Source organism: Haliotis rubra, unplaced genomic scaffold, assembly GCF_003918875.1.
Source record: "Haliotis rubra isolate DU_JTF1 unplaced genomic scaffold, ASM391887v1 Scf37, whole genome shotgun sequence".
Taxonomy (NCBI): Eukaryota; Metazoa; Mollusca; class Gastropoda; order Lepetellida; family Haliotidae; genus Haliotis; species Haliotis rubra.
In genome coordinates this window covers 1,590,991-1,726,033 of record NW_025767046.1, presented here as the reverse complement: position 1 = coordinate 1,726,033, position 135,043 = coordinate 1,590,991, and the positions used below count along the sequence as shown (strand labels likewise).

At 40.2% G+C, this 135,043-nt stretch overlaps 2 protein-coding genes across 2 annotated transcripts; one reads left to right on the top strand and one right to left on the bottom strand.

The window, feature by feature from the left end:
* Positions 1 to 26,933: 26,933 nt before the first annotated feature.
* Positions 26,934 to 92,334, bottom strand: LOC124285907 (ATP-binding cassette sub-family D member 3-like). The gene is made up of 27 exons (XM_046722189.1): positions 92,194 to 92,334; positions 89,549 to 89,582; positions 87,195 to 87,241; positions 82,722 to 82,773; positions 81,758 to 81,846; positions 80,876 to 80,945; positions 79,139 to 79,165; positions 77,567 to 77,637; positions 76,924 to 77,047; positions 75,453 to 75,509; positions 74,634 to 74,686; positions 67,971 to 68,060; positions 65,590 to 65,659; positions 64,562 to 64,631; positions 63,747 to 63,844; positions 62,337 to 62,428; positions 61,481 to 61,575; positions 60,757 to 60,823; positions 59,424 to 59,487; positions 40,568 to 40,645; positions 39,365 to 39,430; positions 35,967 to 36,080; positions 35,183 to 35,233; positions 34,525 to 34,569; positions 33,976 to 34,080; positions 31,879 to 31,935; positions 26,934 to 31,345 (listed from the first exon to the last, which is right to left on the bottom strand). The coding sequence occupies exons 1-27, from the start codon at positions 92,298 to 92,300 to the stop codon at positions 31,268 to 31,270; spliced, it is 1,971 nt and encodes a 656-aa protein (XP_046578145.1). The 5' UTR covers positions 92,301 to 92,334; the 3' UTR covers positions 26,934 to 31,267.
* Positions 92,335 to 96,859: 4,525 nt separating this feature from the next.
* On the top strand, positions 96,860 to 126,554 carry LOC124285804 (TPR repeat-containing protein DDB_G0287407-like). Its single transcript, XM_046722071.1, has 22 exons — positions 96,860 to 96,934; positions 100,262 to 100,402; positions 101,086 to 101,154; positions 102,687 to 102,796; positions 103,291 to 103,424; positions 103,551 to 103,681; positions 103,865 to 103,957; positions 104,392 to 104,547; positions 114,562 to 114,698; positions 115,454 to 115,565; positions 116,022 to 116,132; positions 116,628 to 116,801; positions 117,847 to 118,034; positions 118,594 to 118,763; positions 120,257 to 120,428; positions 120,740 to 120,911; positions 121,028 to 121,156; positions 121,577 to 121,695; positions 123,236 to 123,368; positions 124,138 to 124,254; positions 124,660 to 124,884; positions 125,462 to 126,554. Exons 2-22 carry the CDS (start codon positions 100,277 to 100,279, stop codon positions 126,245 to 126,247), a joined length of 3,564 nt encoding a protein of 1,187 aa, XP_046578027.1. The 5' UTR covers positions 96,860 to 96,934; positions 100,262 to 100,276; the 3' UTR covers positions 126,248 to 126,554.
* Positions 126,555 to 135,043: the final 8,489 nt, after the last annotated feature.

Below are 135,043 nucleotides of genomic sequence, written 5' to 3'. Positions count from 1 at the left end.
CTGCACAATACGTAACACGACGCGACATGATACTGCCCATTACGTAACCAACGTAACACGAGACTGCCCAAGACGTAACACGACGCGACATGAGACTGCCCATTACGTAACCAACGTAACACGAGACTGTCCAAGGCGTAACCCGACGTGACATGAGACTGCCCAAAATGTAACACGACGTGACATGGGACTGCACTTTGCGTAACACGCAGTTACATGGGACTGCCCAACATGTAACACGACGTGACATGAGACTGCACATGACGTAACATGACGTGACATGGGACTGCACTTTGCGTAACACGTAGTGACATGGGACTGCCCAACATGTAACACGACGTGACATGGGACTGCACAATACGTAACACGACGTGACATGGGATTGCACATTACCTAACACAACGTGACATGAGACTGCACAATACGTAACATGACGTGATATGGGACTGCACTTTGCGTAACACGTAGTGACATGGGACTGCCCAACATGTAACACAACGTGACATGAGACTGCACAATACGTAACATGACGTGACATGGGACTGCACTTTGCGTAACACGTAGTGACATGGGACTGCCCAACATGTAACGCGACGTGACATGGGATTGCACATTACCTAACACAACGTGACATGAGACTGCACAATACGTAACATGACGCGACATGGGACTGCACAATACGTAACACGACGTGAAATGAGACTACACAATATGTAATCATAATGTGTTCAATTGTAATACCACGTGACATGAGACTGCACAATACGTAACACGAATTGACATGGGAGTACCCAATACGTCACCAACGCGACATGGGATTGCACACTACGTAACACGACGTGACATTGGATTTCACAATATGTAACATGGTGTGGAATTGGGCTGCACAATACGTGACACGAGAGTACCCAATACGTAACCAACCTGACACTGCATTCCACAATACATAAAAGACTTGACATGGAAGCGCACAATACACAAAACACCATCTGACATGGGCGTACACAATACGTAGCACTGAGTGACACGAGAGGTCACAATACGAAAGGCGATGTCATATGGGAGAGCACAATACGTAGCCAACGTGACATGGGAGTACACAACACGTAACCAACGTGACACGGGACTACACAATAAGTAACCAACGTGACTAAGGAACGCACAATACGTAGCCAACGTGACATGGGAGTACAAAGACTAAGGCTTAGTCTCTGAATATATATAATTTTGATAGTAACAAACAAGCCCATTTATATTGAAAAGGAGCCCTAGGGAGACCAGAGATTCTGAACCCTGAACCTGGGGAAATCTAGACTTGCTTTATTTAGGGCTTTAGCACTGCAGAGAGGGCTTGGCAGTAGGGAAAATAATGTGGTTCAGGGACTGTGAGACAGACTACATGGGCTAAGCAGATCACTCTACAATCAAACATTGTGGGAGTTGAGACAGACTATTGGCAGAAAAGGGCAAAGGCCAAGCCTGAAATAGCCGACTGCCTGTTGTTGCCATGGACAGTAATATTTAAACAAAGACTGACTTGTAATGATTAGAAATTCCTATCCTGTCTGACAAGTAGTGCATCTCAAACTATTCTAAAACTAAGGGTCAAAAGAATCTACCTCTCAGCTGATTTGATCATCTTTTTGTTTTTCAGTTAGAATTGTCTTCTGTTTATAATATTGTACTGACTCCAATTCAGTTGTATAAGCATACTTTTACATTATTATAGATTGTCTACATAGATATTCATGAATGTTCTTGTTGTAACAGAGACACGGCAAATAGTTTCCAACCCCTGAATAACTTAGAAGGGGCACTGTTCGACCCACCCTCATTCAATGACTTGCTGTTCCATCCACCCTCAATCAATGACGAGCTGTTCCACCCACCCTCAATCAATGACTACCTGTTCCATCCACCCTCATTCAATGACTTGCTGTTCCAACCACCCTCATTCACTGATCAGCTGTTCCACCCTCCCTCATTCACTGACCAGCTGTTCCACCCACCCTCATTCAATGACTAGCTGTTCCATCCACCCTCATTCAATGACTAGCTGTTCCACCCACCCTCATTCACTGATCAGCTGTTCCACCCACCCTCATTCAATGACTAGCTGTTCCAACCACCCTCATTCACTGATCAGCTGTTCCACCCTCCCTCATTCACTGACCAGCTGTTCCACCCACCCTCATTCAACCAATTCTAATTCCTGACAGTCCAATTTCTCCCTCATTCACTGATCAGCTGTTCCATTCCACCCTCATTCAATGACTAGCTGTTCCACCCACCCTCATTCAATGACTAGCTGTTCCACCCTCCCTCATCCACTGACCAGCTGTTCCACCCACCCTCATTCAATGACCAGCTGTTCCATCCACCCTCATTCAATGACTAACTGTTCCAGCCACCCTCATTCACTGATCAGCTGTTGCACCCACCCTCATTCAATGATTAGCTGTTCCACCCAACCTCATTCACTGACCAGCTGTTCCACCCACCCTCATTCAATGACTAGCTGTTTCACCCAATTCAATGACTAGCTGTTCCACCCTCCCTCATTCACTGACCAGCTGTTCCACCCACCCTCATTCAATGACTAGCTGTTCCACCCTCCCTCATCCACTGACCAGCTGTTCCACCCACCCTCATTCAATGACCAGCTGTTCCATCCACCCTCATTCAATGACTAACTGTTCCACCCACCCTCATTCACTGATCAGCTGTTCCACCCACCCTCATTCAATGATTAGCTGTTCCACCCAACCTCATTCACTGACCAGCTGTTCCACCCACCCTCATTCAATGACTAGCTGTTTCACCCAATTCAATGACTAGCTGTTCCACCCACCCTCATTCAATGACTAGCTGTTCCATACACCCTCATTCAATGACTAGCTGTTCCACCCACCCTCATTCAATGACTAGCTGTTCCATACACCCTCATTCAATGACTAGCTGTTCCACCCACCCTCATTCACTGACCAGCTGTTCCATCCACCCCAATTCACTGACTAGCATCACTGTTGATCACTGGTTTGTCTGGTCCAGACACAATTATTCACAGACTGCCGCCATACAGCTGGAATGTTGCTGAGTGCAGCGTTAAACAACATACCAACAGCCAAACAATGTTCCCCACACCCTCATTCATTGGCTAGCACTACTGTTCCACCCAGTGGGATCAATAATATGTTCATGAGGAATATTGTATTAAGACACTTCTTTCAGCTTTTAACTGACCATTTTTATTATTTGGGACAAGTTGGTGCCCTAGGGAGACAAGAGATTCTGAACCCTGAACCTGAGGAAATCTAGACTTGCTTTATTTAGGGCTTTAGCACTGCAGAGAGGGCTTGGCAGTAGGGAAAATAATGTGGTTCAGGGACTGTGAGACAGACTAGGGAGTACACAACACGTAACCAACGTGACATGGGACTACACAATATGTAACCAATGTGACACGGGAGTGCACAACATGTAACCAGCGTGACATAGGGGTGCACAATACGTAGCCAACCTGACTTGTGAGTGCACAATACGTAACCAACGTGACACGGGAGTGCACAACACGTAACCAGCGTGACATGGGAGTGCACAATACGTAGCCAACGTGACATGGGAGTACACAACACGTAACCAACGTGACATGTGAGTACACAATACGTAACCAGCGTGACATGGTGGTGCACAATACGTAACCAACGTGACATGGGAGTACACAATACGTAACCAGCGTGACATGGGAGTACACAATACGTAACCAGCGTGACATGGAAGTGCACAATACGTAATCAACGTGACATGGAAGTGCACAATACGTAGCCAACGTGACATGGGAGTACACAATACGTAACCAAAGTGACATGGGAGTGCACAATACGTAACCAGTGTGACATGGGAGCGCACAATACGTAGCCAACGTGACATGGGAGTACACAATACGTAACTAGCGTGTCATGGGAGTACACAATACGTAACCAACGTGACATTGGGGTACACAATACGTTACTAGCGTGACATGGGAGTACACAACACGTAACCAACGTGACACGGGACTACACAATAAGTAACCAACGTCACATAGGAGCGCACAATATGTAACCAACGTGACACGGGAGTGCACAACATGTAACCAGCGTGACATGGGAGTGCACAATACGTAGCCAACGTGACAGGGGAGTACACAACACGTAACCAACGTGACATGGGAGTACACAATCCGTAACCAGCGTGACACGGGAGTACACAATACGTAACCAAAGTGGCATGGGAGTACACAATACGTAACCAGCGTGACATGGGAGCGCACAATACGTAGCCAACGTGACATGGGAGTACACAATACGTACCCAACGTGACATGGGAGTGCACAATACGTAGCCAACGTGACATGGGAGTACACAACACGTAACGAACGTGACATGGTAGTACACAATACGTAACCAGCGTGACATGGGAGCGCACAATACGTAGCCAACGTGACATGGGAGTACACAATACGTACCCAACGTGACATGGGAGTGCACAATACGTAGCCAACGTGACATGGGAGTACACAACACGTAACGAACGTGACATGGTAGTACACAATACGTAACCAGCGTGACATGGGAGCGCACAATACGTAACTAGCGTGACATGGGATTGCAAATATGTAACACGACCTGACATGAGAGCGCACTAGATGTGAGCGTGCCTACAAACTGGTGCGTAGAACCTGCTGTTAATGCACAGGTGCAGTGTTTGTGAAAGCATGCTTGGGGACATGCTATACCTCCTCACAGTGCATCTTTAAGGGTATGTGATGGAATTACACGTCGAACAATAGTGGTATGACGGAATGTGGAGCTTGAGATAGCTGCATGTATGTGCACTCACCAAGGTCTTTCTTATACGCTATAGTTAAAGAGGCCTATTCCTATCACAGCTTGTTTTTCGGGTTATCACTTGTTTTGCTCATATAATGTTTGTGTTTAACGCCGCACTCATACAGCAACGTTCCAGCTATACAACAGCGGTTTTTTAAGTAATCGAATCTGGACAAGACAACCCAGTGATTAAGCATAGATCTACGAAGTTGGGGTACGATGCCGTGCATCAACCACGTCATGGGTTGCAGTGTTTACAATGAAAACGTACCGATGAATTTCAATTTAAACAAAAAAGTAAATCGAATAAAGTGAAATTAATATTATTATTATTGTTATAGGATATTTATATAGCGCACATATCCAGGCAACTAGTGCTTGCTCAAGGCGCTGGTATTTTTTTCCCTCGATCACTGGATGTCAATCTCAACGTCACATCATATTATCAATCTCAACTCAAGATTTAATAAATACATCTTTCAAAATAATATAAGTTTACATGCTATTCTAAGCGGCGATGAATCTTTGTCCCAGTATGAAAACGAATTAATAATAAAATCGGTTTATAATTTCTTAAATGATACCAACCGTTTTCCATAAAGTGTGGTACCATATGCTGTACATAGTTTGAAATAATTGAATTACTTATTTCCACAAGTGTATTTATAAACTCTTTCTTTACAAGATTATGTTTAGGAGAAGCATTAGACTAAGGCTTAGTTTCTGAATATATATAATTTTGATAGTAACAAACAAGCCCATTTAAATTGAAAAGGAGCCCTAGGGAGACCAGAGATTCAGAGCCCTGAACCTGGGGAAATCTAGACTTGCTTCGTCTAGGGCTTTAGCACTACAGGGAAGGCTTGGCTGTAGGGAAAATAATGTGGTTCAGGGACTGTGAGACAGACTAGAGAAGCATTTACATAGGCTGATGCAACCTGTTTGCTGATCCTTTTTCCTTTTCGTAACTTAATAATGTTTAATGTATACTCATGCACATAATGGTTGTCATCCCCCTCCCCACCCCCACACCCACCTCACATCCTCACCCACCACCCCTCTCCAATTAAAAAAATTGAAGGGGGTGACAACCATTATTGGCATGAGTATATATTACATGTCTTTCGGGAAATAAAATACTGTTGAAATCAAATTAAGATTGCGAATCCTCTTAATTTTACCTTGCCAACTGAATATTAAAATCTCAGAATTTTATTCAACTTAGGTTAAAAGTTGTTTAACAAACGATCATAGTTTCAAATCGCTATTATTGGTTTGTATTACAAGGGGGTATGCACATTAAATGAAACACCGAGAACGAGTTGAGTTGGTCTAAGTTAACGCCCATCACGTACCGCACGTGCAATTGTTTCACTGTTCCAACTACTGCGCTTACCCCCTTGTAATACAAACCAATAATAGCGATTTGAATGTATGATCGTATATTAAACAACGGTTATCCTAAGATGAGTAAAATTCTGAGGTTTAAATGTTCAGTTGGCAAGGTAAAATTATGAGGATTCGCAATCTTAATTTCACTCTATTTGATTTACTTTTATATTTAAAGTGAAACTTCACTGCAAAAAGACTATAGCTGACGATTCCAAAAAGTTTCCAAAATTACAAATGTCCCTTTATGTGAAGAATGTCCTCTACATAACAATACAAAATATTCATATACAGGCACATTCCATAATCAACGCGTATTTCTTAATTTCTTCAAGCAAATGGGGATTAAATTGAACATTGAAAACCGTACAGTTGCCTAAAGTAAAGAAATTAGGCTCGTGACAACAGATCATAGTCAATCGAAAAAGGTCTTCTTTACTTGTACGGAATACCCGTGAAGATCCGATTTAGAGTTGGTCTTCAGTAACCCATGCTTGTCGTAAGAGGCTAATAACGGGATCGGGTGGTCAGGCTCACTGACTTGGTTGACACATGTCATCGGTTCCCAGTTGCGTAGATCGATGCTCATGCTGTTGATCACTGGATTGTCTGGTCCAGACTCGATTATGTACAGGCCGCCGCCATAGCTGGAATATTGGTGAGTGTTTAACAACAAACAAACACACTTGTACGTGAAAAGGCCGAGGTTGACCAATGGACTATATTATATATTGTAACCGCAGGGCGACACAATACACAGGTAAATCGAGAATATAACAAGCGTCGTCAAAACAAAACATTGTAAAATACTAGCGATCATCCTCAGTGTTCAAGGTCCTTATACTCCGTTACCACTACACGCCTTTAAAGCAACAACATGTTCCATGTGTTTTCGAACTCGCCTGACTGTACAAATCAAAAGATCAAATCATCTGTAATCACACCATACAAATGTATTTCAATGAATTTGCAATATACAATTTGACTCGTCAGCGATTCTCGCGTATGTTATACAACAGGATATGCCAATGACTGCCTATCTAGTCGGACATAATGGTGTTTTCGAAATGGATGTAATGCCAGAATTCGGTGAACAATGACTATAAACAATTCCGTGATCAACATACCATTTCCTAGATGATATATATTCAGATCATCTCGGCACCATCATTCCAGATAGCAAATATTCAAAAACAATCTTGTCACATGGAAATATTAGAATAAAAGCATACTAAATCATTCTGCGCATTTACAACGCACCAATACTGTGTATCAAATGTTCACCATATTCATCAATTCTACATCAGAAATACTTTTGCCTCTACATACATTCATCACTGTAGGGCTCATTCATGTAAAGATTTAGAATCGTCCATCTTACCAGGCGGGTAGCAAACCATTTTTTTCGTGTAAGCCCCGATAGATTGCAAAGCTTTATGTTTAGATAGTATTGAGGGCTTGCCCAACTTTCACAGCAAAATTCATGCATAAGCCCGGGCTTTTTTCTATAATGGTAGCTACGCCCCTGCTGACTGAGCAGATTTTACAAGTGCAAATCTTCAGAACGGATGAGTGAGTGAGTATGGTTTTACCCCACTTTTATCAATATTCCAGCAATATCACGGCGGGGGACACCAGAAATGGGATTCACGCATTGTACCATGTGGGGAATCAAACCCGGGTCTTCGGCGTGACGAGCAAACGCTTTAACCACTAGGCTACCCCAGCGCCTCAGAATGGATGAGCTATAGACAACCCGACATGAGTATATTCGAGCTCGGACTAACAACTAAACTACATGCACTGTCTTGAGTGAGTGAGTGAGCGAACATGCTTAACTCGACATCAGACACTTCCCCAGAACTGATGCAGACCTTTACCATTTTGTGAAACTGACGATCGCGGGGTTGATGCTGACAAAACAAAATCCGAACGCGGAATCCGGCTCACCCAAGGGCCGCAACTTCTCATTGTTGCCGAGTGGCGGGGTAGACTAGTGGTGAAAGCGTTTGTTCGTCACGCCAAAGACCCAGGTTCGATTCCTCACCAGGGTACAATGTGTGAAGCCCATTTCTAGTGCCCGCCCCCGTGCTAATGCTGGAATGTTGCTAAAAACGGCGTAAAACTAAACTTACTCACTCATTACTGCCATTATCGGATTGTCACTGTCACCATGAGATAATGCAGTCAAGTAATGGATGTTGCATGATTTATGGTGACTGTATAGTATATATTAGCCGAATATTTTTCTGTATCGTAAGTATCATATGCATGCATTAGGAATACAAACTGTATTATACAAACCTTCGGAATGTTGCAACACCTGTTACCATAAGTGTCGACCCTTGCGAGAATGAAGCACCAGAAATGATGACATGGAGATTGCAGAAGTTTTACCCGAGCTCAACACGCCCCATTAAGTCTGGTTAAAGTGTCCGCTCGTTACGCACAAGATCCGGGTTCGATTCCCCACATGGGTACAATGTGTGAAACCCATTTCTGGTGTCCCCCACAGTGATATTGCTAAAAGCGGTGTAAAACAATACTCACTCACTCATTAACTTTTATTAGACTGACTGAGATTTTGTCTCCTCTTATTTTTTATTTCGGCACTCAAAGGGCCGCGGGCCTGTAGTGCATTACAAACAGTATAATGTAACAGGTATTTATTTACGAAAGCTTAACATGCTTTTCCTATGTGACACTGTATAGTACAAACGGAACACTGACAGATTATGTAGTGCAATTTGTGCTGCTTATTATATATTCACATTTGGATAGACATAATGATTTGTTTGGATGAGTCTGTTTCTTGAACCTGAAAAACCTCGACATGCATGAAGGTGAGGTGAGGTGGTGAAATTGGGTTTTACGTCGAACTTGAGAATATTTCGCTCATATGACGACGTGCATGCGTGTGTATGTGTATGTGCGGCTGCTTGTACTAGCCCAGACTTAAGCTGGTTATATAGTGCTAGCCCACTGAGATACCATGCTGCAGTGAAGCATGAATACCCCACTCAGACACATTATACTGACTCCGAGCCGACCAGTCCTCGTTGTACCTATTAATGCCGAGCGCCAGGCAGGGACCAACAAGTACCATATTTTAACGTCTTTTGGTATGACGCGGTCGGGGATCGAACCCAAGACCTTCCGCTCTCCGGCGGACGCTCTAACCACTACACCACGGAGGCGGTTTCGACATGCATGAAAGAGGTGATAATCATCTTCGACTGCTTTTTGAAGTACAAAGTTGACAACATCTCTAATATCTTTTCATAGTCACCTACGTACTTCAGTTTTCATGTGGGGCGATGGGATAGCCTAGTGGTTAAAGCGTTCGCTGGCCTGCCGAAGACTCGGGTTCGATTCCCGACCCGGGTACAATGTGTGAAGCCCATTTCTGGTGTCCCCCACGGTGATATTGCTGGACTATTGCTAAAAGCGGCCTAAAACCAAACTCACTCACTCAGTTTTCATGTATGTGTCATCATCATCCGTTGGTATTTGACCAGATGGTGGCCACATGAATACGTGCAAACACTTAGTTGCGGGTACTATGTGTCCCAGTCCACCCAGCTGTGAAAGGGTACCTCGTTAGGATGAGAAAGCCACAATACCTCGGTGCGCCTAGTGGCTGCAAGAGTTGTATACTCCCCAGGCAGTTGAGATTGATAATGCGATATGCCGTTGAGATTGACATCCAATGATCGAGGGATGCCTTGAGCATGCACTAGTGCGTGGATATGTGATATGTGCGCCATATAAATATCCTATAATAATAATAAATAATCATCTTGCCAGCCATTGTCCTGTTATTACCAATGGTCCGATTGCTTACAGGTGTTTAGGTGCAGAAATACATGTGTTGCCCGGATAGCTTCGATGACTCATTGCAGATAACTGTAGAACCATAACCATGTGATACCGATGTACTTTGGACCACGTGCACATTGCACTTGATCACGTGATTCATTTGATTCCAACAGAAACGTGTCCGGCATAACGCAGCCAGCAACTATGCTGCCTCTATAGCACACCAACCCCGTAAACAGCATGTGTCAAGGTTACCCCTAAGTACATTCGTTTTAAGACCCACCCAATGTTCCTCCAAGTGTATATTCACGTTAACCTAACATGTCCACAAACAAATAGTCAGACAATCCAGTGATCAACAGCATGAGCATCGGTCTACGCAATTGGGATACGATGACATGTGTCAACCAAGTCAGGGAACCTGAGCACTCGATCCCATTCCGACAACGTGGACCTTTGCTCATAATATTAATCACTGGCTTGTCTGTCCCAGACTTCATTTTTACAGCTGGAATATAGTTGGGCTGAACGGAACTCTGTACCAAGATAAGCGCGTGGACTCAGACATCCGATGCCGTTGTCGTTACATGGACAACTACAACAGTCCCGAAAATATTACCCACCCCCTACCCCGTGTGGAATTTGGTCAGCGTCTTTTTGCGCAATGACACGATATAGACAGTACATAGTGTAAGTGTAAAGTGGTACCTCGCTACCATGGTAACCAGGAAGGATGTGACGTACATTGAATACTAAACACTGAGTCTGCCAGCCTTCTTGCACCGACCGGAATGACAACAGAAAAAACAACGATTCAAGGTCACAAACTCCGAATTCCTCTGACTGTCACTGGCGTTGTTTCCGCAGACGATGTTCCCCGATGTGTTAACGCCGGTACGCTGAGGGAGGATCTTCAGCGGAAATGGACACCAGCTGTTGTGATAATTGCAAGGACGATTCGAGTCGCTGAAACCATGATCTCCTTGTACAGAAACTTCTGCGCAGTAGGTATGGCGAGAAGCAGGTCACGATGACATTTGTTGTTGATGATGTGTTCTCATTTACGGTCATGGAGCCCAGAATATATACAGATAATGTATACAATGGAAGTGATGAGGTGTTGTCATGATCAAGTTACTAATGAGACTTGGCCCGTTGGATACAAAGAGATAGAGTAGGTTGGTTGGTTGATGTTTTACGCCGCACTCAGCAATATTCCAGCTGTATGGCAGCGGTCTGTAATAATCGAACCTGGACCAGACAAGCCAGTGATCTAAGCAATTGGGAACCTATGACATATGTCAACCAAGTCAGCGAGCCTGACCACCCGATCCCTTTAGTCGCCTCTTACAAGCATGGGTTACTGAAGACCAATTCTAACCCGGATCTTCACGGGTAAGATGGAGTTGGATTGGGGCCAAAGTAAAAAAATTGCTGATTATTTGTGTGTACTTTAACACCATATTCAGCGCTAAACGACAGCAGCTGATGATTTATCGAGTCTGGATCTTATGAGTGAAGATTCAAGCCCAATGAGAGCGTTAAGCCGACTTTCACCTTCACCATAAAACATTCTCACGATTCTACCCATTCCGAAACCTTGAAGGACAAGCATGGGTTGCTGGGGACCAAATCAAACCAGGAATGCACAAAGATCCACTTCGGCGTTGAATGAGTGAGTTGGTGGGCGAGTGAGAATCAACTTCAGATTGTCACCAATATATACTGTATCTGTGCAACAACCCTAGCTAATTTGTTTAAAACATACAGCTTTCATTAAATGGTTACATATTCTCTTTACTTTCCAAACTACGTATTTTTTTTATAAAATTACACGAATAAAAACTCTAAATACGTGTTTGTTGCCATTTTCGCTAACACTGGAAGCAGACCATTCATGTGACGAGGTCTGAGCATGTTCTTTGGCCGTTCTGCTTTATGGGAGGATAGCATAAACACACCTGAACGTTATGGGAGGATAGCATAAACACACCTGAACGTTATGGGAGGATAGCATAAACACACCTGAACGTGTAGCATAAACAGGCTGTGATTTCCTATGACCCAGCACCTGTGAGTTTTAACGTGTATATTAATTAAGCCCAATAGCGGTTGTGTCACGTTGACATTTCCCCACTGCCCAACACGATACTCCCATAAACCAGCCCTAAAAAGTCTGCCTCTCTATATGTCGTGATATCTTTTATATTGATGATCTTTTTCATACGGAAAACACATGCCTAGCAGCGTTATTATTTCTCACCGGTCGGTCACTAATATACGTTATATTTTGGGCCATCCACGGAAATTATTAGATGTAACAATAATAATAAAATAAAGCCACTTATATTGAGTGAGTATGGTTTTACGCATCGTTTAGCAATATTCCAGCAATATCACAGCGCGGGACACCAGAAATTGGTTTCACACATTGTACCCATGTGGGAATCAAACACGGGTCTTCGGCATGACGAGCGAACGCTTAGACCACCCCACCGCCCACCACTTATTTAGCGCTGAACTCTAAGCGAATACAACATAATAGACAATATTACCACGAATAAACAAGAAGGTAAATAGTCATACCACTAGTCCCACCGATACAGGGACACATTTTAAAATGTTCTTATCATCATACTGTGACTAGTTTTAAGTTTTAAATGTAATTGGTCTTCATTCAGGCTGAAGACAGGCTTTATAAAGAATTTACATTTGTATGTAAATGATTTAATTTCGTAATCCTGCAAACAATGGGATGGTGAAGTGATAATTTCTGTAGCCACAAAAGACGAGAAAAAAATTTATAGGGAAAGAAATATGAGGCAAGCTTTTAACGCTTCCGTTGCCTCTACTGCGTCATATGATTACACACTGCCTCTCCTGTTTGTCACAGGTGTTCATACCAGTGAATCATATGTCTTACGATAGAAGTTGCACGTGCGCAGGTATTTTTTTGCTCGGTCTCCTCTTACAGGTTTGCACTTAACTATCCCAAACACGTATTTTGTTCGCAGGGATATTTGACAAACTGGTTATAGTGTACACAACCCAAGGATAAATATCATCATGGATATAAAAACTGTAATTTGACTTAAGAACAAATATGTGCGCTTGGGTGTGTTTTGCGTATGTGTGAGTGCATGCGTGCGTATTTGTACGTGCGTCCGTTGGTATATTGGGGGTTTAAATGCAGTTTGTAAAATGCATGATAGGTGCAGGGACATTTGCAGATCGGCATGTCTGTATGTTGAGCAATGACTGTGGTCACACAATCAGTATATGGATGTGGAAGTCTGTTCAGCCACATACAACACATGGGAACAAATGAAATTATCACTAGAAAAGTATAAACAAACAAGACACAAAAAAACACAAATAACGAAATAATATTCTTATTGAATTACATAAATTATAAGTTTGTTTAAATCGATACGAATGCACTGGATGTGTGCATGCGTGCGTGCGTGCATGCGTTGTATCTATTATTCGCTGTCACGCAAATCATATACATGTATCCGGTCTTCAGTTTAAATATGTCCTTTGTCCGAGAATTCACAGTTGACGGTATCACATTGCTGGGTGCTCAAGTTAAAAAAGAGACAAGCATCAATATCCCGTCAAATGTTCTTCATGTGTATGAGTGCATGTTGCACGTGCATTTCATGCATGGACGGGTGGTCAGAACGTGCTTGTGAAAAGTAGGGCGCCGCGCTTGCGAGTGACGATCGTAATATTCCTGAAAGTTTTGCCTTTGCACATAGGGCACGTACGCATTCCACATCTGGCCGTCACGTGCACGAGACCGGTGCTGTTACAGATTACAGTGCCACACTGACGAGAACGTGTTCGATCAGTACACAGCGTCGCATGCTTCTGCCATTGCTTGCGTATATGCGCAAAGGCGAAAGTTACTGTGACATACAAAACGCGAAGAATCGGTCAGAAGAATTTTCTCCGTGAACGGTATTCTATCACATGGTTTTACACCGCTTATAGGAATATTCAAGAAACATCACAGCGGGGGACACCAGAAATGGGCTTCACACATTGTACCCATGTCGGGAATAGAATCCGACCCTTCATGCTGAAAGAACAATGTATGAGTTAGTGAGTATGGTTTTGCAATGCTTTCAGCAATATTCCAGCAATATCACGACATCAGAGCGAGTGAGTCTAGTTTTACGCCACTTTTAGCAATAATACAGCAATATCACGGCGGGGGACAACAGAAATGGGCTTCTCACATTGTACCCATGTGGGGAATCGAACCCGGGTCTTCGGCGTGACGAGTGAACGCTTTAACCTCTAGGCCACCTCACCGCACCCACGACATCAGAGTAGCCAATCAGCTAAGCCGCCGTTACATCCGAGCTTGCCAGTGTCAGCAAAGATAGCGGTCGCAGTCGCGAAGGTTTGTTCGCAGTGCCACTCATATGTTTTAGGAAATAATACAGACAAATTGACAGATCTGTAACTTTCAGAAAAAAAAATATATAAAAGAACTCCTTCTACCTCTTTCAGAGTACCTCTGCATCAATTGTGTTGCCAAGTTTAAACGGTTAGAGAATTTAACAAGCGACCGTGAGTTGTGATTGGTTCGCTCAACTTCCCAGCGTAGACACCTGATTGGATAAAAAGCCAGCAAAGGGAGGTAATATAAATATCGGGCCAAGCCGTGGATGCATCCAGGGTTTAGTGGAGAGTTATCGTTATCTGTGACTCTTAATATATCTGACCCCAGGATATAGCTCGCGTCTCATTTCCCTACATAAAAGTGTCTGTGGACAGCTTATTGCAACCGAATGAGGTTTGCATTGTTATGCTATTTTAAGCGATTTTTAAGGGATTGTCACTTTATGTGAGGTGCTTGATGTGTTAATCGCCAATGTATATAACACTAGTATCGTGTGCAAAAATATATTGTGACTCGTTTAGATCACGTGTTAAGGTAGGTGTTTTGGTATAGATCTGTGGTTTCCTTTGACGAAGATACGAAAGGTTGAAATGATGTGACGTCAAAAGGGATTGGATGTAGTTCAAGATTACTACACTTTTATAACAACGCAATATGCCGTTTATAGTGCTACCACACAGTGACACCATGGTACTGTTAAACACACCCTACTCAATTTATAATATATATATGATGTAAGTATTACATGGTTAAGTGTTTGGGTTGTTACGAAACACCAATCAGATGACTTGATTTGGTAGGTTGGTGGTTTAAGGATAGACTCAGCAACATTACAGTTAAATGGCAGCGGTCTGTAAATAATCGAATCTGGACCAGACAATCCAGTGATCAATAGCATGAGCATCGATCTACGTAATTGTGATACGATGACATGTGTCCACCAAGTCAGCGAGCCTGACCACACGATCCCTTTAATCGCCTCTTACGACAAGCATGGGTTACTGAAGACCAGTTGCTAACGCAGTCGGTTCCAATGATTCCCGTGCCTCAAATCCTCAATAACACGTCACCGGAAAGGGTCAGATAACTTAAAGTCATTCGAACCCCGATATCAATTTACCTTTATGTATGAAGTAGAACGTCATTCTTTCAAAATAAAGTTGAGTTGCCACAACGTTTCAACAGTGTTTCAGTGTCTCGTCTGAAGGTGAGCTTCAGTAGCACTGAAAAAATATATTTATTTGAATGTATTCGCACTGTTGAGTCTGTTTTCATCTAAGTCATCGGTTGAATGAAGGCTTTATGCTAAAAGAGAATTCAACCAAGAAATAACATTAATTATTGCAGTTAAGAGTTTATAAATAAAACTCAGCCTTTCACTTTGTGTCGGCTTAATTGTACACTGAAGTATTCCGCAGTGCGTCGTGAAGACAGCTGCCGACCTTGTATTGTAACTGTAGAATGTTTATCAACAACGCAAAATCTTCCACGCTGAACGCAGTGAATAATACAATGACGTCAGTGGTGAGCAGCACAGGGGTAGCGCCCTGAAATTAGCACATTGTGGAGCTGATATGTGGAGCTAATGATGGGAATTCAGGATGTAATGCAGGATATCGTCATAAAATATATGGTAGACAAGTTACACATCAACGGCCTAGCAGGTGAAAATTACCCTGCTTTGTTGACTCACAAGACAGGTGGTCTTGAAAGTACAACTCTGGTTCCGCAGTGGTTAAAGCGTTCGCTCGTCACGCTAGAGACCCAGGTTTGATTCCCACCTTTTTACAGTCTGTGAAGCTCGTTTCTGGTGTCTTCTGCCGTGATATTGCTGGAATATTGCTAAAAGGGGAGTAAAACCATACTTACTCACAATTTCAATAATAGTACACGCGATGAAGTTACGTCACCTTTGTCTCATATTTCCCAGGTTCAACATACTTTATGTTGTTTCCACATACAGGCGATGTTAATCGTTATAAACAGATGTTTAGAGAAATGATCGGACGCAGTGTTTAATCCCCCATATACATCTACATTGGTGTATTCCGAATGCAACAAAATCCTCTCCCATGTAACCTTTGTGAAGCAGGACCCGTGAAGATCCCGGTTAGAATTGGTCTTTAGTAACCCATGCTTGTCGTAAGAGGCGACTGACGGGATCGGGTGGTCAGGCTCGCTGACTTGGTTGACACATGTCATCGTATCCCATTGTGTAGATCGATGGTCATGCTGTTGATCACTGGATTGTCTGGTCAAGACTCGATTATTTACAGACCGCCACCATATAGCTGGAATATTGCTGAGTGCAGCGTAAAACTAAACTCTCCCACTCACTTGTGAAGCAGGTTTTGCTTTGTTCTTTTACATTGTTGTGTCCTTTTATTCAGACATTTGTTTAGTCGATACTGTACGACACGAATTACATTGTATACACATAGAACAATTATTGCGCAACCCCTTATTTTTCATAGTAATCGTCCATTTGTTTGGCGATTTTGTCCGTGGTAAGTCTCACCACAAAGCGCGTTATTACTCTCGGCATATTGATCAGTGTGCATGTATTCGGAACTCCCTGGTGAGTATACAAACTGACTCCGAGGCGCCACATTGTGATCTCATCCTATCAGATATCCACTGAACTGAGGAACATCTAGAAAAGTCACCTGAGACTGTTTCGTGTGCTTCATTGTACTGCTTTCTTATCATCCACTATATCACAAGTGGTTATTCAAGCCCAATGTACAAGCCATCTGCATAGATTAAACTTGCATGGAATATGTTAAAGACAAAGACGAAATCAGAACAGATCTTTCCAGACGTTTATTTGAAGTGCAAGGTCGGAAAAGGGACGCATGATCACGCGCTGACACGAATGGCCAGGTGACGTTTACAGCTATGGTTCTGACGTATTTTACAGAAAAAAGTTTTTAGATTAAAATAAACTACAATAGAAATGAGCCCTGAGACTTTCTTCATTTTCGGAAACTGTGGTAATCTAGGCTTGCCATAACTAGACTTGCATGGGCTGCGTTGGGTATAGTTGTTTCAGGGTCTGCATGATAGGCTAACGTGTCTTCAACAGGTCCCGGGCCCCGTTCTTCAAGGCGATCGTAGCGCTTCGACAGTCGTAAGTCTATGTTAAAGTATGGGAGTTACGATCACCTTAGCGCTACGATCGCTTTGTGAAACGGGACCCTGAACATAATGACTCCAGGGTCCCGATCGACAAAGCATTCGTAGCACTACAACATTCGTAAGCCAATGGTAAACTACAGAGTTACGACAGGTCGTAACTTTACGAAAGCTTTGTGGATCGGGACCCTGTTTCAGAAGTAAAACACAAAGTCCGTATCGGATCATAGGCGGATCCAGAGGGGGTGGGGGTGCAGGGATAACATCATGAACTTTTCTCCTCAGTGACCGTGCGAGAGGTAATCTTTCTCGTCACTGGTGTTGGGCTTCTTACCTCAAACATAGGTATTATAGCTGGGGTGGGGGTGGTGGGTGTGGGTGGTATTGTCTTACACCTGTTTCAACTCCCAGAGACCTCTGAAGATCTGGGTTGAAGTTGAACTTTTGCAACCCATGCTTGTCGTAAGAGTCAGTTAACGGGATCAAGGAATGAAGCTCGGTGAGTTCATTGATACAGACATCGAATCCCGATTGCGAAGATCACTGCTAAGGATGTCCACCGCTGTATTGTCCAGATTGGATTATTTACATCACCGCCATATAGCTGGAACAGTGTTTAGAACGGCGTTAAACAACAAACAAACAGATAAACAACTTCCCAGGCATTCATCCAGTGTCATATAATTCAGAGGACATCTGCCTGGAGGTAGTCGGATAATATTTACCATGAAGTAATACATATCTATTAATTCTAGACAGCCTGGATACTTAAAATTAATGGTCTAGCAAGGTGCTTTGTAGAAGAAGAAAACATCAGAAAAGAGTAGGTTTGAGTACGGGATTATTTTCAGAGTATCTTGTCATTTGAGTAGGTCGATCGTACGCATCGTTGGCCACACGCTGAGTTGGAAATATAAGGGTATATTGACTGTCACGATATATAAACATGACGGTGTCTATTCATAGTTATGTTTTTCCGTCAGCTGCGTGGAAAACTAATCACGAATTTCCCAATTTCTGTCTGAATGACGAAACCATTAGTCATGCCATAGGTCTGATGTACCATAACATTTCCACAACTTGAGGAAATTTCATAGCATGTGTGACGTGCGGCAATACAAGGAGTACATTTCCATAGACCAGTACGTATGACTGAATGGCTTAAAACTAACCGAGTCGCCATTTATTGATTTAAACATATTTTATTCAGTGAAGAAAGGGATTGGGATCGCCATTACTTCGGCTACATATGTCGCATGAATATGGCCCGCCACGCCCTGTATCATTGGGTGTGTTTATTGTGCCTGTCGTATGATTCCACCGCGACATATAACGTGGAGAAAAGACCGATTAAAGCGACATAGGTCATCTCCACCACTTTGTCCTTTCGATGAAACCGCTATGTCCACATTGTGCTGACACAGGGGAGTGGCTGTGTAATGGCAATATTCGCCGATACATGTATTGACCGGAATGCGTACGACGGAGCTTCAATGTGGCGCAAGCGCTGCTAACCAACAGAACCTGGGTGAGATTGCATCATGTAAACGAAGCATTGCGCAACTGTTCCCAACCATTGTCGTTCATTCTTCAAGGGGAATACCCGATAAAACCATACGGCCTACAACAGGGACTGTGCACTGTTAAAAGGGCTTTTCCCAACAGGAGTTCTGGAAAACTATTTCATTGCAAAATAATTTAGGAAATTCTATTCCGACACAAACGTTCAAGGTCCTATTGGTGTATACCGACGGTGAAAGATATAGATTTGATAGGCACATATCCATAGGCGGATTTGGAAAGGATGTGTGTGTGTGCGTGTGCGTGTGCGTGTGTGTGTGTGACCAACATAGAAACGATTCTATCATATACAGTAAACAACGTTCATATCGATCACACATGTACGAACTGACGGATATCACGAACTGACGGATATAACGAGCTGACGGATATCACGAACTGACGCATATGACGAACTGACGGATATAACGAACTGACGGATATAATGAACTGACGGATATAACAAGCTGACGGATATAACGAGCTGACGGATATCACGAACTGACGCATATAACGAGCTGACGGATATAACGAACTGACGGATATAACTAGCTGACGGATATAACGAGCTGACGGATATCACGAACTGACGGATATCACGAACTGACGGATATCACGAACTGACGGATATCACGGATATCACGAACTGACGGATATAACGAACTGACGGATATAACGACCACACATGTACGAGCTAACGGTAATAACGAACACACATGTACGAGCTGACGGATATAACGAACACGCATGTACGAGCTGACGGATATAACGAACACATATGTAGGAGCTGACGGATAAAAAGAACACACATGTACGAGTTGACGGATATAACGAACTGGCGGATATAACGAACACACATGTACGATCTGACAGCTATAACGAACTGGCGGATATAACGAACTGACGGATATAATGAACACACACGTACGAACTGACGGATATAAAGAACGGATATAACAAACTGACGGATATAACAAACTGACGGATATAGCAAACTGACGGATATAACGAACTGGGTTTTTTGGTCAGTGACTTACTGTATGGGTCTATATCAGTCGTAATGCGTATAACGATCCAGAGTTAGTGGTCCTTTTGAGTTTGTTAAAACAGTATTTCAGTGTATGCCCACGTCCCATTTTATATGTCATTTATATCATATATTGAACAAAATATAACAAGGACTTCAACTGATAGTACGTTCTATTTTAGACGTGACGATCCCTGCTTGATTCACGTCATCGGATCCACAATGAAGAGATCATGATGGATTGATCATGGGGTTGTCTGGTCCAGAATCGATTATGTAAACACCGACGTCTTGTAGCTGGAATATTGATGAGTGCGGCAAGAATTATTTTTAAAGAAAAAAAAATATTTGTAGATCACCACAAATATTTTTGTCTTGTTCATTTGTTGTTCATACCCGAACTGCATGATATTCCAGCTATATGCTTGTAGATCAGTGAGTGAGTGAGTGAGTGGGAATGACTGGGAATGATGTGGTTTCTGGGATGTGCCCCGTAATCAATCCAGTCACTGGTCCTAATCCAAAGCCCGCCTTTAACAACGAGCGAAGCCGGATGGGGATTGATTCGAAACTTGAGTAGTGTTAATCATCATGGTATTCTACTCAAAAGAAGTTAAAGAACACTTTAATATGCTTTCATATGAGTACAGTTAATCTGTCCTGGAATCTTACCATTTCTTTCATATGAGTACAGTTAAACTGCCATGGAATCTTACCCATTTCTTTCATATGAGTACAGTTAATCTGTCCTGGAATCTTACCCATTTCTTTCACATAAGTACAGTTAATCTGTCATGGAATCTTATCCTTTTCTTTCATATGAGTACAGTTAATCTGTCATGGAATCTTACCCATTTCTTTCATATGAGTACAGTTAATCTGTCCTGGAATCTTATCCTTTTCTTTCATATTAGTACAGTTAATCTGTCCTGGAATCTTACCCATTTCTTTCATATTAGTACAGTTAATCTGTCCTGGAATCTTACCCATTTCTTTCATATTAGTACAGTTAATCTGTCCTGGAATCTTACCCATTTCTTTCATATGAGTACAGTTAATCTGTCCTGGAATCTTATCCTTTTCTTTCATATTAGTACAGTTAATCTGTCCTGGAATCTTACCCATTTCTTTCACATAAGTACAGTTAATCTGTCCTGGAATCTTACCCATTTCTTTCATATTAGTACAGTTAATCTGTCCTGGAATCTTATCCATTTCTTTCACATAAGTACAGTTAATCTGTCCTGGAATCTTACCCATTTCTTTCATATGAGTACAGTTAATCTGTCCTGGAATCTTACCCATTTCTTTCACATAAGTACAGTTAATCTGTCCTGGAATCTTACCCATTTCTTTCATATTAGTACAGTTAATCTGTCCTGGAATCTTACCCATTTCTTTCACATATAAGTACAGTTAATCTGTCCTGGAATCTTATCCTTTTCTTTCATATTAGTACAGTTAATCTGTCCTGGAATCTTACCCATTTCTTTCACATAAGTACAGTTAATCTGTCCTGGAATCTTACCCATTTCTTTCATATGAGTACAGTTAATCTGTCCTGGAATCTTACCCATTTCTTTCATATTAGTACAGTTAATCTGTCCTGGAATCTTACCCATTTCTTTCATATGAGTACAGTTAATCTGTCCTGGAATCTTATCCTTTTCTTTCACATTAGTACAGTTAATCTGTCGCGGAATCTTACCCACTTTTTTCGTATGAGTACAGTTAATCTGTCCTGGAATCTTACCCATTTCTTTCATCTAGTAGAGTCAATCTTTCATGCCATGTTTCCAGATTCTGTCATATGACCATAATTGATTTCATGGCATACATAATAACTATATTAGTATGAAAGAATTGGGTGTTCCTTAACTTCTTTTCAAACAGTATATTCGTGTCAGTGGTTTTGTTTGCTTTCAAGGCTTCAATAGGGAGCATATCTCAAGTAGTGTAGAGTGTTCCCCTCTGTGGGTATATCATATAATGCGATGTGTACGAGCAACGCGGCAGGGCCATGCTTGAACCACTTACAAGAGAAGAGTTGAACACTTACCCTAGTTTTTAAAACTCATACCGTTTGTTTGTTTGTTGTTTAACGCTGCATTCAGCAAATTTTCTGTTATTTGACCCCGGTCTGTAAATAATCGACCAGATAATCCAGTGATTTGCATCACAAGCATCGATCGATCTACACAGTTGGGATACGATGACATGTGCCGACCAGGTGAGCCTGACCACCCGATCCCACCCGATCCCGTTAGCCGCCTCAAGCATGGGTTGCTGACGACTATTTCTAACCCGGATCTCTCTTCCATAACGGTTAAAAACTATAACGAGTTAAAGGAACAAGTCATGGTGTAATATATAAGGAAACTAACTCCATGCCCCTAGTTGACCGTAGACAAATTAGCAAGTTATCTTTTTTTTACAAAATGGTTCATCATATGACACCAGTTTATTTAACTGATCTACTGCCAGAAAAAGTATCACAATTACGTGACCATAGATTAAGAAACAGAAATAACATTCAAACTATAAGATGTCGTAGTGATTTGTATAGCAATTCGTTTTTAACAGATACAATAAGACAATGGAATGATTTGCCTGAGAATATGTACGATATTGAAACCATAGGCCAATTAAAAAATGTATTACACTCATCAAAACAACTTAATTTTAATGTAATTGATAAAAACTTTGGTACACGTTTCTGCCAAATTATCCACTCAAGCCTCAGACTTGGGTGCAGTGATTTGAAAGCACACGTTTGAACAGCACATTTCAGTTGATCCATTCTGCTCCTGTGGTCACCCCTATGAGGATACTTTACATTACTTCTTTACTTGTCCTAATTATTCCAACATTAGATATCACATGTATTTTTACGAACATGGATATAATTTAAATTCTGTCCTAAATGGTAATCCAAACAAAAATAAACTTATAAACTCTTTTATAGTAAAATCTGTCCATACTGTTATAATAAATTCGCATAGGTTTGATAAATGATGAATGATGTTCAATACGCAGGTTGCTTGATTTCCTATCATGCTGCATATTATTTAATATTTGTTTTATCCATGTATCAATGAAATGGAGAGGTATTCAAATAAGCCAGTACGGCTTGTTTACAATCCTAGTTCAATGTATTTTGAATTAAATATGTTTACACTATAACAAGTTAAAGGTGAGGTGAAATGAAACGGGTTTGAACCTAGCACTCGTGTGTGCACAGCTGCTTGTACCTTTCTGGAGTAAATGACGGTTCCATTGTGCTGGTCCATTGAGATACAATTCCGCATTTTAACAAGCATGGATCCCGGTGTGCTGCGCTAAATAAATTGCGCTTCACTTAACACTAAAGTGAAGCAGAAGCGCAGCATACGCAGGGAACCAGACTGCAGATTAACCAGGATACCCCTCTCAGACCCATAATATTGACCTCATGGCCGACCTGCCCTTGATATTCCCTCAGTGCTGAGTACCAAGCATGGTGACTAGTATCGTTTTTACGTCTTTTTGATTGGATCAGAGACCATGTAATAATATTTATTATATGATCTTTGCTGGACACAATCAGGTGATCGAACCAACGATCTTTCGGGTCTCCGGGCCTTCGTCTTACTACTAGACCACAGTGGTCTTCTCGTGCTAAAAAGGATATTTTAACCCAAGTAAACTATTACACAGATGCTAATCACTGATCGTTCGCTCTCACTTTGATCCGCAAACCTAAGTTATCGTGCTACGTTATGCCCTGAACTGTTTGCTAAATCTGGTGTCCTGTGCAGAAAGAGAAATCTATTATTACGTTTTAACGTCTTAATGAGTGAGTGAGTTTAGTTTTACGCCGCATTCAGCAATATTCCAACCATATGGCGGTGGTCTCTAAATAATCGAGTCTGGACCAGACAATCCAGTGATCAACAGCATGAGCCGTCTTGATGTATTGTCATGATGTCACTTTGTTATGTTGCTGGATGACTTCCTTTAAAATAACATATGCTTGGTATTGTCGGTAACGTTGTAAAATAGAGGCATACCAGAAATGAGCACGTGGATTGCCTTTAACCCCACGGTCAGCGATGTTCCAGACATGCAGCACGGCGGCTTGTGAATATCGAATTTAGGTCCAGGCAAACTGGTGACTGAAAGCATGAGGGACGGACCAAGCAGGCAGAGCTTTGAATGTCTTGTCAATTTAAGTGGAGTCGTAGAACTGGGAACAGAGTGAACCATTCTGATCCTAGTTAACGTATCAACTAGTCACTGAAGAAACGAACTGTTGAAATGAGCATTACCTCTGAAATCAGCCCTGGACTGAATGAGGCTGAATGGTGCATTCTCGTTTTATGAACATGCCATAAATTTACGAGTGACTTATTTCAGCTGAAAGAGTATTTGCTTTGAAACGTTGGACTTAGCGAACGTATCTTTTTCAATTAAATATGAAAAATCCCAAGCCCCCGCGTGTGGCTTTTATCATGGGCATGCTCAAATGGAAAAATATCTCAAAGTATGAACTGAATAAAAACGAGGTTCTCAGATCTAAGACACACCTCTGCACCTCTGTCGACCTTCCTGATATGGGAGAGCTTTTAACACAGTGTTAATTAGTACTGTCGTGGCAACTTGGTTCAGTGTGAGAGGAAGTGAGACAGGTCTGAGGTCTGAACACCCTTAAAGCAGACCAAGGTTAATATTCAGATAAATCTGAGACCGAGACCCACCACCACCGGTTTTTGTTCGCCTCATGGTACTGTGTAGTGAAGCTTTAGACTCCCCATCCATATGTGCCCACTTTCATGAGTGATCTTCAAAGGGAACCAGTCTTCTGATGTAGGTTCTATTGGTCAGCTGTCTTCACTAACAGTCATATCGTTAATGCTGAAATTAAGAAAGAAACGGACTTATAATCGTGGTGTGAGTCTGTGGGATGTTTTGTGTTATTAGACGTGCTATTTTTTCTGACTCTGCTTCAAAACATGCATTATTTCTGTGAAATTGACACCCCAAAAATGTTTTAAAATATTCAGGCGATAGGATTTAAAGGATATATAACATAAAATTTTCCTGGTTAAACACCAGATTTTTGTAAAATTTCGGATCATTATATTATTCCCTACTTTCAATAAAACCATCATTTAAAGAAGCTTTATTTCTGATGTTTTCTAAATCACATACAAATACTCTTGGAGCACAGCAAAATCTGCATAACGTACCTTATTTTTGTTCAGGCAGAAAGAATTAAAAACTACAAAGAGATAAACTTGTCTTGTGAAAATGCTCCTGTGCTGCTGGACCCTTGTATTATTTCAAGCAGCACTAGTTCCCATGTTCTGTGGATTCAGCCAACACTGGCTCAGTGGGAGACCACGGCACAGCTCTCTGTACAGTGGATGGATGAGGTTCAGCATTGTTAATTCATGATATCTCCAGGAAGCCATCGATCCTCTTCATGCATATCTCACAGATTGCACACAGTTGGAAGAAAGTGAGAAACAGTGGCCTTTGAAACTTTTGAAGATTGACCTCAGGTAATTGGTCTTCAATATGAAGTGCCCGGTTTTTTCAATTATTTGTTTGAAATTGGATGCACGGCAACCTTTTGTGCAGCAGCACATATGGAAATCCAAAATAGAACCCAGGTGCATAGCCCTCCTAGAGTAATACTGGGGAGTCAGTGAGTGAGTTTAGTTTTATGTCGCTTTTAGCAAGATTGCAGTAATATCACGGCAGAGCTTCTCACATTGTACCCAGGTGAGGTGGTGTGATGAGCAAATACTTTAACCACAAGGCTACCCCACCTCCTCTGTAATGCTAGGGGAAACAAAAATGAGACAAAGTTACATTTGCTTTATTGGCATATGTCAGCTGTATGACAGTGGTCTGTAAATACCAAATCTGGGCCTGACAATCCAGTGGTCAACATCATGAGCATCGATCTGTGAAGTGAGCATACAGTGATAAAAGCACCAACCTGATCCTGGTTAGTCAAGCAAGTCCATATCCCTGCCTTTTAATACTGGATGCTCACTATAGTTTAACACTGTTTTTACCAATATCACAGAGGGATGGGGGAAACACACCAGAAATGTACTTCACACGGGAATAGAACCCAGTATTTGGTGTGACAGGCGAACATTTTAACCACTGTGCTACATCACTGCACAAATATAATTCATAGCATGCAGGTGCTGATATGATAAACGTCTGGTTTCTAAAGGGTTTCCAATTTTCCCATACTCAGTGGATACAGTGGTTCCACAAGGTCCCTGACTTGCCCCCTCCCTTTTGGGTCAGTGAGTGAGTGAGTTTAGCTTTACGCTGCTTTTAGCAATATTCCAGCAATATCACGGTGGGGGACACCACAAATGGGCTTCACACATTGTGCCCATGTGGGGAATCGAACCCGGGTCTTCGGCATGACGAGCCAACGCTTTAACCACTAGGCTACCCCACTGCCCCATTTGGGCCAGTACCTTCACTTCTGTTACTGTTTAAACATCAAGTCAGCAATAACAGCAATAACATAAATGTAATCTGAGCAGTGAATTCATTGCCATTTATTAATCCAAACGTTACAAAAATGTCTGCCAATTCCTGCTCATTTGCAAGGAACGCAGAATAATCAACAATCATTTCTGAAAAAAGCATCCATGCCAACAAATTGTTAATACATCAGTATTGTTGAAAGACAACAACATGGGTGTTACTGGGTAAAAATATATATTTATTTCATAATTTTTTGTTCATCAAACCAGTTTTGTGTTGATCACAGGTAGAAGGACCATATGTTATACACTCATAACTCCTGAAATATGTACACGAAACATCAGGTTTGTATAAGTACACAAAACACAATGTTCTATACAACCCATTATGCATCAATTAAATTAACCATGACTTCATTAATCCAGTACAAAGACATTACAAATTATACAAAAACTACTCAGGTGATCAAGAAATTAGATACTTGTGGAAACTACGGTTTCAGAGTGAACAAAAACGGCAGTATGGACAGCTGTTGAATGACTAAAACTGTTTGTATATAATCATTGGCATAGATAGCCTTCCAGGTTACTGATTTATAATCATTCAAAATATTTCCTTACTTTTAAAGAGTTGTACATCAGTGATTGTGTACTGAATGTGAATAAATATGTTTGCAAATAAGTATGGTTGCTATGTAAACATGTACAACAGCTGAGGAAATAATGATATTCATCACATGTGAATACATGTACTATTAAACATATGTGGATGCCAAACACATTAAAGGAAAGTTGAATGACCATGGGCTTTTGACCATGGTTTGACGTTGGATGAAGGACATAGTTTCATCAGCCTGTTAGGTCTTATTAGTTGGTTGACCAAACAATGGACTTAATATTCAGTGAAGGTGCACAAAACTAAGAATTATTGCCTTAGAGACTTGTGCAATTTTCAACTGTCACTGTTTTTACATCTCATAGTAGTGCCACCCATTTTCACATTAATGTTACACCCAAAAAAGCTGCTATGTTACTGACTGAGAATTTTTACGTGGATGTAGCAAGCTGGATAAATGCCCTACACTAAAAACAGAATTATGATCTTTAACCAGTGAATATGGTTTTATGCCGCTTTTAGCAATATTCCAGCAATATCACGGCGGGGGGACACCAGAAATGGGCTTCACATATTGTACCCATGTGGGGAATCGAACCCGAGTCTTCGGCGTGATGAACAAACGCTTTAACCATTAGGCTACTCCACCGCCCCACACACGCATTTGAACTGTTCCCCGATAACTTGTTACTAACTTAACAATCTTATTTGATTGTAATTACGCTGTTCACTCTCCAGAACAAACCAACTGACAGAAAAATAGGCAACTGTGGACTTAGTATTGTTGTACATGTATAGCATAGATAGTGAGGACATTTGTTGGGATTGACAGTAACCTGGACCCTATCAGATAAACATGAGTGAGTGAGTGAGTTGAGTTTAATGCCCCTTCAGACAGTATTCCATCCAGGCATGTCAGCTTCATGAGAGGAAAGCCTGACATGTGCCGCGGGTCACAGATATTGACCACATTGGTGATGACAAACCAACAAGCCTCACAGGGGCAAACCGGGATTTGAACCCACAATCTCAGGTTTTTGATGTCCCAGTAGGACACGACACTGCATGGCGAACTGCAGTGCCTTGTATGACCCAATAAATATCAGGAAAAAATACACCAACCTCGTAATAATATGAACATGACGAAGGATAACAATATAAGGATGAACAATATCTTGATTATAGTGGAAGTTATGTTTAGGTGCAGGTTTTAACACCATCATCAAGCGATCACTTGCTTTTAATGGTCCACCGAAATGTCGCTCTCACAGCAAATACAGAAGTTGTTCATCCATATATTGTTATCCTTCCTTACTGCTCCAACTTCTCAAAGCAGTTACATGTATATGAAAACGAACAACATAACAGACAGAGATTATGAGCAACATGTTTTCAGCTGGCTACGACTCAATCAATGTTCTTATTTGTTCAGGTGAGCAGATATATGAGAAGTGTGTAACAGCCCATCAGGGCAATTTGTTTCACTTACGTTGAAAATTCAAGATAAACTGAATTCAACTAATGAACTTTTTGAGGTTCACTTTCTGCCTTGAAGTGACATTGTTGCAAGATGACACTGTAGCCTAATAAGAACTTGAACTTTCAAGACAAAAGAGAAAATGTTTTGGCCCTAATGGTCTGCCTTAGGTATGAATGTCTCAAACTGTCATAATCATTTAGTCCCAGACTGAAGGTTTACAAGGAGGCCAAAGAAGCAAGCACCTAAACGAACAACAGTCTTGACCAGAGTTTCATAAAAACCTCTGCCCAGTTTAACTTTAGAGGGCAAAAATATTTTGTAATAAATGTTCTTTTCTCATGACCAATTTGTGAAGCAGTATCAGTTAATGTATGTTCATCTCCACTCACATGTCAAAGTTAAAGCACCTGCATGCAACACATCACCAGGATAAAACAATGAGAGGTAAGATGTCCACCAAACCCTCATCCATGACCATTCATTTCTTCAATAAATACTTCCTATATACTTCCAGTCTAATTAGAGTATTCCATGGTTAATTATTTGATGAGAATAGTTGAAGTTCGGCGAGGGAATGACAAGTATCTTGTATCGATGACATTGTCTTTATTTACACTGTTACGATGTGCAGCATAGACACATTCTACATGCCGAAAACACTGGCATCTGCATGGAAACGTCAACACAGTGTAAATAATGAAATTGACATCTATACAATTATTTACTACACCCTCTCCTCTGTCAATATCCTTAAAGTAAGATCTTAGGACTTGCTACTGCCAAAACAATGATCTGAGGGCATCCCAGTGCAGATGACGTCAGAACGACCTTTCACGAACTTTGACCAACCAATGAAATGCAAGATCCAATCTGAGCCCTTTCTTGATCAAGAAAGTGAAAGTCGGAAGTGTTTTCTAAGGGACCGTTCATGGTGTGTGATGATGTTTTTTGTTTGTTTTTTTTTGTTTTTGAGGGGGAAGAGAGAGAGAGAGAGGGGAGGATGTGTGTGTGTGTGTGTGTGTTGTTGTTTCTCTCTAACCTGACCCATAATGTGATGTCCACAAGTCATTGTTTAGAAGCGACAGGAGCTAATATCTGACTTGTACTGGGATTGATTCCACAGCTGGGATGTTCTGTTCAAGAAATGCTGGTCCATTTTCCCATTATTTATACTGCTCCATTTTGTAAAGGGATAATTAGATATACCTTTCTTCATGTACAGTACCTAAACAGGATGTTATAAGAATCCCCATAAAAAATGGAGCCGTATACAAGCATACTTATACTGTTTCAAAAACTTGTTATGAAATATATCCTCAACAGGAACTCTTCACTCCATAAAACATACTCAACAAGTATACACGTACCAAATACCGGTAGATAACATAAAGCTTCACATAATGTGTTTGGACAGGATATGTCTCTCCAAATTACTGTGTAATCAGTTACATGATTAGGAATGCTGAATTGTTAGATGAAAGAGATGCACTGGCATCAATTTCCCCACAACAGTTCCATCTTATCAATTCTTCTAGCTACAATTAAGTAACTGCTTGCCTGCTATGTTATTTCTGCTGAAGTGGATGTTGTCAAGTATGGTACTATAGTTATGCAGCATTTTTTCATATTCTCTTGATGAAATCAGAATAAAGGACACATTGTCTCACAAACTCCGAACCAACCTATTTTTCCTTCCCCCCCTGTAATACCTTAGCCTGAAAGAAGCAAGTCTAGGTTACCCATAGAATCCACCATCTCACCGGGGGTTACATTTCAGTTTAAATGGAGCTGGATATCAATATCACATACTTTCATAGACTAACTGTTAGTCTAAAATATACCATGCAGAATCCTACGGAAATTAGTCTCATCATAGATTCATATCTAGTCTCTGAAATGAACATATTTTACAGTAAAAAGGTTCCTAAAGTATAAAAATGGTTAATAAAATATAACAAAGGAATCCAGAGACTTTCTTCATTAGTCATCACTGGATGATACCAATGCAGCAAACCTATAAAATGGAAACCGATTCACTTGCTTGTAAATGGACTCTTCCAGCTTCTTTGGCTCCATGCAGCTGTCAGAGATTTCTGTGTCATAATTCTGGTGATGGTTCCTTTCTGTAGGACCCTATACTTGAACAACCCCTTCAGCATTACTTTTGGCAATCATAAAATAATTTAAGCACATCAGCTCTCTAGAAGTGTATTGTACAATGCAGCCTGCCCGGTTCTACATCCCTTCCAGATACCAAGCTGCCTACTATGCAGACTATGCAGAGTAACAACGGTAATAAGATAATTTGCCATGTTCCTCACAAGAATAACAAATATGATCTACAGATCTAAAAGGCACAATCATAGAACATATCCATATTATGTCACAGTCCACAATGGTTTGAAACGTTTTCAGATTTCAGGATTAATTTCATCATGTGCTAGGCAGCATGAAGGTCAAGACCCAAACTCGGTGGTGTCAGCAGTGATGGGCTTGAACTCGTACTCTCCTCGGCCATCCATCTTCAAGTAGTACTGGAACAAGAAAACAGGTTTGTTATTTACAGCTGAACAAATATCAGACAGTGCCAGGTGAGGGGGAATTGGACGTCAATTTAGCACTTTTACAGAAATATCACAGCGAGGGACACCAGAGATGGGCTTCACACATTGTACCCATGTTGGGAATCGACCTGGGTCTTCACTATGACAAGCGAATGCTTTAACCACTAGGCTACCCCACCTCCCCTCAGACTGAAGAACAACATGTAGCAGACAAAGGAAACCATGGCAACGAGACGGAAGTGGGGTATAAGCAAAGGTTGCTGAAGACCAATTCTAAGACTCATCTTCACAGCTCACGAGTATTATTACCAGTCAACTTATCAACATGCAGTGTAATTTCATTCTGAGCTCCTCAGGAAGCATACAAACAGAGGTGCCAGTTAGATGCTAGAAGGTTTACTTTGCCAGCTATGCAAAAGTATTCTCCTTCACTAGTTAGTGTCAATATTTATTTCCAGAATGGGTAGACATAAACTAATTTCCTAACCAGAAGATTATCTCACCTCGTGGTGCTTCCACAGTGACTTTCTGTGTGATACAGTGAAGAGTGTGATGCCCACCTGGAACAAAGGGATTACATAGAATCGTATCAAAGTATCACATCTTCAAGAAAACATTACATTATTACCATGGCGGTTATGCATGAGTGAGTGAATTTATTTCAACACTGCACTCAGCAATATTCCAATTATATGGCGGTCTGTAAATAACTGAGTTTGGACCAGACAGTCCAGAGATCAACAGCATGAGCATCGATCTACACAATTGGGAACACGATGACGTGTGTCAACCAGGTCATCGAGACTGACCACCCGATCCCGTTAGTTGCCCCTTATGACAAGCATGGGTTACTGAAGATCAATTCTAACCCAGATCTTCACGGGTTACTTCGGCAGGGGTTTGGGGGTTATGACAAGATAACTACAAAGCAATGAGCAGTGATAAAATGAGTTTATATACTGCTGCTATTATTAATCCATGAAATAAATAATACCATGTCACATTTTTCAGTATGGCTCCCTTGGCAGCCATATTGAAACTTTGAGAAAAAACCAGCTCTTGAACAATGTCAACATCGGCATTAGAAGATTAAGTGGTTTCTGAGAGAGTGAGTGAGTGAGTTTGGTTTTATGACGCTTTTAGCAATTTTCCACCAATATCATGGCGGGGGACACCAGAAATGGGCTTCACATCATGTACCCATGTGGGGAATAGGACCTGGGTCTTCAGCGTGACAAGCAAACGCTTTACCACTAGGCTAACCCACTGCCTGGTTTCTGAGGAGAGGTTTACTCTGCATGATGGCCACAACACATGCTCACTTGAGTTTCAGTCAAGTAAGCTAAAAAGTCTCAGCCAGGGGGATCTAACTGACTCACAAGGATTGATCCAAGACACACTCAGCCAGGAGTGAGTGAGTATTGTTTTACGCCACTTTTAGCAATATTCCAGTGATATCAAAGCGGGGGACACACATTGTACCCATATGGAGAATCGAACCCGGGTCTCTGGTATGGCGAGCAGACGCTTTAACCATTAGGCCATCATTTAGGACGTATGGACAAACTAATCCACATAAGGTAAACATTTCAAACATGCAGAGAATCAGGAACTTACACTACCCAAAGGTAGAAGTCTATTGAGTGATCAGTTTACGTAGGTAATTTAAAAGTTCAGATATGAAAAAACATTTCCATAACTGAAACAGTTACATGTACTGCAGCAATTTCCCGCAGTCATGCTTGAAATTGTAATGCAGGTGACTGAACCAAAACCTAATAATGAGGATCTTCATTATCAATAGTATCCAATGACATTTGATCCAGTAGAGCATACAGGATTTCAATGTTAACTCCATGACCCCCCTAAACATTCCACTGCTGGCTTATCTCTATGGTTTTAACCATTATCAGTTTTCTGTGCATAGGGTGCACAAGATTATGTCATTTAAGTGAGTGAGTTTAGTTTTACGCCGCTTTTAGCAATATTCCAGCAATATCATGGCGGGGGACACCAGAGGAGGGCTTCACACATTGTACCCATGTGGAGAATCGAACCCGGGTCTTTGGCATGATGAGCAAACGACTTTAACCACTAGGCTACCCCACCACCCCTTGTATTATTTGAGAGAATGTTATTTAACTGGACAGTGAGCAATAATCAAGTTATGATATCACAGCTGCCAGTAAGTCATGGACAAGTATGTTAGTTTGGTGTTTAGCATCTTTAAAAAAAACATGTGTCAACCAAGTCAGTGAGTCTGACCACCCAATCCTGTTAGTTGCCTCTAACGACAAGCGGGTGAGTGAGTTTACTTTTACGCTGCACTCAGCAATATTCCAGCTATATGGCGGCGGTCTGTAAATAATCATGTCTAGACCAGACAATCGAATGATCAACATCATGAGCATTGATCAATGCAACTGGGTTATGGTGACATGTGTCAACCAAGTCAGCGAGCCTGACCACCTGATCCCATTAGTCGCCTCTTACGACAAGCATGGGTGGCTAAAGACCAATTGTAACCCGGGTTTTAGCCTTGGTTATGTACACATGGGATTGACAACATCAATATAAATGACACAGAAAAGACAATCTACCTCTCTGGAGTGGTTGTACATGTAGCCCTCTACATCCACACTGACGGCACTCGTACACTCATCCAGGATTGCAAACTGTGGCTTGTGGTAGAACAGTCTGGCCATCTGGAGACATTAGCAGCATTTGTCAGTGCATGGCAGATACAAACATCTTTTACTTACATTAATAATCAATAAAATAGGTCCATCTCCACAAACACCCTATTTTGAATAGCACAAGTTTACTTGAGTTGTTCAAACCTTGATTCCATGTGAAAAATCTTGACTTTTTTAGAAATGTCATGAAATCTTTTGAACACATTCTGTATTCTGAGTTCATAACTTGTTAACAGTTTGTAAAGCTTTAGGTAAAACTTAAGCTACATTTAAAGGAATTCAGCAAGCATAGTTTCATGCCCCATTCAGCAATAATCCAGGAATTTCCATTGGGGACATAAGAAATTGCAATAGAACCCAGGATTTGGCACGATGACCAAACACTCCACCATAGTTCTGCTCAACTCCCATTGATAACAAATTCAACACATACAACAACATGGCAGCACTTACTGCTATTCTCTGTTTCTCCCCACCACTCAGCACATCCATCCAGTCCTGCCAGGAACATGAAAACAACTCTTAAGAAAACTTAAAGAATAAGCAAAGAGTTAAGAATTATTATAAGTGCCGAATGAATGAATTGTGCTTACTCCGAACTTTTGATGACGGAATAACACCATTCCTGATGAATCGACATCAGGTGATCAGTGAGCACAAACTCTAACTGAAGTATGCATGTGTTCCTTAGCATTGCTTTGTCAATCAGATGTCATCTTTAATAACAAATTTAAGTTTCTTCCCGTTCAACCTCAATTTAAAGATCTTGATTTCAACAAAAATAAAATACCCCAGAATTTGGAAAGAAAGAATAAATATCCAATTTTGAAAAAAAGTAACAAATAATTTTCAGAATTTGCTATTAGTTTAAACTCTAAAACATAAATCAACACCTACAAGCATGACAAGTGAAATGGTAAAATCTGATGTGTTCAAACGAGAGCTGAAGGCTCTCTAGTTCACAAACAATACATTGTGAAAAAAAACATGTCTTTACAGAAAAATGCAGCTCTAGTTTTCCATCAGCGTGTAGTTTGTTGTAAATCATGCTGAAGAAAATGCTTAAAAACAGGACGTCTGCCCACGTTGCAAACTCCATAACATCACTGACCTGTATGGAGTTCCAACCTCCTTCTCTGTCTTGGATATAGCCGAGCTGGACCTGAAACACAGACAAATGAATGAAGAAGGGACTGAGACTGACTGACTGACTGACTGACTGACTGACTGACTGACTGAGTTTGGTTTTACGCCGCTTTTAGCAATATTCCTGCAACATCACGGCGGGGAACACCAGAAATGGGCTTCACACATTGTACCCATGTGGGGATTCGAACCCGGGTCTTCGGCATGACAAGCCAAAGCTTTAACCACTAGGCTACCCCACCGCCCCTAGAAGGGACTGAGAGGATTGAGTGGATGTGTGGGTTGTGTTTTGCTTAGTTTTATGTGTTGCTTAACACCTTAACATTGGTAGCCTTACACACAGCCCTAGCTTCCTGGCTGACTGAAGTGAATGAATTGTGGTACCTCTATCAACTGGGCCAGGAGCGTCCTCAAGGGACAGAGAAAGCTATGTGTTTTACAAGGGCCAGGTCAGATTAACTACAGTAATCTGCATCAAATGTGAGGTTCCTAACTTCTTTTGAGCAGTTTATCATTACTATGGTGCCATGCAAGATTGTTTTGGCTATATTTGATATTCAAAATACAATTTGCAGATTAAACTTACAACTGCCCTACAAAAACATATTCACAAAAATACAACTTTTTTAATCATATAAATATAAGGTCAAACAAATGTTCTTTATGAGAGCAATCAATGCATCACTATATTGAGGTTGACAAAAATATGCTGAACACTGTCAACAAGCAGCCCCAGATATAGCCTTCACCTTGCTCAGGATCTCTGCAAGGTCACTGTCCTTGACCCCTTTCCTCAGCTGGTCAGTGTGTGTGTCAGGATAGATGACCTGGTCTCGCAGCGTCCCCACAGTCATGTATGGCCGCTGCAAACAATATCATCAATGGTATATAATCTATTTTCCAACACAACATGGGAATTATACTCTTAAAATCTGTCAAAACATGTTTGATTCAAGTCTAACAAAACACATTTGCTTGTCTTCTAACTAACTGCATAGAATATAAATTAATCTACCAGTTAATGATTATCCTAAAGCAAAGCAGAGTCAGGTTATTGAGACAGGAATTATGAGGACAACAAATGATAAAAACCCAAATGTTGAGCATAGTCTCCCTAAACATGTATTTATTTGTATACACTGCACAAAGCAATATTCGAGGACAAAGAGAGTCGGCTGTAAACAATCAAATCTGAAGAGTGTGAGTGAGTATGGTTCTACGCCATGAATCCGGTCTAGTGAGTATGGTTCTACGCCATGAATCCGGGTCTTCGGCATGACAGGCTAACGCTTTAACTACTAGGCCGCCCATCACCCCTAAATCAACTTTGAAGAAGCAGGCCCAGTGATTGATATTATGAGGAACTATCCACATTGTTGGCAAACAATGACATGCTATCAACCTGACACTGACTCTACCCATCAACCCATAAATTCACCTCCTCCTGTTACTAGCACAGCTTACCTAAACCCTCACAAGATACGCAAGTTCAAAATGTTCGTCTGATCCCTCAAAACAAAAACAGATTCATGAGGATTAATGAGCTACTGTCACTTCAAGGACATGTTTGTTCGACCTACATGGAACTTTGTCCTCGCAATTGTCAAGCAGTGGCCATGCTTGATAGGGACATAAACGTCACAAGCCTTGAAACAAATGGGCAGTCAACCGTTCAGAACAATGGCAATAAAACTGCTTCTCCAGAACCAAAACAAAACTGTCCGTCTATCAGAAGGATGGGCGACAAGTGATTCAATCCATAGTGTCATGCTTCTTCGTTCTAGTTACCAGCAACCTTTCCTACATATAGGATGCTGACGACACCAGCACAGTGTGACACACAACCTCAGACCATAAACTGTACGGCTTGTGCAAAAACAGGTTTATGAGTCAAAATTATGCAATTATTCAAAGTATATGAAACTCTAGGAAACAGAAATTGAAAATATATTTGTAAGCATTATTATCTCTGCGCAAAAATAAATATTTATATACACCAGGTTTATATGTCTGAATCATGGGAGTTATGTAATGCACATGAAAATAAATCTCTTCGACACAACATGACAATACATCAGTATGTATGACATTCTCCATAGATAATTTAGAAACAACAGGCTTATGAGTCACAATAATGAAATAATTTGTATTGACATGGAAGCAAAATCTAGCAATAAAATTTAAGCATATCTATAAGCAAACTATTCACTACTTAACATGTAATTCTTTAAGACAAAATACAAATATACAATGCAAAAGAAGTAGCAAGACATCCAATTCTTTCATAGTGTTATTTTTTTATACGCAAAAATTAATGTGTCATGTCATAAAACACTATAGTGCAATGAAAGACTCGAGTTGTCAAACTTCTTTTGATTATAATTGGACATGGGTTGAGAGAGACTAGTATGAGCACTTCCCTTGCCTCAACCTGTTATATAACAGCTGCAAAGACACCTTATAAATAACCAACAATCCAGTGATCAATGACATGAGCTTAGCATGACACATAGCAAGTTTACACTGAAGTCTTAGCATGACACATAGCAAGTTTACACTGAAGTCTTAGCATGACACATAGCAAGTTTACACTGAAGTCTTAGCATGACACATAACAAGTTTACACTGAAGTCTTAGCATGACACAAAGCAAGTTTACACTGAAGTCTTAGCATGACACATAGCAAGTTTACACTGAAGTCTTAGCATGACACATAGCAAGTTTACACTGAAGTCTTAGCATGACACATAGCAAAGTCTTACACTGAAGTCTTAGCATGACACATAGCAAGTTTACACTGAAGTCTTACACAAGTCTTATAGCAAGTTTACACTGAAGTCTTAGTGACACATAGCAAGTTTACACTGAAGTCTTAGCATGACACATAGTTTACACTGAAGTCTTAGCATGACACATAGCAAGTTTACACTGAAGTCTTAGCATGACACATAGCAAGTTTACACTGAAGTCTTAGCATGACACATAGCAAGTTTACACTGAAGTCTTAGTCTTTACACTGCATGACACATAGCAAGTTTACACTGAAGTCTTAGCATGACACATAGCAAGTTTACACTGAAGTCTTAGCATGACACATAGCAAGTTTACACTGAAGTCTTAGCATGACACATAGCAAGTTTACACTGAAGTCTTAGCATGACACATAGCAAGTTTACACTGAAGTCTTAGCATGACACATAGCAAGTTTACACTGAAGTCTTAGCATGACACATAGCAAGTTTACACTGAGGTCTTAGCATGACACATAGCAAGTTTACACTGAAGTCTTAGCATGACACATAGCAAGTTTACACTGAAGTCTTAGCATGACACATAGCAAGTTTACACTGAAGTCTTAGCATGACACATAGCAAGTTTACACTGAAGTCTTAGCATGACACATAGCAAGTTTACACTGAAGTCTTAGCATGACACATAGCAAGTTTACATGAAGTCTTAGCATGACACATATTCAGAGCAAGTTTACACTGAAGTCTACCCAATCACATACTAGTCAGCCTTCATCTCAAGGATGGTTTGTGAGTGAGTGAGTTTGGTTTTATGCCGCTTTTCACAATATTCCAGCAATATCACGGCAGGGGACACCAGAAATGGGCTTCACCCATTGTAATACCCATGAGGGGAATCAAACCAGTCTTTGGTGTGATGAGCAAACACTTTAACCACTAGGCTACCCCACCGTACATCATCAAGATGGAGCTGCTGCAAGTGTTCCATCCTACACTACCTTAGGGAATGCTTCTTAATGATACTTCCATTTAGTCATGTAAATTCCTTGTGCATTTTTCATTACAATGATGTTAAATACCTAGGATGAACAGATTGAAGACTTTTGTCATGAAGCATATGTAATAGGTTTAGACAATAAGGAAGACAAAATTTGAAGTATAAATCATCTTTCTTATAATTTCTTCCAAATATTACAAGAACTGAAAAACCTGTGCTGACTGCCAGAAGGGTCATGGTCATTAACACATTAACAATTTCTCCGAAGATTTCCCTAAGGGCTCTATGTTTTTTTATACCCTCCCTGCCCACCATTTTCAGGTTGAAAGGTAACTTTACACATATTATTCAAATAATCCATTTAAAAATTAAAATAAAACTATCCTTTGCATGATCTCACCTGAGGGACATAGAAGAGTTTGCCCTTTTCTGGCTTGGTGAGGGTTCCACCAAACAATGGCCAGAGCTGAAAGCACAACAATCAACGGGTTAATCAACACACCACCAAGGAACTGGGTTAGTGAGTGACCGAGAATGCTTCATAAAAACATGTTTACATGGACATCCATGTCATAACAAGATAGCTGTTTATCATAGGCTGAAAAACAAAATCTAGTGTTTCCTTATAAAAGTGAGTGAGTGAGTTTACTTTTAAGCTGCTTTCAGCAATATTCCTGCAATATTCCAGCAATATCGCAGTGGGGGGCACCAGAAATGGGCTTCACACATTGTACCCATGTGTGGGGAATCAAACCCGGGTCTTCGGCATGACGAGTGAATGCCTTAACCACAGGGCTACCCAATCGCCCTGTTTCCTTATAAAGGCAACAAAACCATTACCTATTCTCCACCGGTTAAATTCAGACTATATCATAAACATGGTTATTATTCTGATTCATAATCAGATAATGATGATACAATACGATGAGCATATGTCTGGTGCCACCCAGCAAAAACACACGCATAAGCAATGCATTTGAAAATAATAATTAGATCCGTAATCCATTTTTCTAAGAGTGTAAAAATAATGAGATCAGGACATACCAGAACATTTTTATCAATTTTTATAACATTCTATACAGGTATCAATTGAAACTAATCTAAACCTTGAAAAGTCAGTTTTGATTTGTTTGTTAAATGATGATGTGCAGGGCCACTCCAAAGCCACAGAAATCAACGAGTTCCTGCATATCAGCCTTGGTACTGAGCCACAAACCTTGTGTAACCTCGATATAGTCACTGCCACTCAAAGGGTCAAAAGTGACTGTTTTGTTTTACTTACTATGTCAAATATTTAGATACCAAAGTCTGTTATTGAAAATAGTATGTAAAACACAGTTTAACATGCCAACTTGATTTGCGGGAAAAAAATGGAGGATTATCCTGTGCCAAGTCAGAGAGAGTGAAAATAGAGATTAATGACATAATATCATTTAACAAACATGTACAACAGACATTCATAATATCACCGGCTAAGGATACAGTGTTTAATATTGTCATGCTATTCGTACAAAGGGGCCTAGCATTGTGATCAGACATTCCTGCATGCTTTACCATAAGTGATAATACGGGTTTATGTGTTTAGTTATTGAAAGTATATCACCTCGCCAAGGATTCTGAACAGGGAGCTCTTGCCACAGCCATTAGGCCCACACACCAGGATGTTCATTCCTGACCGCACCTGAAATGATGAGACAATACGAGAATAACAGTGAGTGAGTGAATTTAGTTTTATCATGCTTTCAGTAATATTCCAGCAATGTCAAAACGGATGACACCAGAAATGAGCTTCACACACAGTCCATGTGGAGAACCGAACCCGGCTCATTGGCATAACAAGTGAACACTTTACCCACTAGGCTACCCGAGCCACAATAATAACAGGAAGAAAGAGCAGTATTTACAAATACTGGGTCCCTATCAACAAAGAGTTCGTAATGTTATCGTAACTCAATAGTTTTTCATAAAATTACGAATGTCGTAGCTCTATGAACGCTTTGTAGATCTGGACCCAGACACTTGGGGTTTCTGCTGCTGTACGTGACGCTACATGTAACATCAGGTACGACAAAGACACTTTCTGTTTCATGCTAAATTTCCAACACTGAACAGGTTTGGAGACCCTTGATGTCCTTGATCAAATCCATCTTTAACTCTTTTGACAAAGATCTTTCTTAGAGACACCTCACATGTGCCAGAGATACTCTGGAGAGATTTGATCTTGACCTTAGTATTCTAAATTATTAGCATTCTGTCCCCCATTTTGTGAAACCTGAGAGTGGTACTGTTTATTCAGCGTATCCTACTTTTTCTAAGTGAGTGAGTGAGTATAGTTTACGCCGCTTTTAGCAATATTCCAGCAATAACACGACAGGGGACACCAGATATGGGCTTCACACATTTTACCCATGTGGGGAATAGAACCTGGGTCTTTGGTGTGACGAGCAAATGCCCCAACCACTAGGCTACCCCACCACCCCACGAACAGAAGAATAGATGTTGGATTTCAGCATCAAGCTTATACAACAAGCAGATGAATAGATGGTTGAGTTTCTGTTTCGCTGGGTTAATCATAAAAACAAATCTACCATTAATTGTCACATGTGTCTGAGTCATGTTGTATTATACCATTTGTCATGGCTGACAGTACCATTCTATCAGATATGATATCACCACTGATGCAACCTAATTCTATTACCATAATGCTTTTAGTAAATCAGGAGGCAGCAGCTGGCCTATTACTTTCTGCATCCTATTACCTTACATCATCGGCCATTATAGAGTTATGGCATTCAACAGGTTCAAGCTACACAGTATTTCAATAATTGGGAATGAGCATGAAAGAGGTAGAAATGATTGCTACACCATTTAATCAATATAACTTTGGTGTGCCAATGAATTGTTTTCTTATGTCACAAACACCATAGTGTCCAGTAAACAATCAATGAGTGAGTGAGTGAGAGTGAGAAGGTGTGTGTGTGAGTGAGTGAGACTGGATGTGTGCGTGAGTGTATGCATGAGTGAGTGGGTGAGGTTCTCCACCACTTTTAGCAATATGCCAGCAATATCACGGTGGGGACACTAGAAATGGGTAACCACTGCCCCCATAATCCATGGAATTTAACTTTGCTCTCGCCTAGATGTGAGGGGAGGTGAAATTGGGTTTAACGTCATGCTTGAGAATATTTCGCTCATATGACGACGTGCATGCGTGTGTATGTGTATGGGCGGCTGCTGGTACTAGCCCAGACTGAAGCTCGTTTTATAGTGCTAGCCCACTGAGATACCATGCGCAGTGAAGCATGAATACCCCACTCAGAAACATTATACTGACTCCGAGCCGACCAGTCCTTGTTGTACCCATTAATGCCGAGCGCCAGCCATGGACCAACAAGTACCATATTTTAACATCTTTTGGTATGACGCGGTCGGGGATCGAACCTGCGACCTTCCGCTCTCCGGGCGGATGCTCTAACCACTACACCACGGAGGCGGTGAATACCATTAGTGTATATGAATGTTACCATTATCATATATGCGCTTAGATTATTCTGATTCATAATATTTTGAAATGGATGATATACACAATCAATATAACAAATGTATTTGATTAAATTTAGGCTTAAACAAACATAACACACAAGCCCCTAACAATATAAATACCTTCATGACATTTCCCTGTCTGTTTGTATAATGTGTGACAATATGTTCAACAATTTATTGTTTAAACTAAACATGGACCCTAGCTTCTTTGATGTTTGTTCTAATATTGTTTGAATATCTGAATCCCCTAAAAATTCAACTGTTTACATAATGTTCACGAAAAAGACAGCTTGACTTTTCCTATTTTCAGACAAAAGCATTTGTCTGATGATTTGTATAAGTGTGGTCTTGCATCAATGTGTCCCTTGCATAGTATTTTTCAGGTCAACAAAGTACATCAACAACCCCATCCACACATAACAAACAATAGTTCCGCTCTGTTTCCGGCTGAGAAGACTATCAACCAGCAACCCTGTACACCCAATTTCTATTATCCTCGCCAAACTCATTCAGCTGTGAACATAAATATAAATAAGTGTGTAAACAAGCCCAGCCTTGACAACCAGCTTATTCCAGATCGGACTGGTGACACATGCATTTCATTCCACAGCTAGATCTAAATATATCTCTTTCATCACACTCTCATTCCTTGGCTCTGCAAAATAAACAGTTCAAGCAAGGAGGTCAACGGTGTTGCCCTCGCCTGACCTCGCCTGACCCCTCGTGACCCTTCATAAGAACATGTCAGTATAGCCTCTGGGTGGAGCTGAGTCCAGGGGCAGACTGAAGGTCACTTCATCCAGGCTCTGCAGCCTAGATCGTCCCAGGCCAACCTGCCCTCCCTTTCAGGTCAATATGAGTCAGGCTAGAATTACTAGGGCTCTCTGACATCTGCCCTTGTCACTAATGGGTTGGCATGTACTAAGGCCTCTTTCCAGACCAGTCCATGTTTTGTGAGGGGAGGAAAGGTTGACATATTGATTGTCACTCGAATCATTTTAACCTGTACTGTAGAAGGGAAGCTGATACTTGATGTTGACATCCTAATACAACTTAAATCAGAGATTCCACAAGTCACTTGAGGTTTTTTGTTACTTGTACCCAACACACAAAACAAATCTATTTAATGAGAAAGACAGAAGAGACATTAATTAACCAGTTCGAGTCGATATCAGTATTCATGGTGACATAAGGGTTTCACCTCACTCACTCAGAGGTTAAAGCTTGTTATCAGTATATATACATATTTCTGTTCTTCCTGAGTGAACTTTGATACTAATTTTAGTTTAGACTGGGCTTAATGTGAAAAGAAACACGCTAGCAGACACTGACTTTATGATGCAAACTAACAGATAGTGTAAACATGACACCATGTGCAGAGAGGTTGACTCCTTCACAGACTTGAATAGCTTATTCAACAATCAAGTATAACATCCAGGACAGACTTGCACAAAGGTATCTCAGCAATATGGCAGTGTCTACTCTCTTAATTCTCTTAGTCCTAAGACAAGTAAACTGCTATACAGTATTGCAGTGTAACGAATAATACTGAGCCTTAGTTTACTTAGACGGAGTCCTAGTATTATCCGTTACACTGCTATACTCTGTCCATGTGGACCAGGGGGAGAGCCTGAATTTTTTGTAGTGGACACAGACATATTGAAGAGATTGTAAATATTCTAATCTGGACCAGACAAACCAGTGATCACGATTGTAAGCAACAATTCACGCTGTACAAACATATGCCATCCAAACAGTCCGAAGCTTAATCATTTAATCCATTTTGGTTACTCTCACAACCAGGAAAGTCTGAAGTAATTAAGGCCTTGGATGCTTGGATTGGCAAAAGCAAAACCATGATTAACATTGGTTCTGTTTTGTTTAACAACACTTTGAGCACTATTTAAGTTACAAAATGGCGTGTGAGCATAAAGTGGTACGAAAACCAGAATTGAGGCAGGTCAGGAACATTTACGATCTTAGTGAAACCTATGAGCATGATAATGGTCCTGACAAAGCTAGAAGCATTATCAAAGTGAATTAGGGATCACACAGTCTTCTGTAAAGGTGTGTTTTCATGGTGGACAGGGTGGTAGGGTAGCCTTGTGGTTAAAGCATTTGCTCGTCACACCATAGACCCACGTTCAATTCCCCACATGGGTATAATGTGTGAAGTCCATTTCCGGTATCCCCCATCGTGATATTACTGGAATATTGTTAAAAGCGGCGTAAAACCAAGTTCACTCACTCACGGTGCGACCTGAGGCAACAGCTTGTACCCACCCCCTTGTAGCAATAATATAGATGGCAAAGACTTTTTAATTGGTATATAACTTGTATCTCACGAGATTTTTGTGCATGACTCAGCAACATTTCATTGGCGTTCCTGGGACAAATAAGAGCTTATGAAGCATGTATTTTCTTATCTGGTAAGACCAAGTTTCTTCAGTCGTCTTCACTTGTGGCTCTGATATGAAGGCAACACAAACAAAGGGACATCACTCTGAGGTTGACATAAATCTAAGAGATTTGACTGATTTAGACTCACTGACTGACTGAGTTTGGTTTTACGCCGCTTTTAGCAATATTCCAGCAACATCACGGCGGGGGACACCAGAAATGGGCTTCACACATCGAACCCGGGTCTTCGGCGTGACGAGCGAATGCATTAAACTACTAGGCTACCCTACCGTCCCGACTGATTTAGAGCTTGCACCATGTTGCAGGAGTTATAACAAGTCCTATCTGTCTTAAGAGTTGGCTGTAACTAATATGATACAACTAGTAACATCGTTACGCAAAGGGTGTTCTGACGTTGCAACTGTGTTGCATACTATAAGTTATTTCTGTAAGTCGTCTGTGAACACATTTGAAAAGACTCAATTCTTCACAGCAAATTACAGTTCTGTACACAGTTTGGACATCCACACCCTAATTGTGACCTGACACTATATCACTAGAGAAGTCCTATATCAATGATGAAACAAATTTAGTTCTAGAGAAATCACTGGAATCTGTTGACTCAATAAGTTGGCTGGTTGGCTTGTGGTATCACATCGCACCCAGCAATATTCCAGCTATACGGCAGCGGTCAGTAAATAATCAAATCTGGTCCACACAATCCAGTGATCAACAGCATGAGCATCATACTACACAACTGGGATTCGATGACATGTGTCAACCAAGTCAGCAAGCCTGACCATTCGATCTTGTTAGTCGCCTCTTAAGTAGAATCAAAGAGTCCCCATGGACACTCCTGTTAACAGGGCTCCTTATACATTAAATACGGTACATAGTTTATCAGAATAAAAGACTTCTGACAGACAGATAGGAAAATGAGCTTCCATAATGCCGTCTTTGTTCCCATTGCATTGTCTCACTCATTGAAAAAAAAACCATCCTAACAGTTTTTATTACTGTCTAGACATGTAAATTCATGCAAATCTTATCACGACTATTTCATAACAACTTCTGATGACGTATGTCACAGCCCACTTGTCTATGTCAAATATAGAGTGCCAGGCAGTACTTCTGATAGAAACTATATAATTTTGTTTTGGATAAAGATGGTAGTGATGACAACAGGAAAGCGGCCTCCATGATGATGATAATCCAGATCTACATTTGTTTATATTTTCATAATTGAACTCAATTTTCGCAAGTAATGTCAGAGATTATGATCACTACAATTCCATTATGAACACAGTGTGATGGACACATGATGTCATGGTCAGGGAGTAATACAAATCATCTACCAAGTCACCTCCTGATCTTATGCATGATTATTGCACGGCTATCAAACACTTTCAATGTTTGATTATTTATTTTATTATTGGATATTTATACAGCGCATATCCACGCTCTAGTGCATGCTCAAGGCGCTGGTACTTTTTTTGACAGCCGTGAAGTCACTCATTCTTCATGTGTGTAACTTTCATAGGTGAAGAATGACGACAATTTTTATGGATATACAACTTCTTTTATTGTGAAAGTCGACGTTTTGACATTGATTCTAATGTCGTTGTCAAGCAAGTGATCAATGTATGTCGAAACGTCACCTTTCACAATAAAAGAAGTTGTATATCCATAAAAATTGTCCTCATTCTTCATTAACTCAACTTCTAAAATGCCCATCAAAGAAGATGCTTTCATAGGTGTCAAAAATTCATCAAAAGAGTGCAATAATCATGCATAAAAATTAGAATGCGATGTTGTAACTTTAACTAACATAACCAATCAATTTATTCATACAATTTGTGCGTCAAATGGAAATTATCTTTTCTCTCCCAACCTTAGTAGCATTACGTGAGTGAGTGAGTACAGTTTTACGCCGCTTCTAACAATATTCCAGGGACACCATTAAAGGGCTTCACACATAGTACCCATCTGGGGAATCGAACCTTGGTCTTCAGCGTGATGAGCGAACGCATTAACCACTAGGTTACCCCACCACCCAGTAGCGTTATGACGTAATGCAATGCTTTAGTTTATCAAAGGCTGAAGAAAGTTTTAGCACTACGAACACCATCCAGATCCGGACTTGGGTATTGTAAAGATACATAAGTGTAAACCAAGTATTTTAATTGGTCTGGTCTAATCATATTACTGATCATTCCATGTCCAATCTGATCCGTCTGTGTAAGTGATCTGCCCGTGTTACGGTATAATGATGCCATGGTTTAACGCTGGTATATCAGGTTCCCTAACACCAGGAACACAATGGCCAGTCAAGGGCAGCTCAAGGTCACATCTGATTGTAACTACTGTACTGTATGTCATCTGCGTGACCTACTTAGTGGCTAATGACACACTTTTTGCTTCAAGTTTAAGTGCCCTGAAACCCATTATTGTTAACTTTTTGGATAGTGAAAAGCGACTTGCACAAGCCTCTAATGTAATAATTAATAGTTTAAATGATAATTTCAAAGAAATATAGATATACATCTAACAGACAGGCGTCCTGAAATACACCCATGGGCTTAGTCTTCAGTACAGCCTTGGAGCAGGGCCAGGTGGTACTTTGTGTTGTTCTTTTAAGCTGTGCAAAATGTTTTGCTTATCGGAAAAAGACTCCCTTAAAAGAAGTAAGTTAAGCCATAATGAAACTTAATACCTTATACAACCTCTCCATCCCTCCTCCCTTGGTCAAAGTGATGAAAAGAATCAGGCTCTTTTCAGGCATACATGTCATGGTGGTAAGGTGTTAGAGAATGTTCTACTCATCATGACTCTGGTGTATCCCAATGCAGATGGTATGTATCTTGATGTGAGGGCTTTGATGGCATTGAGAAGTGATACACATAAGGAAGACAAGTTTTATGGATGTCAATTTCTTTATCATTATAATATTATAAACATGTTGACGTCCATAAAACACTCTTCCTTATCTTGATGTGGCTTTTTTTTCAGCGTTTAATATAGTAACTTATTTCTGACAAAATTATGTTTCTATGAAACAAAGCATCATCTGGTGACAAAGGGCCAGGTTTTATCAATGAATTATGTAGTCACAAGCCCAATAACTCAAAAGCCACAGTAGGTCAAAAAGCCTGCAGGTCAGAAGGCAACCCTGGCAAAATCCAACATAGGTTAAATCCCAACTAAAATATAAAATACACTGATCACAGTTACTTTCTTAGTTTATTTCCCCCCGATAAATATTACTGGAAAATGTTTCATGAATGTTCTTTAGAGTTTTCATCTTTGACGCACATTTGTTTTGTAATACGAGTGTATATATACATGTTCCATCATAAATGTCATTCATGCTTGTGGTGATTTTTATTCAATGAGGATTTTGTCCCAATGGTATCTGACCAAGGGGCGTTTATTCACGAGGCTTTTGACCAACATTCTATACATTGTATTGTGATATGTAGGTGTAACATCAGCTACCCACTGCACTGAAGTGAATGCACATAGCCTAATGGTCCATTATACAAAAGATATTTGAGGACAAAAATACGCTCCAGGTTTAAAAGTGTGATGATCAGACTAGACTTAAATGAATGATATGAAAACGTTAACAAAGCAACAAAAATACCTGAAATGAACGATCAGCCAATCCCACCGTTTCGCTTTGAATGGCCATGTGGTGATTTATTATTGCAATATAAGCAATTACGTCATCCCTGATGTAGCATAGAATCATGGAACCAATATTTCAGGACATAACAGTAGATATATCATCGTTTAAAGGAAAAGATATAATGTCCATGTATTAGCATGAACGTTACTGGTGAAGGCTATACTGGTTAACTGTCTCTAAGTGTAATAATAACATGTACAACTCATATTGTGCATTCAACATGTACTGTCAGTTTATGGTTGGACCGTCCAGATCAACACACCCAGCAGGTTAGTGAAGGGAAGATAATTTGAAAAAGAACGCCCATTTTATCCTTATAATTAGGAAATCTACATAATCTGACAGTACAAGTATGCCAGTTTTTTTCAGGGAAAACTTGTCCTGATTTTCATTCTGAATTATGATTCAAATTAATAATCATTCCTTAGAAACATATTGAAATCTAATAGCTTGCCAGCTGGTGAAGGCATGACACAGGAGAACCACTTGTTAGCATATCTAACACTGCTGAATGTGGATGAATATCCTATGATAACCGCCTCCGTGGTGTAGTGGTTAGAGTGTCCGCCCGGAGAGCGGAAGGTCGAGGTTCGTTCCCTGACCGCGTCATACCAAAAGACGTTAAAATATGGTACTTGTTGGTCCCTTGACTGGTCGGCTCGGAGTCAGTATAATGTTAAACCCAATATCACCTCACCTCACCTCCTATGATAAATATCTTGTATCTTGTGGACAAGGAAGTTATTCAAACTCCCTGTACAACAGCATCTGTAATTACAGCTGTGTGACTTGAATCTGCAGGTTTGACTGATTTTAAAAACTCAAAGAGTTAAAAACCAACCTTTGATATACATAAGGGTTAGTTACTGTAAACCATGAAATTAAACCATCACTAAACTGATGCATTCATCGACCCCGAGCCAAAACTGCATCATGAAATTGTTAAATGTAGCCCTGCCTTTGAACTATAAACTAATTAACCAACAATAACAACGAGGCTGTAGACATAAAATTACCTGACATACTGGCAAACAAGGATAAGTTCAGCACCGACCTGACAATTGACTCATATTAACATGTATGAGTTCCACCCACTGGCGCTTGCCATTGTTAGCAAAGGGGCCCAGGTTGTCCACGATCAAGCATAGTGGGATGGGTGAAGCAAGGCGCCTTATCAATTTCATCATCATGCTATGCACGTGCACTAGCTTACATCTGCTCTACCTTTCACACACCAAATGGGTTTTTTCATTGCCGTGCACCGCCTACTTCTCGTAAACACGTTCTCTGTTGGGTCCAACTTATCCTTGTTTGCCAGCAGTTGAGGACCTTATCAGTTTGTTTACATAATATTATTTGCTATCTTTACAAACTCAGCTTCTACAGCTTGATTTCATTTCTGTGAAATTAAAAGCGGGAAATTAAAAGAAATGGCAGATGTAAATGACTAAACATGGTCATTGTTTCCACCCATGTGTAGTGAAACTTCCTTGGCAGTATACTACAATATGTCCAAATAAACATTTTACTGATGTGAATAAGGAATAACCATAGCTTTCCCATAAATTTCATTACTTTCAGTGTTTACAGTAGGGCTGACTAAAAAGATCAATAATTGGAAATATTGTCTATGGGAAGAATTATTAACGATTATCGATATGAAACTTGGGTTATAGATATTGTCTTACATAAACTATTGTGATGAAGTAAAGTTGTTTTCACACACACAATACACAATATTGATCTCAATGATCAGCAATATTTTACAGCATCAGGGGTGGAAATAACCCATTGCCCGACGCCCGAGTCCAGTGTTTTTTCCTGTCGGGCAAGCAAATTTGTATATCACACTGTATCGGTGTCCAGTTGATATTCCAATGTTAGTTATGTTGTTTATTTAAAAAATCAACAAGAAAACGGCCAGTATAGTTGAAAAATTATCAGGGCAAGTGATTTTACATGTGCCACTGTACCTGAGTACACTAGCAATATTAAAGTTATTTCCACCCCTGAGCATTGTCTGCAGATCAATCTCATCATGATGCTAATATGTTCTCAGTGTTTCAATGTGCTGAATAAAAATAAATTCAGTTCTGCTCGTGAAACCAAGAGTGAAAGACCAACCTTTGCACTTTTACAACCTCCTCTTAAATCAGAATCTCTGTAAATAACTGTGATATATATCTGTCCACAATTTGGGTTTCTATTTCAGATAAATGTAGGTATCTCTCTAACCTAAATTTCTTGTACGTGCCCAGCAACACTGCTGTTTCAGTCAGTCTGGTTGTGAATGAAAATGAGGCTGCTCCCATATCAAAAATACATGAATAATATGAGGACATGTGAATCCACTTCACACCATGCATGATAATCATAATATTATGGCCATCCCATATCACTATATTTCCTTACTGTACAGATACATGTGCCAAGTGCGCCAACATATTTCATTTTCATTTAGTCTGTCTCACAGTCTCTGAATCGCATTATTGCCTCATCCACCCAGTCCTTTCTGCATCCACCCAGTTCCATTTTTAGCTCCCTAGGAAGTATTCAATGCTGCCTGTGAGGCATGAAGGTTAATGGCTACATTACCATCTTATCCTACTGGGTACCCATTCACTGCTGGGTGAATAGAGGTGTATTTCAAACCAAGTCACATGCCCAAAGACAGAACACAGTGAGGTGTGGTGAGGTGAAATTGGGTTTTACGTCATGCTTGAGAATATTTCGCTCATATGATGACGTGCATACGTGTGTATGTGTATGTGCGGCTGCTTGTACTAGCCCAGACTTAAGCTGGTTTTAAAGTGCTAGCCCACTGAGATACCATGCCGCAGTGAAGCATGAATACCCCACTCAGACACATTATACTGACTCCGAGCCGACCAGTCCTTCTTGTACCCATTAATGCCGAGCTTCTTGTACCCATGGTATGACGCGGCCAGGCCAGAACACAGTGTGAGTCAGGACAAGTCCTGGAACTCTCAGCACCAACATTGCCAAAGTTCACCTGATTTGTGAGTCAGTTACTTTTTTGCCGCTTTTAGCAATAATCCATAATAATATCATGGTAGGGTGACACCAGAAATGTAGTTATTTGTACCCATGTGGGGAATCGAACCTGGGTCTTTGGCGTGATGAGTGACCACTTTAACTACTAGGCTACCCCACCGCCCCCTGATGATCCAAGTATTAATACATCACAACAATTATGTAACTTCAAGGGTTGTTTGTTAAATAATCAATAAACATCATGTAAGTCTGTAAACTTTAGAGCCGGATTTAGTGAACACTATCATGACTGCCAGAACAGTTCAGCTTCATTTGTCCTGGACCCATAAACCACAAACGATGTTATCATCTCAAACAGGATTTCCGGTCTACTCCCATTTGTGAGAACTCCCAATTGTGAGAACTCCCAGTTATGAGACAGTGGACTAGGTAATTAACAAAGAAAACACACCATACTCCCCTGTCTGATAGAATGGATTAACCCTAGCTAATTACTGATTTGCGATGTAAATGAATCTTTAGGAGGTAACTAAATGAAACTTACTTTATTACTATGTACTTAAAAATATATTTATGCAAAAGTAAATATCGATGGCGTCACATCCTCCATTCATTTTGTATTTTATGTTGCATGGGAGCGGTGTTAACATAAGCAGTAATGCTTGTTCACCAATCCCAATTCATTTTCATAAATAATAAAATATGTTTAAACAAAAATGACTTTCAAACTTCATAATAGTCAATCAAAATGTGTTATCATAATTACATATTCTTCTGAATAAATATAAAATTTAATGAACTATTTCTTCTGTGTAAATATAATCTTTGATAATCTATTTTATTAATCAACTCATCAATGAACTATGCCTCCTGTAATTACTCTTCAACAACTGGGCCGATCCCACTTTCATTGTAGGGATGTGGTAACACCATCTATATGTGCCCTGAACCATTAATTAATGTGTCTCACAACTGGGAGTTCTCACAAATGGGAGGACACCGGATTTCCTGCTATGCTCACTGGCATTCAAAATGACCACACCCATGTTAAGCTGTGAGTTGTAGTAACAGAGATAAACAGTTTCATGGGGTGAGAAAACAGGTTTTAAATCATTTGAGTTGGTGAGATTTGTCTCATTTTCCATCAAACCAATTATGGTGAATATCATTTTCATAATTTTAGTGATGCTACCAGGGCACTGTAGCCATGGCATGCAAATTATCAGAGTACTAATACACAAGTCAAGCATGTCAACTTGAAAGGATTCATACAGTCACAGCACACATTCTCATTACTTGATAAATGGAATGTAATGGTTCTAATATCAATTGTACTAAGCCAACCTTGGCAATTCCAAAGCAATAAAAACCTCTTAAATACACTTTCCTGAATACGCTTATACTGAATAAATATATTGGTTGCCAGCTGCTGGTGGCTATGGAATTATATTACATGCCATTAACATAATGATGAGTATAGCATCACGATTTGGCTCTGCGGAAATCACTTCCTGGTTGCACTTCAACAATTGCTTCATAATATTTTTCACAACTTGAATTAAATAACAACAAACACGAAACTTATAATATTATTTACAGAATGACTGAAAGAGTGGGATAAAAAGTAAGAACTTTGTCAATCCGAAAATCAATTTCTGAAAGAAACACGATCTGAAATAATATAGAAACAAACAATTGCTTGAAAACAACATGTTTCCAGCTAATAAGTGATAATATCCACAAACTAGAACTGAAAAAAAAATATCAAAATTGACATTCATAAACTTCTATTCAACATATTCACAGGTGACATAATTTTCTCTAAGAGCTGTTAAAAATGGCACACAAAATAGGAAAGGATGAAAGGATAGATAATCGGAAATATGGTTGATGAGAAGAATTATATTAATCAATACTGTAAATCATGAAATTAATGTGTCACAAATTTAATGCGAGTGTCAGGGTCTAGTCTAAAATGCGTCATGAAATTAATGTGAGCTCGGGAATCTGTGTTGATGATAAAATGTGACACCCTGAATCTTTGTTGTTGTTAATTTTCCTTTCACACTTGTTATTTACCAAATAACCTGAATTGAGCTTGTTAAGCACTGAATGGAAATGAGCTGACGATGTTTTGATTACGCTGCCATGTTTGATCACGTGATTGCTTGCTACTACTTGTCTCATGACAACAGTTATAGACGTATTCCGACTTGAAAGGAGAGCAAAGATCGTGAAATGGTTGGAGAATGTCCGGTCTGGCTGATGTGCTTGTGTGACTTAAACAATGACCAGTGATTGTAACCAGTGATTGTAACCAGTGATTGTAACCAGTGATAATTACATGTGAGTGAGTGAGTGAGTTTAGTTTTACGCTGCACTCAGCAATATTCCAGCTATAACATAACATTGCACTTGACTACCCATGGTGTGTGGATAAAATGCCCTGTGGACAAAAGCCCCCTAGGACAACAACCCCTTGGACAAAACCCCCCACCATGTAGGAAAAAACCCCCAAAAGCTCCAAATGAATAATGAAGATTGTTTATTATTCAAATATTGTATTTAACTGACATCACATACATTATGAGCACCAATGGGTACATCACAATCTGACAACTAATTTGCCTCTCAACACAACCTAATGTTATGTCCCACACCGATTAGAAAGTCTTCAATGGAGACCTTAGCATCTCTTCAATCTGAACACCACCCTTATTATTCTTCAATATTTCCATGCTGGAATGCTACTGCCTGTTTATGGAGCATATATTTCTACCAGCTGTAATATCACAGTGAGTTTGTCCTACAATCCTACCCATAGCCCCACAAGTATTATTATTATTATTATTAATATTATTATTGGATATTTATATAGCGCACATATCCACGCACAAGTGCATGCTCAAGGCACTGGTATTTTTCCCCCGATCATTGGATGTCCATCATCTCAAGGACACATCTCATTATCAATCTCAACTCCCTGGGGATCATACTACTCTTGCTGCCACAAGGCGCACCGCACCGTTCCCATCTTTACGAAGTACCCATTCACAGCTGGGTGGACTGGGACACATAGTCACAGTACTTTTCCCAAGATTACTGCACGTTGCTGTACCCGCAACTGGGTGTTTGCACGTATTCATGTGGCCACCATCTGGTCATATACAAACGGATTTGTGGGTTCTTTTAAGTGCACAGGGTTGTGTACTGTACACTAGGGGTTGTGACAACACTGAAAGAGTCAGCACACAAAGTTGACTCAAGGTTTTTACACCCGGTCACAGGTGGGCTCAATACCGGCACCTCATGCTCTCTGGATCACTAGCCTGGCGCCTTAGCCAGCTTGCCCACCACGCCCCATAAGTAGTCTGTCTCACAGTCCCTGAACCACATTATTGCCTAGTTCTTCTGCAATGCTAAAGCCTTAAATGAAGTAAGTCTAGATTTCCTCAGGTTTTGAATCTCTGGTCTCCTTTTCAATTTAAATGGGTTTGTTTGCTACTATCAAAAGTATAAATATTCAGAGATTAAAGTGGCCTTCACATGGCAAACTTAAATTTCAATATTTTAAAAGTTGCCAAACTTGCGTTTTCACATGTGAAACGCACGTCAAACATTCATGTTATTTGAGTGATGCCATTTTGTAGGTCGAGTTGACCAAACGACCAAAACATCACATGACAATTTCATTGACTGCGATTGCTTGTTTCTGAACAACACGGGTTTGACAACACTTCACACGTTTGACAATACCGAAAGTTTAATGGAAAAGTTGGTGAGAATAGAGACCGATCCTATTTCTCGGCAACAGTTTGACAACTCTGAAATTGGTGTTGGTGGCAAGTTGTTGGAATGTTCACACTCTCAAACTCGAGTTTGACAACATATGTTGTCAAACTTTAGTTTGCCGTGTGAAGGACGCTTAACAGCTACACACAGCACTTGACTATACAGTCACTTTTTATGTTATTTCGTCTGTAAACAGGGTTTATATCAACTTTATTGGGATGATATTTACACCCCTGTTTGATAAGAAGACCTCAAAGTATCGTGTGTTTCATGAGCATCTCAAGTTTCCTCAAGTGGTGTATGATGACAAATACGCACATATGCACTGCACTATTAATGATTGTCTGACAGTAATGACAACAGGCCCATGAGGCATATCTGATTCAATTATTACAAGTGAATTACCCACAAGTGAATTAGGTATCATTAACCATTTGTGATATCTTTCCAGATATTTACCAGCATGACTGACAGAATCACACACATGAACTCCATACTGCAGAAAATAGATCACAAACATCTACACCATGTTTATTATAAGTTTCACTCACATTGTCATTGTTTCCTATCGCGATGTGGAACACGATTTGGTCAGCAGGGCCCTGTTTCACAAAGCTCTCGTAAGCCTAAGATCTCGTAACTTTTCTCGTAGCATTCGTACTTCCCATACTATAACACAGGAACTTCGAATGCTACGAGGAAAGCTACGAGATCTTAGGCTTACGAGAGCTTTGTGTAACAGCGCCCAGGTCATGAACAGGAATGTATTCAAAGCATTCTTGTTATTCCTTTTCTCCTTTTTGTGTTACAAACATCCAAGTGAACTCAAAGCAATGCAGGAAAAATATACTGAATAACCAGGTAGGGTATGAACCCAATGAGACTGATTCCATAAGAGAAACTACTAAATGGCTGAAACAAACGTACGGTTGATTGTGCAGGAAATCACGCCATGTTGGATCCACTGGGCTACCACTGCTGTATCACTATCAGTCGATAGAGGCACAACTCATTCGATAATGATCCACATCAGCCAGGTTACACATAATAATACCCAGTGTTTCCGCTGGCATTTCTTACAGCTGGACATTGTGACTGGCTAGATTTCAAATACCGGTCATTTGTAAATTTTACCAGTCAAGTGATCACGCTTTTCATTGTGCGTGAGACCTGGCACCCTAACAACCAATCAGAAATGTAGAGGGTATCGCAATGCGTCAAAGCCACTATACTAGCCTGGTTTTCCAAAACTGCTACTTCGATGTCACTACACTACACTACACCTCGATGTCATTGTGAAAACGTAATCTTTTTGGAGGAGAAATATAATTGACAGAGGTAATTAGAAAAATTTGATTTTAAAATTTGCCGGACACAATGACCAACATCCTTTGAAATTACCGGACATTCTAACTTTGTACTGGTCAGGTATATACCAGATAACAGAAACACTGATACCCAGTCCATGTAAGACAGCTCTCACAACAAGCGTGGGGTAGTGCGAACCTGATCTGCCCTGGAGTCACTAAGTTGAAAACACTAACTGCTTGAAAATATAAAACACAATGATTCCCTTTGGAAAAGGAACATACTCCTAGATCCTCAAATCATTTCCAGCACAAATCTTTGTTTGGTTGATGTCATGATAAGTTTATGGACTGATCCAGTGCTGGGTTCTACAAAGTGAATTTAGATTCATGGCAAAACATGTAATAACATTATTTTGTTTCTTGGGGGACTACAGGCAAGCAATGTTTCAAGTTTCAACTTAACAAACGAGTCGAGTCCTCAGAAAAATGCGGCAGGTTTGGAGCATGCAAACAGAACATGATCTGACTGACTGACTGACTGAGTTTGGTTTTACGGCGCTTTTAGCAATATTCCAGCAACATCATGGCGGGGACACCAGAAATGGGCTTCACACATTGTACCCATGTGGGGATTCGAACCCGGGTCTTCGGCGTGACGAGCCAACGCTTTAACCATTAGGCTACCACACCGCCCAAACATGATCAGAATGTTACAGTCACAAAACTCCTCTGTGCATGCATTAATCTTGCACAACATTTTTATTTATTTATTTTTTAACCCCATGCACAGTCATTACTATGAACATCTAACGCCAGAAGTACCATGTCAACAAATCTGAAATAAGTTTACAATACAATTTAATTAGGTAACTTCACTGTCTGGTTACGGGGTGGTGGGGTAACCTAGTGGTTAAAGCGTTCCTCATCACGCGGAAGGCCCGGTTCAATTCCCCACATGGGTATAATGTGTGAAGCCCATTTCTGGTGTCCCCCACCGTGATATTGCTGGAATGTTGCTAAAGGCAGCGAAAAAACAAACTCTTTCACTGTCTGCTTACAAAAAGTGTTCAGTGTATATCTGAACTTATGTCTTGTTTAGCATTTTAACATGGATACCCCACTCAGACATATTATATAGACTCAGGCCAGTCCTTGTATTTTCCCCGACATGACAGTATAAGTGAGTGAGAGAGTGTTGGGTTTTATGCCACTTTTAACAATATTCCAGCAATATCACGACAGGGGACACCAGAAACGGGCTTCACACATTGTACCCATTAAACCTGGGACTTCGGCATAACGAGCTAACGCTTTAACCACTAGGCTACCCTACCGCCCCTGAGAGTATAAGCAAGGCAGGGTATATCTAGTATTTCTTAATAACAGTTGTCTGGAAGATGCACACAGATAATAGAAACACATGCTGTAACACAACAATACAGACAGAAGAATAAGTCCGCATGAAGAAAATGATTTCTAATCCAAATTTGAATTTCCCTCCTGTGAGTAAGAAAGCCAGAGTATGGCGAGTTTCCACAGCTACTTGTCTGTGGATAAGATGAGTGAGTTTAGTTTTACGCTGCTTTAAGCAATATTCCATAAATATCATGGTGGGAGACACCAGAAAGGGCTTCACACATTGTGCCCATGGGGAATCGAACCCAGGTCTTTGGCGTGATAAACGAACGCTTTAGCCACTAGGCTATCCCACCCCCACTGTCTGTGGATGAGAGGGACAGCTGCACATTACGTTCCCCCATTAGCTGGAGGTGAAACTGACCACTCATATGTTTACCTCACTCTGTGAATATAATAGCATGGCACACTATGAGGACACACATCATTATACATTGGTGGGATGGAGACAATATGCATCCCAACAAAAAGCATGTTAGTCTCCAGTTCACATTTCCATATTTAGTATGAACCACTTGTAGTAAAAGTTTTCACCTTTGATCTTACAGTTATGTCTGTCAGAGCCAGAAAACATTTTCTCAGGAGAGAGGTAGTCAATCAGAGAATATATGTGACAGGGTTCGTACAGATTATCAGCTATCAAATTTAAGGCTTTTTAACGGGTTTTCAAGGCCCTATCAATAATTTTAAGGACCTATAGAAAGACATATAACACATAAGTAGTTGAATAACACACAAGGTTGGTCAAACGTGGAACCGACCATCAGAATGAAATAACTCTCAGCTACATTGCTGCACTGGGAATGTTTTGCTTAGTGACGGAGATTGATTAACACCTACGGTCATTGCAAGGTATTTTTACTTGTTTCCTATAAAGTCATAACTTGACAAGTTTTGCTAAATATAGGGCCTTTTAGGGCAAATCACTTGCAATTAGGGCCTTTTCAAAGCTAAAACCAATTTAGGGCCTTTTTAGAGTAAAATGTCCTAATTTCAGGCTTCTTGAAGCCTATGGGAACCCTGTGGGAACATATTGGTATGTTCATGTTTGGCTTTTAAGGCAGCCAGGGTAACAGCGATGACCATTTTCAATGTCCTTTTGCATGACACTGTAACTCCACCACAGAGGTGATGCAGTAAGACTACCATGGTGTTATATGCTCATCTACGCCATGCGCACCCTTCACCTTTGAAAATAATGAAACCTATGCATGTTTATCAGGAGCAGCAGAGTACGAGCTGTGTTTACCAGGAGACACTCACACATTAAACGCCACCAACAGTACATGACCTACCTCAAACGTCAGCTCTTTCACCAACACGTCGCCATTTGGCGTCACAAGGGGGACTTTTTCAAATCTGAAACAGACCAGACATTATCAACAGAGTCTCAGCTTCTCGTCAGGCACAAATCATGCAGAGATGAAGTGAGTGAGTGAGTGAGTGAGTTTAGTTTTAGGTTGCACTCAGCAATATTCCAGCTTTATGGCGGCAGTGTGTAAATAATCAAGTCTGGACCAGACTCAGAGATGAAGGAGTGCTTGAAGTCAACATATAACCCTTAAACTGAGTGCAATCACCAGGGAATCATCAAATAAACACCTGTCTCATCTGCTACAGTCACAGTTTTAGAGAAAGTGTGTGATTTGGGTAGGGAATCATCAAATAAACACCTGTCTCATCTGCTACAGTCAGTTTTAGAGAAAGTGTGTGATTTGGGTTTTATACCATTGAAGAGCGTTTTAGTTACATCAGCTAGATGTGAGATTTACAAACGGTGAAGATTGTTGATGTCCATGGTACAAAGGACATATCTAGGGGTGAAACAGTACGCTCTTATCATGGTACGCTATGTATTGCGGTACAAGGCTTTCAGTTTGGTCTGTTTCGGTTCGGTATTTGAGAACTTATATGAGAAAATAGCATCCGTCAAGCAAAGAAATGCATAGATTTTGACAAAATGATTCGATTTCTAGATGTTTTACAAAAGGTTTGAAAAGGTTAATAAAATGATGGTACGAAAAGACCGAAATTTTGGACTGCATTACGGTATACTGAACCAAGGCAAAATACCGCGGTTCTACTAATACCACGGTTTACCACTTCACCCAGACATATCAGGGATTCAAACCCACAGTGGATCCAGGGACATGTCAGGGCACCTGGACGTCTTGACCCTCTGCTTTACAAGTATTATTATACATAGCAGTCACAATAAGGAGCACCACAACCAGGCAATGACAAACCCGCAACTCCAATCCACGCCAGACCCAGCAACTTGCTGTGAATCAGATGTCTTACTTCAGAACTTTTTGCTTGGTCAAAGATGGGAAACAACTTTATAATTTAATTAAAAATCTTGTATCCTGTAAATCTTGAAGATTTGGGTTAGAATTGGTGTTCAGCTTATTGTAAGAGGCGACTAATGAGACTGGGTTGACACGTCATTACGTGTAGATCTATTGCGTCCCTATTGCGTAGATCTATGCTCATGCTGTTGATCACTGGATAGTCTGGTCCAGACACTATTATTTAAAGGCCGCTGCCATATAGTTATATAGAATATAGTGCAATGTTAAACAATAAAAAATGTAAAACAACAGAAAAAACAAAAACAAACAAACTTACTTGATAATATGATCTTGAATGTTGATCTTTCCGCTACCAGCTTTCAATTCTTTGTTATTCTCCAGAGCTGAAAAAATAGCAAATTTTCAGATACAAACTCTTGGAGCTATTTCTTATTTCTCTATCAACACAAAAGACAAAAATCAGAGTGAGTGAATTAATACGTATTTGAACAGTATTTTATTCACACCATGGTGATCAGTTTCATGAGGGAGGACCACTTGGGCCACTGATGCTGGTCACTTTGGCCACGCAAACAAGCATGGGCTTGGTGCAAATAAACCAAAAATATAGGTGTAATTCTTGATTCAAACCCATTACTTTAAGATGATAGGATAAAAAGTTCAACTCAATGAATAAGAAAGACAAGACGTGGCAGCGAACAAAAGTAAAGGGAGATAATCCAATTCTTTGGAATGTAATACAATGAAGTCTACATTCAAGACATATCTTTACTTGCTGTTAGTGACTGTGAAATAACAGCGCCATAAGATCTAAATGTAAATTTATTACTTGTACAAAGAAAAGTATCATGCTTTTGTTGGTCACAGTATTCACATTTTGATAAGATTCTAAGGTATGAACTGATTGGGGAAACCACATCTTACATATTTATACATCCAAGACCTGGGGGATTCCGACAGAAGTTTCAACCATTATACTATCTAACTGAAAGTCAGTTTCTACAGACCAAGCATAATACGCCTCATTTTGGCTCACGTACCTTGAGTCTGTTCTGTCGTCACCATTGTTCTCTCATAGCGCCCTCGGTTGAGATCATCCAACACTCTTATCAGCTGTGTCACTCTGGCTGTGAAACTGTAAATCATTAAAAATCTCATTATAATAATGGTGCAAAATATGTTTCCTTCAAATTCATAGTTGTTTTCTGAAATTGAAATAAGACTGTCTCAGACACACCAACTGATGTTGACATCTAAAAACTGAATGACATTTTCAGCCTAAATCTATGCATATTTCTTGAGAATGAGTTTATTTCTGTAAGGGGCCCACAGGCCCATTATACAAATACATAAAGTTTTGTGTGAGCGCCATACAATAATACAATTTGATAATATTCAACATATACAACAGTTTTTTCAAAGTACAGTAAAGGTATTTAGTGCCAAGTGTCAAATTGAAATATTCTAATTCATTTAATACTTAACAGTTAGCCTGATTGCATCACAAAATTAGAGCAAGCAGACATAGAAAGATAGCCATCAATGACAAGATCCAAACATTTTGACATTATAATGACAACTGACTTGGTACAACTTTCCGATTAGTTTGTCTGTAGTTCAAGCTGCACTCAGAAATATTGCTACTATATTTACAGAAGTGTGTAAACAATCTTATCTGGACAAAATAATAATGACTTATGCTATAAACAAAGTCCAATAAAGAAAAGAGAAACAATGATGACAACAAGAACCTAAGTCTAATAGGCCAATCCATTAATTCACCTCTTATGACAACCACTGGTTGCTGGGGATTAGTCCTGACTTGATATCCCAAATGGGACATCCCCCACCCCATACCAGGTCCCCAATCCCCTCTCCCTAAAGAGTTGTACTGACCCTGCTAGTCTGGTCATCTCTCGTCCGGCCAACACGATTCTTCCAATGGCCTCTGCCATCTTCACCAACATACGGCCACTCTTGTAGTAGTCCTGTAACAAACATCAAGATGCCTTCAATACATGCTAACTTGGTCTTGATTTATTCATCATTGTCAGATTTAGTCAGTGTGCACATAATAAATGTGTTGAAGTTTGAAAAGGGAACTACTTTTTCTGGCGATGTTGTAAGTTCAAGGAGTGATGTGATTAACCTTTGACCTGGAGGAGCTTTGACCTGGTTTAAATAATTATCATTATTATTGGATATTTATATATCGCACATATAGACACACTAGTGCATGCTCAAGGCGCTGGTATTTTTTCCCTCGATCATTGGATGTCAATCTCAACGGCACATCGTATTATCAATCTCAACTCCCTGGGGAGCATACTACTCTTGCTGCCACAAGGCGCCCGAGTTATTGTGGCTTTCCCATCCTTACGAGGTACCCATTCACAGCTGGGTGGACTGGGACACATAGTCACAGTACTTTGCACACTGATGCACCCACAATTAGGTGTTTGCACGTATTCATGTGGCCACCATCTGGTCATATACCAATGGATTCTTGTGTTCTTTTAAGTGCACAGGGTTGTGTACTGTACACTAGGGATTGTGACAACACTGAAAGAGTCGGCACACAAAGTTGACTCCAAGGTTTTTTACACCCGGTCACAGGTGGGCTCGATCCCGGCACCTCATGCTCGCTGGATCACTAGCCTGGTGCCTTAGCCAGCTCGCCCACCATGCCCCCCATCATGCATGCACACGCACGCACGCACGCACGCACGCACGCACACACACACACACACCATAATGAATTTCTTTTACGAAAAAACAACGAAAAATGAGTTGAATTAGAATGGGGATAACTATACTCTGTTTGGCAAATTGGGGACGTATACCGGTGGTTATATAGCCTCAAAGTTAATGTTATATTGGCTCCGCTTATGCATCATAATTATGACAATTCCATGACTGTTTTGGCTTATCATCACCAATATATTTCGGCTTGGCCACATCAGTGTGTCATTGTTTTGAACTTGTCTTCATCCATGTATCAATGTTTTGGGCTTGTCATTGTACTATTGTTACTGGCTTGACATCATAATTGTACGATTGCTTTTGGCTTGTCTTCTTCAATTTTATATTGTTTTGGACTTGTCATCATGATTGTGCCATTGCTACTGATTTGTCGTCATCACTGCTTATTATTTGTGGCTTGATATTACTGGGCTACTGCTAATGGCTTGTAATCATTGAATCAATGTTACATGCTCGCCATCATCACTGCATCATTGTTATTGGGAAGAATAGTATTGATATTAGACTAATCAGTATTAAAAGCAAACTGAGTTCAAATCTTACCTCCAGTCTCTCACTGTGGGTGCTGTTGAGATGGCGCTTATGTGCCAGATTCAAGAACGGTCGACTCACAACCCAGTATCCCACTACCGTGGCTATGTCTGGTAACACAGAAGAACAACATCAGACATTTAGTCAAATAAAGACAAAATAAACTCCACAAGACCCTCAAAATGATTCAAATGATATCCCAAATTCATGAACAACAACTATTATCATTTTCAATTCGTTCCGCAATACTCGATGTTACATGACCATAGTAACTGCAAATTGTTTCCAGTCAAGATCATAATCAACAACTACTACTGTTCAGAAAGACCCAGTTTAGGCAAAAATGAGAAAAACAGTTAGTCATCAGAAGTCCTGAAATATTTCTTTAGGCCATGTAAGCATGTTAGCTTTTGGGTGAGTAAGTATGGTTTTACGCCGCTTTTAGTAATATTTCAGCAATATCACGACAGGGGACTACAGAAATGGGTTTCACACATTGTGCCCGTGTGGTGAGTTGAACCCGGGTCTTCGGCGTGACGAGCAGACTGCTTTAACCTAAAGGCTACCCCACCGCCCCTCTAGCTTTGGAAACCCATCTCAGTACTGAAAAGTAAACCCTAAACTGGTGACCACATGTTGTGGACATACTGGGAGTTGTGTCAGCCACGACAGATTGTCAACAACCACACTAGCCAAATGTCCTACATTTACAAATGAAGATTTCTAAAATATTACCCAATATCAGGCGTTTCAAAGAACTGACCAAATTTCTCATGTTCAACTTATAATTGATCACTTCAAGGAAGCTAAACAAGGAACAAACTTACATTTTGCAACGACACTGTCAACAAAACCCATTTGTAGTCGGAAGAAAATGAAGTAGCGCAAATGGGATATCTGAAATTACAAAAACAGTTTAGTTTTATTGAATATGATACTGTGTCCTATGCATTAGTATCAGGTTCTCGTAGCATGATCAAAATCCAAGAAATGTTCAGTAGAGAATGCCAACATAATATCACATTGTCAGGCTATTGCCAGTCTTGCATTGTCTCAATGAATTAAGTAAAGTAGTTGGGTTCTATTGGGAGTGTTACTGTAAGGCCTAAACAAATTGTTGTGGTTCCGATTACCCAACTCACCCTTGAATTCTGGTGCCAACCCTATTTTTTTAAAGAAGAATGAATAAAATAAGCTTTCAGATACCATTGTTTTTCCCCAGCACCAACAGATATCTGTCATTCTGATAGAGAAATTCGATATGATGGCCGCAAGCTTGATTGAATAAACAATTACACATTGACATACGTGTTATTAGTTTGTACTTTAGTTCTAAAAAAATCTGTAAAAAAAAAAATCTGACCTACCTACCCTAAATGTTTTAGAGGTGTAATCTGAACCACAACCCTTTTTTTATTTGGCCTAATTCCATTTTATGTGACACAGTCAACCTCAACATGATCTGAATGGTGTGAGCACCATTATTTGTATTGTATTTACTTTCTGAGTTAATATCAAAGGTATCTCAGTCAATGAGTGAGTGAGTTTAGTTTTACGCTGCTTCTACTCCATCAATGAAGATCTGAGGTAACATCGGCCTTCAGCAACCGAGGCTTTTCTTAAGAGGTATCTAATGGGATCGGGTGGTCAGGCTCACTGACTTGATGGATACATGTCATCATATCCAAACAGCATAGATTGATGCTCATGGTGTCAATCACTGGAGTATCAGGTCTGGACTCGACTATTTACAGACCGTCATGATACAGCTGGAATACTGCTGAGTATGGCGCTAAATATACCACACTTCTAGCATCAGTCAACATCACATATCATGTGCATCAGTTCTACACACCAATTTCTGGAACGTTGCAAGAATGATGAACCTTTCCCTCTGGTTTCCTTGATAGAATGCTATTTCTTCACTGGAATGAAAAATAAACACAAAAGTTTAACAAGAAGACAAAGTCATCAATATCCCCCACAATGGCAAAATACTCTTCATAAATATGTCTTACGAGTTACTATGTCAAATGTTTTGGAGTGTATATAACTAAGTGGAAGGAGAGTACTGAAAGGTTACAAAATTCTACTACAGAAAGGAGCACTAGCCAAAATTGTTGTCATGGAAACGCAATTATTTTCAAAAACGCAATCCAAAACTTCCAAAAGGCACCAGTTCACCACTAGACCTACCTATGTATGAAATTAGGTGATGAAACAGTGAACAGTTAAGCTCCGGAAAAGAGCACTACCACCAATTTCAATTTTTAGTCAAAGTGAAACTTGTTGCCATGGAAATGCAAAAAAATATTTTATTCAGAAATCCAAAACTACCAAAAGACACCAGTACCCCACCAGACCTATCGATGTGCCACATCTGGTGAAGAAATAGTGAACGGTTTTGAAGTTCTGCTCCAGAAAAGAGTACTACCACCAATTTCAGTCTAAGTCAAACTTCTTGCCATGGAAACACAAAAATATTTTATTCAGAAATCCAAAACTACCAAAAGGCACCAGTTCACCACCAGATCTATCTATGTGCCAAGTTTGGTGAAGAAATAGTGAACGGTTTTAGAGTTCTGCCCAGGAAAAGACAAATGTGCACGGACACACGGACGGAGTGCATTTTAATACCCCCGCAAAACGTGTTGCGGGGGATAACAATATCATATACCGTAATCTTCTTGGAAGGTATGCATCAACTGAAAATTTAAGTCAACCAGACACTGGTACTATAATTTTACTTGAGAGATCACTCTGAAAGAGAACATACAATACAAGGGAAGCAACTCCATAGCGGTTTCATGAATATGTATCGAAATATTGCACTTTCTAAATAAAGGAAGTTGTTATCCATAAAAGGTGTCAATATTGTACTTTCAAACTTCTAAAAAGCCACTCAGAGTAGCCTGAACAAGAAAAGCCTTTAAAAACATTGGCAACATTGGAGGCACTTGAGTAAATTAAGAAATTTAATGAGAAGGACATGCGCTGATTTGGGGGTGAAGATGTTTTGAAGAGCATCACGATGACCATAGATCCGTCTATTAGAGACCTGCTTCTATTAGCAATCGGTTCTCGCAATGCAAATACGGTACTCTCATCTCCAATATATGACATTTCATCTCAAAAGTCTTTGTCTTTCTAACCATGTCTGGAAATGAAGTACTAGTGACAGAGGAAACATGGTCCTATATATTGCTTCTACTTTATGGCGGATGGTAACGAGTCATCAAAAGATATTTCCCCGGTCCCTGCTTATTTGCAAAAGTCATGTTAATCGTACCCCTTCAAAGAAATTCACCCATCTCAGCACTCGCAGTACTGTTACTGAACACGCCTCTCGAAAGGATTCTAGGAAACCAGTTGGACCTTTCGCTAAATTCCAGGAACTGCTAATGGGTGCTACTAAAATGGAATGGAATTTCTGATTTTGCAGTTGGAAAATATGCACTGAACTAGTACAAGTGTGCTCTGTTATGTGTAAATTTGTTTTGAATTGTATCAGCTTATTAACATTTTTGATCAGTAAAAACACAGAATGTGTTTAAATTAGAGATTTATACAAAAACTTGATTTCCACATTAACTATGAAGTAAAGTGGGACAATTATTTAGATTACCCACACAGTCATGTGGCTCCAAATTTGCTACAGCTATGTTTATTGGTCATTTAGAATTCCAAAAATACAAAGAGACTAAGTATCATTGGCCTAAATTTAATTTTGAATAATCCGAGAGTTTATTGTGGGGAGAAATTTCACCTGAGAGACAAATTCAGCCTGATTAAAAGGTTAGAGGCACAAATGCAACAACACAATGGTCAAAATAGATATCCACTCAAATTCCACCATAATTCATTGCATTACACAAGCAGCAATATTACTAGTACTTGTTTGTAACTCTATGTTGTGTGCATCATTAACACAATCATAATGTTTGTAGCAAAGAGCTCCATTCTTCATCTGAATGCAAGAATATACATATTCTGGCACAAAGAAATACATAACCATCTTGTCATTTGTTGAATTACATCCAGTGAGCACAGTGTAAGGTATAAGAAAGATGGAGCTGGTGTCATTACTTGAGTAGAACATGTCCAAGGTAGGGTAATGGGTGAAGGGAATGGGAAGAGGTCCAGGGAATGAGTCCAGGGTATTGGACAGGTCCAAGGTATGGACATGTGTAAAAGGTATGGAAATGTGTAAAGCTAGTAGTATATCAACATATTCACCTGTTCGTGATGAGTCTTGAATTGACATATCTATATTCCCCTTCCAACTTTTGTTCTTGGACTGTGAGACGTCCAATAGGTCTCCGCAACCTGGGAAATAAAGCAAATATGAAACAATGACTACATTTCAACATTTAATACCAGTAATTCTGAAGGATATGTGCAATAATGTAATTTTCTGATTAAAATTGATATTTTATACTTATCCTGACTCATGCTCTTTTGCTTGTCTTCTTCTTCTTGCGAACATAGTGGAACACTTGTATCTCCCCAATTGAAGCTCCCTTCAATGTAAAATCACTAATTAGTACTCACCAAGAGTTGCCTCCCTCTTCCAAATGCGCGGGAAAGGAGGCGCCACCTCTTCCCTCATGCTTCACTCTCTCCTGATATATCGAGCCCAACACTTGAATTTACTGGGAAATCCAAAGTGTTATGTGGGGGAGGATGGGAGGAAAGCTTACCTCATGAGTCAGGATAAGTATAAAATATCAATTTTAATCAGAAAATTACACATTTTTCCTTATCCTGACTCATGCTCTTTTGCTTGTAGAATCCTACGGAAACGGAGGTGGGAAAACAGAATACTTTGGATTTAAATAATTAGTGATTTCTGTATAAGTAATAACCCCCTACGGGAACTTCCTAATGGCACTGTAATTAAGCTAATTCCTGCTGCTATAAAACATAAGTTCTACCAACTGCCATAGATGGGGGTACTACAATATATAGATACTATGATAATAGTAATAATGGTATAAAGCGACTCCAAAGTGGAGAAGCGACCCAAGGTACATATAACATCAGTACTGGGCTTAAGACTACTATAGACTTAAGATATGTATATAATAGCACAAAACTCAGTAGAGTTATAAGCTAGATAAAACTGGTATGATATATACATAATAATAATCTCGTGAGACTAATCATCGTCTACGAGGGACTGTCAACTGCTGTGCAAGGACCATGGGACCGAAATGGTGAATACCTGAGACGTCCTCGGTGGTGATATCTCTCAGATAGTGGTTAGCAAACACCATGTCGGATTTCCAAAAGCAGCCCTCCATAATGGTATTCAACGAGCAATTTCCGTGTAGAGCGAGTGTGGAAGCCAGTGCTCTGATTTCATGGGGATTAGATGCTCTTGGAGGGTCGAGTCCTGCAGCCTTATAGGCACGAAGTATGACAGTTCTGATCCATATTGATATGGTGGTACGAGAGACCTCGGTCTGAGTCGCTGTCGATAGGGGGATGAATAACCGCTTGAGTTGTCGTCGCCTCGTTTTGGATCGTTGTAGATAGATTTTGAGTGCTCTGACTGGACATAGAGATAGGTCAAGCGTATCTTGAGGTCCGAGAATTGAGGAGAGTGCAGGAACATGGAATAATCTGTCTGGTTGACCTGGCAATTGATTCTTGGCGATAAAATCCCATCGTAGTCCCATGTTTTGATTGTCGTCAAAACGTATTCTCTCATAATCTAGTGCGTGAATTTCTGACATCCTGGCTGCCGTTGCTAGGGATAACAGGAACAAAGTTTTCTGTGACAGAAATTCAAAGGTTGTTGATTCCAGTGGTTCATAGGCCTCACTTGTGAGGTGTTGGAGCACTATATTTAGATCCCATGCTGGAGCGTGAAATCTCTGTTTCTGATCCTCCAATCGGAATGCACGTAGTAAGGCCAGTAACTCTGGCATCTTGGTTAGCTTGACAACCGTTCTCATAGTTATCACAGAACTTAGAGCTGCGAGATAAGTTGACAATGTCGAGCCTTTTAAATGTTTATTTTGTCGTAGGTAACACAGATAGTCAGCCACTTGTGGATGTGTAGCATTTCTCGCTGTAAATCCCTTTTTCAGCAGTGTATGTTTCAAAACTGTGCCACTTGTCGTCATACAAGTTGCGTGTAGAATTGCGTAAGGCAAGCGTGACTGCTTTCACCGCTCTGGCTGAATAACCTCTTTTGTTTAGACACACTTTAATACAGTCCATACGGGAAGTTGGAATGCTTCTGGGTTTCCGTGGCGCCTGTTTGGTGTGAGGATGTATGAGTAGATTCGAGCGCTTTGGTAGCTCTAGTGTTGGTTGTCCGATTTCTTGAATTAGAATGGGAAACCACGTTCTCGCTCGCCAGTAGGGCGCGACCAAAATCAGTTGGAGGCTCTGTGTTTGACTGATTTTCTGTAACACCTGTGGAATTAGCGCTGGCGGCGGAAACGTGTACGCGTTGAGGCCTTCCCAGGATATGCTTAGTGCGTCAGTTGCCCACGCCTGTGGATCCAGGACTGGTGATACGAATGTTGTTAGCTGATTGTTGAAGCGAGTGGCGAATAGGTCTACTAGCGGAGCTCCTATTTCCTTGATAATCTGTGCAAAGATTTCTGTATGGAGCATCCATTCTGTCGGTGACGGTAGATGTGGCCGAGAGAGTGCGTCTGCTAGTACATTCTTGGCTCCCGGAATGTGGCATGCTCTGACATGTATGTTGAGATCGCCGATTAGATCGAACAGTTGAAAGCATAGAGTCAATAGGTTCAATGATCTCGTTGAGCCTTGTTTGTTTACATAAAACGCCACTGTTGAGTTGTCGGTGTGAATCATCAGATGCGCATTCTGTAGAATAGTGCTCCAATGTAGTAGGGCGTTGATTACTGCTTTCATTTCTAGCATGTTTATGTGCAGCTTGCTCTCTTGCTGGTTCCATAACCCTGATGCCATCCGGTTGGCGAGATGAGCTCCCCAACTTTGGAGCGACAGCGTCCTACATAGAGATGGGTTTTGAATTCGGCTCTGTTAAAAGATGCCTTCGCAGACATTCGACCTCCTGGTCCACCATAGTAGATGAGGTCTGATGTGCTTCGGTAGACTGAATGGTTGTAGGTCGTCGAGATGAGCGTTGATGAGGACCTGTAACGGACGTAACTGTAGTCTGCCTCTGACTGTCATGTCTTGGGCTGACGTGAGGAGACCCAACAGACTCTGCCATTGTCGTTAGTGGTAGAGGAGAGAGTAAGGCTTGTGGGATGGTCTGTTGGATCTTGAGCCATCGGTCCTCCGGTACGACGATACGGTTCTGTGTCGTGATAAATCGAATGCCTAGAAATTGCAGATCTTGCGTAGGTTCTAGGTCCGACTTGAGTAGATTTACTAACCATCCTAGCTGTGTTAGTAGCTTGATGATGTAGTTTAACTGTAGTTTGAGACGCTGTGGATCTTGATCTACTTGAATCCCGTCGTCGAGGTAGAACGCACTCCGTAGCGTAGCCCTAGACGATGTAGGTAAGTGACGATGGGTTTCGTTACTCTTGTGAATAACCAGGGGCCGATGATATTCCAAATGGGAGTACTCTCCATTGATAATGCAGCCCGTCTAGTGTAAACCGTAGGTATTTCCTGGATTCGGGATGTATGGGGATATGTAGATACGCGCATCCTGCAGGTCTATACTGGCCATGTAGTCCATGGGACGAATTAGGTGCCGAAGTTGAGGTAGATGTATCATGCGAAACGTTGGCGGTTTGCGTAGATAATCTCTGTTGAACGTGCTCATGTTGTAGATGAGTCTGAACTTTTCCCTGGAGTTTTTCTTGGGCACTAGGAAAACTGGGGAGTAGAAGCCTGGTTCGATGTTTACTTGATCCAGTACTTCTATGGCCTGCTTGGTTAGTAGTGATGCAACAGCTTCTCTTAACTTTAGTAGTTGTTGCGCCTGAAAGTCGAACTTGTGAGGGTTGACTGTAAGCGGAGGCGTGGCCTGTAGTTGGATTCGATATCCGTGATGTAGGTGATCCGTTAAGAACTGCTGGTCCTTCTCCTGCATAAGGAGGGCCGAGTAAATCATTCTGTCATCTTCTGATGTAGAATCACGAAATCTGGTGATGAGAGTTTCATTAACCGTTCTTGATCTGTTAAGGCCGAAGAACATTCTCCTTGTCATGGTTTCGATCTGCACCAGCTTGCGGTCGTCTATCTTGTAGGTCTTATTCTTAGCATCGTTGATTACTTTGAAGTTATCGTCGATATCTTGTGCCTTGAAAAATGGGTCCATATTGTGGGTTGAGAACTTTTTGGCGTTGAACTGTGGTAAGTGCGGGCCCTGGGCTTTAGTGGCTTTATGGAAGGCTGTGTCCAGATTCTGAGAGACTGTTGCTATCGGGTTCGATCGGAGGTAGGGTGATGGTGTCTGCATCGTCCTCCCTCATGAGATAAGTGTGGGCCGGGTTACCGTTCTTGGAAGGTGAAGCTAGGTCCAGGTTGTTAACCATCCAGTAGCGTATTTCTGCGTCGGAGAATATGATGCCTCCATCATCTTCTGTAACGGGATCGCAAATAAGAGGTTGATCCGATGGTGACTGAGGTGGAGACCTGTATACTTCTACAGCTGTGCAGGGTGACGTCAACGGAGACCTGTCTGGGGACTTCCGTGAAGACTTGTGAGGCTGAACGGTGTGATGACCTGCGTGGAGATCGACGTGGTGAATGACGAGGTGAACGACAAGGTGATCGACGTGGAGATCGGCGAGGAGATCGTCGTGGAGAACGGCCTGGTGAACTGCGTCGATATGGTGACCTTCGCGGAGATCTATGTGGTGAACGTTGATAGCTTCGCGAAGCTCTTGTGGAATCCCTCGATGACCTTGTAGACGAAGATGACTTGGAGCCTGTAAATGGAGCCCTTCGCTAAGACCTTCGCGAAGCTTCATCTGAGTCCGGTCCTGGGGAGTGACGACTTGACCTTCGCGAAGGTTGTGGGTCCAGGTCAGAGTCCGGGGATGAGAGGATCTTCCTTCGTGCACCTCCTGGATGATCATCGGAGTCCGAGGCAGGTGACAATCTAGCTGTCCTTCGCGAAGGCTGTACATCTTGGTCCTTCGCTGAGGTTGGCTGTGACGACCTTCGTGAAGGTGGCTTCCCCATCGATGACTTGATAGCGGCCGCTTTGATGGAGGGTCCCTCTGGGGTGTCGTCTACGTAGGAGCCTTCGCTAAGGCTCGGCCTCTGGGCTGGTTGTCTCTCCAGGCCGTAGCGGTCTTCCATCATCTTCATAATGTGTAGGACCAGGTCGTCTGGGACGGTCTGCGAAGATGTAGATGGTGCCCTCTCTGCGTTGGTAGCGATGGGACCCTCAGGAATATCGTCAGACATCAGCGTTGGTATATCAGACTGCGTGTTGATCTGCGCTGACGTCACTGTAGCCGACACCGGTCGTTTCTTGTGGCCTACATCGGGTATGATGATCGGCTGATCATCATACAGGCCCAGTTCTGCGGCGGGAACAATCTCGGCTGAGAATGTCCTAGTAGACTTCGCTGGTTTCCCCTGGGAGGTAGACGCTGCCCTGGGGGTACGGAGTCTGTGTTGTGACGAAGTGGAAGCCCTCTTAGTCTTCGGCTGCGACAACGGGATGTCTGGGGATGCAGGACGCTTCTTGGAGCTAGCGGACTGCGTCCCAAGCCTCTCCTCCGAGGGTAACTCTAGCGGAACACCAGACGGGAGGGGGTCGTCCGACAGCAGTTGACTGGCTAGGGGTTCCGAAGTATTGGCCATGGCTAGGCTCTGTTTACGTGACCTATCTGCTGCGTCTCAAGACGCAAAGATAATATTTGTTAAATGCAGAGTTAGACAAATTTTTACAGTAACTGCAACGTGAAGAAAATGCACATAGTGCAGTACAGCTAGCATATTAAAATGCATATGCTTGATGCGGATCGGCAGCAGAAAAACGTAGTCTACAAACAGTACAGATTTTCATCAACGCAATACTGCTGAACAATCACGGCGTCCCGTGAATAAACAGCAGAAATACGAATAAATATCAATACATAATTGTTGAAAGATACTAGCTAAACCTCTATAGATGACTACCAGAGGTAACTAACTAAGAATAATCAAAGGATATAGTGTGTAGGGAGACACAGGCGCTCTCACATCCTGCTCACTGGGCGAAGAAGGAGAGAGTGAAGCATGAGGGAAGAGGTGGCGCCTCCTTTCACGCGCATTTGGAAGAGGGAGGCAACTCTTGGTGAGTACTAATTAGTGATTTTACATTGAAGGGAGCTTCAATTAGGGAGATACAAGTGTTCCACTATGTTCGCAAGAAGAAGAAGACAAGCAAAAGAGCATGAGTCAGGATAAGGAAAAATAATACATTCTGGAAACAACAAAATAGAGTATAGATAGAGTATAAGTGTATCTACCAAAATAACATTTCTTCCTCATATTTCTGCAGATTGATATTCAATCATCTTTTATCAATAACTCAGGGCTCCAACTTGGCTCTCCAAATGACTACCGACAGAACAATTGTCTCTTATGACCAAAAACATTCCCCATCTTTGAGAGGGTCATTTGAAACCTTGTGAGTCAGTGACCTTTCCCAAGGTGCACATTAGCTATTTAAAAAATCTTCAATTAGTGAGAAACATTCTTAAAGTGGCTTTTAATTAACTCTCACACCAAGAAGCCCTGAGTTTGAATATGATCAACGCCTCAAATCTGAGCTTGATTGTCCTCCAGTGGAGACGATGATACTGCTCCAATATATCCCCTACAAACATAAACAGGATCAAGATCTGCACAAATTCCATCTTTGGGCTAAGTTAACACACATTATTCAACTAGAATGAATAAGCAGTAATGCGTCATGAACCAAACAGCTCATACCGTGTAAGAATCAAGCCAGATAATGCCAGATAGCCCAGCATGTATGCAGGACCCTGAAACATACATTCAATACATAACATAAACATCACACAAGTTCAAAAGAATATTTATTGTTCTCTGAAATGATCAAGATGATTCCAAGCTTTTATTTTTGTTCTGTGACTTTACTGACTAGTTCGACTCCTAACAGTTTTTTTCATGTAAGCTCAGGTAATAAATGTCCATTTAACTTGAATTATCTAAGAACCATTTTCAGTCTAGTACACACCAACACTTGTGGCTAACACTACTTCTATCAATATTGGATATTATAAATATACTCCTGTGTGGGATGTAAGTGCAAATTACAATGAATAATTTCTAAAAGTTGTCTTAAAACCTACAATACATTTTAGAATTTTGGAGCGACACAATTTGAAATAATGGAGACCACATTATAAGTTGTTCACTGGTCACAAGGGGGCACACAGGTTGATGCTTAGGGAACATACACAAACATAGAGGGTACATCATAGAGGGTACATCAACCCATGGGACCCGAGGGACCAGTAAACAACCTCAATGTTAATTTTGAACTGTTTGAAGCACAGGTATTGGATCATAATAAGGAGTACCAGAGTTAGGCAACAGCCCAAATACTACTAACACAAAGTACCAAAATGAATTCCCAAAATTCCGACATTTCCAGTGGGTAACATAGAAAAATACTCGCTTGTGAGCGGTGTACATTGATTGGCTCAGCCAATCAGAAAAGACAGTTATGTATGAGGTAAGATAAATGCCTATATACATGGTATAGATGATGAAGCTGTAACTTGCCTGAGGTCCAATGGCTCCAGTCAACTTGAAGGTGTAGAGAACCACATCTAGGACAGGCTGCACAGAAACAGATCGTCGGATGTAGTATTCAGTCAAGACATAGCTAAATAACATATAAAATAACATGGAGTTTCACGCTTTTGAGACTTTAATATATTATTAGTTACTTTACAATATATTTAGTATGAAATTCAACATGCATGAATGAGAGTGTGTGAATGAGTGAGGGAATGAGTGAGTATAGTTTATTGCCGTTGTTAGCACTATTCTAGTCTGTCTCACAGTTCCTGAACCACATTATTTTTGCCGAACGCTCCCTGCAGTGCTAAAGCCCTAAATGAAACAAGTTTAGATTCACTCCGGTTCTGAATCTCCCAACTAACTGGGGATCCTTTTAAATTTAAATTATTTATATTCTGGGACTAATGGTTAGTCTGGCATTATTCCAGCAATGACACCCAAAATGGACTTCACATATTTTACCCATGTGGGAATCAAACCCAGGTCTTTGGTGTGAAGAGCAAATGCATCAACCATGAGGCTCCCCGTCGCCCAACAGTGTCAACATACAACACATTTCAACTTCCAAATTAGATTACTACCAATTGTTGAACATAAAAAACTTATTTGGAAGGACATTGATTTTAGTGTAACACTGTAAGTTGATATTGGTCTGATACTATGCTCCATAACAGTCTAAGACCTTTGTCACAGAAATGTCAACCAGTGTGTGGACTGTGGACTCAGAATGACATGACATGAGAAAGTATAAATAACAAAACAAAAATTTGTTTCGACACAATAGATGCTGTTGCAGTCAATATCCAACAATCAGTTAGGAGAAGATAACTCTATGATGTATTTGACTGCTCGCCAGTAGCAGGAACAAAATGTCTCATACCTAGGATGGGATTCAAACCACAGACGCTCTGATCCGAAGTCTGCTGCCCTGTCCACATCACCAAAGAGGTTAACCCCATTAATAATCTGATCAACTGTGGGATGTCTCCAAGTCCTACTACATATCCTACGCATCTACCAGGGGTTTAACAGTCGATAAAACTATTTATTACCCATTTGGTGAAACATAACCAGTGTCATATATATCATATGTGTACATGCACGCATAACACTTATGCCTAGCAGCCATTGTTTCTGTATTTCGTCGGCTGTGACGTCATTAAACATTTGAACGTAACATCAATGAAGAGGGATGTCACATTTGCTTACCGTGTTTTACTGCACAACTGTACATGAAAAAAATGGATAATAAAGAAATTATTACACTCGAGCAAGTGTGACTTAAACTAAACTCATGCAAATTTATGCATTGCAAAATACCAAATTCCACACTTGTTTCGTACAAATCGTATGACACACTTGCTCGTGTAAAAATCTCTATATATGTATCACGGTTATCTATTGCTTAGGCATTAAAACAACAGCCTCCTATAATCTCCCGATTGTCTACCTTGCTGAGGTTGGAGTACAGCTCAGCCACTGAGTCACAGAATTTCTCTACATCCTGTGTCAGAAGTTGATCAGCATTGGAAATCCTGTTGTCAAGGTTGCTCATCTTGTAGAAAGTAAACCCTCTGGAAATGAAGGAGTTGTTGAAATGGTTGAGGACAAAAAACCTTGAATTATCTTATCTAACTAAATATTTAATTGAAGCAATGTCTGAAACTATTCCTTGCTTGAATGGACACACAAAACTTAATTAGGAAACATTAATAACTTCACAGCAGAAAATTTCCCATTCTAAGGGTAAGACATTTACCATACTCCGTAACATTTTCTCAAATAATTTGTAGAATTTAAGACTCGGCATTGTGGTAGAATTTGTCATCAATTTGATTATGCAGAGAAATCTATGCTTCAGGAGGACATTGTGGCTACACACATCCAGTTGTCATCTTAGAACAACATTGGCTAGTAATCTGAGGTTGTGTCAGCTGGGTGAGCCAAAACCATTTGAGATACAGGTATTTCGAAACTATGCAACTGTAGTCAGATTTGTTATGATCACAATCATGACAATAGTTTTCTTGTTTTTGAAATACAACTGCAACTGCCAAATTTGTCGGCCACTATAACTACTAGAGGTAACTCACTTGAGGTAACTGTCATAAAGATGATGAGTCAATCTGGAGCGGAACCGAACCTTCAGTTCATTAAGCCCGTACTGAAATAACACAGAAAACAATCACAAGGAATTTGTGAGACTGACATTTAGTACTGTCAAATACATTCATGATATCTAAAACGACAGTGTTGGATTTCTATCATCCAAGAATATCCAAAATAAAGTAGTCTTCTTAAATATATTGCAACATATATAATATATATTGATAATAGTATTATTTCACTGATATGATGGAGGCCTGTCATAAAGAACCAGTGAGTCTTTTCTCAAAATGTTCGTAGAGCTATGAATTCTTAACTGCTTACGCCAAAAGATAAGAATTCTTAGGAAAATGCTTACAACCTGTTCTTGAAACGTTCTTATTGTGTTCGTAACCCCAGCATTACTAGTCAAGTTTTAGTAACTTTTTGTAAGTTACGAAAGGAACTCTTTTGTCTCAAAGGGAGATTTAGTAGGGGTGTTCCCCCCTGACGTCACAAGCACAATCGACACCACCATTTTTAATTTGTGAATCTCAAGGTTTTTTTTCTTAAATTTAAGAATTCGTAAGGCTAAGAACATTTTGAGAATAGGATAATAGAAGTTCACAAGCGCTAAGCAGGGTTTTAAGAAGTTGTTAGGCCTACGAACATTTCAGGAATAGGGGGCCAGTGGTAATATACTGTATTAGATTATTGCACAATGTCTAAGACACCTAGCCTGACAATTGAATCCTTTACCTCTTACAACAAACATAGGTTATCAGGGAAACTATTCTGGAATCCCAGAATTGCCAGGGAAACAAATGAATGGTACAAAGATTAAGAACACACAAACGCAGCAATTTGTTAAATTGTTAAACATTTTAAGAAAATATTACAAACAAGTGTTTGCCACTAATATGGCAATGTCTCCCGCCGCTAAAGAAGAATGACATATTTATAACAAATTTCCTACTTTTTGTTTTTGGTCACACACAAGAAATGACTGGTGTCTGCATAATCACCCAATGTAGGCTGTCAACATCATTGGAGACATTGGGTGCAACAGTTCATGAGCATTCACATAAGTTTGAAAAGTGGTCAAATTGTTGTGGTGACCTTGAAGATAAGGTTATGGTCACCCAAATGAAATGGTGTCTGCGTAATCCCCTAATGTAGGTTGTCACAAAATTTGAAGACATTGGGTACAACAGATCATGAGATATCGCGTGAACAAGAGGTTGAAAAGTGGTCAAATTGTCGTGGTGACTTTGAAATTATGGTCAAGGTCACCCAAATCAAATGGTGTCTGCATATCACCCAATGTAAGCTGTCACAAAATTTGAAGATATTGGGTACAACAGTTCATGAGATATCGCGTTAACAAGAGGTTGAAAAGTGGTCAAAGTGTTGAGGTGACCTTCAAATTAAGGTCAAGGTCACCAAAACTGGGTACAACGGTTCATGACATATCGTGTTAACAAGAATCGGGACGTCCATACGGATGGATGGACGCCGCTGAATACATAGTCCCCTGTTCCCGCGTTGCGGCAGGGGACAATTACAAGAATGATACTAACCTTCAGACAATTATTCACAGTTGAAATCTGAAACAAATATAAAGCATACATTGAAACTACTGAAACAGTTCATTATAACATGAAAAGAACATTTCTTCAGTCAAATACCTCATGGGTGCGAGGAAGACATTCTGTATAATGCAATAAAACATAAACACTGATCTCGTGGAGGATCAAGGGTGTCGGCCCGGGAAAGCGAAATTTCAATATTCCCGGTAAAGCGAAAACCAAAGTTGTGCTAGAAGTGCCGCGAAAGCGAATTGCTATGAAAACATTGGATTACCGTACTTCAGATTAACGCGCAACCCCAATACTCGATCTGTTAGCCTCTAACTGAGATAAATTTCAGTTGCTTCAAGCTTCAGCACTTGATCTATGACAAGTTTAAGCATCGGTGTAGGAAAACCCTCCGAATAAAAAACTATTGGAGCTGTGTAGTAAAATTTGTTGTGTTTGTTTACAGCTTTTCTTGTGGTAAATCATCGCACAGACCCACAAGATAATTTTTCTTGATTGGCCTGTTCATCTATTCTCGATATCTAAAAACATATAGTTTTGTTAACATTGATTTTTCTTACAATATGGAAAAATATGCTCGACATCAGTAGAGATTTTTTAAGCAAGTAATCATACGTTACCGTTATAACTCAAAATCTAGCATCCCAGTAATAGTCTTCATCACTGTACATTTGGGGTCCAGCGGTCTGTTGTTATACATGTGCCCCAACCAAGCATTCTGTATTTATTCATCTTGCCATAACATTATTCATTACCAGAATTAATTTACGTTACTATAATTAACGTTACCGCCATATTTGGAAATTTGGAAAGTTTCGCGAAACTTTTGTGTTTTGTTCTCTGGCATTGCCGAAATATCAAATGTGAATCAAACTTTGACAAGTGAAAGTAGTTTTAGGTTGTTATCGCCCTATATATATAAGTAACGTAAATTACATTGCGGTAACGTAAATAACGTCAATGAATGCTTAACAATGTAAGTTGTCTATGCACGATATTTTCAATTCCACCTCCACATGATCCATCCATGTGACCTATCGGTGAAAAGTCTGTGGCTCAAACATTTATTGTTATTTATATATATAAAATTTCTACCATGTCTACGGTATCAGACAATGACTCACACTTCTTTGTTTTTCTTGTGTATTGAGAGTCCCGGGAACGCGAAATTCAGTGTTAACTGTAGCTTGACCTTTCCCGCTAAAAGCGAAAACCTAAACTGAGGAGGTTTAGTCCAGATTTCGCTTTCCCAGGCCATAACCGGATCAAGGGGATTAGTGAACTGGTGGACCCATCCAAAGTACAATGACCCTTAACACGACCTCCCATATCATTTGTCTTATTCCAGAGAACAACCATAAAAATGAATCCAACCCATGTGTAGTATGACTTGGTAAGTCTAAACTGCCTCAGTTCAGGGTTTGTGTACTAAAAATTGATCTGGGATTGTTTTGGATTTAATATTTTTTAATAGATTTTTATTTTTATTTCTGAGTCTGTCCACCTTATCATCCACCCCTAGTGATGCAGATTCTGTACAAAATATTGTTAAAAATCAAGCATCAAAGTTTAAATCACTACTGACTTTGGTATGTGCTCTGATAACAAAATGTCAACTGAAAATCTAAAGAAATTCAGAGTGTCCAGAAGCCCACAAAGTGTCATAATGACAGGTATGAATTTTGGATAATTATGAAATAGCATACAAACATAACTTACAGCAGGCATAGCATAAACAAACTGCAGCAGATGCTTCTTGAAGAGTTCCATATTTCTTCCAATGATTGCACTGAAATGACACAAAAATCAATACAATAAAATATCCTCTGCACTGGATGATTGCTACATTTGTGTTTGATTCACTAACTTCTGCAGATGAGGCAGTGGACTGATGTAATGCTGCTTTCTAATGTGGGAGTTAAGACCAGACCACAAACCTACAGCTTGTTCAGCTTGACCTGAGCTACTCTACATATGCATGACCCGGGAGGTCAAATGGCACAAACGGCAGGTCGAGTTAACTTCATTAAATAGGGGAGCAGAGAATGTTATTAATGTTGCTGCTCACTGCCTAAAAGCCCGAATCAGAAACATTAAACCATATGTAGCTTCTTTCTTAAGTTTAAAGACATTGCTGACGATTTCTGGACACTGAGATATCAAACATGTTGACAATCGACTGACAAAGGTGCACCCCTTCACAATAATAGACCCAACCAGTTGTGACACAGTCATGCAATGCATTAGTATTCACTTGATCAGATCAAGCTGAATAAGCTGTACAAACTTATTCAGCATGACTGTGACTTAAATCCATTATGAAAGGTTTTAATGCAAGTCCAAGGGAAGCAACTCTGGACAGAAAGTCTGGACTTGCTGATGACTTATTACTTGTGATGGTAGAATGATGATGTATTCACATGCATGTTGAATAGTTTAGATTGTGATTCTTTTCTTTCATGCAGGGACTGGTGGGAAAAAGGCAAATAGTATATCTGCAAGATCAAAAGTCAACATATTCTTCAAAGGTATGAAAATGTCTTGAAACTATTATCAATAAAGCATGTGTACTGATGGTTATATGAAATCTTTATGACATACCTTTCTATTGCTGTACCATTCTGTATCATCCACACATCAGCGTATGTCCGAGCTATCAGGGAAAGAGCCACCATCAGCATGTACCACGCCTGTAATATATTAAGAACATCATAATCACTTCACTCCAAAGTATTTCCCCAATCTGCAAATTTACCTCAAATTTACCAAATGTCAAATAGTTTTATTTGGCAGTAGTGACTGTTGGAAGTTTATTTCAAGTGATTGTCAGCTGAGTGAAGTGATGGTAAAATGCTGAGGGTGGTCAGCTGAGTAAAATTAAGAGTTACCTCCCTGATCATTGACAGATGAGAGAGCCTGATCATGATAGTTCAATATTTGGAATGACCTGCTTCTTGAGTTGGTGGTTCTAAGCTGCTTTTAGCCAAATTCCTGAAACATCACTATGGGGAACACAAGAAATGGGCTTCACACATTGTACCATGAGAAAATGGAAGTTGTGCCCATAAGAAAGATATGATGTTGACGACAGACCTTCCATGACCTGACAACCACCTAATTGGTACATACAGATTGAATACACTGTCTGAAAACTGAAAACAATGAATTACTTCAAGGTCCAGGCACTATTCAAGATTCCAGAACAGAAACTGGCTTGTTTCTAGAAATTCAACATTGATAAAATATCAAAGTTTTATGGACATGCAGCCATTAACTACAGGCCAGGATACTTCTGCTTATGCCATTTATTTCACCAATTGTATTTTTTGTTTTCATTGTAAACTTCATGACAGCAGACAGTAAATAATCTAGAGTAGCATCCATCTTCGAAATTGGGGTACGATGGCATGCATTGAACAAGTCTGACAACCCAATCCATTAGTCGCCTCTTATGACAAGCATGGGTTGCTGAAAACCAGTTCTAACCCGGATCTTCACAGGTTCTCCCTTGTTCCCCAGTCCAATCTTCACATCACAATTACTAAATTAATCACTGCTGCCTTACCTCTGGTGTGAACCATCCTGGGATGAGAATCTTCAAAATGTGCATCAGCCTCCTGTTAATGTGAAATGAAAGGTCAATGATGTGTAGGTCTGGTTTAACACAGCTTTGAAAAATATTCCACTTATATTCTGGACAACCCTGACGTGATGCATGTGACGCAATGACCTGAATGTATGAGAGTCAAGTTGGTTTGTTTGTTTGTTGTTTAACACCACACTCAGCAATATTCTAACTACATGACAGCAAAATAATCAAGTCTGGACCAGAAATCTGGTGATCAACAACATGAGCACTAATCTAAGCAATTTGGATATGATGACATGTGTCAACCATGATAGTGAGTCTGACCACCCAATCCCGCTAGTCGCCTCTTATGACAAGCATGGGTTAAAAAATCTCTATTGTACAGTATATTAGTTATATGGAAACTGTGGTGGCTGAGCGGGTTAGGCGGCTGACTTTGTGTACTGGCGAATGAGTGCCTGACACTGAGTGTGTGGGTTTGAACCCTGGATGGGACTCAAGGGATCATGCTTGATATGTGTACCAAGTTTGATGAAGCTAGCACGTATAGTTTAGGAGATCTGCTCCAGACAAAATGACATCCTCACAGTCACAGCCTAAGCCATGTTTCCATGGAAACCACAAACAATAAAATTCATATCTGGGTCTAACCCCCAAAAGGCACATCTAGGGGTCATGCTTGATATGTGTAGCAAGTTTGATGAAGCTAGCACGTATAGTTTAGGAAATATGCTTCAGACAAGATGACATCCTCATAGTCACAGCCTAAGGAACGTTTCCATGGAAACCACAAACAATAAAATTCATATCTGGGTCAAACCCCCAAAAGGCACATCTAGGGATCATGCTTGATATGTGCACCAAGTTTGATGAAGCTAGCACATATAGTTTAGGAGATATGCTCCGGACAAGATGACATCCTCATAGTCACAGCCTAAGGAACGTTTCCATGGAAACCACAAAAAATAAAATTTGCATCTGGGTCTAACCCCCCAAAAGGCACATCTAGGGATCATGCTTGATACGTGTACCAAGTTTGGTTAAGCTATCACAAATAGTTTAGGAGATATGCTTTGGACAAAGTGTGACGGACACACGGACGGACGGATGCACGAACAGGACTCGTTTCTATATCCCCCTCAACTTCGTTGTTGCGGGGGATAACAATGTGGCGGATGTTGTTCCCTTCGCTCTTAGATATTCTTAAATTTGTCACACATTTTAGGATGTTTTAAGTTTCAAAAGCACAATCTGAAGGCATACAGTATCTTGTTAATAGTGCAAAATATTCGAGGAGTAATATTTTTTTATTCAAACAGAAATATAGTCAGTGTCAGCAGTTGCCTATCACAATGCTAGTTAATTGTTCGGATAACGGTGGATCCTCTGTTCAAAGATTTTGCATCACTGGTTTCCTGTTTCTGGAAGATGGGTCAGTGTACAGGTGCAGACTGAATCTTGGATCTTCTTTGCGTTCTGGTGCTGTGACATACCTGGCAGTTCATGAAGTCCAGTATTGTGGAAATTTGTATGTAAATTAGGATACCACAACAAAGTACATATAGAAAAATAAATAGGAAAGGATCATTAAAAAAAGGATTTTTTCCTCATATTCAGTGTCATTTTAGGATGGTGTACTGATTTTGAAGAGGGAAACTTTACTGAGAATTGCTGCAGATCAGCTGCTGAATATTTGGTCCAGATACATCCATGGAAACATACTGTTTACAAGCCCAATCACATTTTCCAGATTTCCAAATAAGATCAAATAAGTTATGCTGTGATTGATTTGTTTACATTAATATATATTACTGTATACAGATATTTTCTGTTTTGTTTTTATTTACCATTCTTTTAATTCATTAAAAGATAGAAACCCATGTTATCAGATTATTGATTTAACTAAATTTGAACAACGGATGAATAAGTAAAGGCTCCACGCGCAGCGTTGACAATCATTTTACAGATACCGAAACGATCTGCAACATGAATATCATTTACATGTGGTTGTGTTCACGATTTTTATAAAATTATGATGGGAATTTTTTAAAAAAACCACCAAACAACAAAATTCATTTACCCTTCCCCTGCTAATATCTTTGACGGAGGTAAATAGCCAGATAAATTAATTGATTCGAAAGAAAATACGCTTCCTACTTTTAGCAACTGGTCGAGACGATTTTTCATCGGGCATGTAACTCATTTTCACTCGCCAATTGCAATCTGCCAATTAAAATATATTAAAAATCACATACGTATAACTTGCCTCTTTAAATATCATTCACAAACGACGGATACCAAAGTACCACGAGCAGAATTCATCAAAAAGGTTCGCAGTCACGCACGTTTTGACGGCGGTGATGCCATTGTGATTAGTCAGTGGTTGTCCCCTCTAACATCAAAAACGAAGTGGGTGGGGCTTATCGGCCGGGACTGGATCGGTCTATTGTGCCAAGAGAAAACACAACATCCATTGGACCACTAGTAGTGGCAGACTGTGAATCTTTCCCATGTTTATTTTACCTGGAACCCCCCACTATGGCCTTCAGGGATGTTTGTAATATTATATATAGCTATAAGTTACCATAGCAACATTTGTTTCTTGTTTAACACCAGTCAGCAATATTCAAACTATCTGACAGAAGTCTCTTAGAAAGTTAGTTTGGACAAGACAATCTCGTGATTGACTTCATGAGCATTATCTAGACAAGTGGGATACAATGGCATGCATCAACCAAGTTAGTGAATCTGACCTCTTGCTCCTATTTGTCACCTCTCTTGGTGAGAATAGACTGGTCAAAACCAGTTCTTACCCCGGACCTTAACCTTTGCTAGGTGGGTTATCTTCGTGCATTTCATATCAATGTGAACTGAACAATTTGAGTCCCTTGGGCATACCAGCAACATAGGAATCCTGGTTCTTCCCAATTACGTCTAGGCTTTTCAGCAATATATATTCATCATATTCATGATCATGCGTTTCACCGATGTGGAGGGAGTCAGAGGCCTACATCACTCAAGCCTTTCCTCCCACACGAGTGAGTATGATTGTACACCGCTGTTAGCAATATTCCAGCAATATCACGGTGGGAGACACAAGAAATAGGTTTCGCACATTGTGCCCATGTGCTGAATCGAACCCGGATCTTCAGTGTGACGAGCAGACGCTTTAACCATCAGGCTACCCCTCCTCCCAAATGAAGCTGACATGCTGTGGTATAAACATTATAAACGCTCTCAGAAGTGGCATTTAACAAAACTTTATCGTAGCTGCTGACACAACAAAAATAACATTTTTTCAAACACCTCCCATGCTTGTTCTGTAATAAATACACAGAAACCTCCTCAATGTCCAGAATATGATTGGATTCAGCATATACTAGACCATTCACCATGGTCCTTCTGTTCATGCTAAGAAGCCTTCAGCCAAATATGGATGGGGATTTCAATGTTTGACAGAAGTTAAAGAAACTTGAAATTTGATGGTATTTCTTACTAGTTAACTGTACATAACATATGGTTCATATCCTCAAAGATTTTCAATGTTGGTTATTTGTTCCTGTTTACAATTAATGGGAGAATAGAATGCAATCATATCAGGTAAAATACAGCTAATTCTAACAACAATTACACACAAGACTTTCAACATACACTGAAATCCATTAAAAATGCATCACCCTATTAGCATTGATCATGGAGGATTCAAAATGAATTTTTAAACCTAAACTGAGCTTGAAATAATCTGAATTTGACAGCTAAACGTGATGCACACCGAGAACAAGTGCATCCAAGTGTGATCATGTGACCCACCATCCTGAACATCACCAAATTGTTGACTTCACATAATGCCACATTTAACAGCCATTGAGAGAGAAAGAGCTGTTTGGTTTCTTGAGGTTTGTCTACAGCCAGGTCAAGTGGCCAAAAGGTTTAATTAAAAAATCGTGAGGTTATCACAGAGCCTACGACAAACTGGCACAACATGCCCAGGGCAACCATGTGTCACGACCAAGATCATTACATTTCTACACTCATTTAATGAACAGGTTCAAGCCAGCGTCCAGAGCAGCCAGTATCATTCGTGGAAGAAGGGGTATCATCAGTCCCCCGACGTTCCTGACACTGCCTGTGTGAAAGTTTTCCTTGATCCCTGTCAATGTTATTGTTCATTTATGGTTGCACTACTGACTGCCTTTTCATCCTTCTTGCATTTTCATCTTGATTTACATTTTCAGTGTCATCGGACATTATCAGGGAGATAAAACATTTCTGATGCATTTTTATTGGATTTCAGCATATTTCCCCCATATTTCATTAACCAGCAGCAATGAATAAGTCATAAACTATCTTGAAACATCCTCACCATCTGTTCGCTTCTTTGTTCAAATACATTCGACAGATGATTTAATGAAATTAATCAACATATGAATTGTACAATGGATTACCTACCTGAGAAACACACCATCGACTGCAGCTTTTTCCTTCTTCTGGCCATGCTGCAACACAATCAAAGTTCAAAGTACACACACAAACTAAACAACTGAAGCAAACATACATTCAGACCTAGTGAACATACAATATGGCAGTATTATAGGCAGTTATAAATCAGATTTTCAATAAGACAGCCATTTTGAAAAATCAGATACTGCATGCAGAACTTAAAAAACAACTTTGTTAAGATAATCCATACCAAAAAAATATGTTCTGGCTCAACAATGATTTGTAATCATCAGATTTTAGCATGGTAAGTTTATTAATTACAATGAAATTAATAAACTATACATTGAAACTATACAAAGCATCCCTTACTAGCATTAACACATTTTGATCATATTGAAGTTTACGATAAATCAGGTTCACTAAGTGTGTGGAAACAATGACTCACACAACAAACCTCCCAATAAATATGTGAGTGAGTTGAATTGAACTCGGGTCTTCGGCATGACGAGCAAAAGCTTTAACCATTAGGCTACCCCACCGCCCCCAATAAATTATGTGAAGTACTAGATTAAATGCTTCTCATTGCATCAGGTGGTCAATGTGACAAGCAGAAGTTATGTTTGTGAAGAAATCACATAATTTAACCTAACTTTTGTGACTTGTAACATCATTACATAATTTACAGTTAGGACTTGATGAAAATGTTGGTAATCAGAAATACCATCCATGGAAACAACAATTTATGATTATCAATATGAAAATCATCATCTATAACACCTTACATAACTTACTGCGATGAAACAATGTGTAAATTTACAAACCCAATACATAAAGTTGTGTCTTGATCATGCTTATTCATGGGCTGCTTCCAAATCATGTTAATGCAGTTTTTGGTAGAAATCAATACATAAAAGTGTCACCACTCACCAGCGATGTGAACTTTGATTTTGGCGGGGACTTTTTTTGGTTTTAGATTCAGTTATTTCTCTGACATTTACTGATAATCAATCAGTATTTAGTAAACCAATAGCAACGGTCTACATCAATACCTGGCTTTATTTACTGTAACTTAGTGTAAGCTAAGGTAGGTAAGTTCCAAGGTCAAAACGACGGTACAAATATGAAATGAAAAAAAGATCAATTCACGGATAAACAAAACTGATACAACAAGCTCTTCAAAATATCGGGTAATTCCCAGTGCAGACTACAAACAATCAAGGACATGTCATCCATCATGAATTTATTTATAACCGATATCATTTGCCAATAAACTCCTGTGACACCTGTTACCAGATGTAAATTCAATATTATCAGACTAACTATTGCTTTATCATGCTTATAGACATTGTGCCCATTCCATAGACTAACAGCTAGTCTCTGAAATGAACATATTTTACAGAAAAAAACAGTTCATAATAAAATATATACATAATGAAAAGGAACCCTGAGACTTTCTTCATTTTCAGAAACTGTGGAAATCTAGACATGCCACATAATCTAGACGGGCTTTCTTGGATATGTTTGTTTCAGGGTCTGTATGTCAGACTACCTATTCCACTACAACCATGATACTTTAATCAGTGTTTTACTTATATCACAGATTGTCAGCTTGGTTTGGGAGCAAAGGCTGTAATGATACAGATCTCAAAGTATCATGTGGGTTCAGTTTCTAGGACATTAAATGCTGAAGATAGAAATTGGTCAGTGAATTTTAAAATAGTTTTGCGAAGAAAGTGATGCCATTCGTTTCTTGCACAAGGACGTTTGATGTTTACCCCTTTAAGACATAATCATGTGTACTTTCCTGAAAAACAAGGAAAGATACTCAAGGCAGGGCTCGATTTAGGAGATGTTAACCCACTTGCACAAGGTGCAACCTAAGATTAAAACCTAGTTGCACCAGTCAAATTCCAGTTGCACTGTTTTTATTGCAATATGTAATTTTGTTAGATGTTTTATTCAGAAGTCTACCCACTCAAAAACTGACTTGCACCTGGTGCAAGTTAGACTCATAACTAGGTTGCACTTTGTAATATTGGGTTGCACCAGTGCAAGTAACAAAGCACTAAATCGAGCCCTGCAAGGCGAACCGATGGTCAAACCTAATCGATTCCATGCATGTCTAGGGGAAGTGGTATAGTGGTGTAGTGCTGGTGTGGTAGTGTGTGGTAGTGTGATGGTGTGGTGTAGTGCTGGTGTGGTAGTGTGATGGTGTGGTAGTCTGGCAGGGTTGTTGAGTGGCTAAACCATTTACTGGTCAAGTCAAATATTTCAGCAATATTCCAGCAACTGAGCAATATCCTGGCAGGGAACAAGAGGAAAGGATGTTTCCAGAACTTTTAACATGTATAATGTTAACTTACCTCGGATATAACAACTTTGATATCTGGCTGATTTCTGAAAGTGCAAAGAAGTAGAAAAATAATATAAATGTGTCGTAGCAAATACTTGGGTTTGTCTATTTGATATGTTTGAAACAATTTGATTAATAACAAAACCATAAGCTAATTTCATATACAACCTAAACATTTCTTCAATCATATGAACTATAATTGTTACTGTTCATAGTTCACAAAATGAACTGAAAGCACAATATGCGGTGATACAGTACCTAAAAGGCATAAAAGTCATGTTAAACACAACAAACTAACTTGAACTGAAAGTTTGATCAGGTGAGAAAATAATCTAAACATTGTTGTATTGATCATGTTGATAGGCAGTTAGTACATGATTTCAAATTCAAAGTGTCAAATAAGAATCAGATTGTAATAGTCTGTTTATTCAAATTAATGGCCAATCAGCCATGGTTGCCATGACAGCCATGTTGAGATGTTGTTGATTACAATAATGTGGACTGTAATTTATATGATTGAAGATTCCATTGCTGGAATCATATGCTTTAAAGGTTAGCTTCAAAACTCCAGAGTGATCAGACATGCAGTAAAATGAGCCAAAGTCCACCCCAGCAATTCGTTGGTTTCACATTACTTTTCAACTCGCTGTGTGCGCATGCGCAGAGCATGTGAAAAATATCCACTGCATGTTTCCCGGTTTGGTCGTATGTTTATGGATAGTGTAAATGCACTCTAAATAAAAGCTGTTATGAAAGTGATTTACGTTGTGACAACTGTTCATAGCTGAGTACAAACTTCCATTTGCCCTTGCTTTTCAATAATTGATGTCCTATTTTGGTTGCAATTCCATCGATTACGACCTAATCCGTCGAATTTTGAACAGCCAGCAGTGCCGATCCGTCAAATCATGCTTAAGTGGTTCTGTGCTAATCGGTCGAATTTCAGACTGTAGTCTAACACACTGGAAGAGTCTACGTTCATTAAGTTCATTAGTTAACGGGTCGGTTTGTATTGGGCTAAAAACCCTGACCCTGATGCATGGCTCTGCCAGTTCTGTAGAAACATAGATGAAGACGAGTTCCATGTCCTCCTTGTATGTCCTAGGTATGAGGTCAGCAGACAAAAGTATCTACCAGAATATTATACAAAACACCCATTTTTTTGTTAAGTTTGTAGGACCACTAGCCAACCAAAATGAAAAACTTACCTTATGTTAAGCAATTTTTATAACAAAGATATTTGAGATTAGAGAGACGCCTAAGTTTAATCCCTACCATGCGACTTTGTATACCTTACATTATTATACTCCCAAGTCTAAATTACTACTCGAGAAGTTTGAACATCACGAACTATATATTTCTCCTTATGAATGCATTTTATTTAATGCATCAATTTCAATTTTGTACAAAAGTAAAAATATAGAGAGTCCAAACATATATTTAATGCATCAATTTCTCATTGCATCACATGAGTTGGCAAAGATACATACTGTACAAAAGGACAAAAATATAAACCACCCAACACCCATTGCATCTTTTTTTGGGTATGATCCAATGTTTTGATAACTAATTCATAGCTAAGATCACAGTGCCGATCCGTCGAATGAATTTTACTACTCTGAAATCAGAAATTTGACGGATCAGTACGCGACCATTCCATCAAAGATGTGTTTGTTTAGTTGTGAGAAGGGGATGTGCGGGAAGGACGGTGGTGGTGAGATGTCTTTATACAAGAGCTTGTTAACATAAATGAAGCTAATTATTTAACTAATCCCATCCTCTGTTTTATAAATCAATTGGGATCAGTTGTATTCGACATAAAACTATATATTTGTTTTGATTTTTGCTTTCTTTGGAGTGTTTACACTATCGATAAACATACGACCAAACCGGAAAAATGCCAGTGGATATTCTTCGCATGCGCACAGCGAGTTGAAAAGTAATGTGAAACCAACGAATGACCGGGAGTTGTAATGTGTCCAATGAGATGAGGCTAAAGGGAAGATTATTGCAACAGAAAGATTAGTTTTTTCCTCCCAAATTCTTCATGTGTTATGTAAAGTGACTCTGAACATTAGATTTCATAGCTACCATGCCCATTTATCAAGAATCTTTATTTATTATTCAAGCTGTCATGAGCCTGGTAGGGTGTTCCCTTGTTATGTCTCTTACAAAGTATTTTTTATTCCATTTTGATCCTTACGTAACAATATTTGTTTCTACTGGAACAGAAATGGAGAAACGTAAGTCCATTGTGTCTAATCACTGTAGCTACACCTCAGTATTACGAGCAAGACATGACAAGCTTTCTAGTGATGTAACTTATAAAGTACATTACAATGAGCTGGGTCAATAAGCCGGTTACAGGTAGATCATTCAACCTTGCCTTATCAAAAGTGATGTCGCTTCGGGGACACATAATTCATGTGAACCTATTTTCAGTCGTCCTAGCAATACAACAATGCTGAATGTTTAACATCGCCCCCGAACATGCATAGACTGAATTTGTGACGCGACCGACACTGTCAAGACGACTAACACCAACAAGCTTTTCCTGGACCGAGACTGGAGAGTGATCGGTCATCCATGCAGTTAGTGTCTAGATAATGTCATAGCTAAAAGTAATGACAAACTCAGAGTCTAATTTACTCTCACCTTCTCGACTTCTTCAGGTTGGCATTTTTGTAGATAAGGTATAAACCCACACCTATGGCCGTTACTATTGCCGAATTCCTTGGCGTGAGTTTACTGTGCACGGCCATGTTTTCCCCAGGTGAAGGTCAAAGGTTACTTCCGGTGTAAAGTACAACTCTCGGATCGCTCGATCAGTGACCTCAGAGTGACGAGTACAAGATCTGTTATGAAACAACTTTAATAATAATCGAACAGTACCTTTTGGATTTTTATATTAAACCAATGTGACTTTTTAATTCACAACCAAGAATAGTGTAAAGGCGATTTGTATCACGAGGGATGAATTCTGGCTTTTTCAATATTTAAAAGAAGTGGAACTTAAAGTGTCATTCTCACTGGACATGGGACGGGAGAATGACATAGGGGCGGAGGGCAGTAAGATTAGTGAAAATGATTCAGCGAAACAAGAGTTCGCCAAAATTGATACAACTTGGGTGGGGAAGAGCGGACATGAAAGAAAATGACAGCTTTATTCCTTCAAGTAAAACGGTTCTTTTACATCAAAGTTAAAAATGTGGACATTGATTTGAGACTGGATATTTAATTCTGAGTGCAGCGTTAAACAACAAACACTATTGATCGGTCTTTGTATATCGTTCCTCTACGTATTTTGACGTCGTGGACGTATAGATTGTGACGTTTCGAAAAGGTTAAATTCAGGTGATTAACTATTTTGTTGTATACCGATATTTAAGAAATGTATTCTGACAACCCATCACCACCAATCACCCATCGTTCAACCCTGTCGCCTCCGCCCATTAAAGAAACAATACCGCAGGGGTGGATCCGTATGTGTGAAGTTCAAAGGTTAAGGGGTAATGCTCCTCTGGGGAAACAAATTCCACCACCACCCAACCCTCCTTCTTGATTCGCACCTGAACTATACCAAAAGAATGCATAGATTACTAGTCCAACCAGGGATACTCTACAACACATACTCCACCGTCGTGTAAAATAAAAGATATACATTTTAAGGGACCGTTCATAATTTATGGCTTGGGGTGGGTGGGGATATGCATGATGGTTGTAAAGGGGTGTCTGAGCAGGTTGGGGGTGGGGTTAATTGGTTCATCAATCTTGTACATATGCATATTAAAGGGTTATATGAAATGGGGCAATCGTATAAATCGTAAAAACTATATACAAAGCACCACTCCTAATGGTGCGGTCGCAGTGGCGACCTCGGGAGCTCGACCGACTCGACCTCGCAAACTACACGACCTGTCTCGACCTGGGAGGTATCTCGACCTCACAACGACCTCAAAACGACCTCATAACGACCTCGTAAGGACCTTTACGACCTTAATTAGTTCGATTTTAGTTCGACTTCAGTCGACCTATCTCGATTTAGGTCGGCCAAGTTGAGAAGACCTATACTCGACCAGCTAGAACTGTATATCGACCTAATTTCGAATTAATTTCGTCCGGAGTCGACCGACCCGACCTCTTCGCGACCTGTGTTCAACCGGAGCGACTGGTTCTCGACGGAAATTCCATTTTTCTGCCGAGTAGAGCCTTGGTTTCCAAATTGTATAAATTACAGGGTGCATTTTCACCAGGTACCCAATCAATTAGAGGACTGCAAAGTAGTAACATCTCCATCAGGAACCTTGACGTAAACCTGGTGAGCCCCGATAAGCGAAGACTGCTTACCATTTGGGTGCAGATAACCTGGCATCTGCTTAAACTGGTGGATGACCTGGAGAATGCCAACCCTCCTCCACAGCCAAAGCCTCAGCCGTAAGCACATCAATCCCATACTTGACGCCTTGAAAGCTGAGTATCGGTCAGATGAGTGGGATCAGAGCATGAATACTGTAGCCCGTGCTTTTGAAAAGGTGGCAATTTCCATATTGCACCGGTGCGTTTGATGGCAAGCACATGCGCATCAAGAAGCCTCCCAAAAGCGGGTCCCTCTTCTACTACTACAAGAACTTCTTCTCTATCGTCTTGCTGGCACTCGCGGATGCCAACTACAAGTTCCCGTGGGTCAACGTCGGGGCCAAGGGATCAGCATCAGGCGTTAATGGTCGTAAACCATGCACGAGATCGATGGAGGGCGATGACCTTGTATTCCCCGTATATTGGGACGATGCCTTCCACTCCGCCTTTGGATGATGAAGTCCTTTTCCATGCGTCAGATGGACCCCGATCAAGAGATCTTCAGCTGCAGGTAATTATTCTTTTCCATAAATACCTAAATCAAATTATAACTTAGTATCTTTGGGTGTATGCAATATTATATAAAGGTTTTGAATTTTGAATGCATTTATCTTAAAAATGTTTAATTTGTGACTTTTGCAGACTGTCTCGGGCCAGACGAGTGGTAGAGAATACCTTCGGGATTCTGGCTATGAGGTTCCAGATCCTCTTCGGCTCCCTAAATAGCACCTCAGACAGAGCTGAACAGATAATTACCCTGGCCTGCGTCACTTCACACAACATGCTGAGAACGAGGAACCGGAACAGTCAGATGAACCTCATAGACCAGGGGAATGAGGACTGTTCACTCACCCCAGGCGAGTGGCGCTCCTATACACACAGCTGCTTGTTGGGGATAACCGGGGTGCGAGGAACGTTACCCCACTAGATGGCGCCAACCAAAGAAAATATTTTAAGGACTATTTCATGGGCCCAGGGGGCTGTTCATTGGCAAGAGAAGATGATATCCAAATGACTTTAAAGTGTACTCTATTATTTAGGACTACTTCATTTACAAAGGAACTCTTGTTTGTTTTTTATTTACACTATTTACAATTGAAATACACAATGCCATTTAGAAAGTGGTCAAATGTAACATATGTTATATTTGTGGAAGCTGCGGTGGCTGAGCGGTCTAGGCGTCTGACTTTGGGTGCTGGCGATTAGGTACCTGACTCTGAGGGTGTGGGTTCGAATCCCGGATGGGACTCGAATCTGTACTTTACTAAATATAACATATGTTATATTTACAATTGGTAAATGCGAAAAAACACACAATGAAAACGATGAACAAAACAAACTTTATTACAATCGGACAAGATGTATTTACATTTACACTTAGCAATGGGTGGAAAATACAAAAAAATATCAGATGAAAAAAATCTTTTAAATCTTTTATTAAACTCATTTAAATAATCTGACGGTAACATTTCACATCAGTATAAACTGCTCATGACAATATATGAGTATCAAGTTCTACTTTTCAGTTTCACTGTCCTTGCTGAGAGTCCTGAACATGTGACTTATTCTCTGAGGTGTGTGTAGGGTCCAAGAGACCGCTTGGCAGGTACAGAGATATACCTGCTGAAGCACTGGAGTCAAAGCTGGGGAAGATACTAGCCTGTTCCGCTGCTTTGCAGCGTGTTGGAGAGGGTGGAATGCTCAGGGTGAACCTCTGGGTGGTAGCAGGTTGGTGTGGAAATGATGTGCTACCACTGGCTGCCGTTTGGCTTTTATGAAGCAATTGGGAAGATGGCGACCATTCATGCGGTCGGCGCGGACTCGATTAGGTCGAGTTGGGGTCGAGATAGGTTGACTTCAGGTCGAGTCCAAGTCGAGTCCAGTTCGAGTTGGTCGACTCAAGGTCGAGTCGAGGCCGAGTACAGATCGACTCTAAGACGAACACAGATCGGCATGTCAGGCCAGCTCGACCTTCAACTCGACAAACTCGACCTAATGTCGACCTAAACTCGACCTTTTTTCGACCTATTCTCGACCTGGTCTCGACCCCATCTCGGACTGAAGGTCGAGGAGGAAGTCGGGGGAAATTTTTGACTTGTCAAAAGGTTTTTAAAAACTTGGTAGACCTGATTCGATCTGACACGACCTGACTCGACCTAACTCGTTCTGAAACTCGACCAACTCGACCCCCAACTCGACCTTTAGGTCGAGAAGGTCGAGTAGCGTAAGGTCGGCATTGGGACCGCACCATAAACAAGGTGGCAGATCCCTAACGTTTATCAAAGTAATCAGTTCGTTTGGGTCAACCATATAATAAATATTATGTTATAGTCTCTGGGTCAACCAATCTTTTGACCCGTGAAGATCCGGGTTAGAATTAGTCTTCAGCAACCCGAAAAGGACGATCGACTACGGGATCGGGTGGTCAGGCTTGCCGACCTGTCATGCCATGATGGTGTCCCAATTGTGTAGATCGATGCTTAATGCTGTTGATCACTGGACTTTCTGGTACTGACTCGATTATTTACAGACCGCCGCCGTAGCTTCAATATATTCTGAGTGCGACGTTTAACAACAAACAAATCAACCAATCTTTCAGCTTCATATCTGTTTAGTTGCTGTTGCAATGGGGAAATGTATTCGACACTTTTTATTACGTAATGGAATCCAACAATTAATAAAAATGTAAAAGAATGCTAGACATATTCCCCATTACCGGGAAGAATAGAATAAATTGGATTCAAGCATTATTTAAAGTCTCGAATCCGGTCTAAAAATAAAATAATTGTGTACTCAAACAAATTATTACACTTTTAAATACATCTTAGAGTCACTGAAAATATGAAAGGCGCATGTTTATCCGTACTTTTGTCGACGACATGCAAAACCTGAAAGGTACGTGATGCTAACAGACACTACATTAACATTCATGAACGGGCACCTGCTCCAAGAACGATAACTCTGTTTGACCAAGGAGTTCTTCAGTGTTGAGAAACGCAAGCAGACTATCCCAAAATGGTGTAACATTCATGCTAACAAGGTAACTAATACTTATCAAACGCTTGTTAAGTACAATATGTTTATAGTATACCACATATGAAACCAACGCGTGCTCTAATAAGACTAACTTCGATGCGTGAATTTTGCGTTTTTATCCTTGAACCTTTCGTGCAAAAGGAAATGTTCGGTTGTTGACATGACCACGAATATTGGGCCTGTCCAAAACAGTGGAGGGATTACATGGGCAGCACAAGTCCATTGAGTAATGTATATCTCTTGTCATCTTTCATATTCTGAAAATTCAAAATCAGATAAACCATGCATTTAAAAACAACAGCATTTGTGACCTGTCCAGAACAAAGAAATATTATCAGCTGATTATGATTGTCAATTTATATTAAAATAACTGATTAGGTCTCTCATTGACTGAATTGAGTTGTCATGTGTGTTGCAGTGATTGGCTTCAGTACATTTATATGTCATTATTTAGTTTAGTGTCATAAGTATGCAAAGATATTAGATATGTTTTAGGACAAACATTTTTTGTTGTGGTTAATGAAGTATGAAACTGAAACAAGATAAAAATATGACTTTCCTAGCTAATATGGATTGGTTTGGTATTATGTACAGAACCGTAACCTAAATTTGTGGTTAACTTTGATTCGTGGATCGCGGTAATTGTCATGCTATCTCGTAAATGAAGTCTTGTATGATGTCACGAAGCGGTACTTTTGATGCACATACAATGCCACGCCTCGTTGACAAAAATGTTCTGAATTTCTGCATTACACATAAATACACTAAATCAAATTGTCCAGATCTAAGATAAATAGCCCAAGATCACTAATGCCACCAATACCAAATTTTATTTTTACAAAGTGTCAAGGAAAAAAGATAAGGTTAGCACCAGCCTTCTCACATCTCATCGTCCGCTTTCCCAGTAATATATAGGTGTCAGTACTTACTGCATTGGGCTGTCGTACATAGTGATATTATAAAGTAACCAACTACGTAATCCATGAAACAAAGTGACTTCACGTTTTGTGGGCACATGAATAGGTGATGATTGCAAATGGCTTCGGTAAACAAACGTTTCATTCACGAGTGCAATATTAGGCATTTTCAATTTGCTGAATCTATTAATAAAATCAGTGAGTATACAAAATGAAATCATGCATTTAAAATATGATTTTCGCCACACTTCCCTTATATCCACGAATCAAGGTTACATGAGTGTAATGATAACTGGGAATTTATGTTTATTATTTTAAGTAGTTTCAAGGCAAATGTAAAAGAATCGATGGATGCAAATAGGAACACTAATAATGATAAAACAACATATTTAGCAATCAGTTACACATACAGGTATTTACAAACTTACATGTATGTAAAGCATATGTAGTGGAAAATGCCATTAAGCTGTTGGATTGTGATTTTGTTTCATCACAGTTAAGGCCTGTCAAATATTTGATGAAACTACTTCGTATGAATCCAAATAGATTTACTGTTTGATGTTATATTAACTTATAACATGTTAAAAGATAGGATGATAATGAGAAAGAATCTTGGGTGTCTGATATGTAAGAAATATTCTTTTTATGTCTGGTTTTTCCTTGCTTGGATATCTCAAGATGTTGAAAATGATAAGTTACTTATCTTCATCCTAAAGCAAAGATTGTATACGACATATTTTCGCAAAACTGGAACTGTCAAATATCATCCTCAAGATTTCTGTGTCATTGTGGAAAAATAAAATCATTACTTGTTCCTGAAAAATATGTATCTGAACTGCAGGATAGAACTTTCAGAAGAGCTTTCTGTAAATTATGAATATCATTACACAATGTTGACATTAATAATCTTAGAAAGAAAATGTATTTGATAAAAATAATAGTTATTGTAATGATGGCTATGTCGAGGATGAGTTTCATGTACTTTTCATTTGTAAACATGATCAATTCTTGGAAACAGATGCCCCCCTATGATCTCAACTGTGTACAAAGATGAACTAATGAAAAATTGGTTAAGCTCAAGATATCAATATAATATTATCTGTTTCAATATTCCTAAAAAATTAAAAAATTATTTTGAAATTAGATGTTATTATGCGTGTGTATATTTATATTTCCATGTGACTGTACAATGTCCAAAAAACACAACATTCATCATATGGCTGAAATATTGAATAAAACTTCTGTCTGTCTGATTTTGAGGGAAACTATCTGCCAATTTGAGTTGGCAAGGAAAACACTCAATTCTGATTAACCAGGATTGGAAATAAATGTTTCTCCTGAGAATAATGTTGAGTGGATACATTACAAACAGATTTTGAGGGTCACTTAGAGTTTGTCAATAAATGAGCTGAGGTTTATGAACTTTCTAAAGGTGCACATGGTGTAAACATGGTACAAATGATGAAAGGAATTTTAATCAGGTTTCCCACAAAATTCCAGCAATTCCCTTAACCTTGACAACTCCTTGTCAAAGTATCAGTGTACACTGCATGAATTATGGACTGTGCAGACTTGAATATGGTTCAGACTTGATTATTTACAGACCGCCACCATATAGCTGGAATATTGCTGAGTGCGGCGCTAACCAACCAACCAACTCTTCTAATAAACTGACAGATATGGGGAACTGGGGTGTTCTTTGTGGGTCCTGGCCTCTTGCTATAGATATTAGTTGAAATGCATGTACGGTCATAACAAACTAAAGTTAGTGGTAACTTTGAGTTCTTAATAACCATAGTTTTCTATCTCAAATAGGATTCAAAATGGATCTAAGGTGGTGAATGGATATTTATTGAAGAAGAGTCAAGATACGTTATCTTGGTAATCATAATGATTGAGGATGCATTGTTAAATGCCAAACAACTTGATTTCTTGAATGATATGTAACAAATGAGCTTAAATTATGCCTGTCACAATTAACACTGATGAATTCATGAATAAGGGACAGTGGGGTAGCCTAGTGGTTAATGTGTTTGCTCATCACACCGAAGGCACAGGTTTGATTCCTCACATGGGTACAATCTGTGAAGCCAATTTCTGGTGTCCTCGCCCGGATGTTGCGAAAATGAAAGTGAACTCACTCACACTCATTCATGAACAATTATTTTACAGTTTGATTATTTCAGTAATGCTTAAAGTTGTACATCTCTGCTCCTCTGTATGTCATGTCATGTGGTATCTTCATCTATGAGCCTATGGATAAATTAATAAGAAATTTAATTTAATTTATAATATTAGCATTATTATTTTTTCATGTGCTTCTTAAACATTAATTCAAACTGCAATTCTTTAGTACATGTACCAGTGTGATTGTGAAGCAATTCTTGTTGACTTTAAGTGGTGTTTTTGTACAGGAATGCTTTGACGCTATGGCATGTGCTGCCCCTATTGTCTCACCTTCTAAACCATCCATCAGTGAGGTAATCAACGTGAAACTCTTTATTACCTCCTACACTGATGAGTTCTTTACTGAAAGGGAGATAATCAGGAAAGAGGTGAGTATTATTACTTTTTTGTTGTTTAACACCATCCTCAGCAATACTCCAGCTATATGAAAGCAGTTCCTACATTATCAAATCTGGACCAACCACTGTGGTTAGGAAGTCAGCTAATGCATGTTGTAGGATTTACAGTGAATTTCTGAAACTCACTTACAAATTATAAAATATTGTAAAACTATATATACCAGTCTTCTCCTTAAATACTTGCCAACAAATGTGCATATTATTTCATCCACTTTTATAGTGTTTCCCCCATGATCAAAAAGAGAATTTCAAAAGGGGCATTCAATAACACTGACAAATGTCCAAGTATAAGTTATCCATGCATATGATTCTTAAAGGCTCACAGAGCACAGTTATTTCACTGAACATCAGCATACAATGAAAATGAAAAATACCAAGTGTTGATATCAATTATTGTATTCTTTGAACAGAAATTGTTTTAAGAACACACTAAAAGAGCTTGGTCTCATATTCTGTTCTTCCTGGACAGGACAACTGTGTCAGAAGGGCAGGGGGGCCTTAGAAAAGGGGCGGGCACTGCGCCCTGATAAAAATAAGTAGGGGAAACCCTATTTGATTATGGATTCCTGATCAAGAACACAAAATGTCGGGGCCCACCATCTTATATTCCAACCTGTCCTGAATTGTTTATCTAATTGAACATATATTTCCAGATACTTCCTGAAGTTCGAGCATGGTGTGAGCAAAGGAAACTAAACCTAATCGAGCATGCAATCAAATGGGTAAGTAGACATGATCTTTCTTTTTTATCATAATCAGATACTGTTCTAATTTGAAAAGTCCCAATTATATTAACTTTAACATTGTGCTTGGCTAGGTCATATGAATTTATCATGCTATTATCATTTAGTCATGCTATTATCATTTAATCATGTTTTATGTAATGTTCAAATGCCAAGATATGTAGGAAAATATTAAATGAGTTTTTGTAGATAAATCCTTGACTATGGCATCAATTCTTCTTCCTTGTCAGTATATTATGCATATTATATAGAAGCACCTATGTGGTCACACATTAGGCAAATGAGTTTGTTCAAAATTGCCTCTGTTCACCCAGCAGAAAATGGGTACCCGGTGGTATAAGTCACATGACTATTAACCTTCTAGTGCCTCACAGGCAGCGTGGGTTAGCCGGGTTAATAATTAGGGCTGTAACGATGCATCAAACTATTGATGGATTGCAATTGTTGAGTTTCCGATAGCAGTTAATCGATGGTAGAAACGAAAAACTTTCGATGCATCTATAGTATAGTAATTGTCTTCTGTTGATAAACGCCCAGCGCAAAATACAGGATGTTTGGGTGCAGACTTGCAGCTTCATTGAGTTTATGTTTTAACTGTTTACTTGATCTGGGTTTCAAGTTTCTTGTCGCTCATTAAAAGAGACTGAAACTACTTCAACTTGTTTTATGTCATATAACCTATACATTCATTTGGGAAATGACTTCAAATGAGACAATTCAAGGAGTAAAATACTATTGCAATAGTATTGCAATACTTGGTCGCAATAGACTTGCTTTTGCAATAGTATGTTGCAATAGGCTATCACTATCGCAATAGTTGTTTCCCCCTCAGTCAATAGTCACCCGTATTAATAATGTCCATGTTGTCGGGCATAGCTACCATTATAAAAAAAAGCCTGGGCTTACTAATGATTGTTGCTAAAAAGGTCGAACAAGCCCTCAATACAATCTAAATATAAAGCTTTGCAATCTATCGGGAAACAAAAATTTTACGCGCTTTGAGCATGTCCCTGCGGCATGGAGTTTAGTGCATAAGTGGCCAGTCATTATATTCAAGGCATTCAGTTTACAATCCTTTGTCTTAGACATGTTAGACCCGTGAAGATCCGGGGTAGAATAGGTCTTCAGCAACCCATGTGCTTGCCATAAAAAGGCGACTATCTTGTCGTAAGAGGCGACTAACGGGATCGGGTGGTCAGTTTCGCTGACTTGGTTGACACATGTCATCGGTTCCCAATTGCGCAGATCGATGCTCATGCTGTTGATCACTGGATTGTCTGGTCCAGACTCGATTATTTACAGACCGCCGTCATATAGCTGGAATATTGCTGAGTGCGGCGTAAAACTAAACTCACTCACTCACTCTTAGACATGTTAGAAATTTCTGTTACTGAAGAATGTTTATATTTTACTATTAAATAAGAGTTTGAAATTTATTCACACTTCTTGTGCCTTCTGACAAAACCCAAGTGTATCACACACGTGATGTGTTGTCATTAATCCTGTTTCAGGGGGGTCGGCACCCTGACCGCAGGGAAGTGTCGGAGCTGGAGAGAGCTCAGACCAGCATCGAAAACTGTTACTACAACAATATCATGCCTCTCTTCATCAATATTACCAGGTAATCCTTTCTTAAAATATGGAAGAAACATGTTGATAATAGGGTGAAAGTAAAGGTGTACCATCATTATTTCAAAGAAACTTTTTACACTTTGTATCTTACTCAATATGGATAGATTCAAGGAGCGAAATTGCATAAATGAATCAGATGCCACAATCCTTTTGGAAACATGCCTAATAGTGACATATTTGAATCCTTTGTAGGTTTTTGGAGGTTGAAAATTTAGTCATGTACTTGCAATAAGATAGCATGATTTATTGGTTACTGAACAAAATTACCAAATAACAAAAATATATATTTGTAATGATATTCAACTGCTTTATGAAATATCGTATCTTCAACCTTTTGAAATTTTGCGTCACAATACTGAATCCACACTTGACAGTCTGAGAAAAGATCCATACATAGCACTACAGTTCAAGCACTGATACAGTAATTTTCTGACAAGGATGGGTACAATGTTTGATAAATACATGCTATAATTTGATTTTCAGTGAGTCTATTGGTTGGGTGCCTATGTGGGGGGAGTATGCTGATGAGGTGATAGAGGACTACATTGAAGCCTATGGCCTTCTTGTGGAAGACCTCCAAGTCCTGTATGGAGCTTACAGGGAGGATAATCTCAACTGTGAGTTATCTCCCCTGGCAATGTGTATCTGACAATACATTTTCCAGTAATTTTTGTTTCCATTTATCATGAGTTGGTTCATATGAATATCTGAACACATTTAATCATTAAATCCTTATTTTTCAGCTATTTTTCTCATCAGAAATGATTCTTTTCTTGAATCTGTATGCGAGGATGAAAAGAAGTATTTTGTACAGAGGACCTCAGCATCAGAGAAAATTTGTGGACCACATGACAAAATATCACAGAAATTTCCAGTAAGCTGCTTCTTTTATAATCTCATTAGTTGTAATTTGGTGAAGAAAACCCCAAAGTTCCCCATGTTTATTTGTAAAGTCCAGCTAAAGTGAGGATTGATGTCAACAATGTTTGATTAAGATGATTAATATCATACCATCCATGGTATTTTAATTCCAATATTTGATTTTGTTATATTTCAGAGTCATCGAATAAAGCACTATAAGTGTGAGAACAAAGGGATTGATCACAAGAAGAGACCTCAAATTAAACTAGCTGATGAGCTCAAACAAGAGGTAAAGGTTAGATATTGATATTGATGACAGGATAATGTTTTGGGTCATGCTTTCAGTCATTGGTTGCTTGTTCCGGTGTTGGCTTCTGTGCCCTTCATAGGCTGATTGATACTCAGTCCTGCTTCTCTCTCTCTTGGTCTCTCTCTCTCTCTCTCTCTCTCTCTCTCTCTCTCTCTCTCTCTCTCTCTCTCTCTCTCTCTCTCTCAGTCTCTCTCTCTCTCTCTCTCTCTCTCTCTCTCTCTCTCTCTCTCTCTCTCTCTCTCTCTCTCTCTCTCATCTACTTCCTGAAATAATTTGTAGCATGTGACTGGTAATGTCTTGTGTGATTATCGACTTCCTGATGCAGTGTGTAGCATGTGACTGGTCATATCTTGTCTGATTATCAACTTCCTGAAGCAGTGTGTAGCATGTGACTGGTCATATCTTCTTGTCAGATTATCGACTTCCTGAAGCAGCGTGTGGCGTACGACTACTGCGGAGAGGAGCCCATGGTTTCCAACCACCCCGACAGCTTCGTGCACGCTGCACACAGGGACTTCCTCCACCAGAAGAGCCACATGGTGCTAGGGAGAAACGAGGTTGTTGTGAAGGTAATATTTTCATGTTGATACAATAATCTATCCATCAATTTTGATTTGACCAAAACCTGTTCAACTGATGGTTAAATAATGTTTGAAATAGTATAATTCAAATTTGAATGACTGTTGAATGCATGATTTCTTCAGTTCTAAAAACAATGTTGAAAACAGGTTGTTTATTTTGAGTGAGTGAGTTTAGTTTTGAGCCTCTTTTAGCAATATTCCAGCAATATCACAGCGGGGGACATCAGAGGAGGGCTTCATACATTGTACCCATGTGGGGAATTGAACCCGGGTCTTTGGCATGACGGGCAAACGCTATAACCACCAGGCTACCCCACCGCCCCATTTTGTATTGAAAATACTTACCCCCAAACTGATGACTGACCATGGATTGGCTGCTTGTTGTTCCCCTAACATTCTTGAATATGATTATGATGCGTAGCATTTATTTGTCTCCTGCCACACTTGACTTCATTTTGAATACTTTGACAAAATATGACTCCAGTTAGTCCATCATGACATGACTTTTTAGGACACCCGATCTTTTATGATTTTTATGATTTTTTTTAACTGTTAACTATAATTTTATGTAAAATCAGGTGTTCTTTCACTTCTTTTGAGTAGTACATGTATACATGCAACTGTAGCAGCTGATGAAAAGCACATACATTCACTGCTGATTAGGGAGTCGTATTTCCAAGATTCCAAGATTGATCCATATAATGTTTATTTATCTGTAGGGGCGACTATTGAGGGGCAAACAACTATTGTGATAGCGATAGTCTACTGCAACATACTATTGCGATAGTGATAGCGATAGTCTGTTGCGACCAACTATTGCAATACTATTGCAATAGTATTTTCTCCTTGAATTGTCTCAATTTTTAAACTTGTCCTATCTCACAGTATGCACCGCTCTTCTTCCTCTACGACCATGTGTGGAAAGTGCTGTAGTCTAAGTTGAATCAAAACTTCCTGGCCTCTAACCACCTGACCTCTGCCCCCACTCTGATAACAATACCTGTCAATCATCTCAATAAGCGTGCAGATCGCTCAGATGATCACGTGACGCTCTGTGCCTGTCATTCTCATTCTTGTCGCTACGTCGTGTGGACGTGTGCTGATTCTTAGTGAAGATTTTGGCTGAGTTCAATATGTGTAAATCTCGCCGCAGTACTTCTACTAAGCGTAAACATTGCGACAAGTGCAATAGTAACTTTTTTGCTGCGGACCCACATACATTGTGTGTGGATTGTTTGGGATGTTGCGATTGTTCGCACAGGTGTACTTACTGTGCTCAACTTGATGATGATGCATTTTCAGAATATCACCGGGTGGCTTCTTAACGTTTGTCTGACAGGGATCACCGTAAATTTTCGGAGGGTCCTTCCTCTGCGAAACGATCGAAAACTGAACGTTGTACAAGACACCTGTTCCCCGTCGCCGAATGAAGAATTTCTATGTGGGGCTTCCAATTCCAATTTGAGTGAGGATCTCCGGCATTTATTCGTCCGCAAGTGTCCAGTCCTGTTGTGATTCAAGATTGTTCACCGCCTAGAGTTGTAGTTTTAACTACTTCATCTGGCCAGTCTTATCCGTCTACCCTGGTGACGATTTCTCAGAACCTTGGTGATCCTATGTCGAATGTTTCCATTACGGCGCTTGGGGTGGATACGTTCGGTTCGGCGCTTTCCAGCACTGTGATTGGCTCTACGCTTTCTACCCATGCGCCGCTTGTCTCCAGTTCGGCGCTTTGTCCTGGTTCGATGCTCTCATACCCTCCTGTGATATCTACAAGTATGACGTTGAGGTCCAGTGCGATGCTTTCTACATCTGCCTGGTATGCCGTCCCACCTGTTTATGGAGCATTGCTGATTTCCAGTACACCGTTTACCTCCGAAGCGATGAATACTTTCAATGCGCCCCTTGCTCTTGATTCAGCACTTACTGTCCCGGTTCGGCGCTTACTACCAGAGGGGCGCTTGCTCCCGATTCGGTGCTTACTGTCAGAGTACCGCTTGCTGTCAATGTGCCCTTTGCTCCTGGTTCGGCGCTTGCTACCAGAGCACCGCTTACTCCCGATTCGGCATTTACTGTCAGAGTGCCGCTTGCTCTCGGTTCGATGCTTGCTGGCAGAGTCCCGCTTGCTCCCGGTTCGGCGTTTACTGTTGAAGCGCCACTTTCTTTCAGTGCGCCACTTGCTCCCGGTTCGATGCTTGCTGGCAGAGCATCGCTTGCTCCCAGTTTGGCGCTTACTGTCGGTACATCACTTGCCTCTTATGCGCCACTCCCTCCTGGTTCGGCGCTTACTGTCGGAGTGCCACTTGTTTCCATTGCACCGCTTGCTCCCGCTTCGGTGTTTACAGTTGGAGCGCCTCCTGTTTCCAATATGCCGCTTGGTCCTGGTTCGGTGCTTCCTGTCAGAGCGTCACTTGCTGCTGGTGTGACGCTTACTTCCAGTGTACCACAGTCTTCCAGGGTGCCGCTTTCTATTGGTTCAACGTTGCCGCTTTTGCCGGGTCGTCCACCAATGCCAGCCTCTGGTTCTACATTGCCTCTTACTTCGGGTACTACGTCTATCACCTCGGCCAGACTTATTTTACCGGTTTCTTGGGATCTGTCGTCTGGGAGTTCTGCGTCTCGACCTCTTGATTTTGATGCCATTATTCATGCTGTGGCCTCGGTGTTACGTCAGCAAGTCCCAGCTCCATCCTCCACGGTTCAGCCAGCTGGCTTCAACCGATCCACCTCGGCCTCCTCAATCAGCTCAGCTTCTCCTACTTGAGATGGCACTTCGGCTCAGATGTCAGCAATGATATAGTCGACACACCTCAGTTATTGGTTTGGATTGCTGATAACCTTCGACTACGTCGTAGCAGTTCGCCTACAGACTTGTTGACTAGCTTTGATATGAAACCGGGTGATTTCAGCTCTATCACTTTTCCACCTCGTCCCTGCATTATTCAACCTGCGGCTTCTCGTGATGAGGCATTTGGCAGAAGGAAGGTTAAGGATGGGTTCGCTGCACCCCGCTTTAACTTGGCTGTTTTCGATGTTCATGGGTTTTCTACGTTGATTGCCTCGCCTTCTGTGGATGATGACATTGCGCTTTTGGGTTCTAAACAGAGGACCTATTCTCCCTTTCTGGTTGAAGACCGTGAGTTGTTGCACCTGGATGGTGCCATTCGGAGGATCCTAGCTCCCCTCAACTTGGTTTTGTCGGCGAATGAAGCAGTGGCTATATCTGTCTCGCATGCCACTTCCCCTCAACAGGCTTATATTCAGACTGCGATGGTGTTGTTACAGGAGCAGTTCCAGACCATCTTGGATCACTTGGCCCATTTTTTCTCCTACCTCACGGCGGTTTGACACAGGGGCCCGCTTCACTTATCTTAGTGGGAGGATAGATTTCATGAGATCTGTTCCGTCAACCTTGGTCAGGCAGATCACTCTTTAACGGGGCTATAAGAGATATAGCCGCTAAGGTTGGGCAGGGTACTCATTTGCAAGTCTCTGTGAAGGTTGTTGAAGTTTCAGCGATTGCAAGTAGAAGATCCGTTGCGTCAACGGCGACCAGCTACCTATGTGCCGTCCAACCCAGATCTTCGTTCGGGACCTTCTACTTCTTTTCGAGGGAAGAGGTTTGACCAGCAGGTGTTCCAATCGTACTTATCACAACTTTCCCAGTAGGTGGAAGACTTTGGATTTATGCCCTCAATTGGACCATCTTGGACGAACCCTTACGTTCTCTCCACTCTGTCCAAGGGGTTTCAACTTCCGGTCATCGGCATCCCTCCTCTCACATTGTTTCCCGGAGCACAGGACGTATCCGGCTCATCCCGCTACGCTTCTTCAGAAACTTGCGATCGAATCCCTGTGCTCGTCTCTGACCGACCCAGGGTTCTACTCTCCAATATTTCTGGTCCCAAAGAAGGGTTCCGACAAGTTGAGACTCATCTTCAATATGAAGGTCTTCAACGAGATCTTTCCTACAACCACCGCCTCATTTCCGTATGGTGTCGGTGGCTCTACTCAAGACTATCATCAAACCGGGGGATTACATGGTCAGCCTACACCTTCAGGATGCGTACCTTCACATCCCGATCTTCTCGGACCATCGCAAGTTTATTCGTTTCGTCTTCAAGGGCACCCACTACCAGTGCTCTCATTTGGAATTTCCTAGGCTCCGTGGTTATTTACACGGGTGATGAAGCCCATCACCAGCTTCCTTCATGGCAAGGGGATACTGTTCGAAACTTACATCAACGACTGTATCCAGGCTCAGACCAACCATGCACTCCTCCGTCACATGGGGTTCATGATGCAGCTACTTCACCAGTTAGGCTGGCTTGTCAACATGGAAGAAGTCGAAGCTCGTCCCTTCATGCCGCCTGCAGTTCATGGGGGCGATGTTCGACACAGAGCACCACAGACTGTTTGTGCTGAGGGACCGTTTCAGAAAGATCCGGCAACTAGTTCCCCTTGCGTGGCTTCAACCCAGGACTCTTCATCAGTGGCAGGAGCTCCTGGGTCTCTTGACGTCTGCCCAGGCATTGACCCTCAGGGGTAAGCTTCAACTTCGACCGTTGCAGTTATTCCTGGGTGGGCAACCCGCTTTCTCTGATCAAGTTACCTCCGGTACTCCATCCCCATCTCTTCTCGTGCATGGAAGAGTTGAAAGTCTGCGGCGGAGTCTGCTTAAGGCCGTTCGTCCCGACTCACCACCTATACGTGGATGCATCTCTACCTCGATCAGCAAGTGGCAGGGCGGTGGTCTCTCGCAGATCGTGCTTACCACATCAACATTCTAGAGCTGAGAGCAGTGATTCTTTCCATCACTCACTGGCAAGAGATTCTACAATCTACCTCTCTCTTGGTCCGTTCGGACAGTGCAGCGGTAGTGTGGCACATCAACCGGATGGGATCGACAGGGTCTCCTCAATTCCTGCAGTGGACACAACGGTTCTTCCAGCTGGTGGACAATCTCGACATCTCCGTTCGAGCCAACCATATTCCAGGAGTGAAGAACGTGATTGCGGATTCTCTGTCCGGCCACTTTGTCCCTCCCCGACAGAGTGGAAACTACATCCACAGGTGTTCCAGACCATCTGCTTTCCGTTGATGACTCCGACAGTGGATCTGTTCGCCACTTGTTTCAACCACCAGTTGCCTCTGTTCGTGTCTGTGATTCCGATCCCTCTGGCCTGGTGTCTCAACATTCTAGCCATTCCTTGGGACGACCTAAACGCGTACGCGTTTCCACCAGTGGCCCTGCTTCCACGCATACTACTGAACCTACGCACGACTCAGCAGATGACACTGCTTTTGGTCAGCTCCTATTGGCCGGCCAGAGGGTGGTTCGTCGATCTTCAAGAACTGGCAGATCCAGATCCAGTACCACTTCCTGAACGCAGTCGATCTTCTGGTGCACCTGCACTCCGATGAGCTGCATTGGTCTCCGCTCACACTTCATCTTCACGTTTGGCGCATCTCCATAAGTCGCTAACTGCAAAGGGATATTCTAAGCGTGTCGCTACTGCCATCACTACAGCGCATCGCTCATCTACTAGGTCACTCTATGATGACAAGTGGAAGAACTTTGAGGCGTACTATAGGACCAGAGGTATAGCTTCTTCCACTGCTGTTTCGCCGCAGTTGGTGACAGAATACCTCCAACATCTTCAAACGTCCAAGAAGCTTAAGGGTTCTACATTGTCTGCTTATCTGGCTGCTCTTAACACCGTTATTGCACCAGCCACAGGTGTGAAGGTGTCGACTGTTCCTGAGCTCCAGTCTCTCCACAGATCTTATAGACTTGCTGACCAATCCTGGAAGTTCCGACCACCATCTTGGGACCTTTCCGTTGTGCTTAATCATCTTACGTCAGCGGCTTACGAACCCTTGGAGGGAAAAGACTTTGAGCAGATCACTTTTAAAGGGCAAGTTTACATGAAAATTGACCTTTTAGTCTTGCACTTTTTTATCACAAAAGGTGTTTGTCAAGTAGTTTTATAGCCAAAACAGTACATGTATCAGAAGTAACTAATTTATTTTTTGCGTTAAAACGATTCAAATTTTCCAAATTAACCGAGAGTTCTATGTCCATAATAAACACACCATGGCTTATGTTCCTTGGAAATGAGGTCATTGGAGCCCGACTGATAAACGAATGACGTTGTTAGAACTTATTAGACCCATTTCACGTGGTGCAGGTATAGGTGTGGTTCTTGTGTCTTGATGCGCAGGCTATTGTTTTCATCCAGCTGTTGCCTGGCCGTCAGCTGGTCAGTTCCTCACTGTGATGACGTTGCAGTTTGAAATAACGTATACATTGTGCAAAAATTGTTACTACATAACCAAATTGTATAACATTCAACCTGAGTCGGTTGAACAACAGTATCTTGTTACACAAAAACTAAAACGTATATATGCACTACATCTTGCTTGCCATCAGCGAATGTGCTGGCATTCTACGTGTGCTACTTAATTCCTACATAAATCGTACGATATATATCCCTCCTCTTCCACCTTAACTTTGATATTGAAAGTACATATCCAAATACATCACGCAGATAAATGCAATTTGCAGTTTTAAACTCTGTTTGAAATTCGTTTTTATATGATAACATCCGCTCATTGTAGATCAAATATACTGAAAATTACATGCATCATAAATCCCACCAGTTTTGACACATTACTAAATCACCATTCACTGCATTTTGCGTAATTTATAGTATGTCTTAATTCAAATGTCAAATTTTACTGGGAGAATTGAATTTAAAAGAGAAAAACGTATCATTGTGATCAGCGGTAGTTTTGTTATGGTTGTTTGATCGAATCACTAATGCTCGTTCTGAAACATTGACGATGAACCAAGAATCGCTGAGAATGTTTTGGAAATATCAGCCATATTGCAGAGTGTTTTTATAAAATCACGTCACACGTATGTCAGTTATGTTTCGCCCATAAAATCAATTGTATAATTCAACACCATCTTCCTTACATGAATCCCTGAATTCCTCATACAATTTAAAATAAGGTGACAAATGGACTCTGTCACCAATACAAAGTGATTCAGTGAAATCTAACGAAATTTATAAGATGCCGAGCTGGGAAAGGACCGCTTGTTTGAAGTGTAAACAAAGCCAATCTCAGATTTTACACTGTGTATCCGTTCGCCTACCTGTTGCATACAATTGCTCATTAGTTTTAGAACATGCATGGGAAAGGTATCGTAGCAAGAGATAGTTAAATAGAATAGGTGTATTCCCATGATTTCCTAGATTCATCACAACATATTAGATTTATAGTTTCTGAAAGCGTGACGCCATGACTGACGCAAATTCACTCACACCGACGATGGTACTTCACATAATTTCTGACTATTTCCCTTGGTCACAATGAAAACAAAAAGAAAATAACAACTTGTAGACCGTCAGAATGTTTCGGACTACTTACATGTTACATTTATGCATATAGCTTGCTTGAAACAACGAAAGTTTCCTTCGAAAATCCAGCGTACTCGTGTCAGTGAACACGCCATTTTGAAAAAGTCGCTTCCTGATAGTGATGTCATACTGACGTCAACAATGTTATACATATTTGGTATTTTCATTGAGGTGAGGTTATGAATTAAAATACACACGATCAATCTGTCCAGCTACTTACATTTTCTGTTCTTATGCTTCTTTCGTATTTTCACAAACTTTTTCACGTGATTATTTTCAATATTAATATCTTTTGATTTGGGACTAGACAGGAGACCAGTCTAAAATCAAGTGGCACCAATTACGTCATAATCAAAGGGTGATAACTCTGGTCTGATTAGCCCGGCAAACAAAGGCCTGATAATGGCATAACATTTCAGCACTTATTTTGAGGGTTATACTTTCATTGTAAGAAAAATGAGTGTATATTTTCAAACATTGATATTAACTAATTGAAAAAATTCACTTTGATTCACATAAGAATATATGTGCACTTCCCTTTAAGACTTTCTTCCTCTTGGCTTTGGCCACTGCTGCGATGTCTTTACGCCCTCGATGTGCGATTTGAAAGGTCAAGACATGCTAAAGTCTTTCTTGGTATGCGGTGGGATTTCGTCACCAAGAACCAACTACCAGGACAGCCGGACCGCACGTTTACGATTCCACTGCTGTCCACTATCTTGAGTCCTGATGACACAGAAGATCTTTCTCTTTGCCCAGTTCAGTCATTGCGGATCTACTTAGCTGCCTCTTAGGACCGACGGAGCTTGAACAAGAGACTTTTCATCCCGTTGTCTGCTGCCTCTACCTCGGAAGTCTCGCGCACCACTTTGGCATTTTGATTGCGTGCCTATGCCTATGCCAACCTTCCTCCACCTTCGACAGCGAATCCTCATGAGACTCGGGGCCCTAGCTTCCACCATGGTGCTTCATAGGAACTGTTCCCTCCAGGCAATCATGGAGGGATGTTTTTGGAAGTCGGATACAGTTTTCGCCTCACACTATCTTCGGGATCTCTCGGTCACGGACGTGGAGGGCGTTCACCAGTTCGGTCCTCTGGTCCTAGCTCAGCAGCTGTCATCGATCTGTGCTCGCAGATGAAAAGCAGTCCTTCCGTGTGTCGGTTTTGTTTTCTGTACATTAATAAAAGATCTCGATGTCATCTTTATCTTTGTACCTTTTTTATCTTGGGCTTAGACCACCTCGCCTGGGGAACTAGGGCGTGGCTGCACTGTCATAGATATGACTTAATAGACTGAGAGACCAGTCTTGTGCTACATGCAGAGGTGGTCGACACTCCACTTACTGACCTCTACTCTCTGAGCAATTACGTCAGTGAAGTGTTGATTTCTGATTACTTGTGTGGTTTTCGAAGCGTTCTGCTCCTAAGTCCTTTCTTCCTTTGGTAAGTTAGGAAGATTGGTACTGAAAGTTAAACCAGTTGAGTAACCAAGTTATTCCCTCTTTCACCGCCTTCCAGCGTGTGTCTGTGGGGGGTAGTTTCAAAGCAGGGACTGTCCAGATTAAGGTCTTTGACTTTAATTCACTGGGGTCACTTGATAAATCGTGGGAAGGCGGGGTCCACTTGCCAATCTGCGTCCTTTTGCCTGTCAATAGTTGCGGCTGAAAACCACATTAATTGGACCGCCCACTCCCTAGGGGTTTTGTGTTGTGTAAGCTATGGGGTTATCAGAAGCAACCCATCACAAGTTCGGAGTTAGCATATCGGGAGTTGGTGCTTTCTCCTGGCCTCTTTGTGTTATGCGACCTCACGGTTGTAGAGATTGACAGGGTAATCTGCGGCCCTCCTGCCAACCGTGGGATAATGCATACTGTGAGATAGGATAAGTTAACAAATTTGGAAATTTTAACTATAAATTGTATATTTATATACTTATCCTATCTCATGTGATGGATACCCACCCAACCTGCCCCACATCACAGATTACTGGAAGCTCCCAAGACAAGAATGACAGGCACAGAGCATCACGTGATCATCTGAGCGATCTGCACGCTTATTGAGATGATTGACAGGTATTGTTATCGGAGTGGGGGGCAGAGTTCAGGAGGTTAGAGGTCAGGAAGTTTTGATTCAACTTAGCCTACAGCACGTTTCCACACATGATCATAGAAGAAGAAGAGAGGTTCGTACCGTGAGATAGGATAAGTATATAAATATACAATTTATAGTTAAAACTTCCAATTTGAAGTCATTTCCCAAATGAATGTATAGTTTATATGAAATAAGAACGAGCTGAAGTAGTTTCAGTCTCTTTTAATAACTGACAAGAAACTTGAAACCCAGACCATGTTTGTTTAAGAGGTAACAGGGGTGGATAACTCTAAATCAAGGTGAACAAATCTGGTACTTCCTGTATTGTGAGCTGCACATTTATCAACAGAAATCAATTACTAAACTATCGATAGTCACAGATACTATCGATGTATCGATAGTTTTTCAATTCTCCCATCGATTAATTGCAATCCATCGATAGTTTGATGCATTGTTACAGCCCTATTTATTTGTCTATTGCAGATTGAAGATTATATTTTACATGAAGACAAAGATGTGCCTTTGTTATTACTGGGGAGCCCAGGATGCGGCAAGTCGTCCATTTTGTGTAAGGCGGCCGATGTCATCCTCACCAAGGTTGAAAAAGGAGAGATTCACGGGTAGGCCAGTTATTTCCAATCTCTGCTGTGTATTTGTATCTAGTCTTTGACAGGTCTTCATGTTTTGTTGATGAAAGTGCATTAAAGTCAGGTATTACAACCACAAAGATACCACTCAGATCATCACTTTTGTTTATACACCATTCACCAAAATGAGAAATCAAAAGTGTTGTTTTTCATTGAAACATTTACCACTTTAGACATGTGAGAGACTCTGTAATCTGGTGATATACTTCTATCTAGATCTGCACTTCTTTCAGAACTTGCATTTTAGAAGTTTGGAAGTACAATAATGACAAATATGATATAATAAAAGAAGTTGTTATCAATAAATTTGTCATTATTAGTAGATCTGCATTGCTGGCAATGTATACTATATGAATCAGCTTTGATTATAAAGGTTTCTACCTTGGGGAGTGGGGAGAAGTGGGTGCATTATCAAGGTTGTATTCAAAACCTCAAAATGTGGTAGTTACATTAGTATGATGTCAGTTACCAGGTGCTTTATAATAAAAAGGGTGATGATCAGACATCACTGATTTTCTCATTGACAGTCCATGTTTTGTACAATGTAGTGTGATGATTATGAAGGAATGACCAGATTATGTGTAAAGATTCGAACAGGTAGATTTAGTTTGTTTTATTTAGTATTAGTTGTTGTTTTTTTATTACGTTTTTGCAAGCCATGATTTTTAACTGAAGAAGCAATAAGCATAATCAGCTGGATCCTAAGATGCAGGGTGCCTCTGTTGCAGGGAAGGGGGCAAGGCATGGCATGTGTTTTATCACTTTGTGGGGGCAGTGCCAGGCTCTACCTCGCTGGAACCCATGTTAAAGAGACTGCTGAGAGAAGTGGAGGCTGCCAAGGTGCGTTCAATGAACAACATAACCTTTGGTTTTGTCAATACTAAATTCTGCTTATTGTCTAGTCACAGGCTTGTTATTGTCAGAAGAACATTCAAATTTAGTTCATTTGATGAAGATGTTTTTCTTACACAGTTTAAGTAAATTAAATCTGATAAGTAAAATTAAATTAAGTGGGTAATAATCAATAAACTTAAACATGACATAATTTGGGATGGAAAGCAGCAGAATGTAAGTCCATAATCTGAAAGGCTTCATCTCAATTAAATCATCTAGATTTACGAAATTCGGGATTTACTAATCAATACTTGGTAAGTAGTAATGTCCTTGCAATTACATAAAGACATTTCTAACAGCTATTGTCAGGAAGTAGTCCGAATTAACTGAGTGCAAAGTTAACTAAACAAAGTTGAACTAAATGTGTCGAAGGGGTTTGTCAGTGTGAGTTGGTTGTTTCAGGACTCCAGTAACATGCCGAAGGACTTGGATGCCACAGCACAGATGTGTTGCAGTGTGTTGTCTAATCCCAACACAAGGCCTCTCATCATATTCATTGATGCAGTCAACCAGGTGGGTGAAAGTGAGGATTACGAGATTTGAGTGAGTGAGTGAGTGATGTGTAGTTAATGCAATATTGCAGTTAGTTCATGGTGTTTCATTTCACTGTAGCCGCCATATTTCTGGAATATTGCTGAGTGTGGCGTAAAACTAAACTAAACTAACTCATTTCACTGTAATAGGGAATCCCCAAAGGTTGCAGATGGTAGGTGTTTACCACTTCACTAAACCCACAATTATGGGTAGATGCTGACAACCCCAGAAACGTTGTCAGACCAAACTAGGTTTTGAACCCAAATTCAATCTGGTTTGCCTAAGGGACATAACTCTGCATAATGCATTCCAGTGATGACTTTGCCACTAATGTCTGAAACAGAATTTCTAAGGTCTGAAAGAAGGTGAACAATATATTCTACATGTATTATTATCTTCCTGAATCTTGTCTGATACTACTGTGGTAACCTGTTGTCAGTTTGTAACCTATAGTTGGTTCAATGTTCATTTCAGTTTGCTGAAGAGCAGGCAGCAAGAGTTTTGAGTTGGTTACCACGGAAACTGGCCCCCCAAGTTCGATGTATATTTTCAATGATAGACAATACAGATCATCATATGGCCTTGATGAGTAGGGAAACCAAGCCTATTGAGCTCCACATCAAACCCCTCGACCATGCCTCTCGCCAGGTAGGTTCAATGCTTGATAACTGCTGTATTCTGTACAGTACTTTTCACAAATAAGATCCATGTTTAGTTTAGAAACTGACATTTTTTATATTTTTGTTGGAATCTCACAACATTTAGAAGAAATAATCGAATCCATGATACAAACAGTGGTTAGATCTGTATTACTAGGTGAATCATAGTCATTGGGAACCCATCTTTATCTGCAAAAAATTATTGTTGTATTACTTAGATGTTATCCTTTTAGAGAATTGCCAAGTAACTAAAATGAAGAGTCTGCCTTAAATCCCTCAGACTAATGTATTTCACAAAGTTAAGGACCACCTGATATTTTCATAGTAATTGTACTTAATCTGTCATGGCTTGACAGATTTGGTCTTTCAATTTGAAAGAATGTCATGGATTAATATTTTTAGTTTGAAAGAATGTCATGGTTTGTAGTGTTGGAAATTGGTTAAAATCTAATAATTGATGATTGGTCCATTACAACCGATCAATCATCGAAAATAATTGGTTAGCGTCATTTATCAAATGTTCCTATTATTTTTTTATTCACAAAAAAATAAAGAAAAAAACATGTAGTAATTTGGGTTATTTTGCAAGTTGCATAAAGTCCATTTGCAAATTTTGCATATTTAAATGATGATTAGTATGTTAGGAACACATATTTCCATGATTCTTTAAGATAAATTCAATCATGACTTGGAACGAGCTTGTACATGTAGTGCTTATGAAATGTAAATTTAATGACACAGACAAAACCAGCCTTGTGAAAAATATTGTTAATGCAAACAAGTGTTCCAAGATTGGTTATGTTCGATTATGAGAAAACATGTTCGATTGCTTGGTCGTTTAGTCGCTGCAACCAATCTTCAATTATTTCAATTAAGCGGAGCACCACTAATGGTTCGGATTTGTTTTGAAAGAATGTCATGGCTTGACTGATTAAATATTGTGGTTTAAAAGAGTTGGGTGGTCCTTGACTGTTTTTGTGTACTAAATAAAGACAATGCCTGTACTTGGACACACTGATATCGTTATTTCAGAGCATGGTGTGCGAGATGTTGAAGCGCGCTATGACAAACGCCTTCCTGCCAGTCAGCTGGAGGAGCTGCTCAACAAGCAGTCCTCGGAGAACCCTCTGTGGCTCTCTGTGGCCTGTGAGGAGCTCAGCCTGTTGGATGATGCTGACTTCATCTCACAAACAATTGTGGCACTACCTAATGGCCTTCTTAAGTGAGTTGCGGATGCCATAATTGCATTTCTGACCCAGAAATATCTGTCTCATTTAAATTATATCATGCTTAGGGGTAGTAATTACTAAGATTTACTGAAATTAGTAACAAATTCTTTGTGTTTTCTGTTTTCTGTTTGATAACCCATTAGCATGGTTTGTGGCTCTTCCTTGTATGATTATTTGCAGGAATCGGTGTGAAAAGGGTAGCTGGAATATTGCAATCTCCCCCAAAAAATCTTAATCTTTCAACGTATTAGGGTTGAAATCCACAACTTACATTCCAGTGTTGGGTGCAATTTGGTTGTTAACTGCTAAAAAAAATTCAAAATTTCAAAATCGCCTGCCCTTCCAAACGTAATAAGGGTTGAAATCCACATAGTACATTCCAGTGTTGTATGCAATTTAGTTATTAACTGCTAAAAATTATACAACAATATCAAAATCATCTGATAAGAATTATCCTGCTTTGTCATGTCATATTTTCCCATTACAAACAATGGAGCTTCAGCTGACTGTTACCTGTCCCTTGTATAAATCTGGTGTATGTGTCTCTTTCAGCCTGTTAGAGCATCTACTGACCAGGCTTGAACATGAAAATGGCGGGAATCTGCTGGTGGCCACCTTGTGTCTGCTGGAGGCGTCTGCGGCTGGACTGTTGGAGTGTGAACTCAGGGATATACTTGGAGATGAGGACTCTCTCATGCCGCCTTCACCTTACGATGAGAAAGGTTGGTTCAATTAGATTGGTGTAATGGTCAGTCCCTGTTAAGGTAGAGGGGACACCTGTTGGCTGGGTAGTCAAAACCCTGACAGGTTTCATAACCTCACTATGCAAGAAATAACCAATTGCCATGGCATTCCATGAGATGGCTGACATGCCATAAAATAACCGTCATACCATGCGATAACCGATATGCCATGAGGTAACTGACATGCCATGAGATAATTGATATGTCATGAGATAACTGATATGCCATGAGATAACTGACATGCCATGAGATAATTGATGTGTCATGAGATAACTGATATGTCATGAGATAATTGCCATGCCATGAGATAACCATCATACCATGAGATAACCAATATGCCATAACGTAACTGACATGCCATGAGATAATTGATATATCATGAGATAAATGCCATACCATGAGATAACTGACATGCAATGAGATAGCCATCATACTATGAGATAACTGACATGCCATGAGATAACTGACATGCCATGAGATAAATGACATACCATGAGATAAATCACATGCCATGAGATAACCTAACCTACATGCCATGAGATTACCGACCAGGCATGAGATAACTGACATGTCATGAGATAAATGACATACCATGAGACAACTGACATGCCATAACACTTGGCTGTACAAATTTTGTTTGTTCTAATGAGAAATATTCTTACTGTATGATGGCCAGGCTGTGTCCAGGTGGGGCAAATCAACGATTGATTTTGAGAACAGCAATTAACATGTCGTAACAAACAAGTCATTGAGCCCAACCACTCATCCATTTGGTCACCTCTGACAAGAAGCATATGGGGCTTAAGGTCCAGTTCTTACTCACAGTTAGGGGGCAGTGGGGTAGCCAAGTGGTTAAGGCATTTGCCCGTCATGCCGAAGACTTGGGTTTGATTCCCCAAATGGGTACAATGTGTGAAGCCCATTTCTGGTGTCCCCCACCATGATATTGCTGGAATATTTCTAAAAGCAGCGTAAATAGAGAATCTCACCCAAGTGTCTTCTGATATCAATTATATCAACACGAGTTGATAAAGTTACAAATATCCGAGGCTTGCCTCGGATATTTTTACTTTATCAACGAGTGTTGATATATTTGATATCAGAAGACACGAGGGTGAGATTCTATTTATCATCCAAAATCACTCTTCATTAATTTTCAATGAAAAATGTACATCTCTGAACATGGTACTGCCATTAGACTTGCAGTGCAGCGATGTCATAGCATTGTGACGTCATCAAGTACATGACGTCATAGCATTGTCAGGGCATTGTACAAAATCTACTGTCAAAACGATATCTCCTAGGAGATATCGTTTGATCTCACACAAGCAATATCTCCTGTGGAACACAGTTTTGGATGATAAAACTATACTCACTCACTCTTACTCACAATTTAAAATGACGATCTAGATACAGAAGCAAGGTTTCAAATGTCCCTCGTGTGGTAACGGTCGTAATGTTTGGTCGTCCAGAGGAAAAGGAGTGCTCAGAGAAGGAGAAGGTGAAGCAGAGGGGATCACTGTCAGACAGGAAGTGGATGCGGATCTTCTCCACGTTACGTCCCTTCCTACGTCCCTATGGCGACAGTAAGGAGGGACGTCTTGACTTCTACCACAGAGCTCTCAGCAAGGCAGTCAGGAAAAAGTAAGGTCTCACCATCGTTAATATATGCATTACACTTAACCCACACCTCCAAGCAATTAAATCCTGGTAATCCGCCTGGTACCTTATCCCTTCAATTGTCAAATATCAGATATCCAAATTGACAAAATGCAGGAACTAAATAAAATCTGGTGATATCTATAAAGTTGTTCCAAATGGGTTCAGGAGCTGGAAGAGCAAGGTTGCACTGTGTGTTCCTGATCACACAGGGTATTGAGCACAATTTGCAACAGTTGCCCAGAAGCTGAATATGTATGTCTGACAAGCCTTCAGTGCGCTGACTTTGGTTGCAGGTACTTCCGCAAGGGAGAGGCAGAAGAGCGAGAGGACGTCCCGGTACCGGAGGACGAGGACAACAATGAGGGCAGCTTGGAACGGGAGGAAAAGCCTGACGCCTTCTACTGGTGGCACAAGAAGCTGGCAGACTACTTTGAGACAGTCACGAACACAGACAGGAAAGTTGAGGTAGGCGTCTCCTCACCTTAAGTATCCCGTGGTGTTACATATACTGTTTACCTCTAGGTGTATCCAGGTGTATGTATGGATGACACTATATTGATGTATGCCTTGTTTACCTGTAGGAGTATCCATATCACCTGGTATGTCTGGATGACAAGTACCGCTTGGCTCAGTGTCTGTGTGACTGGGACATTTTCGACCAACTCTACAACGAGGAATACAGTTCTCAGCTCCTTGCCTATTGGAGAAAGGTAAGATTTATAGCATCACAAATCCATTTATTACATAATTTATTTCTACAGGATTCTTATTTTGGGAATTTCATAAAAACCAAAAACAAATGCAGTAGTGATCCGTTGTTGCTTCTTTTCTGACAAACGATTCTAGTGCTGTAACTGCTTTTAATCTCATTCTTTTAAATACCCTAATGGAAGTTATAATGCTATGTAGATGGATTCTTGTAGAAGTATTCCTTAGTCAGTAAGCCCTCTTAGTGTCGTGGTAGTCGAGGCTCATAAACATCAACACAATACATGATTCAGTTTCAAGCCTGGAGGTTTCTTTGTAACTGGTTATCTAACCAGGAAATGAAAGATAAATGTGTTTCAAAATATATCACAAATAGTTGAAAATTGGGTTATATTCTTAAGTAGTCGGCTATCTTATTTCAGGTTGGTCCTTCGGCAGAGATGATCTCTTATTATGAGACCGCCTTGTCCAAGTTTGAGGAGGATGAAACAGTTAATGAGGAATCCGTGTCTATACAGTACGAGAAAGTCTGTAGAGTTGTGTGAGTACTGTGTACTTGTTACATGGCTACCATTCAAAATGATAGCAACAAAAAATGCATGTATGTCCCTGGGTTATCAGATGTACTTGGTAGAATTTACATGCAGCTAATTTCTTGTGTCGTATTTCTGCTGGATTGTTTGACTAAGATATGATTGTAGTGGCAAAGTTACTAACAATGTGTTACCTTGCCAATTGTGATTTCACTACCTACTCAACCGTCCATCACCTCACCCACCCATCTACCTCCTCACTCATCCACCTATTCACCCATCCACCTACCCTCCCACCCATGTATGTACTGATCCACCTATCCACCCACCTATCTACCTACTCATCCACCTACCCTCCCACCCATCTACCTACTCATCCACCTCCACCCTCCCACCCATCCACTTACTCTCATCTACCTACCCTCCCACCCATCTACCTACTCATCTACCTACCCTCCCACCCATCTACCTACTCATGCACCTACCCTCCCACCCACCTGCCCATCTACCTACTCATCCACCACCTGCCACCCATCCCACCTACCCTGCTCCACCTACCCTCCCACCCACCCATCTACCTACTCATCCACCTACCCTCCCACCCACCCACCTGATCCTCATCCACCTACCCTCCCACCCATCTACCTACTCATCCACCTACCCTCCCACCCCACCCTACCCACTACTACCTCATCCACCTACCCTCCCACCCATCTACCTACTCATCCACCTACCCTCCCACCCATCTACCTGCTCATCCACCTACCCACCCACCCATCTACCTACTCATCCACCCAACCCTCCCACCCATCTACCTACTCATCTACCTATTCACCCACCCATCTACCTACTCATCTAACTACTCTACCCATCCACCCATCCACCCACCCACCCACCCATCTACCTACTCATCCACCTACCTTCCCACCCATCTACCTACTCATCCACCTACCATCCCACCCATCTACCTGCTCATCCACCTACCCTCCCACCCATCCACTTACCCACCCTTCTACTTCCACCTACCCACTCCCTCCACCCATCAACTTATCCACCCACCCATCAACTTACTCTCGTCCACCTACTGTCCCACCCAGTTGGCTATCAGTGAGTCATCTACCCTTATCCACCCATCCGTCTCTACCTACTCATCCACCTACCCATCTGTACATCCAACTTCTCACCCACCCATCCTTCCACCCACCCACCTTCTCATCCACCTTCTCATCCACCTACTCACCCACCCGTCTAACTACTTACCCACCCCACCCACTCATCTGCTCACCCATTTACCATATTTGTGCTTTGTAGTACCTACTTGCGTCAGAAACTGTTTGCCTCAAGGATGTCATTGGCTTCAATGAAGTTCAGCAGGCTATTTCTTGATGGTTTTGCTGCAAAACCATCATCATACATATTACAGAGAAAAGTTCCCATGAAATATCTGAAATGACAACCCTTGCTGTGAGTGCATTGTGATGTGAACACTTCTTTACACAACAAGTAGACTAGAAAGTAGAAATATATTGTACTCAATTCCTCTTTCAGAATTCAGGCAGGGAAACACTATGAAGCATTAGAACTGTTAAAGACAGCCATGAAGATAGAGGAAATTGAGCTGGGTGCTCGGCCTCATCGCATGGTTGAACTGTACGCCCTCATGGCTGAGATATATGATGAGGTGAGGTTTGTGGTTGAAGGTAGGAAAAGGAAAGAATTCAGACATTGAAGTGCAATAAGTCGTGATTTTCTGTTGAAGAGCAAGCATGGTGCTTCCTTTTAGCCTTGAAATATGGGATGCAGGCCTTAAACAGGGATCAAATTTGAAAGCTAAAGTTTTGTATAAACCATGGATGCCTATGTAGCCATTACTATTAATCTGCTTATATATGTTTATGTTACATATGGGGCGGTGGGGTAGCCTAGTGGTTAAAGCGTTGGCTCGTCACGCTGAAGACCCGGGTTCGATTCCCCACATGGGCACAATGTGTTAAGCCCATTTCTGGTGTCCCCCGCCGTGATATTGCTGGAATATTGCTAAAAGCGGCGTAAAACTAAACTCAGTCAGTCAGTTATGTTACATATAGTCTAGTTGTCTAATTGCTGTGCAGAGTTGCCTCCCTTGGGCAAGCCTGAATCCTACAATCATTGGTTTGAATCCCTGATTACCCTGGTTAGGTTTCTAGTTTCCTCAGCACCATACCCAACCTTGTGGGTTTCACCAAAATGATGTATGTTGAAGAGCTGTATCTCTCTGGGTTTTCCACCCACATTAAGTTTGCATGCCATGATATAACTAGAATACCCGAAGCACAATTGAATCAAACTCACTCACTGACTGATGTGTGGTGTCCCCCGCCATGATATTGCTGGAATATTGCTAAAAGCGGGGTAAAAGCTAAACTCACTAACTTACTCACTCACTCTCTTATTTTTCCGTGTGTTTATAGAAACTGAAGCTGAATGACTTTGTATCTCCAAGTCAACTACCTGACCTCAGGAAAACCATATACTATGGGCGCAAGTCCATCACAATACGAAAAACACTACCTGGAACATATCATAAGGTGAGACCTCTTGTCAGTGGAAAAGGAGGATTATGTAAAGCACCTCTAGTTACTCTTGAACCAACTGTCTACAGATTCCCAAACTAAAACTTGCAGATCCAGGTTTGGAAGATGGGCAGGGCAAATAATGCCAGACTGTCTGACTACCATATCTTCTCATTTACAGTGCACACTTCTTTTGAAAAGAAACACAGCTGTGTGGATGACCTTAGAAGGGATATGATGTAGTTTTCTGTCTGCATATAATCCTCAAAATATTCTTTAAAAAATGATGAATCCTTAGAGGGAGGTACGCATTGTTTGCACTATACTCAAGAAAATCCATTTGTCATCCTAAATATGGGATGTGAAGACAAACTGGGAGATACGATACTGAATTTTAACCTCTCTCTGTTTAATTCTTAGTTCAAGCTATCGATGAGTCTCATGAAGCTGGCTTTCAACATGGAGAGCTGGGAAGCATGTGGTGGTGGACCTGAGTTGACAGGGAGTGAAGCACTGGCGGAGGGCAACAAGTACATTGACAAGGCGCTCAAGATATTCCAGGAGCTCAATGACATGGGTCATTATGCGGAGGCCTTGATGACAAAGGGTGTGCTGGCACCGAGAGGCAGCATGGAACAGCTCAAGGTTCGTCGTAACTTTCTTCCAAGGAGGCTTGTGTTTGTGCTTCTCTTGTATATTCTTTTGTGATACTAAAACTCAAGTTGGTCACTGAGAAGTGAAGTCATGGAACTGTTGTCCTGACAACATATGAAAGATCGCTGCGAATAGCTGCAAAAATTGCTGATACAGCATTAAGCAATACTCACTCACATATGAAAGATATAGTAATCTGCTGGATACCAGTTGCAACAAGGGTGATGGATGGATAGGTAGGTTTGTGGGTCAGTGGGTGAGTATTGGATCAGTGGGTTTGGGTGGATGGATGGTGGGGTGGATGGATGTTGTTTTGGATGGCTGGGACAGACAGATGGATGGACATGCCAAGAATAGAGGTGTAAGGGTCAAGACATATAAAGACAATTTCATGTGACTGTGCAAAATTTGGTTTTGTTGCAATTATTAGATTTTGCGTTAGTGAGCAATTCATCGGTTTCAAATGAAATTAAATGGACTGTACTTGATTTGTCTGGGTTTTTACTGGACCTCAACTGGTAATTTGTTAGTTAGGGCTGTTATTGAGGGCTGATAATTTGTGTTCCAGCTGTACAACCAGGCGATGGACCTGTGCATGCAGATGTACGGAGAGTTCCACATCCTTACCTCACGCCTCTACATCAACATCGGCATTGTGTATGAGGACAATAACGATTACAAGAAAGCCTACGAATACTTCAAGAAATGGGCGCGTGTCAGTGAGGAGATTCTTGGACCTGATCACCCAAAAACGTTACGAGCCAAAGGCGTACTACGAGAATCTCGGTACAAGCGTATAGCGCAGGAACTTGGTGAATGGGATGCTGAGGAACCTGAGCAGGATGGCATGGCAGACATTGAGGAGGAAGAAGAAGAAAATCCTGACACAGAACATAATTATGATGACACGGTCGGGCAGGTGGAGCTTGTTGTGAGCCGTGAAGATCTTCCATTGGACAGTTTTGTGGACAATGTTGCGAATGGTGAGGCCATTCATATCGCAGCGGAGTCTGGATTGAATGTTCTTGCTGAGGTGGATTCAGATGATAATAACGAGCTGTTGATGAACGGATATTTCGATGGAGAGGATCGGGAATCCATCAATGAGGAACACACAGACAGTGAGAATTTTTATGATGACAATTTTGAGGACTATGATGAGCAGTACATACTGCATGTGGATAATGGGCCTGTGATTGAAGAATTCAATGTTCATCTCGGGGATGACGATGATGATAACGACATTGTAGAACTTGCGTCACGGGAAATAGATGACTGTGACAACCGGTACGCGAGTGACGGGCGAGAAGATGATGATGATGTTGGACTGCACCATAGATACAACAGGTCCTGAAACGAGAGGTTGATAGGTAGAAAGGGTGTATTGTATGATATATAACTTTTTTTCTACCTGTATGTTTAATGAGGAGTCCTTGAATAATGTAATAATGCTATGTGTTATTTTAAACCCTGTGTTATGGATAATAATTATTACAAGCCTCATACCCAGCTTAAAAATGTTACTGCTTTCAGCTATACACTAAATTGGATTGATCTATCAGGAATACTCATCACAGCATTTCAGGAGACGAGGGGCGGTGGGGTAGCCTAGTGGTTAAAGCATCCGCTCATCACTCAAAAGCCTGGGTTCGATTCCCCACATGGGTTCAATGTGTGAATCCCATTTCTGCTGTCCGCTCCTGGAATATTGTTAAAAACGGCGTAAAACCATAATCATTCATTCACTCACTCACTCACTCACTCAGGAGACGAACCAGCGTTGAAGTTTAATCCTCACTTAAAAATAACCCTTAATGTTCTCTATATGTCTTTTTAAGAGAAAGTCATTATAGAACAACAACCATGACATTAGAATATGTATATATACTTTAATGTTTGTTACCTTTAGAAAAATAGACAACACTTCACATGAACACAAGTAAGAAGTTTACAGGTTGTATTGTTTTAAAGAGTGAATGTTAATATTTTGGTAGAATGGTTCTATTTATCACAAGCATTTTGTTAACTTTAATAACTGCCAATTATTTCTGAGATTATTGCACCTGTTGCATTTTTTGTTTAGGAAGTGGATGTTTTCTTTGACAGGGAATAAGTTCTGGGGACACCCTTGGTTGAAAATCCTTTTGGGAGTACTATTACCACTTCCAGTATATCAAAGGAAATATGAAATTGATAGTGATATAAGAAAGGCATGGATGCAAGCAACCCTACACATTTTATGTAATATTTGATGTATACTTTGAAATTTTTCAAGATGACAATATGCTAGATTTGTGTTACAAGCATCATGACCTGTATATCACACTGAAGGTGGGTGGCCTCTTGTAAACTGTAATGTACTTTGAAATTTTAAGATACAGTTCAGAGACAGAAGTTTGAAAGATATGAGCATTCAATGCTTACTTGTTGATATCATTTTCAAGTAAACAATATGTTCTTGAATGTTTGTTGCTGGTAGATAAAATAGACTTTGCTTGACTTGAACACAAATAGGAAGTTACTGGTTTGTATTTAAACATGTGAACATCAAAATTTTGTCTCTCACTTATCACAAGCTATTTGTTATGTTTCATAACTGCCATTTATTTCTGAGATTATTGCACCTGTTCTGTATTTTGTTTAGGAAGTTGATGTTCTATTTGCCAGATAAAGTGTAAAAGTTACCAGGTATTGCATACTTTAATATTAAATAATATTCAATAATACACATCATTAGATGTTATCCATTTGCTATATTGTAATCTTATAAGTATGACACCAATCATTATTGATGTTTGTTCCTGGATTTCATAAATAAAAAAATTAAATACTCGCAATGATTATGATACCATGGATTTAATGGTGATATGTTTGGTTCTAAGGAGGGGTGCCATGAAAAGGTAATTCAGTGCTTCTCATGAAATATAATGGTTAAGTAAACCTTGATGATTTGAAGCGCCTGATTTATTAAACCTTTTATCCTAGTTTCAGAACATATTGCATCCATATTATTTTAATACTGGATTATGTCCCCTTCATGTATTGTTGGGTATTAGTAATCTTTCTTGAACTTTCCCAGCTTGTATGCAACTTTGAGGATGTATAGAATACAGGGCATGTTGTGTTGGAGTTGGAAGAGCCCCTTTAAGGTTGAAGAACATTGCTTCAGTAAATAATAATATGTGTAGATTTGTAGTATGTATGACTATGAAGAGATTACTTTTGTATTTAAAGTGATTGTTTTATTTAGTACTGTGTTTTGTGTGCCAAATATAATGTATCAAAGAATTTCTGGAAATGTGTCATTTTTGTGGCGATCTAGAATACAGCTGATTTGTGTTAATGACTGAAAAAATCACTTGAAAAGGGTTACAGCTATTGATTTACTACAGAAGTTGCAGCCCAGAATGCAAAACAGTATATTTGAGGTTATTTATAACTTCTTGATGTGCATGGTTAAAGACAGCATCATATTTCTGCTATCATACAAAAGGTGTAACTTCAGCCCTTGGGCAGTACGTTCTTGGACTCTCTAAAAGAGAAAATTTTGCTTTGTGTGCTTATTTATCGTATGTTATATTTGGGATTACACATTGTTAGAAAAGTACGGATTCTAGTACTTTTGTTGGGTCGAGTCCCATCTGGAATTCGAACCCACACCCTCAAAGCATGGCTGAGCGGGTTAGGTGGCTGACTTTGTGTGCTGGCGATTAGGTGCCTCACTCTGAGAGTGTGGGTTCGATTCACGGATGGGACACGACCCAACTAAAGTACTAGAATCTTAACTTTACTAAGAAAGTGTAATCCCAAATATAACATACGTTACATTTGACCACTTTCTAAAAGGCATTGTGTAATCATCCTTTTTTATCAACCATCAATGCTTTTTTTTTTGGTCAATCTGTTTTTATTTATGGCCAGATATTATTTTGGTAGGAGTTGTGTTTATTTAACTGAATCAGATATTATGGGGGTTATGAAGCTGACTAGTGGAGTTAGTTGTATGGGTAGAGCAGAGGCCTTTTTATATCTGTAATGGAATTGATTTCTGTTTATCAGGGTATGTTTTGTAAGGCAGGCATGACAATAATCCTCATCATTATCCTTTTTATTGATTGTAATTTTGACATTTTAAAAAGCACCTGTAATTGTCATATATTTCAGACTCTCTTGTGCCAAATTTGCAATGTTTTGGAAATCATAGAAATACCCTACTTTAGAAGCAGACACTCCTAACAGTAAAATCAGTTAACAATTTCATTATACCAATAAGTACTTCATAATCATTTGGTGGGGCGGTGGGGTAGCCTAATGGTTAAAGCGATGGCTCGTCACGCCGAAGACCCGGGTTCGAATCCTCATATGGGTACAGTGTGTGAAGCCCATTTCTGGTGTCCCCCGAGTGATGTTGCAGGAATATTGCTAAAAGCGGCGTAAAACCAAACTCAGTCAGTCATTATAATTTGGTGAAATTTTAAAGAGGAGTAGGGCTTATAGAATTAGGAACAAATGGACTTCTGTTTTATTACATATAGTGAAGTATAGCTAAGGGTCTATTAAGAAAGCAGGGTCACGCTTTGTATTGGCTGTCAAATCTCTGCAGATATCAATATTCCAGATTATAGTATTCTTATAGAATTGGATTTATTTTGTCCAAAATGCCCCCTGAAATACTGTCTGTGTGATGATCCACAATTCCACTGTAAGTGGACAATGAATATTTAGCGAATCAGTGTAGATTTTTCAAAAGTGAGTGCTGCATTAAGACCAGAATATCTGATTCATGTCCAAAAAGAGCTATCTTTAAATTGAGTTTTGTGTTGGAGTAAACTATCTGATTCTGGTGAGATTTACATTACTGTTTCAATAAGCTGTATGGTAAATGTCTCAATGAAGGCCACATCAAATTATTTTTTAACTTTTTATTTTCTCTTGATCATTTTGATCCAAGTGAAATCAACACTTGTTCATTTGAAAAATGGCAACTTTTATGTCTCGTGCTTCCACTGCAAAGCATTTCAGCTTTGTCAATTTAATCTAAGGCTATGATATTATTGAGATAAATGTTTTGAATATGTACTGTTAAAAACAATCCATCTCACCAAATATTGAACTACTATCAAAATGAAATATATCAAATTGGAGAAAAATAATATAATTACCAGACAGTGATGTATAGCTGGTTAGAAATGGTTTTGTTGTCATATATGGTAAATGTCCATTCATATGATCAATGTTTGTGTGCAGTGAAACATATCAGAATATCATATCACTAAAAGTTATCTCTTTGGTAATTATATTTAAAGGGGTGTTTTTCAATTCCCAATCTGCCTACAGTTAAGATTATACCCAAAATGGACTGTAGGCAAGATGAACTGTAGGTACATTGGTACCAAACGGGGGAGATTGCATGAGGTGATCTTAGCACTAAGTCTCATAGTTACATTGACTTTCAACAGGATAGATGATAATTCATACTAAACATAGACCAGCCGGGATACTCAGTCAGTACTTCATAGTTTAGTAAGACTTCTGATCATTCGAGCCACTTAAATGAATAAAGTTTTCTGTTATTTATTTTAGTCAAGAACAAATAGTATCGGTATAATAATAGCAATATGATAGTGAATTACAGTAAATTACTGGTATGTGTATAATGTACATGCTTGTAACAAACTCACAGATGTAATGAACTATTTCTTTTTAATTTTGTCCGGGGCACTGCCTCTATGTTTTAGTCAAAATGTGTACAATAGACTGTGGTTATTATGAACTAAAATTAATTGTCTCTTTGAGTTTGTTATAACCAATTTTTTCTGTAGTTATGAATCAAATGATTCCCTAACTCTGTCTGCTAAAAAATGGCAGGAATGATCGGATTTCTTTCCCAAGGTTTGCATGCAAACACTGTTCCTCCATTCTCTGGTACTGACAACAGCAATGCTGTGTTGTAGTGATATGTGCGAGAACATTGTGTGGAGCTCACCATCAACTGACATAGGGCAGAGTTGCAAGGGTATGGCACATGTTGTCATGCAAGAAATGTTGCCGTTTAGTGCAGTGTAATCTGAGCTCTCCTTGCTGGAGGCACTTGCTGGCTTCCCTATATCACCCACCAGCCATGCTTTCATTAGGCCAGACCAATTTTATTTCTTGTTTTATGGATTTTTGTCCTCAGAAAACCTAAAGGCAGGAGGGAAAAAAAATAAAATAAAATCACCAGTCAAAGTAATATTCCTTCTAAATACTCAAAGTATTTTACTTTTGGCAATTTATGAAGTGTATATGGGGCAAAAACATCTAAAAAACATTTTTCTTGTAAGTTTACATTTTTGGCCACATAGTCACATGGATAGACAGGGGAACGTGCTGCACGCTTAGCCGGGGACTAGGGACCTGTCCTATAAGGAGAGCAGCCTGGGGAACATGGGCCTATGGACAAGAGAGGCCTACAGGAAAAGTTCTCATTCGTTCCACTCAACATCGAAGCAAGAGAGAGAAGTGCAAATCGTGAGATAGGATAAGTTTAAAAATTTATCCTATTGTTTAGAATATAACAATGTCAGGCGAGTGATGGTGGAACGGTTCATAATTACATCTTTACAATACAGAAATCCAAATTTTTTACCTAAGCCCAAAAATATTCAAAACTAACAATCTTGAAAAAATTTGACCTGCGGATCCGTAAAACAAGAAATAAAATTGGTCTGGCCTTATATGATATTAAAATCAGACTTTAACCCCTGAGATTGCCTTATGTTACAGGCCAACGGATGCCGCCAAGACCCAAAGACATTTGTAATTGTGCTTCGATGGTTTGGGATTGTCTCCCCCTTGAACACAGGGGACTTAGCTAAATGTTTAGTTTATGCATCATGAGTCTGATGTGTATATGCAGAGTTAAGATTGCACCGAGGAAGAGACTTACTGACACTGAATTTCCATATCAAATCTTTGATAATAATTTACAAGTTGGAAGAATTTAAATCATGATGATTATTAGGGATAACAGCATCTTTCTGATTGTATGAACGTTTCAGGGGTTTTCTTAATGAAGGGGTGATGGTGGATAGCCTAGTGGTTGAAGTATTCACTTGTCATGTTGAATTCTCCACATGGATACAATGTGTGAAGCCCATTTCTGGTGTCCCCACTGTGATATTGTTAGAATATTATGAGTAGCAGTGGAGGGGCAAGAAGTAGCCTGAAACAGAACATGTTATCATAAATAGTTACATGTCTTCATTGTGTTCCTTATTCAAACACCACCTCAGCAGAAATTACTTAAACAATTTTGTACTAGTATGTGCCAAATATGGTCGTGACCTAGCGATGTGTGTAAAAAGGGTAAAATATCCACTTTTGCCGTGTCATTTTTGTAAGACCATTCTTAAACTTATGATTTGTCATATCCTGTTCACAATATGGAACAAACTTTATGGATAACAACTTCTGTTATTTCGTGAGGGCTAATAACCTATTTATTTACTAGCACTCACGAAATAAAGGAAGTTGTTATCTATAAAGTTTTTCCTATTTTGTACTTCCCAACTTCTAAAATGCCACACAAAGAAGTAATCCTCTTCACAATCCTGCTCAGCATTATTGAAGTAACTTATTCTTTTCAGCTGTCAGTTTATTTGTCTGAATTTGTTTCTGTAACTTATATTTATGCGTTATTGTTGAGTTATTCCCTACTTTCCCCATATATTTGTATTTGTGTATATTTTTGTTAATTTATGATGCCCTGTAAATACACAGCACCTAAGCTGGGGCCGAGCCCCACCACTATGTGTTATTATGAACCTATGTATATTAGTGTAAGATAATATCACTATGTGTTGCCTGCACCGATGTGCTTCAAGTAACATGCAATAATGTTTGTTTTGTTTGTAGGCTGTGCTGACAGAATACCACTAGTTTTGCCTTTTATTTTTGTTGCATTGGATAAATATGGATTACCTTGTCTCCAGGGCCAGTTCCACAAGCGACCTTAGATCTACTTATATCTACTACCAACGTGTATTTTTTTAAAGTAAATCTGTACTTTGGCATTGGCTCATGGTATTTGCAGCACCAAGATTGCTTTATTGAACGTGGCTCAGGAAGCACATGTTCTATCATAATGCCAGAGAACTTGTATTGATGATTTAAAAGATAATAATACAATGAACATGCTGAATGTTTTTTTATCCCAATTTCCCCCCTTAAGTGCTTTTTTTTAACATGCTTACTAAAAGCATAAATTATTCTTAGCATTGATGTAATAACTTTTGACACATCTCTATAGCCAATCAAATTGATTGCACAGATGTAATTGATCCAATCAAAATTTGTGAGGTATGCCAAATGTGATATTTTCTTTCAGATAGGTTCAGATAGATCTCTAAAAACATCCTTTTACAGGAATTTACATTTCCAAATACAAAAAGGGGATACAGTTTTGACCTGGGTAGTCCTTATTTCATGAGATGTGTTAAATTTGTAAAAGTATCACTTCAAGAAGTGACAGCATTGTAAAGGCTGCATTGTATTGTGTTTGTAAATGTTCTGTTGACAAGATGTATCCATTATTCATGTTTAGGATTGGATTTACATTGAATGAATTTGTATGTTCTCAATCCTGATGTATTATATTAGCTGCTAAACTGTTTGTGCAAGTAGTATGAATTTGTGTGCTCTTGATTGTGATATATTATATTAGCTGCTAAACTGTTTGTGCAAGTAGTGTGAATTTGAGTGCTCTCAATGCTGATGTATAATATTAGCTGCAAAACTGTTTGTACAAGTAGTTTCTTGTTCTCATGGATCAGGCTGTCACTTAAGTGTGTTTTCTAGGTTCTACATTCCCACTGTATATAGTTAAATGCTGTATAGATGCCCTTCCCTGTTGCTGTATATAGTGAAGTTAGTGAATTGTGTTGATATCTTGGACTTTTCTCTGTGAGTAGTTGCAGAATTAATAGTGTCTTATTGTGATTAGTTGTATGGCAAAATGCATCAGTCATGCAATTGTTGGAAATGTGACAAGCTAGATGAGTCAGTGCCAGACATGATTGGAGAACAATGACAGAATTGTGATAATTCCTGATGTATGTTCATAAAATTTGCAAATAATATATTGATTATATGCCAAATATATATTTTTTACAGTCCAACTCAAAATGATAAAACTGATCAAATATGTGTATGTCAAAATTGTCAATATATCCAGCGTGTGAATATCAAAATGAAAACATTTATCATTTATACCTTCTTCTTTTTCGTGGTACATATTTGAATTTCATTTTCAAAAGATGACCTAAAAATGAATACACAGATACAAAATGACCGAAAAAGCCCATTTTTTAAATTCAGAGGTCGACATTTGATTTGGGATGGTATCTCGTCTTGATCTTCCTGATCTTGTACACAAAGAAGCTGATCAATCTGTCCATTATAAACAAGTGCAGTTATTACAGTGATGGTGTTCGACCGTTGTTTTCTGCATGATGCCCCTGTCAGTGCTTCTCTGTAGAAGACATAGGAAAACAATACTACACCACACAAAGAAAGCTCATTGTAGGCAATGATTAAATATCTGACTAAAGATTAGTTTTTTAAACTAGTTTAAAATATCTGAGACGTTTAAAGTTGGAACTTCTTCACTGGAGTACTGGTATCTTTGTTTACTGAGTGAACTGGGTTTACTGATGCTTTTGAGCAGAGTTTCAGTCAGATCATGAGTTGCCACTTTGATGCTGGGGAAGAATCCATGATTAGCAGATCCTCGGTCCAAGAAGGGACACAACTCAGCAAACTGGAACCTTAGACTACCTGTTCCCCTGGTGTATTTGGTTTTAATTGGATTTGATGGAAAACCTTTCTTACACAAGTACTGGTACAGGTATGTTTAAACTTGTTATAAGTATAACAGCGGAATACATCACCATAACCCATGAAGATCCTGGTTAGAATTGTCTTCAGCAACCCATGCTTGTCGTAAGAGGCAACTAACAGGATTGGGTGGACCTGGTAGACACACGTCATCGTATCCCAATTGCGTCGATCGATGCTCATGCTGTTGATCACTGGGTTGTCTGGTTCAAATTTGATTATTTACAGACTGCTGCCATACAGCTGGAATATTGCAGAGTGTGGCGTTAAACAA

Excerpts from the sequence above, each read along its gene's own strand:
- LOC124285907 (XM_046722189.1), bottom strand. The coding sequence starts at position 92,300 with ATGGCCGTGCACAGTAAACTCACGCCAAGGAATTCGGCAATAGTAACG. Across the intron at positions 82,774-87,194 it reads GTCGATGGTGTGTTTCTCAG|GAGGCTGATGCACATTTTGA; the intron begins GTAGGTAATCCA and ends TCACATTAACAG. Across the intron at positions 75,510-76,923 it reads TGTACTCCAACCTCAGCAAG|CCTGTCCTAGATGTGGTTCT; the intron begins GTAGACAATCGG and ends GTTTCTGTGCAG.
- LOC124285804 (XM_046722071.1), top strand. The coding sequence starts at position 100,277 with ATGGCATGTGCTGCCCCTATTGTCTCACCTTCTAAACCATCCATCAGT. Across the intron at positions 102,797-103,290 it reads CTCTTCATCAATATTACCAG|TGAGTCTATTGGTTGGGTGC; the intron begins GTAATCCTTTCT and ends TTTGATTTTCAG. Across the intron at positions 123,369-124,137 it reads TGGCTGAGATATATGATGAG|AAACTGAAGCTGAATGACTT; the intron begins GTGAGGTTTGTG and ends GTGTGTTTATAG.